The sequence below is a fragment of the Brienomyrus brachyistius genome, chromosome 14 (genome assembly GCF_023856365.1).
Source record: "Brienomyrus brachyistius isolate T26 chromosome 14, BBRACH_0.4, whole genome shotgun sequence".
NCBI lineage: Eukaryota > Metazoa > Chordata > Actinopteri > Osteoglossiformes > Mormyridae > Brienomyrus > Brienomyrus brachyistius.
In genome coordinates, this window is record NC_064546.1 from 20,202,737 (window position 1) to 20,346,915 (window position 144,179).

A 144,179-nucleotide genomic window follows, 5' to 3' on the forward strand; every position below is an offset into this window, starting at 1 on the left:
TTTGTTTTGGATTGCGTTGCCTTTTTTAAAAGCAGAAAAGGCCAACACCTGCCCGTACCGCCATTCTCCTGTGCTTCACTAATGCTTTAAAAATACCATGACCGTGTAAAATGTGTGTGTGTCTGACTGCCATCCCCACATGAACAAAGACAGAAGGCAGCTTAAGGGCTGATGCTGATACCCAAAGTCACTACTGGACTACGGTTGGCACAGTCTTGGATTTAATAGCAAATGTTAGTAGTGATGCACTACACTAACCGAAGAACGACTCTCCTCTCCATAAACTAAAATTTCAGTGCTGACAAAACTATATTGCCCACAGTTCACTGGTTACTGCAATGAAAATAGATTATCTGCTCCTCTAACAAGTAAATAATGTCTTTCAAATATGCTCTTATTTGACCTGGGTCTATGGCATGTGTCCACATTATATATAACTGCTTGTTTAATAGTAGATCAATGGAAATGTAGGTTTATAGCCCCATAGAGACATCCATCCATCCATCCTCAGTAAGCACCCGTCCAAGACCGGGTCATGATGAGCTTGAAGCCTGTCCCAGGAAAGAGAAGGCAGACAGGGAATGCATCAATACTCAATTAAGCCAAATAGGGGATTAAGAGCCACCATTTTTCCTAACTACATGTGTTTGCATAAACAAAATAGGGCATGTAACACACTTTGTAAGACCTCTAGTTCAGTGTTTCCCAATTCGGTCCTCAGGGACCCACAGTCGGTTCATGTTTTTGCTCCCTCCCAGCTCCTTGTACAGTATGACAGTCCACATTTTTGCTCCCTTCCAATTCCCGGGTCGACCAAGGATCGGATGGAGAAACACTGCTCTAGATAAAACAGTGCTAGCTAAATAAATGAACAAACAAATAAACGAACATTGATATTTGGAGGAAACTGAAAAAGCAAAGAGAAATATGCTACCTCCATAAAAATCTGCTAATAAGTAAATCCAGCCCCTAGGACTAGAGGTGTGGGGTATCCATGCCTCCTCACTATTAAAACGTGCGGGTCGCAATTCACGCCCATCTGATTTCTATACCTGTTGATAGCAGAAATGCTAATTCAAGCAAGCTAAACTCTGTCGGCGGTGTCCATAATCCGCTAGAAGCAGTCAGTTGTCTCGCGCTGGTCGTTCCAGCCCATGGGCAAGAATGCCAAGTTTCAGAGCCGTCGGCTGAACAAACAAGAAGGTTCTGCAGAGGCTTTTATTGCTTTCCAAGTGTAATAAAACACAAGACCCGGCATTGAGCCTGGGTGCAGTAAAAAAGTCGCAAGCGGCAGCCAACAGCTACTTGAGCCATGCGCTGTGATCACTTTGATCAGGCTGCTTTTATTCCACATCCAAAAATAACTGATGCGCTAAACCTCAGACCGGAACAAAGACCTCTGAAATGAGATGCCTTGCCAATTATTTTTACCCATAAAACGCTAGCGTGAAGGATGCGACTGTACTGCTGTTTCGAGAAAGCCTCAAATGAGACGTAAGCAGCTGATACCATCCTCAGCTTCACTTCAATATTGATGTCGCTTAAAAATTTACAACTATACTTTAACTTTGTTTGTATGATGGACTCATTGAACTGGTACAGAAGTGTATTGAAAAAAAATAAGATGGAGGGCAAAGGGATGAATGTCGATATCTGATTCATTCTCTTAAGGTACAAATAGGTACACAAAAAGGGTATCAAAATTGACACTGCAAGTAGCTTTTGCATTGCCGCCATTTAATTTTGCACTGACTGTACACACTGAATAAAGCTGTTCATAGGTGTACTTTTATCTTTTTAATTATCCATGGAGTTTTATTGTCATTGGGTGCTAGTTGGGGGTTGGAACGGTTTGCACTGTCCCTTCACACATTGGGTCCAGGGTTTGCATCGCCACCCTAACTCTGTGTGTGTGGAGCTAGCATGTTCCCTGCGTGTAGTCTGGGGGGTGTCTTCTGCGTACTCCAGTTACCCTTCACAGTCCAAAACCATGCTAAGGTGAAGATGTAATTGTGTGAGGGAATGGTGTGCGTGATTCCCTGAGATATGCAGGGCTGCAGGGGTGCGGAGCCTAGGGGGTGCGAGTACAGAAAATGGATGCATGCTAGCTAGGCAGCAATCAAGTCATGGATAATTCTCTTTGCAGGTACGCTTGGCTCATTTATTCAAATTTTCACTTTCTTCCTTAACATTTGGCTTTGATAGATACAGCTGTTGGTTTTGTCACTTCACTGGGGACATCCAAGGCAAGAACTGAACACTGCTTCCTTATGCTAAAACCTCTAGCAGCCTAAAATGGAGAAACAGTAGGTTAAATCTTCTATGCGTCACTGCCAGGATCGCTATCCTACTCAATAAACACCAACAAATAAATATTGAATGGGTAGAGAAAAGAAAACATCTGCCTGACTGCAGCAGGAGACATTTTGAGACCTTTGAGAAAAGATTTGCAAATGAAACCTGCATTCGACTGTATTCAGTGCGTTTCAGTACGATTAAATATTCACTTTGGCATCACTTTTATGAATTAAGGTATTAGAAGTAACTATTAAGTGACACATAATGCTCATTTATGTTTCTTTTATATTGTGCTATTAGTTACAGTATGCCCGGAATATAGTTGGGGAGGTTTTTATTAGCAAAGTTAATAAAATAAATCGCAGCGATTGTAGCAATTTTATTTGTTATGTGTTTTACTAGTACTGCAAGAAGATCAAAGCCAATAAGCTAAATAATAAAAAATATAATAAGGAAAATAAAAGAAATAAAAGATCTTGTTTGTGCAAGCAAGCAAGCTGTAATAAGGTGAATTTTTTTGTCATTCTTTTTCTGATGCTCTGACTCTTTGCATGCAAAAAATAAGATGCATGCAGAGAAGTGGTACAAGATGATAGCTATTAATTATGCCTTTCTTTATATCTCTTCCCATAAACTGTGGGAAGTCAGTCCTTTCATAAAGCTGGTGGCCATGCATTGTAATTATCTCTGGCAGCACAAGTGTTGTTGTAAAATGTCGCCTTAAGCATGACATTACTGCTCCGGAGGCCACAAGGCACTTCTACATATCAGAGATACGCGGAATCGCTGATGATGTTGGACTATTGCTCTTTGCTAAACAATGGGGGAGATGAGATAAAGTCAGAAGCACAGAAGGGGCTAGGCAGAAGAGGGGCCATTTAGTGAAATCCCAGGTTAATTAAAGGGGTAGCGCTTCTCAATTATTTTTTCTGCATAGTCCATTGTTAACGATTCAAATGATGCCCTGGGCTAGGGGATAGGGTAGGGAGACAGGGAATCCTGATAGGGAGATTTCACAAGAGGATTTCATATTAGAAATCTCGGAACTGCTACAGAGCAGTTGCATTATTTATATATCGTCTAAGAAAAACACAGGAAGGTGAAATGAACAGGGTAGAATGTAGCTAAGCTCTCATACGGACAATTAACGCACAACATCTTGATGCTTGTCTTCGAGTTTTAGCCTAAGATTTTGTACATACATGCTGTACTGAATACATAAATAATTTTCTGCCCTGTTTCTCTTTCTACCTCTCATGTTTCAATAGTCTGCTAAGTCCTATGGAAGATTTATAGGGGCTCATTCTAAAGGGTATCTAGAAAAGACTCAAAAGAGCTGATACAATGTCTTCAACCATCCATCATACTGTTATACCATCTATCCATCTACATATATCTATGTTCGAAATCAGTGTTTCCCAACCCGATCCCTGGGGACCCCAGCCTGTCCATGTTTTTGCTCCCTCCCAGCTCCCTGCCAGACAGTCCATATCCCTCCCAACTCCCGGGAGCAGAAATGTGGACTCTCTGGGGCTCCCCATGGAAACAATGTTTCAAAGCTCATAATGGGTAATGGTAAGCTTGGAACCCATCCAAGGAAACATAGTACCCATGGCTGGGGAACACCCTGGACTGGATGTCAGTCCGTCACAGAGCACACCACTATCACACGCCATGGGCAGTTTAGAGGCATGAATAGTAATTTAGAGTGACCTACTATAAGTGCGTGTTTTTGGACTGTGAAAGGACACCAGAACACCTGGAGGACAGAGGAACTCACGGAAGCCCCAAGCACACAGAATCAGGACTGGGGAACCTGGAGGCCACAGAGCTACACACTGCAAAAACCCAATCCGCTCTTATCAAATCAAAGTTTATTTATGAAATGCACAACAGTACGACAAACAACAGCACATGCAGGCAATGAAATAAGTTTCCTTGGGGGCTCCCTACAGTAAGTAAGAGAAATATGTAAAGAAGAGCAAACATGAGTAAAATCGTAATAATAGAAGAGTAAAATAATGATACAGTATAAGGATGCACTATATTGCCAAAAGTACTGGGACACCTGCCTTTACCCACATATGAACTTTAATGACATCCCATTCTTAATACATAGGCTTTAATATCATTGCAGATATAACAGCTTCACTCTTCTGGGAAGGCTGTCCACAAGGTTTAGGAGTGTGCTTATGGGAATTTTTGACCATCCTTCCAGGAGAGCATTTGTGAGGTCAGGCACTGATGTTGGATGAGAAGGCCTGGCTCACAGTCTCCGCTCTAATTCATCCCAAAGGTGTTCTATTGGGTTGAGGTCAGGGCTCTGTGCAGGCCAGTCAAGTTCCTCCACACTAGACTCTCTCATCCATGTCTTTATGAACCTTGCTTTGTGCACTGGTGTGCTGTTATGTTAGAACAGGAAGGGGCCACCCCAAAACTGTTCCCACAAAGCTGGGAGCATGAAATTGTCCAAAATAGCTTTGAACGCGGCAGCATTAAGTGTTCCTTTCACTGGAACTAAGAGTTGCTGTTGTTCCCAATTACTTCCATTTTGCTATAATACCACTAACAGTTGATTATGGAATTTCTAGTAGCAAGGAAATTTCACGTATGGACTTATTGGCATCCTATCACGGTACCACGCTTGAATTCACTGAGCTCCTAAGAGCAACCCATTCTTTCGCAAATGGTTGTAGAAGCAATCTGCTTGCCTAGGTGCCTGATTTTATACACCTGTGGCTATGGAAGTGATTGGAACACCTGAATTCAATTATTTGGAGGGGTGTCCCAATATTTAATATCAATAGATATATTGATATAAAACAATAATAAAATAAATTAGAAATGTGCAAATGGTCCATACTAAAAATGCACACTTTCCCATTGAAATTTAAGGGCAGTTATGCAACATTTAAGATGCATAATGATTTAATGTGCCCTTATTGGGAATATTTGACAGACTGAACGGCAAGTTCAGCTTTGTTCTGCCACATTTGAATTTATTAGAGAATTCACTTATGTCTCATTCTACTTCAGACGCTAAAGTGTGACGTTTGATTAATAAAATGGTTGCCCATATACTTTCTGCGTGCATAACTTGAAGTAAAATTATGTATTTAAAAGGCTGCAGAATTCTGAGCAATTCATGACGATGTTCTTGCTGATTATGTTTGGGATTGTCAATGATCTCCACGATAGCGCTGAGGATAGACTAGATCTTTTCAACTCAAGTGGGCATTATGAGATCCAAGGTTATGTGCAGAGTAGATAAAAGGTGTCTGCCTATTACACTGATTAATGTGGCTGATAATACTCTGATTGCAAAAACACGGCATCACCCTTGGCACTGCAGGATTGAGGTGTTAGTGCTGAGAAAGAGCAGGAAAGCAAAGTACTTGCTCCCTGGCCAGTGAACAATCTTACGAAAGAGCAGGGTTTAGCTGACAGTGGATTTGAGCTATTGGAAATGCAAGCCATTAAAGGAGTTCTCTTAGCAATTCCTCTATACTGATGGAGCTGATTCAGTAAGGACTCATTTGAAGTGAGGTGGACATGAGCCGGAATAACATATTAAGATGGTCTCTAGTGGGTCAATCTCCACTGCCTGTGCTAAGTAACATCAAGGGAATAGATGCCTACTGCTTTCCAAGAACTGCTTTCTAAACTCTGGACAGTTTAATGAGGGTGTGACATAGATATTATATGTCACGTATGCCCTAGATACATCAATATTTCTGATCAGATTGCACTTATTTAAAAAAATCTTACATTGTACCGCAAGACTTCTTTGGGATGACCTAGAATCACTATCCAGTTTGCTAAGGAATTAGCGAATTTTTTTTTGGTTTTGCAGTAACTTGACCTTTACATCAACTGAATGCCAAAGGCAGAACGTTCCATTGTGACTATTATCAAAAGACAATTGTTTAGTCAAAATCTTGTGGACACTGATCCATGTGATAAGGACAGGTATGTTTTGGAAACAGGATGAGGGAGTTAGGTCAGCCATACTTAGACGTGACAAGTAGAGACTGGAGTTTTGGATTCTTGGAAAAATCTAGAGAGCAGTCCCTGCAACAACAACCTTTTGGACTAAACACCCTTAGACCCACTCAGAGATCCTGCCCTTCAGACACAGAGGGTCTCCTGCACCTGCCTCTTCCTTCCTTTGTCTGCTGCTTTGCCTGCCAGTGTTGCACGTCACCACCTCTGCATTCTTTTATACACTGCTCATTGTTCACCTGCTTAGTAGAAGGGTTGACTGTTGCAGCGGAGATTGATCTTCCACCCTGGGAATGGCCACCTGCGCAGACACATGATTGTATGATGGGCTGTGAGCTGAGGCTTGTGCCTTGAAGATCATCAATGCCAACACTGTGCCAGACTGGTATTTAAGGATTCAACTGACAAAGGCTAAGCATATTTTATTGAAATCAGGTTTCCTGTTTGATTTTCCCCTGTATTCAGTGGTTGTGAAAATGGCTTTCATTTGCAATGCTTTTATGCAAGATTGTTGTCAGCCATCACTTTAGATAAGTTTTAGTCTGGAGGAAATGAACAGAATATAAACTTCGTCAAGGGAGAGTCATTTAGAGTATAAGTGAACAAATGCGGTTGTAAGTAATGTAAAGAAATGTCTTGATCGAAAATGACGGTGATTTGGGGTCAGAGAGCACAGCAAAGTGGTCAAGCTGCCGGATGCAGGGATCTAATGCAGTGCAGGCGCCTGGCAATATGTGGATGCAGTGCGAATGCCTGGCCGTACAGTACATGGATGCAGTGCGGATGCCTGGAAGTACATGGATGCAGTATGGATGCCTGGCAGTACATGGATGCAGTTCAGGTGCCTAGCAGTACATGGATGTACTGTAGTACAGCAGCCTGGCAGTAAATTGATGATATGGAAGGTGCCTGGCATTACACTGGATCCTGCTGCATTGCATCCATTCTCATGTCTTTCCCGTTTTGTCATAGATTAACATCTGGTTGATTCGACACAAAAACTTTCTCAGCTATATACTGTGGTCTTGGCTAAGCGCACCACAGCAATCTTGTCAGGATCTGTTGTGATGTTTCTGCCATCAAGTGCATGACCCAGGAATCTTGACCTGCCCATGGAAGATGCTGGACTTAACTTGGTTCAGCTTGAGGCCCACTGTGAAGATAGCAGCAAAGGCTTCCCAGAGGTTTCCCAGGACACTTTTGAAGTTGGTTGCATGAATCAGCAGGTCATCCATGACTGTGATATGTTAAAGAGCACCTGCTCTATCAGCACAAATTGGCAGGAGCATTGCAGAGCCTTAACGGCATCACTCAGAACTGCCACAATCCTTGTCTCAAGCTGAACTCTATCTTCTCCTTGGCATCCAAAGTGAGCACCATCTGCCAATTGCCATGGCACAGGTCAAGGGAGCTGAACCAAGCTGACCCTGCAATGAAATCAAGGGCATCATTGATGCAAGACAGTGGGTAAGAGTCTGTTTTGGCAGTATTGTTCAGACAACAATAGTCAATACAGAACTGCCAGCTTACGAGATAGCAATGAATAAACATTCTGGTGTCCTATCTATTTTGCCTTGTGCTTCTCAGTGTCCAACAACACTTAGCCATTCCAAGGGGAGTACTGAGGTATCCTGCTTTGGCTTGCGTCCTCTGGTACCAGGGCAGGATGGATCCAGGAAAGCTGACATTTCCAGCAGTCCACTGTGTTAGACAGTACCTTTACTTCTTGGTAAAGGCATCTTGCAGGTTGTAGTTCAAATTGTCAGCAACATCCAGTCATCACATGAGGCAGAGGACAGTAACATGTCCGTTTCCCCTTCTATGGGACTGACAGAGCAGTGAGTTCCTCCTGCTCATCCATCAAATTTCTCTGCCCACCCCCCTCTTCTATCATCAGTTGCACCTTGGGGTTCTCTGACCAATTTAGTTTATTTCAGATGGGGGATAGAGCTTCATGCTGAGCAACCACCTCCACATCTGACTGCCTCCATTCTCCCCAGAAAAAAAAGGGTAGGTGAATCCCACAGCGGTCTTGGCTGCCGCACAGTTATTTCTGTCGATCTCATGATTTGTTGTCAAGAAACCAAAACCATTCAGAGCTGTTTATTAATTTAGCTTCTTTGTGGGAGTCCAAAGAACAAAATTCACTCTGACACTTTAAATACAACCTTAACCAAAAAGTCTTTAACAACAACAACAAAACAGCAACAATATCAATAGCAATAAAAACAACAGGGATCCAGCAGCATTGGTGCATAAACCCCTAATAATAATAATAATAATAATAATAATAACAATAATATTAATAGTAATAATAATAAATGTGCTAGATTGTATTTTTATTTTGTTGCTAAATCGAATATAGCACAATAATTATGGCAGAGAAGAGTTAAAAACTTAGACAGCTTTGACTCCATGCCTTTATATAATCCTGACTGGTTAATCAGTAGGGATGCCACAATGGCTCAGCAGGTGGCTCACACCTTCAGGATCAGTGATATAATGTCTGTGACTGACTCTGTGTCCGTGGAATTTCATGTGCTCCTTGTGTTGTCCCTCCAGTATTCCCACAGTCTGCAAACATGCAGTTAGACAAACTGGAATCACTTAATTGGTCATATTGTATTAGGATGTGTGTGTGTGTGTGTGTGTGTGAGAGAGAGAGAGAGAGAGAGAGAGAGAGAGACATTTCATCTGTGACACTGCCCAGGATAAGTGGTTTTAAGATGGATGGATTGTAAAGGTCTCATTCTTTGTGAAGTAAATGGTCCATCCATCCAAGATATTTGGAAAGATACTTTAAACAGCCACTGAAAATTTCACAAGAAGTCTTATGACTATGAAAGTCCATCCATCCATCCATTTTTCAAACTGCTTATGCTACTAGGTCGTGGGGGGTCTGGAGCCTATCCTGGAAGCAATGGGCATGAGGCAGGAAACAACATGGGGAGAACATGCAAACTCCACACACATGTGACCCAGGTGGAGACTCGAACCTGGGTCCCAGAGGTATGAGGCAACAGTGCTAACCACTGCATCACCATGCCGCCAACCCCCATAATATCAGAGGTAATTATATATAGTCCCTACAGATACAATCCTGCCCAATTTGTGTAATACAAAAAATTGCTACAGCCTGTTTGCTACACATTTCTTAATTTTAGTCTGTTATGCTACTTGTGTAGCATTTATCCTCACAACCAGGCTCAAGGGCCTATTGAATTTCATCTGCATGAAAATGAAAATTCTGTAATGAATGGCAATTAATTAGATTTCAGCTTTCAGTACTGGACCATTCTAGTATTAATAGAGCCTTAATCTCCCGATCATTGATTGTTCCACTCTGTGACTCTCATTGTGGACACCAGTGGATTTCAGTTTGGTCTGGCTATCAAGTTTTCAGGAGGGCACAAAGGAGATTATTTTCCAAAATGTCAGATACAGAGAAGAAATCTGATGAGAGTATTTCTCTAGATTCCCCCCCCCCCCCGCAACATTAGAGGTGTAATTGTAGTCAGAAATAGCGAGTTGCTGTTTGGTATCAGGTGGAACTCCAGGAGCACGTACATATACACATACAGTACTGTTCACTGTGTGCAGAATTATTAGGCAAGTGTGTATGTTACTTGTATCTTCTCATCCGGCCAATACTTTCAGTCCAGATAAATCTCTAATTAGGAATCAACTGTTTAAAAACAGCAAAATGTTCCATATTTGGTCTGAGTACCTTCTGTTTGGATAAAACAGGAAAACAAATACTTTCCTCTGCAGAATTATTAAACTAATTATTATTACCATTAAAATGGGTCAAAGAGGACCTTACAGACAGCAGGGGATAAAAAACAAAACAGTAAAATACCAGTCAGAGGAATGCAAAACGATCAAAACTGCCAGACTTTAGAAATGTGATCACTGTACAATCAAGTGTTTTGTTGCCAACAACCAAAGAGGACTGAAAAAGCTTGCAGAGAGAAGATGACGCACATAAACTGCCAAAGTTCTGTGTCATCTTAAAGAGGAGACTTCCAGGATCTCCTGAGCATCAAACGCCATCTTTTTTCAAACCTACAATCTGAACAGAATCTCCCGAAGTACTAGTTGCAGTGTGCTGTGTGACATTCCTAAGGTCGTAGATGCTGAAACATGACCTCCACTCAATAAGGCATGCAAGGTGTGACATTAAGAATGGCCACAGACATGTCTGAAGACTGATGGTACAAAGGTTTTGGGGGCAGGTGAGATGAAAATTATTCTTGATGGAGCAGATGTATGGGCTAGTGGATTGGAGCACCCACAAGGGGGTGGAGGATGGATGACGTGAGCTGCAATTATCAGTGATGAACTTGTCAGACCTTTCTAACTTGCAGATGGTGTAAAAATGAACCACGAGGTCTACTGCCAATTTCTAGAAGATACCTTCCTCAAACACTGGCACGAGAAGAAGTCAGCAAATTTCCTAAAAGCTTATGATATTCCTGCAGGACAATGACCCTCCCTATGAATCAAAGTATTTCATAGATTGGCCTAAAAAGGCTTGAAAGGTGATTGAATTATGACCTGCCCCCCTTCATCACCTGACTCAACCTCACTGAGAACTACTGGGCCTAACCAAAGTCTGAGATTTACCAAGGTAGCAAGCAGTACACTTCTCAGAGCAGCATCTGGGAGGTGGCCCTAGCTGGCTCAGCTAATATAGGACAGGATCAAATCAAAAACCTGATTGGTTCAATGGGCAACAGGCTCATGATGGTCATTGAGAAGAAAGTTGGCTATAGTGGGCATTAAACTTGGTGAAGTGGACTGTAGAGAACGATTGATAACTTCTTGTTCCTTACTGTACTGTATATATACTGAATAACAAAAACTTTCTTACTTCTGTTGATGGCGAAGAGAGAAAATCCACTTTGTTTCTGATTGTGTAATTATTCTGCAGACTGATAATCGTCTTTTTCTTTTATTTTTGTTTGCAAAAGTCAAATGTAACATTTTCTAAATAAATTTATTTGGTGCACAAGAAAACTTCTGAATTCATTTTCATATGTCTGCCCAACGTTTGCTAAAAATTATCTCCAGGAATAGTACTTGCCTAATAATTCTGCATACAGTGAATATTGCAACCTGCTGCTTTCTGAAATTGTGGGATTGTCATGACGTCTATTGTTGTTTCGTCTGCACTTGCCCTATAATTGTTTGACATCTGCTTCATTTCCATTTTCTGTTTTTTTTAGTCACTTGAATTTTTTTTGGTTTATTCAATGGCAACGTATGCCGTGTCTTAATAACCCCTAAGAAAAATTAATAGTCAAATCCTAGACAGGAACATTTTTTAAATTTAAATATATTTGTTTGTGATCACGAAGCTCTGCTGTAGAGATGACAGTGAAGCGCAAGGAGACAGAAGATGCTTTGTTTGAAGTAAGATGAAAATCCGAAGTGCCGTGTGTATCGTAAACATAACATATCTGAGATTATCAAAGGGAGATGGAATGGAAGTGGGAAAAGGAACAGAAGGGAGAATTCGGAAAAGTCCTGTTTGAAGGTAGCATTTTAAGTCTCGGCAAATCCGTTCTTCTGCCTTCATCTGTTTTAAGTAATTGATGTTAACCTGAGGCGAAAAACACAGCCATAAATACCTTAGTCAAAGAAATATGTTTGGGGAAACGAGGACAGATAAAACGGTCAGAAGAGAAACAAAGCCAATCTTTAGATACTAGCAGGCATTGCTTAATAACATTTATCATTTGTTTCTTTGAGTGCACAGCTTCATGTGGGGTGGGAGTCGTGCTGAAGTCAGCGGCATTTTCATTAAAAATGCAAATTCAAGAAATGCAGACATTTTAAATCCATTAACCTTATGCTTCACTATTCATTCTTACACTTCACTCTAATTTCCAAGTCTCATCTAATATTATGTCCATTTAGATGACAATAACAGATATATGAAGTGCTGTTATTTTTCTATTCACAATCAAATTAAATAAACATCGTTTGGCCGATGCTGGTTCTCTGACTTAAACTGTCAGAATTCTATGCAAAGCATAGTCAGAGAGACTTAAAGACATGACTCTTCAGTCTACGTCTAGTTTAGGTAAAAGTTGTAGTGAGCTATCTGTCCAGTGTGTAGAGAAACCAAATGAGTTGATACATTAGTTATAATCCTTTAAATAATATGGATCTATATTACTGTAATAATTTTCTTGACAAAGCATTCTATACCCAGAAGCATCCTCTTATATCTTCTGTTTCCTCTGCAGTGGGGGTGAAGAAATGGAGGAGGGGGGGTGGATACCACTAGGCCCTAACTTCTTAAATTCGTTATTTTTTATGTTACATTGCCACTTTGCAGTGATTTTCCAGTAAATCCAGAGGAATCTAATTCTTGTACGGAGATTTTATTCAAGAAAGTTTCTTTTTATATTATGGGAGAACCCAGTTCAGTTTAGTAGTAATTGGAAGGAAATGTTACGTTGTAAAAAAGTAAACTTTGGATGAGCAATTTTTGTGTTGCAACTATTTTCTATATATCGCATTGTGGCTTGGAGTTGCTCTGCGGGACTTCTTCCATCTTTCAGGAAGAATGTGCTCCAATTTACATCAGCGTCGAAGAGAGTGAATATGCTGTTGTAAGCATCTATCCAGATTCCCAGATACACTCTGAGGTCTGGCAAATGCTGAAGGAAAGAGAGCAGAATGGCAGTTATCTAAATAGGTACTCAGGCTTTTCAACTATATTCCGAGTAGCAAGGATAATACAGTATTGACTTGGGTGCTTCGGTAGATGTACCAGTTTTACTGTATCTACATTTTCATTATTGAGTCATTTTATTGTATTTAATTTTGGGGTGAATATTTTCCTGTATGGTGAGGAATTCTGGGAATGGGCACATTTTTTCTGGATAATTTATGGTCAAGGATCTGCACAACATCCTTTTTTTTGCATGTTTTCCCTTATTGAATAAGCAAATTCTCTATGCTTCATATCTACTTCATATCTGTTTTCCACAGTCTCTTCTGCAGTGCAAGTCAGTGTAGAGTCTATCTATCTCAGGAAAAACGGAGCAGAAAAACTCCCTGAGCAATATACAGATACCAACTGCAAGTCATTAATGTTACCGGACATGCATTGCCAAACCAAAATACAATTTGTTTGTTTGTTATAGTTACTTGTTTGTTGGATAATGAACGTGCCTTAATTTAGTTTGTTTGCACTACTTTGATTGCATCATTATGAACACCCAGGAAATGTTCCAATTTTAATTGATAGGTACAGTAAGCCCCCTCTTCATCTTGCACTGTTTATTGTTTTCAACAATAAATTATACATTTCATTTCATAGCTGCTGCCTTGGTTCTGCAAACTCCCTTTGCCTTTCCACAGGGGTCTGGGAAAATGTCAGGGTAGTTGGACTTCTCCATAGTTTTCTGTTTCCCTGGTCAATAGTCTTCAACAGATGGGAATCCAGACAAAGAATTGTTTCTGACTAGTTTTCTACAGTGTATACAAACTGTAGATTTAGTCAGTGAAAGGTTATACTTGTTTAATGTTTTATGGATTTTACACCTTAGTGTGTTCAGTGTTATGCCCAGTCCTTCTACTGCAAAAGATTTGGAACATATGTACATTTATAGTCTAAATACGTGAAAATTACATACATCATAGGTGGTCAAAGTAACAAACCTTGTTTAAGCCTTGTTTTTCAAGGCTTATTATGATTAAGTTTGGTAAAATTTTAGTATCTTAAGCTCATCCGGCAATTATACAATCTTTACTTTTAGCTTATTGCTTCATCTACAGGTATAGTCTTAGAAAACTAAACAGAAAATGGAAAACTCTTCAGCATCACATTATTAAATAAAAACATCAAACAAATTAATTCTTCTCACACCATACACTATGCAGAAAGGAGAGAGAGTAGTCCACAGATCACATGCTTTTATACTGCTTTTTGATGTGCTATCGATACATAGATATAGAAACAGCTTCCTTTTCCTTTTTTTAAATGTATTTTCACATTTTGCTTTCTGCCGAGTCTTTGATCTAGTTATTCCATCTCGGCATGATTCCTTTTCTTGAAATATCAGTAAAAGCACTGGTGAGAAGGTGAAAACCAGGCAGCCATGCCAACCGAGGTAAGAACATCTCAGGAGAAAAGTGTGCTTGTGTCAAAGTGTGAGAGCACTCGGGGAAAAAAATAACAGGAAGGTAAGAGGCATCTTAAAAGCTTGAAGCAGGCGCCATCAAAATGATCAGATCTAGATATGCCGTGTTTTTGGCCAGACAACATAGTTAACAAATAGCTTTTTAATCGTTTCAATTTAATACTTTCATCATAAAGAGATTCTTGAGAATGTCATAGCCTGATGTGTTTAATGAATTACCCACTATACCATGGAATATAAACAGCATAAAAGGCTTTTTTATGATCATGATTTCCTAAACTGACCTGTCTAATATCAACAACTATAACTTACTGTGCAGTCCTCTCATTTTAATGAACAAACCAAAAGACATTTTAATATATTACTGCCATCTAATGTTAACACATATTATTGCATCAAACATATTAATCATTTGCTTTTATGCATAATTATGGCAAAAATCCCATACTAAAGCATTAATGTTATATTTATTTGTATATTTCATATACTTAACCATGTCTGGAAAAGACTCAAAGAACAATTAATCACACCCGAGCTACAAATAATTACTGTATGCCCAGTGTTTTGGGTGAAACTGATCTAGCTTGTTTTTTTTATACTGTATATGCCTTTGGTCCTTTAGTAATGTAATGAAATGTGAGGCATGTAACTTCATATGAAGAAAGCAGATGAGGTTCAGTTCTAGCAGAACCACCTTTTCTAATAACGTCTCTTGTCTGCGGTGCCAATGATAAATTGATTCTGCTCCTTGACGCAGTTCACTACTTAGCCAGTGAACCGCAAATCGATATATAAGTACCTAACTTTAAAATAGGGTAGTTCATATTTTTAAACTACCCACAAGGCTCCATTGCAGTTTATATTTTTGGATATGTAGGCCTACAGTATGTGTTTTTAGTTTACATTTAACATAAACTAAATCTGTAATAACCCCAGACCCTCTCCTGGGTAAATGGATGGATGTTGGATATGTAATGTTTTGTATATGATATTGTCAAAGAAAAAAAGATATTACCAGTATGGCACTAAAAGTCAACCATTACAACTTAGATTGTATTATATTTTTGCTAATGATTTCCGCTGGTTTTTGCAGATGTCACTTAAAGCTACAGGTTTGTAGTTAAGGAGATACTTCATTCGGCGATGTGGCAGACAGGCTAGGAAAACAGGGTCTGGGTGGCAAAAGGACAGACAGAAACTAGCAAACATGAATCTAAAAGTGACCTTTAAGAGGAGACTGAAAAGAAAAGAAAACTGATGAGATGGGACCAGGAAATTGTTAGGATCCGTTTTGCTGGGGTAAACAATGCGAACTTGCTAGACTGTGAAAGTTTGGCATCCCATCACCCTGAAATCCATTCCCATCACAAAGAAGTAAAGGCAAGTGGAATTAATTGTCATGCCGACTTGGGTCCCCTTCACGCGATGAAGCACCATTGATGCATTGACGACAAAGGGCATCTCTTGACAAGCAAATGGACGATAGTTTCAAAGGATCCGTAATGTGAAGAAACAGCAATCAGGGAACTAAACACGCAGTACAAAATGATACTGATATCTACTTTTTCCAGTCCTCATGGGAGATTCCAGTCCTTCCTGTTCTGCCCGTCGAGTTTGTTATCTAACGGTGGGGTATCAAAACCCTGAAGAATTAAAATTTACAGCTCTTCATAACTATGATGACATGTTTTTATATTACAACTACAATATAGAATATCCAGAGGTACTGTGGCTCATGATATTAAAAGCTGCATTTATGGACATTTGCGGTCAACTGTGTTGTGTGATTGCTAGCAGGTGGAAGCCTGTGAAATGACAGACTGAAGGCAGTTTTAAATAGGAGGTTCCAGTCCATTGCACTAATTGATCAGAACAACATTACATCCATTACCAATTTCCTGCTATAATACCTTTTAGGCCACCGGCCATTATATCCATTACAGTAAAACTATAGTAACATCAAAATTATTATGAAAACATGAACTAAACTGCAGATTACAGAAAAAGTAAATTGGGTTTTTAATTAACATCCTGTGCAGTACAGCTATGCTACCTACCAAAAATATGTTGATATATCCATAATGGAAGAAACTATTAATACTACTTTGTTATATAGTTAATGATAAGTATTTAAATGATTCTGTTATATACTGTTCAAGGCGAAAATTTTGACAAAATATATACACTATGGGAATAATATATCATACAGTACATCTGGAATTTGATGATTAATACATACATATACATAATTTTAAAACATTTAATGCATAAGTAATGCATTTTATTAATTAATTTACCATTTTAATTATTTAAAGCATAATCTAAAAATCGAGTGCAGGTGTATGTTTTGACTCAGGCACACAGTACTTTGTTCAGTAAGTTCACGTATATAATGGCGTACAGAAATCAAATGACAAATTTTAACTACACACAGTTCTCATGGTGACAATCAGGACAAAATAGCTGTGGGCAAAGGTGGCAACATGGCATATGACACGGTGAAAGTCTGAAAAAAGCTTAGACCTTGTTAATAAAGATTATTATCTGGTCTGTTTTTAAATAGTTCTGCCACAGGACTAGGACTAGATGGAACAATCCCTTGATTAAGTGCCTCCATCTCCAATGGGAACACAAAGCCTTTGGTTCAGATCAGCCACCAACTTCCAGTCTCGTGCCCCTCCGAGTTGGCTGATGTCTGATGTTGTAGGGACTACGGCTGGCTTATAATCATTTTCTCCACTTTTTCAAGAAATGCCAGCCATTCAGTTTGGTGCATCTCAGACTGACAGCAGTAATAATGTTTTTGCATTTATTTCAGGCAGTGAAACTATGATTGAGTCACGTTTGAAGAGATCAACAAAATCAATGGAAGACTAGGAAAAGGCAACGAGTAAAAGTTTAACTCCAGAAGTCCGAGCACTAAACATTGCTCTCGTTTTTATTCATGCAGAAAATGTAACTGATAAACAGCAGCACTGAATTTCCTGAAAAACACTGTTTATGCACTGTAAAATCCAGTTTGAATTGGAAGTTGATGAAGCATTGCATATTACAAAAGAGGAAAACAAATCTTGATCCAGTCATTCCCAACAGTACTTTTTATTAATGCTTCAAAACTTATAAAAATGCATAATGACAACAGAAAGGCTCATCAGACAGGCTTACTAAGTAGGATCATTCCTTAAAAACGCAGGCTACACTGCTAAATACAGTTTGAAACCTGCATTGCTCATTGTCACTTAGAGCCCCCTGGTGGTAGAATTATTTACTTACAAATAATTAGTAGTAAATCCTGTAAGTTTGTATGATTTAACGAGATGATTTAACGAATCTAATTGTCAACTGTTTTTTAAAAGGCAATGGTCCCTTTTTATACATGGATTCTTAGGTAATTTGCTTTAGGTAATTTGTAATACCTAATACCTGATAATAATAATAATTATTATTATTAATAACAATAATAATAATAATAATAATAATGATGATGATGATGATGATAATGATGATTGTAATACCTGATAGTTTAGGTAATTTACCTAATTTCTTAGGTAATTTGTTCTTACTGTTCATTGTCCAATTGGTTTGTAAATAGGTCAAATATTTAAAAATGTCAAGGCATGTCAGACTACCTCAAAAGTGGCAGAGAGGCCTCAGACTCCAGAGGGTAAAAGGTAAACTTATATTCATATTTCATAAATTTCCCCTTGGGGATAAATAAAATAATCTGAATCTCAATATTATGGGTGTGAGATATTTGGAGCAGCATAGGAGACAAGGCAGGGGATACCATGGACAGGATGCCAGTCTATTGTAGGGCACAAATACAACCACTCTATGGGCAATTGAGAGATACCAATTCACCTAACTGCATGCTGTTGGACTGCAGGAGGAAGGCTGCATAGCATGGGAAGACATGTGAACCGAACACACACAGCAGGGGTGGGATGCAAACCCAACACAAACAGCAGGGGTGGGATGCAAACCCAACACACATGACAGGAGTGGGATGCAAACCCAACACACAGAGCAGAGGTGGGATCCAAACCCATGACCTTCTTGCTAACAGACCCATGCCACCGTTTAAGTATCTGTTAAGTTTTTAATTTCATTACTTTTGTCACTGTTTTTAAGAATCTCCCCTGGTATTTTGTGCCTGAAAAAACATCATTTGTGCACAATAAAGGTTTCTATTCTTGTTTCTGATGTGTAGTCTTTTGTCGTGCTCAAAAATGTACCACTTACTCCCATGCCAACTCCTGTTTTCTTGAACAGTTTCACCGCCTTTATTTTTGTCTCTCAATAACAAATCTATTTCATGCCATTTACTGTCTGTCCTCAAATGTCATGAATTATGCATAAATCGTGAGAAACTTCAAAGCGCTCCTCAGCCCAGAACTCTCCAGGACCACTGCCGCCTCTTTACTTCCCTTTCTTACCAGCATCACCAGTCACAGAATCATCTCCTCCATCCTTCACTTTGGCCCTCCCTCCTCCCAATTCTCAACATAAACTTTGTGTAATTGCCTCCCTTCTCTGCTTTTCCTCTGATCTTTTCTTATTCGGCTCTTCCTCTCTTCTGCTTTCTCCAATGTACCGTTTTTTTTTTTTTTATTTCCTGGTCATTCAGGGATTTCAGGGTTTCTCAGATTTTTCTTATACTTTACCTAAAGCACTGATCGCTTCTTAGGAATAGAATTCCTCATTAATGTGCCACGGTATGTAAGGGAGAACTATTCCCAAAGGGATGAGTGTTCAGGATTTTATGACCCACGACAAAATCGAGCGTGTGGTTTAAAATCTCTTTATTATTCTGACAGGAACTTCCATAAAAAAAAAAAAAAAAAACATAAATGCGAAGCAGGATAGGTGACAAAGAAGGTGACAGCGACATAATTTGCACCAGTGTTTCTCAACCCAGTCCTCAGTAACCCCCAGACAGTCCACGTTTTTGCTCCCTCTCAACTCCCAGGGTGCCCTGAGGATTGGTGTGAGAAACATTGATCACTCAGGTTCTGAATATATTAGAGGACTGACTGTCTTCTGAATGAAACTTAATCATACATAACCAATGTGCTTAAGACTTAAATGATATTATGATTATAAAAGGATCTAACAGGCTTACAGAGCCTTTCACATTGGAGCTCAGCAATCACAGTGCCTTGTATAACGGGTATTTTTTTAATAAAGGAAAGAGAGACTAATAGGACACATGCCGAATTAACTGCAATATATATAATTTCCCTGAGGTGGAGGGCCAGAATTTCAAAGCATGCTTTGTTTGCAGCTGTGAAATGAGACACAGAGCAGTCATTTTGGTGAAACAGAGGTGGAAAAGGCAGTTCACTGATGACTTGAGTGCTTATTGATTTATGATGTCACAAACTACCCACACTGTTATTTAATTTAGGTGACATCATCATGTGGACTCCTCGGGAACCTGCATTAGGTCTGTTGAAATAAAATGCAATAGTTTTTTTCCTTCCATTTCTGCTCCCAGTGTGAGGCCACCATGCTCCCAGTGTGAGGCTGGCGTGCCCATTGTTTATTCAAGTGCCCTTGTCAGAATTCCAGCCCTTATCTTGAACCCCTGGACAGAGAGATATAAAGCTACAGTATGGTATTGCCACACATTGTCAGCACATGAAAACTCTAGGCACAGAGCCGAGGTAGGATACAAGTCTGCAAACCTGAAACAACAGTGTTATCCACTGAGTCATAATGCTGCCCTGGGCTGTCACTAAATCTGTCAAGTTATTAATTATAACAGTCATCCTTTTTCTTGTGTATAAGTATCACCCTGCAATGAATTTCGAGGGGGGTCTGGCACAATTCCAAGGGGGTTCAAATTCGTTATTTTACCACCTGTCTACATGCCTGATCTGGAGCAAACAAATTTCGAGAGGGGTTCAAACTCGTTATTTTACTGCATGATTAGGTGCCTGTTATCACTACAAAACCATTACTAGGGCAGTATGTAGCATAGTAGGTTAGCACCCATTTCCAGAAGGTTGTAGGTTCAAATCCTGTATTAATATATTATGTTAGGGAACACAATGGTATACAAAACAAGCACAACTGATTACTAGTGATGGCCCAATGAAATCATTTTCTGTATTTTTTGACCCCAGTAGATCGTGGTTATAATTTACTTTGGGGGCATGCTTTGAGCCTTTTTCTGAACTGAGAGCACCATCTAGTGGTGACAGAAAATATAGCAAATGGTTCATGAAGCTTCATTTGGCCATCACTACTAATATTTTAAAATATGCCCCCCCCCCTTTTGCTTGTAGATAGTTTATACCATGCACTTGGAAGAAAGAGACAATATAATATGTTATTTTTTTAATATTTTCGTTAACTTGGATTGAAAGCACATTAAACTACACATGGAAGTCACCATGCCACAAAATTGCATAGAATATTTTTTAGGGAAAGAAATATTTATCAATTGAGAACTGTGTCAGAAGCAATAATTTAGATCACATATGGGCACAGCAGAGTAGCCACAAATGAAGCAATAGCAACGCACATCAAAATGGATCCAAAATATTTTAAACCCCAAAACAGGGGCATTTTAAATGTTGAAATTTTCATAAATTTTTAAAAAAGAATCCTTGACAACTAAAATGATTACTTTGTATATTATTGTCAGAGCAATAAAACAATGCAATATGTACATTAATCAAAAAAGAGTAAACAGTTTTGACATCTCAATATAATGTTCATTCAAATACAGCTAACTTCAAGTAAAAGTTGGTAGTGAATTGTAGAATTGTAAAAATGCACACACAATCTTAGAATACAAAATTTCTTATCACAACATTTTAAACCAAAAAAATATGCAGTTTATACAATCCATACCACACGACAAATACACTGAAAGGCATCAGACTTTCACTTCATTAAGAACCTTTAAAAAAGCGTAAGTTTGGTTACTTTGTTATAAACATACAGTAACTAAAAAAATTTTGTTTTTTTTGTGAAAATTCATTCAATTAGTTTTCTGGTACATAATAAGTTATACATTTTAAACTGAATTTTCAGAACAATGTATATAGCCAGGCAAAATATTTACCTCTTAACAGGAGTTGTATGTTTAGATTAGCTTTTTAAAATTCTGTATTGTATATGTTTTCTGTAGAAGTTTGTGCAAAATGTTTTTTTTCCAACTATTCTCTATTAATTGATCCACTTTTTGTGCCAAAATATATTTACTATTTCATTAATGAGATTATTTAATGCTTTGTTTCTGCTTAGTTAGCTATTAGCATCACATATTTATTAGAGGTGGCTGGCAAATAAAGATGTTTATTTTGTTGTTTTTGAGATTAAATTACGAAACAAGTAACTTTGAAACAACTTTGAAATTTGTATTGTCATTTAAAAACAAGCATTTTCTCTCTTCACTATTGTAATATTGGAAAATGCATTTCTTCTTACCTCCTCAGTGTTTTTAGGCATCAGCTACTGCTGATTATTATTATTATTAGTGACAAATCCCTTAAATCTTAAAAAAGCCATAACAATTGAAAAACAAAAGCTAAATAGCTATGCAGAAACAAGAAAATTGGCGGTAAGAATATAATAGGAATAGAAAAAAAACTTTCAATCTTAAAGTAATTTGTTTCAGTTAAAGAAATTTCACTATTGTCAAATCACAAAGAATTAGTTTTTTTTTCTTTTGCGTGTGAGTTCAAGCTGCACTCTGACACCTTTCACTTTGCTTCAAATACTACTAATGCCAAGATGTTTGGATGACCACTTACATACTGAACACAGCAGAAATGATTAGCAATTTTTTTTGTAGCCACGTCTGTCATGTTACGGAGGTCTATAAATCTTTGCAATAACAACCAGCAGAACAAGTTACTCCCTGGCTTAAGCAATGAAAAACAAGTTAAAAATACAAACGTTGGAAAAAAAAGAATTAATTGAAATGTTTACTTTTTTGTATATTTTTTTGAAAGACATCACAATTACTTCTGTACAGCCAACAATTAATGTTTTTAATGTAAGTATATTTTAACACAAAGTTCATTAGTTTTTCATGCATTCCTGAAACTGATTAAATCACGATAAGCCTCTGATACAGAACTGACATTTCAGAGCAATGTATATAAATCATCTTTGTCAAAAATTACAAACTATAAATCAGGTACAATAAATATCACCGCCATACAACTATCTGTAAGGGAAAGAAAACTGCAAGCCGCCCGTGCTTGCAGACGAAAGCAAAAATTTGTTACTCAGTGCAAATATGCTGTACGGGTGCCTTTTCATTAGTTGTATTGCATACACCCAGAAAACAGGATATGACAGCAGTTTGTCTCTGTGGCAGGTAAACAAGAACATCGACTTGCTTTGCCTGGCACTTGAAAAAATGACCACAAGCAGTACACATAGCTTCACTAAAACACCACTCAACAACCAACCTATTGTGAATCTTAATATTTCCTATGGTGTCAGACACAGAAATTATAGCTCTAATAGTAAATACAATCATAACAATATTAAAAGTGATGTAGGCATGAACCCAAAAACTAGCACCACAATAAGAAATAATACAAACTGGACAACAATAATTTATACTAGTTACTGTTAATAATAATGTATTTATTTTAAAAATAACGGCTCCTTTCCATGACACTATTCTAATACTTCTCCAAGCAGTCAGTAAACAGCTTTTCTTTGAAACCAACAGATGCGTACACAACTGCTACGGTTTTCTAGAAAATTAAAAATCAGATACAGAAAAAATATATAATCATAAAATATGAATCACTGGGATGTTGCCTAGGGCGGAACGGTGCTTGGCTTTATACCATCCTCTTCCTCTGTCACATCCTCAGAAGGGGCTGTCTTGTGGTTCACTTGAAGTTCTGATGCTGCAGGAGGAGGTAGGAGGCTGTGGCTTGCGTCCTCGCTCGATTTCCTTTTATTTGCGTTCTGCATGAACTCCTGGATCTCCAGCGGCAGTCGACGAAACTTGTCCTGGTACTCCTGATCCAACTCGGTTTGCTGCTGCAATCACAAACCATAGAGTCAGTCCATGTCTACTGCAGAAAAGCAGGCCGCTGGGGCAATATCACGAAACACAGCTCTAGTGAATTTAACCGGGGCGACTTATGAGAGTGATACCTGCATGTCTAAAATGGCCCATTTTGTTTTAATTGATTTTTTTTGGTTATAACGATTTGCAGCAGCGGCATAGAAGGCAAATTCTCATAATTCTCACAATTAAGAGCTAGCTATGCTGATTTCTGAATATTTATTTCCAGAAACTACGGTATACCATGATTTTTAACTGTCGTAACATTACAATTAAATAAAATTACGATTGATTGCATTACAGACTGTAATAATAAAAAGTGATTTTAGAAATTACAATAAATCAAGAAAAACGCTACAATGTATAAAAATTATACAGAAGATTGATGAAGCCATAGTTTAGACAAACTTTTTATTCTTGATTTCAGGTTGTGGTCACAAGACAATTATGTTAGGGTTAAATGTATTAAAATACACAGACAAACCTTAACTTACCCAGTCAGCTATGTATATCTTTAAATAATCTGCACAAACAACTCAAAAATTTCTTTGTTGTTTACAAATGCATAATCACTATAAATCAATATAGTATTACTGTTTACTGAATACTCAACATTAATACCACTTAGAACCATTGATCAGTATTGTTATGTGATATTTTGGACTTCTGTACTTGAAAAGCAGGGTGATCCAAAGCATCTCCGTTGGTTAATATTGTAAAAATCAAAAGTTAGCATTCTGTTAAAGTTTGACGAGCAAGAGGAACATCCATGTTGACAACAAGGCCTACAATTCAGAGAGCTTAAATTGCTCAATGCTCTCAAAAGAGTATAATAGTTCTTCTAAACCAAATATTGGCCAACTGTTGCATAGACAAATATTATGCATATTTAATGAACGTTAAGGATTGGGTGTAAATTTTCCCTTCAGTAAAATATTTCTAGAATTAAAAGGTTGCCCTTCTTATACAGTATTTCAATGCCAAATGACTATTATGACTTTTTATATGCTATACGTTTTTTTTTCTTCCCAATATGCCACAGCTATACTGTACTGTATGTGGGTGCTTCTGGAAAATCAATATCGAGACCAGTGAGAATCAGTGGTCTGCAGAATAATTATCACTTCTGTGAAAGAACCATTAACGTGGCTTGTGATCAAGGCACTAACATTTCACCAGAGATTTCTGTACTCGTCTTTGTGAGTTCTGCAGAAGGCAAAGTGGAATGGCAGCATCAACGTGACAGCGAAAGGTATTAATGGAACAAACCAGCAATTACATTACCTGACATTCTGACATGTGACAAATGCACAAACTGACTGCAAAAACACACCCAAAGGCAGAATCCATGTGACTTTGGATGCTGAGATGCTACGAGGTCTACACTTTCGAAATTGAGACTTAGTAGACCATAACAAAGGTAAAATATGTATAGTTAGCATTGTCAGAGAATTTATAACGATAACCAATTCATATGCCTCTGATTGCAAATGCTGTACAATCCAAATCTTAGTATGGAGTCAAGACTCAATGACATGTAGAAGGTTTTACATCTTGTAAAGCCTATTGGCTTTTAAAAATTCACTAATTCTACAGAATTTATGGCAGCATAACACTGAGAGCCGACCTATAAATGAAGTTTCAGTACATCTCAGATTCCATGTGGAAAACAGACATGGAACTTGCAAAAGGTTAACAGATGACTTTCCATACATTCTGCATGCTGTCACCCTAGAGATTCAATCCATTTTTTTTCCCCACAAATTTAATTTCAAACGAAAAAGCATATATACAATGCACGATAAAATTATTCGTCAATACAAATGTTCTCAATGGTACAGTAAGAACGTCTACTGTACACAGAAAGAAGGGAATTGTAATTTAAGGTGGGATGGATTTTAGTAATGTTGACGGTATTGTGAGGAGGACATTGTGAGGAAATTCTGACTACTGCGGGTCACATAGAACCCTTGTAGCCATGTACATTTACAACAAATACGTCAATGCAGACGGTGACACAACATGGCATTGGGAACACAACGGATTTGAGACAGAAGCTTCGACTCTGCAAGTCTGTTAGGGTTATTTTGGAACAGGGTATGCAGCAGAGAACACAACCAGTCTTCATCGTTCACTGATCAAAGGCAGAGATTAATCGCCATCACTCTAATATTGATGAAATGATCAAGCCAAGCTTGGATGCAGCACAGCTTACCTTCCTCATCAGATGAAGACCCGTCCTATAATGATAATAACAATAATAACAATAATACAAACTGTGCTCTTTGTAAATTTTGAATGGTACATGCACCATATATGAAATAATAATAATAATAATAATAAGCTGCTGAAAAGCACCAACTGTCAAATAATCTTGCCTATGACCAAATGTCAATAGAGTCATGAAAATGCTAAATAGCTTTGATGCTCAAATTTATATAGCTTCTAATGCCTGTATATTATGCTTCGTCTTTTTTACTGTGAATGGACGTAATATGAAGTGTTAGCACTCTTTCTAAAATCACCCCAACAACTTTTGTTTTTTTTTTTTTGCTTTTTCAATTTAAATTAGGCTTGTGCCGACATCAAATATTCACAGCGCCTGTAAAATTAAACAAAATAATATTGCTTAATAATGTTAGGTATAGCAAAACACAACCTAATATACCTACTATAAAACAGTTCTTGAAAATGTATTGTATGGCAGTTTTTAAAAGAGCAACACAATAAAAGATCATTTATGTTTTCTATACACCTGTGATTATGAAAATGGAAATACAAGCAGATGGATGGTAAATACAATGACACATTGCCAAACAGTTACAAGTTTATATTAAATCCACATGTGCCACTGAACTTTCGGCTGCCTTTAAAAGACTTGCGTGACTCTCTTGTGCTTGCACACAAAATGCACCACATAGTTTGCTATCTGGGTCAAAACGTAAAAGGACTTTTACTGTATGTAGTAGCCCAGAAGCAGGAATACCACATTTGAATTGTCAGATATTTGAGCTTAATACTGGACTTTATGAAATTCGTTGTTGAATATGAGGGCTTGGCTCCTGTAGCGGGATAGCAAGTAGAACGAACTTTGATAAATATTGCTGCAAAACGAAACACTGGCACAAGCCTAATTCAAATACCCTCACACTATTGCACAGACACCTCGTCTTTCTCAGACCTACCTTCGGTTTTTCATCCACGATTTGTTGCTGAATGTCCTTGTACTTCTCTAGAAGTCGTTCCTGTCTTTTGCTCTGAGCATCTTCTAACTAAGGAGGTAATTAAAAACATTATGGTCATAATATTATATTTATATTGCTGTTGGCACTTTATGTGAATTACTTGTCTTGTATTTAACCTGTATATGGCTGTATATTATGCATTGTCTGTAAATGATTTGTTCATTGTTTGTACATTGTCTAACCTCAGAGACACCATTGGCTTGTGCCAAATTCCTTGTGTGACTTAACATGCTTGACCAATAGGACGAGTCCAACGGCCCTGGGAGTGACACATAAAATAACTGGATTGGTCTGAACTGGGGGGCCCAGATGATATTCTTTCATGGGACCCAAAATCTTTAGTGACACTCCTGCTTCTACACAATCTCTTGATACACCAAGCTAATTAGCTACAGCAGTGACAGCTGTCCTAAACCACAGCCTTGTTCTGGGAAGTTTTTAATTGTATTCGATCTCATTCCTACAAATGTGAAGAGGTTCTGTCTGTCTTTGCCAAAGTCCATGTGTTAGTCATCGTGTCATTATTATCTCTTAAAGAAATTTTAATCAAGCCACAGGTACAGACTCGATTGTCTGTACTGTATTTATCTAAACTCTAAGAGCACAGCAGTTGTTTGTTCTTAAACCTCAGCAATGCCAATGATTCAGGCTGGGTCCCGACAGCCCAGAGCTATGAAACAGAACTTGTCAGCGTAACGAATGGCCCACTTCGCTCCTCTGACTGTGGCAATGTCTCTGTTCTTCTGCTTCTGGACTTAAGTGCACCTTTTGAAACCATAGATCACTTTAGTGTCCACAACACAATAAACAAGCTTGTTGTTCCGAGTGGACGGGTGCATTCTCGTTTTAGGTCTTATCTGACTGGCTGAAATCAGTTTGTTCGAGTAAATGATGAATCATGGTAGTCCAGGTATGGAGTTTGAAATAGCCTGGCTTTGTTCCTGCTCTGCTACACAGAGGGATTATTCACAACCATAGTATTAAATACAGTCACTATTCTGCTGACACATTATCTCCCAAACCAAGTAATATATCTGATCTCCCAAATCTATATAACTGTATGAGAGACTATAGAACTGCTAAACTATAAGTTAGAAACAAAGGCAGTAGGCCCCAAATGGCAATTAATCAGATACTGTACAGTATACATTTTGTGTCTTACATTGGTATGGCTATTCAATACAAAAAGCCCTCCTGTTACAATTTGTTTATTTGCAGAATATAACCAATCAGACAATTAAAATGTGTTTTATGTGCAATGTAATAGTAAATCTCATATCTATTTTTTTCATTAAACCTAGAATTTTTAGGCTATACTTCAGTATCTGGCTATACAACAGCTTCCCAAAAAGTGTCTTTAAGTTAATTATTCATAGATTCCTATGCCTTTCATTCTGTTTTCTGCTCACAGTCATATAGCCCCGAGCTATAAGTTCATCAGCGACCTAGATATATGCCCTAAAACAGGATCTAGATACGCAGAGATACTATAGATATTCATTTTCCATTATTTTTATAACTTTCTTAATCTCCAAATCAAAATTACTGTAAATCACTTTTCTGTTTTTTGTCTTGCTTGGCAAATTTTGCTTTGTAAATTTTGATTAAATAGTACATTTGAATAGTTGAACAGTAGTTGCTATTTTGTTCTGCTGATTCTCAGGTCTCCGTCATTGTCTTCTGCTCCTTGTCTTTCTTTTCTATGCTAGTATCCTCCTGTTAAGCATGCTTCAGTATGCTAGTATGCTAGTATGAACAATGCCATAATTTCAAACAAGGTTGTCTGCAAACTCGTAGTGTAATTGCTTTCTCATCACCAGGGACTGGACATGGTCTATCAGATCCTTCTCTCTGGTCAAAAAGGTGGAACGGAGCTTATATTCCCTAAGGAGTTTAAAGAGATCCCACCTACTGGTATATTTCCGCTGAGACTATCCTGTGCTACGGCTTCACAGCATAGGTCACCAGCTAAGTTGCTGATCAGAAAGCCCTGCAGTGACTCATTGGCCTGCATCTGGCAGACATATATAATAATCTTTAATAGACACCAGCAATGGTCCCTTTACTCTAATGCCCACTGGTAAAGGTTATAGATGGCAAGTTACCATTCATCCACCATGCACTGTAGTGCACTCCATAGTTACTGTGCAACAATATAGTTTCATGTAAAATAGTAAAGTACTCCTGTATCTGCTCACAACTGTACTTTGTTCATAGTACTTGAATTGCCGAGTACCCATTGCCCAGTACTTCTCTGTCCTGTGATTTGTGTGATGCACTTTGCCTTTTCCAGCAATTTTTTGTCATGCACTGCCCACTTCTCAGTGCTCAGTCTATACAGTACTTTCATGCCAAGTATTACAGATCTTGTCCCCTATTTTGTAATTTACACTGTTGCACTCTGCATCATCTCAACTGTAATGCAACTCTCATATTCAATTCAGTCCTTATATATGTAGCATCCAAATGCCATATCCTGGCTCCTGCCTCTATGAATCGAATTTTGTGCAATTACTTACTTACCCGTTGTTTAACCACTTACCCGTTTGATGTGCTGTACCACCTCATTAACGTAGGATCTATTAATCTCCAGTTTTTCTCTGCCAAACACATAAAAGAGAGTTAAAGACAGAAATCAAACTGCTTCTGTGGGAAAATATATCTGATCACACAAAGCTAATTAAGTGAGCTGGTGGTGAAATTGAAGAAATGTATGGAATATGACAGATTTGGGAACCAAAGCGACATTCTTCTAGCCATCCATGGTAACATTAGAATGAATTTTCTTTAGCGGCCTAAAGCTTCAGTTATCACTGCAAAAGTGAACGCATATGAAAGCAATAAGGCTCTGAAAACAGCATCGCTCTGAGAAGTAGAACCATTTTGATCTGGTATTTAATGATATTTGCATCAGATATAGCTGCAAACTGATATAAATCTCCATACTGCAGTTACCAAACCGCATTAGGCATGCGTGTGGGAGGGAATGGTGTGTGAGTGGGCCCTGTGGTGCCCTGTGGTGGGTTGGCTCCCCATACTGGGTTGTTACCTGCCTGTAGCGTCCAAGACAGGTCAAGCAGTTACAGAAAACAGATGGATGGATAGAAGGATTTCAGGAAAAAGTGAAACTCTTGAGATCTGCCCCACCGAGCATCTCACTTACTCCTCAGTCAGGTGTTTATCTTTTGATTTGGCTTCATTCAGTTTCTCCTGTCTTTTTTTGTCCATTCTCTTTTTCAAATCTTTTTTCTCCCTTTAAAAATTAAATTATAGCAATAATATACATCAATAAGTAGTTTTCAGGTATATATACTGTATACACTTAAATTGCATTTGTGACATTAAAATCGCAGGACTCAAAACACAGGCATCAAAACACAGACATAACCCTCACTTACTTGTCACACATCTCTTTCAGTTTCTTTAGTTGATTACTTTGACACTCCTCTGTCACTAAGGTTAGTTTCTCCATGAGCTGTAAAACATAATAAAACACATGTAGGGACCAGAAAGAGATGTCAAATCAAGTGGAAGACTCAAATGATTTCTGAGCGTTAACCTAAAAATCAGGCTGCCTTTGACGTTCGCTTTTGTACGTTTTGATTCGGATTTGAGATTCGCGTTCGTGTTTTCTGGCATGTGGAGCTGCTCTCTGGAGTAACGGCTACCTGCTTAATGTGCTCCCGCTTCTGGTACTTCTCGCTGTAGTACTGCTCCTGCCGGAGACTCAGCAGCTGCTGCTGCTGCTGCTCCTTCAGCTGGGCTAACTTCTCGCCGCTCTCCTGGTCCAGCGCAGACAGCTCGCGCTCGATGGAGGTCGGCTCCTGGTCAGATCCCGGCGACGTGCACCTGTGGCACAGAGGGATAACGGCGCGTGGGGGGAGCTATTAGTGACAGCCGTCAGGGAGGCTAAAACTATAGTACCGGAGCTTGCAATACTGCACGGTCACGGAACATAAAGCAAAACAGTACTTCTGATTTCTCTGCCTGGGGTTGTTACTGCATAAATACGAATGGAACTTATCTGGATATAAAGATGTAGTGAGTGTGCCATACAAAATCATGTACGTGGAAAACTTAAGTGTCATAAACCCCTCTGACAAATCTGTGAGAGCCACACTGCTACAGAAATCTTACCAATCAATGCCAATCAGAAAAAGCAATACCACTGAATAAGCTTCAGTGACATTCCAGTCATATATTAACCTTAATTTGTTTAACACTGTTATTGAAAATGGTGTAAAAAGCTGGATCAGCTGGGTCCCTGCAGCAGATAAACGGTTAAGGGCCTTTTTCAAGGGCCCAATGCTGACATCACTCTACAGATCAGGAGACGTGAACCGGAAACCTTCCGATCACAAGCGCAGAGGCCAAACCCACTGAGCCACCGGTGATAAACAGAAGAAAAACAACACGTTGTGAAGAAACCTACCTACCTTTTCTTACCATCTTTTTTTGCAGATTTCTGGAGGGCGCTCCGTCTTCGGGAGCAGTCGTTCTGGACCTCGCTGTACTTAACGGTGTGGTCTTTGATCATCTCACTGGTTTTCTTATGATGCCTCTTCACCAGCTCCTTCATCTCCTTATACTGTTTTCTTTGCTCTCTGATATACGTTTTTTGTTGCTTAAGCTCCTCCAGAGTCTTGGGCTCCACCTCTGAAATGTCATGCATATTATGATGATGATTGGCTGCCATTGTAAATAAAAAACTCTTCTTAATGCTTTGCCTGGCAAAGTAAAGGTTAACAAATGAATGAATTATCCATCCATCCATCGTCCAAACCACTTATCCTTCTGGGTCACAGGGGTTCCGGAGCCAATGGGCACGAGGCAGGGAATAACCCAGGACAGGGCACACTCACTCTGGCAATTTAATAACTACAATTAGCCTCAGTATGTCTTTGGACTGTGGGAGGAAACCCTATAATAATGACATGGGAAGAGCATGCAAACTCCACCCACATGTGACCCAGGCGGAGACTCGAACCCGAGTCCCAGAGAGGTGAGGCAACAGTGCAAACCACTGCACCACCACGTCACCCCTGAATTAACTATTATTATCATTATTATTATTAATTATAATAACAATTATTATAATTATTAATAATAATAATAATAATAATAATAATAATAATAATAATGAAACTGCTGTCTTGTTTCGGGGCTGACTTCCTCATAATAGTCTGTCATCAGAACGTTAAAATTCAATACAGCAACAGGTTCCATGATGTTCGTGGTGATGTTGCTCATCCATTTGCAAAGCAGGATTATGCATAACTTTGACATACAGTTTCAAAATGTGTTATATTTTTGTTTTATGACAAAAAACTTACGTTGATGCTGAATGTAATTAGGAATACAAACACACACATACATTTATGTAAATTTCATATATTGCATCCAAATGTGATTTAAACACAGTTCATTTGATTTTAAGCCTCTTGCTTGCTTATTCTCTAGAGACGAGTCAATAACACAATTGCACCTGTCGAGGCAAAGTTATGTTTATCTGCGCTGTTATCTGACTTGTATCAGAAGATCCTCTTACCTGTGAGGACACTCTGTATGAGGTCTTCAGTTTTCACTGCAGGCTTAGCTGACACTAAAACACATGATTATACCACCATATTATATATATATATATATTTACAATTAAATTATGCCCTTATACTGTATGACGTGTGCTCTGTTTATGTTACAGTTCAAATGTACACAATTCTGTTTTATTTCTTATGGAAAGAGATCACATCATATTCAATCTGATACTCATAGTTTGTTTTGTACCTGTCGCCGGCGCCGGCTGAGTCACATGCGATACGGCTTTGGGGGTGACATTAGCTACATGGGTGACGCCGTTCTCCGAGGTGACTGGCTTGGGGTCACTTTTTGGCTCGGGGGGCTGGTCAGTCCCTGGCTCAGCCTAACGATAAACACCACACAGAAAGGAACGCCTCTGTGTTTACAGCATCCAGCGTTGACCATTACAAAAATGCTAAAGAGCACAAGTAAATGAAAGAAAGGTACAGACAAAATATGTGAGACAATAAATCAAAATGCCTTCAGCATTACATTTAAGTTCAAGTAACCAAACCTCCTTGCTGACATCCTCCTCCTCTTCCTCCAAAGTCAATGCTGCCAGCTGCTTGGCTCTCTGCTCCATTAAATTCACGTATCTGATTGGGTTTGACAGTGCCTCGATGACATCTGGATAAAGACACCAATATCAGCACAGGGCTCAGCCCTGAGTGACGGCAGCCAGGACAATAAAAATAAAGACTTTTTTAAATTGCCTTTGATGAGCACTAGAAAACGTTCAAATGACAGTTTAACGTTATGCTGCATGCTAATGACACTCTGGACATTTAAAAGCTAGAACTGCCTGCAGTGTTTGGAAGGTGGATGAACACAACTGCGAAACCGAACAGGGAATGTTCGGATACCGAAACTTACCGGCAAATGTGTCTGGCACATAATCCTTGACTTCAATGTAGACAAATACAGCCGGCAGCACCAAATTCTGGTTCTTCTCATTTCTGAGGCCAATGTAGCGATAACCTTAAATAGAGAGATACAGTCTAGTAGTGCAGCAATATCTGTGCAGGTATTAATTGTGTGTCAAAAACCATATGGCTTGCTACCTGGTCTGATCGCGGACACAGGAATGATGCGATGGCCTATGAACTTTCCACCTTCCTCAAACACCGCTATCCTCAGAGAGGCCAAAGTGGGCAGGACAACCTACAGAATGTCACATGTAGGTGACATGTACACATGACATTCACCATTATTTCATTACCGTAACCTTTAGAGAATATGGAGCACAATATAAAGCAGTCACACCTTCTTAAACACTATAGGCTCTTCGTCCCACACGGGGTTGATTGCATTCCCTTGCGAGGTCTTGGTTTTGAACGCTTTTCTCCTGGTGTCCACCGGCAGACCAAACATGTCGATTTCCGCATACGTGCCGACTTTCTTATCAGTCAAAAACTGCCCAGATATAATCTGTGGATATACAGAAGAGCAACATTTTACTGTTAAAATTATAGGACAGGATATTTGTAATAAACAGTTGTAGCATTTGCCATCCATCCATTCATCTTCCACAAGTACAGGGTACAGCAAGGAGAACATGCAAACTCCATGCTTCAAACTCTGAGCCCTGGTAGTATGAGACATCAGTGCAATGTTATATATGCATGTTAAATTTTCCCAAGGACATCTAAATAATGTACTGATATCAGCAACATAAAATAAAAAATGGGTTTTGAATGAACAATACTCTTATATATCATAGCCCGAGAACTTCTTGAGTCTGAAGATATTCTGATTCACCTTGACTGACAAGGTGTTTGCTACGATTCCGTCCACGGTGGTCTCGGTGAAGGGGTCAAAGTGCTTGTCATGCCGCCTCATAAACTCTGGCTTTAGCCGGTAGCCACTCTTTCCGTTGTACTCGTACATGCCCAGGTTCAGCTGCATGGGGAGGTCTGCACGGCAAAGACAGGAAGTCAGAAGAGGAGCGACATCACGATGAGCATTTCAGCGTCTTAGGCTCTAAATCTTTCCGCACTTTCCTTTAACAGACGTTGAAGCTGTTACCAATTGTTCCAGATAGAGGGTCACAGCAGGGGCATGGAGACTCTGGCAGGGTTAGTGGGGCACAGCACTTTACAGGGGCTTGAATATGGACAATTACATAATGTACGTTTTAACTATTTAAACCAAGAAGTAACACTCACTTACGACCTGTATCATGAACGCGAAACATGTGAGCTAGAATGTTCAACAAATTTAACCAGCTACTTCCCCGCTAATGATTGGATTTATCCAAATGCTCAGGGGAGAGATTGTGGAGGCAAGAGGGTGTGTGATACTTTGTCAGAGGGGGCAGAATACCTAGCTATGCCCCTGCAGAGGGACATAAGACCATGTTTAATGAAGAGGAGGTCCTGCTCATTTGAATATGTAAGAACCATGGGGGGCAGCAATGTCCAAGCCTGATGCCTGAAGCAGCCGATTCAGCCCAAAGAAGTTTATTTTGAATCCACACTGTTCTCTCAAGCATTTTATTTTCAATTTGTGACCTCATTGGCTTCCCACTACACCATCTGCTGCCACATAACTGGGAATTCATTTTAACCTCCTCGGAGCGCATCCTGTACTGTGACAACTGTCAAGCCCAAATCTATTTTCAAGATGACGGCAACAGAGCACCCCTAGAAAGGCATGTAGTACTGTCTTACCTATTGTCTGGAAGTTCAAAGCCACTAACTGACAGCCTGCGTTCCAGAATACTTGAGGCATGTAGTTGGAAGAATCCACACGTGTGCCCTTAGGATAGATTCGGCTAAGCTGGAGTTTGTTATATCTGAATGCAAGTCAAGGAGAATGTGGGACACGTTTATCATCATTAATAGAATGATTAGTGTTGACAGCAATACTCTTGAAAAAGATTCAAAATATATCAAAGAACAAAAAAATTGTGTTACAGTTTCTTCAGTTCCAATGACATATGTGTGCTGATTTCTGTCACAAATACTCTTCAAATTTATGTTTAATTACAGCTAATAAATGCCAGTCTTTCACATCAAATAAAAAAAAAGATGTATATTGTTGCATGTGATTTTGGGGAAAAGGAGCACATATGATTGAATTCCAATCAGAAATTAAGGCAGAGTATGAATGCACTGTGCTTGACGCCTTTATTGTAACGCCACTTTGTGTGTTTCAGCGTGAGTCAAAGGATCGGCATTTTAGGGCTTATTTATAGTTATAAAGTGAAAAAAGGGATTTTAATGAACAATCAAAAACACTGATCAGTGATAAAATGCTGGACATTATGAAAATATTGATGCAAAAAAACAATGAAAAAGACAAAGGGACAATTACTGTAATTAAATATCACAATAAAACACTATTACTGTAATTATGAAATAATTATTGTGTGAGAATGTTTTGACTTTTTTAATAGTTACTGAACTAAAGTGAAACGAAGTCAAACTCTTCATACTTAAGGATACTCAACAAACTCCACTGGGGTCTTTGTGAGCTGTTCCAGGGCTTTCGTCTCCACAAACGAAGACATTTGATAACTACGGTTAATTTCTGCAAAGAAAAAATGTATATGCCACGGTGCGATATTAGTTCTTCCATAAAAGGCCCACAAGTAAGTGAGGCTAGTGCTTGGAGATGTTTGGATCTATGTGTGGCTCACTTTTGGAACCCTCAAAGGAGTGAAACTTGGTGGGCTGGATGTAATTCACCAAGGTGGACATTTCCTCTGTGGCCACGGCCTCCCTTCCTGCAGTTCCCTGCACGTCACAGGCAAACATTTAGGTTGATTGTTGGTTTCACAGAGCAAAAATCAATCGGCAATAAAGCATCTCAGCTAAATCACCCATTACAACAGTAGTCAATTTATTACACCTAGTTAATGACATGACAAACATATTGTTAACAATTGCACAAATAAAAAACGATATTTTGAACAATCAGCTAATGTTGTACTTGTCTATCGTATAAATATTCCATACCTCATCCATTGATTTCTTACAATCTTCATCATCATCATCATCCTCATCACTTTCTGCCTCTACGTCACCTGGAATGAAAAGTCAAAATATAAATATTATTTTTCAGACTTTATAACTACTAAAAAAATCAGACAATGTCTTTTTAAGCTTTGAATTAAAATATTAAAATTCACAGAATTGCATTTACTTCTTTGATAATTAAAGAGTTATTATAACATAGCATACTACTTCCAAAGATAATGTCTACTAATATGGAATCTGAAGAGGATATTCTTCAGTCATAATATTCTTTTAATTAAGTTTAAAAAATGTTATCCTCCTGTGATATCTGCCATGCGACATCTGAGCCAGTACATCTTATCTATTCAGCTCAATAAAGTCCAGCTCCTTATTCTCTCGGGAGACTGATCTCCTTCATAATTTATGAAATGGCTCTATTTGGGGGGGCGGGGGTATACAATATCACCTGTTTGACTGTAGACACAAAGGAATCGTTGTATATTCCTTCGTTTTGGATACTTATTTTGCTCAATGAATGCAAAAAGTAACAGTAAGGCAACGTGTTATTTTTGTAATTTAAGTTAATGAAAGCACATTGTATTGCACGAATGGAAAATTCCACCACTAGATGGCACTGTGGTATAAAGGTCCAGGATGTCTGAGAAGCACCTGAAATCTCAGATGGAAAATGATGATTGTAATAATGATATATGCGGAATTACATTTGAAATTTAATCTTTAGCTGTTCACGTACTATATAACAATTCTCTGTGCAGCCACAGTGCCATTTGTTGTCTCAAGACAACGACAGCAATGTAAAAACTATTTTAAATAACATGCATACGTGATTATACCACGATACCTCAAGATAAAAGAATTAGAAAAAAGGTTCCCTTAGGTTTGCTCCACTTTCTTTTAGCTTCTATTTATTATTGTATGATTTCCTGTGATATTCTCATCACATTATACTGTATAACCACTGAATTTTACAGAGCTGAACAGAAACCAGGAAACAGAATAACACCCCATATGATTTTTTTATGCTCCAAAAAAACTCCAAATTCCATTCTGCTCCATATATACTTTTATATAGAGAATTTACTGCAACAGAGATTACAGCTACTGATACTATCCATCACTTTCCATCACTGATCTATCACCGGGCACATTCAGTGACATACAAAGGACAATTTACCATCACCCATTCACCTAACTATAATCTGGGCACTAAAGACCTTTGCACAGCAAGTCCAGATTTTTATATACATTTTTTTGATCTGATAAAAATTGTTATACGCAGAAACCTTGCACACTTAATCCAATACGTTTTTTTATTATTCAAAAATTGCAAAAATTCTCAATATGAAGCAAAATAAAGTCATCAAGCAGTGAGGATGGTTTTATGACCCTTTCACTTCTTCTGAGCAGGAAAAAAAGAGAAAATACTGGGGCCGTCCAATCCTGTGAAGCCGTCAAGAACAGGGAGAACTTCACCTGCTCATACTAAAATGACAAAATTATCCCAATCATTTTTCAGGTATATTTCTGAATGTCAGTGGTCCAAATTGAGGTGCTTTCACATCACGAGAACTTTTTCCAGGATCCAGAGCCTTTTTCCAGAACCGGGAACTTTTGACGTGTTTACGCCGCAGGAACTTGGCCCAACTGTCGTTCCTCTGAGGCAGTTCCAGAACCCTCTCTTTTAGTACAGTACCTACTCCAGACTAAGGTACTTCTCGTTCAAACATGAACTACTACAGTAGGGAGGTGCTTGCAGCAATAGGCTGCTGATTGGTTTATCCCAAGCACCGCCCCTAACTTAAGTTACGTAGAAGTGCAGAATACACCACATCGTTTTTTTTATTCTGAGAAACCAAAAGATCGAGCTGCTGGCCATATTTAATAAGGAAATATAAACATGTCTTTGGTCGTATGAATAAAATATAAATAAAAGGCTGTGTCCCATTTTGATCACGTTCACCCACCATAACTAACAAATAACTAACAAAGTAATTTAATCATCCTTCATTGTTTTGAGGTGGCGGTGTAGTATCGAACTATGTGTGAAGTTCACCCTATGAGCTTTTTTGCATCTCCCATGTTTATTTAGCAAAAAGATTCCAGTTCCTGTTGTACACCGTGAAAGTGACACACAAAAGTGGCCAGGAACTTCAAAAGTCCCTGGTCGAGACCCAGGCCCAGGGACTAGAAACCAGGGACCACATTGCAGAACTTCGTGGAAGTGCTAACAATACTGCAACCGCATTAAAAAGAAATTTCCTTGATCGAGTTAGTGGCTGGCAGTATGCGCAAGGTAGGTATACACACACACACACACACACACACACAGGAGTTTAACAGGCTATCCAAACAGTGCCATCAGAAAAGTGCGCTCTAGGTGATCAGCAGATAATCATCGCACAGCCTCAAATGGTGCAACATACTGTACATACAAGATCATGCTCAACAGCTTTTAACAGAGTCAAAAAAATGCAAAAAAAATCTAATCTGTTCCGAAAAACTAACAAACGAAAATTCCAGAGTCAATCAATGTGTAAATACAACTGATACAATGTGGATTCATTTCTGTTTTTAAATGTGCAACAATTTCAGATGAAAAATGGGGCTTGGTGTGCAATGGACTTCAGGGTTACACAATGGGGAAATGTGGCATGAGAAACGCTATCAACCCAAGCTAAATTGTGGTTTTCCAGGATACAGGGTCCTAGAACTATCATAGTCACACATATGGATGTGTGGAAAACCCATAACCCTTCTAACTTTAACCCTAGCTTCTCTTGGTTAACCTTAATTTCGGGATTTAGGAGGACACAACAGGCCAATAGAAAGTAAAATGTTACCAAACCCAGCTAAATTGTAGTTTCCCTGTATATGGGGCCCAGAACTATTAATAAAACACCTCTGGATGCCTGATAAAACTATAACCTTTCTAGCCCTAACCCTAGCTATTGTTTGGATAACCCTAATTTTGGGATACATAGCAAGCTCCTGAAAACTATGAGAAATGTTATCAAACCCAGTTAAACAGAAGTTTCCTGTCATACAGTGGCACAAAACCAACATCAAAACACCTTTAGATGTCTGTAAAAGCTGCGTCCTCTGTCGGAAAGTATCGAATATGCTATTATATTTAAAATCGAGATAAACTGTTGTTTCCTGTTACACCGGGTATAAGAACTATCATAAAAGCACCTTTTTATGGATGAGTATGCCAAAACCTCTCTAACTCTAACCTTGACCCTATCCCTGGAGCTGTTCAGCTAAAGTGCTACCCACTGAGCCACTGTGCACTGTACAATATTTAATAATTATTAACTAATCTTAATTCGACTACTACCAACTACCAATATAAGAGCTTCTTATACTGCTCTACACTGTTTATGCCATTCATCACAACCGCTACAATTACTAGTACACCACTATTTAGGGTTTCTGCTACTCCTACTAGTACTACACATACTTTCTTCCAGTACTACTAAAAGAATTATGCATAACGTCTTCCAAACCCACACGAGTTTGTGTTTAAACATTTTATTTCTGCAGTCAATGTTCGACGTTTGCATCATACTGTTATGCACAGGAGATTCTCACCCGCACTTGGAGACGAGGGCTCAAAGACTCCAGAGCTGTCGCTGCACGCGTTGGAGGCCTGCTCGCCCAGCTTCTTCTTTGCGCTAGCATCAGAGGGCTTGTGCGACTTCTTGTTCTTGATGAGGATCTTCCCCATCAGCTCCTGCGGACTCGGCAAGGGAACTCCAGACTCTAGCTGGGAACAACACACCGAGAAGCTAATCAGTGTGTCTTTAAATTTACATAAACGACTCCCTTAGTAATAATCCATCCATCTCGCAACCACGTAACCTTATCAGGGTCATTGGGGGACTTTGAGCTTATCTTAGGCAGAACTGAACACAGTAAGGGGCATACCATAGACATGATGATAATCCACCACAAGGTGGACAAACACAAAAACAGTATCACGCACTACTTCACAAACAACTCAGAAGCACTGGTTCATCCAACCGCATGTCTGTAAACTGCAGGAGGAAACCCAAGTACTGGGAGCAAACTTGCCCAACATGGGAAAAGCAAACAAATTTCAAACATACAAAAAGTGGATGAAATTCACCCAACTAACCTTGGAGGTAGAAAGGTAAATCCCCAACCACTGAGCTACCATGTTGCCCTACTTGTCTGAAGGTGTCAGTTGTTTTTATAAAAAAATTGTTACATGTCACAACAAAGAGGTCATTCAAAACCTGTATCTTAGAGCTTCTTAAAAATTTCAATGACAGACCACAGCAGAATAAACACAATATTCTCTCTTTCAGTTACAGAAATCCCAGTTCTTATACAACGCAAGGCCATGGCAGTAACTCATGCAGTAATCCCAAATCCTAAACACACATATATTTACTCTGATCGCTGCAGGTCCCAACGGTAAACTTACCTTTTTATTTTCATCTTTAGTACATGTACTTTCTAACCTAAAATGATTAATGAATTTTGCGCTGTTGAGATATGAAGATATGATGTAATTTTCTCCGTAGGGGAGTTTTTGGTTTTCTTGTTCATTTTTTGTTGGCTGTTATGTGTGACGTTACCTTATTTGATTACCTTTCATGTTCTGTTTGTTGGTGACCTTCACCATGCAGTCACTGGTGATCTTTCCTGATGTTCACTGTGTGAGGGAATCAAGTAAAGAAAAAAAAAAAAGCTGCCTATGTCTTTGAGGATCTTGATATAGACCTGCAACCCTCTACAGAAGTGTCAAAAGAAGGATTGCAGATTGGTTGTAGAAGTGGATGAGCTCCGCAGGCAGCTGTAGGAAGACCAACCTTGTAAGACTTGGGGTATAAATCACTGGACAAATTATGAATCCTCCGCTTCTACCCTGAGCTGACTAACTCAAGAATGGATGCACGCTTTTGAGCATCGTGCTTCCCTGCAATATCCCAATAGGACTAGTTTGCACAGGTTCTGAGAGGCACTACAAGGGACAACATCTCCAGTCCCTCTGCTACCCAGGAAAGTTGGAGTATGTGGAGTATTGCAACACCAGCGATCCCTGATGCACCAGGAAAGCCTGGATTGGCAGGACGAAATGGACCAAACCCATTTTGTGGGAATTGAAGACAGGGCCAGTAGTGACAATCAGTCCACTGACGGCACCGCTTCCTGTCACATAAGCAGACGGTCGGCCACCTAAGTCTATGTGTGGCTCCACGAGGGCCCCCAGAATACTACTCTGAAGCTTCTGAAATATAGCAGATTTGACCCTCTATCATCTGACCCAGCAGAGCAGTGGGATACTCGGCCCTTATTATGGTGCTGGAGTGACACTTTGGGCAGCAAGCAACTGTGGACAGTATGAAGGATCAGCTGGCCAGTTGGTGGAGCAGAGAAGAAGAGAGCCTGCACTGTGTCTAGCTAGGCCACCCCTGGTTTGAGTGCTTGTTCGGTTCTCCATTGCAGATATTGGTAGGTGGTGCCGGCCACAGAATAAAAGCCTGAAACTGCCTCCACCAATTCCCAAGGCGTTTAGCTATTCTGGGTGATGCTTTTTGGACTTTGCACCGTCCTCCTACCTTCGACTGCTTTGGGGGGAGGGTGGTGATCACCATTATTCAGAGATGCTGCGTGGTGGACCTTGATGCTGGTGCAGGAAGTAAGTGGGGACTCTGCTCAACCATCAGGAAGTCCTTTGCACTATCCACCAAGCTAGCATTTGCCTCAACTCCAGGGACTGTAGTTCGCTACACCGTGAAACACTGTTTCTGAGCCCTGTGGTGAACATCATTGGCATGGCAACCACTCTGGCAAAGGTGACTGCAGTCAAGGAATGGCTGGTCCCCTATAATGTCACCGAGTTATACAGCTTCCTTAGGTTAACAATATATTACACTTCATTTCAGCATCACTGCTAACCTTAACACACTGACTGATAAGTGGTGACAAGAGACAAAACAAATGAACCACCTAATTTTCCCGACTCCAGGCTACACTTACACTAAGGATCCTGCCCTGAAATACCCTGAAGCTCAGAGACTGTTCATCTTGGAAGCAGACTAGCAATAGGGAGGGGGGGGGGGGGTGGGCACGGTGTTGTTCCAAAATGGAGAGCCTGGGGAACATATTGTGGCTTATTGCAGGCATACTCTGAGCTGCCCTGAGTGTAACTACTGTGTCACATCCCGAGAGCTCCTGAGACACTGCAAGTGGGATTCAGAGTAGAAGATGGATTTAATAGTGCTATCCATGGGGTTTCCATGCCACACCCGGAAATATATAGGCACACACTGAAAGCTGTTGTGTGCAATTGCACTCTTCTCTTGCACAACTATTTTGCCATAAGTTAACGGGCAACAGAAGAAAAATATGAGCAGGATGAGTAAGACAAATTGTTATGAACTCAAACTTATGTTTGTCAAAAACCGGATGAGACTGAAGGAGCCTGTTATTACAGGGCAACATAGCAAATAAGATATTGCTCATATATATCAAACATGGTCAAAAAAGGGGGCCAGGTTCTGATTTCATCCTTAAGAAATGTAAGTGAGTTGCACACTTTGGGCTGTGATCTCACATGCACTTGGAATCTGAAAAGGAGCGATGGCAGATTCTATCCATCCATCCATTTTCCAAACCGCTTATCCTACTGGGTTGGGGGGGGGGGGGTCCGGACGGCAGATTCTACTTACAGGGTATTTCTCCAGAGGCTCGATCAGCAGTGCATCGCCGAATATCGATCTGCAGTATTCTGCCATCTTGGCTTGCTGCTTCGGGCTGTTGTGAAGGACACATCCACACACAGATATGTTAAGAATCAGCATATTTTGCAACCTTGACCAAATTATCAAAAAACCTACAAAAAATTACAAGTTCATTATGTATGTGCCGAGTGCATACATTTCATTTTCCTTTAAATAATATTGTGTCATTCGAATAAAACCCCCAAGTTCAGTTTAACATGAAATTGCACTGTGTGATTTATTCTAGTAAGGATTAGGCTTGAGAACTGCTGAAGTGGCATGAATTAACTTCAGAAGCCACCAGGAAGCAAAAAATAATTCTATTTCTATGCAAAATGATTTGATTAATTCTTGCAGCAACGCAAGGGCTTGTTTGGGGGCAAAGTAAGAGCTTAAATATCACTAATCTGGGTACTTATTTTCCTCCCACAGTCCAACGCATGCATTTACATGTCTCTGAATTGCCCAGAAAAACTGAATAAGCAATTATTAAGGACGGATGGATGAATGGAAGGATGATAGAAGGATATGGAACTTTTAGAATGTTCATTTCTGGTCCATTGTACTAAAAAGAGAAGCTTTTATGTTGTTTACCTCTAAAAAGTAGAAAATTATGCACATTTTTTATAGAAGAGAGAAAATGGTAATTAACTGTTAAAATGATTATTGTAAGCATGCACAAGGCAGGGGACACCAGTCCATCACTTTCCCTTGCTATTAGCATTCCTGAAGATCTGGGACGTTTTGAAGGTATTACTTCTAGGCTCTGATTATGTCATTTACCAATGGCTAAAATCCTTATGCATGACTGCCTGAGTCAAAAAACAGACTGTACAGTAGGCACTACTGGGGTGTATTCAATTCGGTTTCAATAGTAGTGCATTTTCTTTTCTTTTCCAGAGAAATAAGGTTTCTTTGCTTGTTTGTTCATTTGTAATCAAAGAATCAGATCTGATCAAAGAAGCACCAACACAGCTTGCAAGGTATTCTGGGAAGGTCTCTAAGGCACTGGGACAGCTACTATAAATGGGGCACTGCACTGGAAATTACTAAATTGGAGTCAAAATTGGGGATGGGGACATGGGTGCATATTTCACACGGTGACAGTACAGAATGTTGAGCTGTCTGTAACCTGTATTAAAAACTGCAATGGAAAGTCCCAGAATACCAGGGCGAGGTGAAATTAAGGATGAAATGAGGTTTTCTTTTAAGATATTACACATTATAACTCAGCCACAGAGAAATTACCAAAGCCAAATGAGTGCCCTATATTACACTCCGACTTTATGCCCTGTGCTCCTAGGAAAAGTGATAACAAACTGACGTTAACTGGATATGTACAGTATAGTCATGTGAAAAAGTGGGCACCTCATTTAATATTTAGTTCTTTATTAAGAAATATCAACATATCATTATTAAATCTTCCTTCAAATTCTATCTGTTGATGAAAGTGGTGTAATTGTATAATGTTTGCAAAAACAAGAAACAAATTCATTTATTTAACAGAAGAAATTATCTATGATGCTTATTCCTACTGAGGAAAGAGTAAAAACACCACATCAGGTGTAAATGATTAGAACATCATTAAAGAGCTTTTTGGTGGAGCCTGTCTTATTTGAACTACAGACATTTAGTTTGCTCTTCATTGTTGAAGTGAGTGGTATCACTATGGTGAGATCCAAAGAGCTCTCAGAGGCCTTCAGAACGAAGACTGCAGATGCATATGAGTCTGGGAAGGGATATAAAAATATCTCAAGAGAGTTTGGAATCAGCCATTCCACTGTCAGGAAAATAATTTACAAGCGGAGAACATTTAAAACAACTGCCAGCACGGACAGGGCAGGCTGTCCTAGCAAGTTCAGCCCAAGAACAGACCGAAAGATGCTGAAAGAAGTCTCCAAAAATCCTAAAATGTCGTCATAGTGCGTACAGGAAGCTCTTACCACAGTTGATGTCAAGGTCTTTCTCCCCGCGATTTCAGAGACTGATATATGGTTTCGTAAACGTTTTATTGAGCTTATTTCAGGGGGGGGGCATACTACCTATTAGGGCATAGGGTGTCCTAACTTTTTCTTCAGTAAGAATAGGCATCCAAGTTAATTTCTTTTGTTAAATAAGTTATTTTTTCTTGTTTTGAATGGATGAAAACAAAAGCATTTTATTTTCAAAAAGTTAACATTATTCACCTCATATAGCCATGAAAGCATACTAATATAAGTATCAAAGAATAAATGATGCTGGCATGATTCAAAACTGGCAGGGCAGTAATAGTTTGCTGAAAATTTTATTTTTATAGACAAGTAAAGTAATGTTTAAAATGTTTAAAATAAACAGGAACTTCATGAAAGTTTCCCAGGGAACAAAAGACTACACACCCCATCACTGTATCAAGGCTGACCACACCAGCGACAAAGATTGGCAGAAAAGAAATGTGCTATTAATGTAATACCCCTGCAAACAGCACATGTAACCTGAATCCCTGTGGTATGTTTTTACAGACTGAACCTGGAAGATACCATAGCAGGAATAATTGTATATTTTCTCAGGGAAAGTGTAGCCAGCTTATAAAACTGTGGAACGCAAAAAGTTTGGTCTACCTACTTCAGGTTTGAGGAGGAAAACAAGTATGCCAAATACTTGTAATTAATGCCTGCAGAATACACAGACGAAGATCACTATTCTCATGGAAAACTGCAAACATACAACAGTAACCTGAAATATATTATTAGTCTCACCCCTTGCATCCCTGTCTTTTTTACTCGAAAAGTTTATCTTTTAAATAGCACAAGATGTTATATATTATATATACATATTAAGTGTTATATATACATATTAAGTGACAGTAGAACAAATTTGGTTAATAGCTGTGAAAAGTGAATTTAAAGTTGCAAATAGTCATTTTTCTAACATGAACAATACCACTTTAAAATAATTATATTTTGAGTTTCAGTGCTTTGGAATAAAAAGAGAGCTAAAAGATATGCAATTCAGTAAAATGAGACAGAACACAATGTGATTTCAACCTCTCCTTTGGCTTTACTCTTGACGTCTCCCTTATTTATATGATGGTGAAAGAATATAATGATTGAAAGTATAACATGATAAAAGGCATGTGTCAAGGGAATGTATTTATTCATGCACCCCCCATTGGTAGAGCACGAAAGCTAGTAGAGCACGTGCCAAAGCAGTATCCAATAAGGAAACAATGCTTCATTATGCAGTACTACCCTCCCTCCAAGCCTATCCATCTTCCAACCACTTAACCTGGACAAAGGTGTTGAGGGTTTGGAGAAAGGCAGCACTGGGGACAAAGCAGGGGTATACACCGGAGGTGGTACACACACTATGGGTGATTTGTAAGTGAAAATTAAACTAACTGCATGTCTTTGGACTGTGGGAGGAAATTGGACTACCCAGGAGATACCCACACATCACAGAGAGAACCTGTAAACTCCACAGGTAGAGCAGAGATGGGATTTGAACTCTCCAGTCTGAGACAGCAGTGCTAACCAGTGAGCAACTCACAGTGATGCAATTATGTCAAGAATGAATAAATCATTACTGAATCATTACCCAAGTGTGACCTCTCTGCCCCATATGGTCCATGTTTAAGTTAGCTTCCAGCTAATATTCCCATTCCCAATATTCCAAGTCACTGTGAAAGAGTGTTGGTTGGAGACTTACGAGTCCACGTGGTTTTCGAAAGACAATATTACAGGAAACGGGGAGGTTTTGAATGCACATTCAGCGATGGCCTCAATCACTTCCTATAAAAAAATAATTTAAAAAATGACTTGAGTGATTTCATTTACTTTGAATCCTTAACAGAACAACTATATTGTTCTTCATATTTATTAAGCCTGTTACATACCTAAAGCAAAAATCTGTAACATTATGACTCAACAGCCTTAAAATAAACGATGACAGATTATCATTTATAGCAATACGGTGATAAATAAATGGCTGACACAGATTTCTTGCCCCTTGTAAATTTTCCGATGCTGCTGATGTCTCATGCAATTCATTATATCAAATCATCGCTTCTTTTTCTCTAATGGGAAACTGACTAATTAGACACCTACCACTCCAGGCTGCTCTTTGCCTATCGGTAATTAAAAATCTATTTGTATTCACATTTGAAAACCAAAATAAATTAAGCCCAGGACCTCAAACAAAATTCACGCTATATTTCAACAGACAGCAAATTGCTAAAATGAAAAGAACGATGACAAACAGTATTCGAGCAGAATATAATGAAACAGACCAGAATGCAATGACGGGTTGAATATAATGAGACTGTAACTGTGAACAGCATCTGAAACGAAACTTTCATTTGGAAAAGGCAGAGGTCTGTCAGCCAAAATCACAATTACTGCCATAACAAGGACCTCATTAAACCAGAAAGACATGCCTTGACCTCACATTGACTTTGCATTGACTTTTAAGAGCTCGTCCATGCTTGACCTCCCCCAAGTGCTTGGGGTCGTGACCTGAGCCTGATTCACCTTAAAGGAGATTTCCGAGGTCATGGTGAAGCCATGTGTGATGACGGGCTCCTCTTCAGCTGTTCGACCCTTCCAGCAGTCCAGCTCCACGCAGCGGCAACCAGAGAGTAGGACTTGCCTGTACATCTCCACCGAGGAGTTCCCAGCCAGCTGGCCAGCTGCGGAGGCATTCAGTCATGCCTCATCACACACTTTTTACCAGAACCTCCAAACTTTAACTCTAAGTCAGTGATTCTCCACTGGTTTAGGCTAAAGACCCATATTTTTTAAAATTTGCACTGTCATCAGACACACATGTGTTCAAGTCTGACAATAGAAACGTTTTCCAAATTTCATTTTTTAACCATACTGTACATCCAAAGAAAACTGGCCCACCAGTTGAGCTCTAAGTATATAAATTAAATGGATTTGCTATGCAAAAAGTAGAGCCTAAAACCAAGACAACCTCAACGAGAGACAGAATAAGGTTGGTTCAACTCCCCAGAAGGAAAACTTCAGTGAAAGTTGTCCAGTTATGTAAAAAAAAAAAACCACTAAAGCACAAGACATTCAAATCACTGTGGATCAGATAATCTAAGAATTTATACGGCTTCTCTTTACGAATACTGCATTCATGGGTTTGAATCATGCATATATTTTCTACCCCGCAACCCAGAAGGATAAGCAGGTTGGAAAATAGATGGATGGATGGATATATTGTCTATCTTCTGTGTTTATATTTGTTGCTACAAAATGTTTGTTTCAAGTGGAAATCAATTATAGTGGCAGTGATCACACACTTTTCATACCAAGTACTCCACTATATGAACAGCACAGTCACAAACGTCTTCATAACAATGTCCCGCATGTGGTGTAGAATATCTATCATTTATACGCTGCAATTCAAATGCATCCTTCCATCCACTTGATTTCTGTTCAATTTGTCAAATGAATTTGTTGACTGAATGTTTTCCTTCGCATCGCATTTTTGATATTGTATCGCAAATGCTTCAGATGAAAACACAGACAGCAATGAGGCATCCCATCGTTTGACTGCCGCAATCACATTTAACTTCTTTGCATCCGTCGGCGGTGGACTGACCTGACAGATAAGTGTTGTGCGAGGAGTTGATGAAGTAGTGCGAGAGAGGAAATGTCATGTCTTCACTCTGGTCCAGCTTCTCCGGTGGGATGACACCATTTTCTTCAGCCAAAAGATATGCAGCAAAGCCCTCCACGGAAATCTGTCCTATAATAACAATAACGATCAACAACAGGCTTTTAAAAAAGTCATGAATATAAATAAAGTTCTTCTCTTGTAACTGTACAACAAGTTCAAAAGAGTATACTTTCCAATCTGTTGATTTAATGAATCAAAATATGCAACAAAATATCTGCGTACCATAAGATTAACGGCAAAACAAATACAGAAATATTTTTTCCATTAAACTCAAATTCTAATCTTTCTCTCGCTGAATATTTCATACTGAAAAAAATCCCGCAGACATGGCACAAATGTACTTTTTATTGGAAGATCAATACATTGCTCACAGGAACTAGACTAATGGTGCTAAGCGCCCAGTGGAAATCCCCTGGTGAAAAATCCCATTGTCCAATTGATAGTAATTATGGCAGCCTTTTCCTCCTAGGAACTCTGAAAAACCAATTGGCTTTTTTTTTACAGTGGAGTTTTCTGTGGATAATACGGAAAAGACATGTACTTAGACTTAATTAAAACGTAAGCTGTATAAATATCTTTGCAACAAAACATTTGTTTGACTAAAGAACAACAATGTAATTAGTAGAACCTAATCTTTTATCTTATGAAATATCTGGTGATTTTTTTTTTGTTCCTTTTTACTAGCACTTCTGCCTGATTGTAACTAGGCCCCTCATGTGGTAAATAGCCTTCTAGCCTTCAAAACAGAGCTGAGCACTTTCGGGCTGATTCTGCGTTTCCATACCTGCAATTCGGATAAAACTGTACAAGGAAAAAAATAAAAGCGTCTTTCCAGTAGACTTCAAAAAGGTTGCTGCTTTCAGTAGAAGAATGAGTTCCTGCTTCTGACGTGAACACAGACCCTAGCCTCTGGAGATGTGGTAAGACTAAAAAACGATAAGTTGTAGAGGCTCTTTGTTTTCTGCTCTGTACGCACACAGATTCTGAAATACACTGTCGCCATTTTGTGTCCAGTTTGTTGTGTTTGGTTTGGTTATATTTAAGTTATTCTAGATGAATACATATAAATACAGTAAAAAACGCATGACAAGCAAAACTAGTGAACCATGGAATTTTATAATGAAAGACAAATAAAATGGAGTTTAATGACTTATTAGATTATTATTATTATTTGACTCTTAATGCATTAATTCCTTGATTTGTGATCCTTTAAAGGACAACAATAAAATATATCTTTTTAAATAATAAATGCAAGATGAGTATGACTGTTGTGCTCCTAATCTACATATTCAGGTGCGTAGACACTGGAGTCCACGGACTTCGGAATGTTTCTAAACATAACGAAGGACAGTTGAATTTCTGTATTCAGGGGTATTAGTTCAAGGAACCCCACAGACGCCAAAATCCACAGATGCTCAAGTAATCTAGACACAGCAGTATTTGCATATGATCTCTGCGCATCCTCTTGTTTACTTTAAATCATCTCTAGATTACTTATATTACCTAAAAATGCAAATCACAGGGGAAAATACAGCAGCCAAATAAATGACCTGATGATGTAAAATATAATCGGTTTTTCTGCCTTCACTCTAAAGACTTGGGGTTGTATAGTGACTTTTAATCAGCGTCCTTCGTTATCAGAACAATAAAGCTGTGTGGGTAAACGAGAACGGAGAGTATCTCTGACTCTTTTCCGCTCCACCAATGCGGCCCACCAGAACACTAGGAGCGGGAAAACAATGAATGAGGCCACATTACTTTTCAGACACTCCCATCTCAGACCGAAATTTCTGATAGCCTCCTGAAAGGAAACTTTCAGCGTAGTGCTTGGCATATGGCAAAATTTGTGCTTTGTGAAACATTCTGGATGTTTTTTTCCCCAGAGTATTTTTGATTTGCGGATGGGGAAATGGCAGAAACGGAAGGTTTACTATATTTCTCTCCTGTCAGCAAGGGTCCAATAGTGAAAACCAATAAAAAAAAAAGGTAAATACAGAATAGCGTCATGCAGGCACTGACCTTTCTTGACAAAGCTGCTGTTCATTTCGTACTTCTCAATGAGCAGCTGTACTTGATCAGGTTTCAGTGGTGGATAGAGGATCTCGTTGAGCCTGGGGTCGCGCTGTTTGTTGTTTACGAAGTCCATCATCTCCTCCACGGTCAGGTATGGTCGGCCCTTGGCTCCCCTTGAAGGAGATTATTAAAGACACGGCATATGCAAGAAAGAACAGGAATTTTTATTTATGTCTCATTCTATTTATTTATTTTTGAGTGGATATATTTAGCCAATGATAAACTGACATATTCCCGAACTACGCTGAAAGAGCCTTTCATGGAAAGTTCCGAGGCTCTCTTTTCAATTCCAGTCTACGTTAAAAATAGTCGTGCAGTCAAACCTCTATGGTATTATGTCAACATTGATTTACTGATCATAGTTATTAATAATTACTGCAATATTACTTCCCAGGCAGAAACAGAGTATTCCTATTGGACCTTTCATGAAATATAAACGCAGATTTAGTAAATTTCCAGTAACTTTTGTTTCTTTTGCTTATACATATTTCTTATGATTTAGCAAGACTTACTGATCTGAAAAGATCTGGTTGATCTCTGACCGCGGACAAATGTTGCTCAGGAACGTTTTATATGCATCGGGGATGAAGTCCTCTTGTGGAATGGAATCATTCTAGTGGCAGAACAGTGGATTGCAAACTCTTAAATAATCTTTGAAAGTTCCGACACAAATGCCTGCTTGTTTTAATGCCGCTGATTTGCATTTTACTGATTTCTTGCAGTTAATCTGATGGATGGGACTGCTACCAGAAAAGAAGCAGTGGCATTAATTCTCATTATCAAGTAACGCATTAAACATGCATGCATTGTGATGGCCGAAAGAAATGTTAATTAAATGAGGATCACTTGAATCAAAAAAATTATGAGGGAAAATACTTATTAATAATATAATACAAGGGTACAACCCCCAAAATAACAGTGCCAGAGACTCCCCCCACTACGATTATACCAGTGATCATTCCCACAATATATTTTGTGAGCCGGGGGGGTGGTCCCTCATTAGAATTCAATAGTCGCAGTTAAACCTGGATATTTGCACCGCATTTTTTGAATTTCATACATTTTCTGTAAATCATCTTGTGACACCTCCCCACCCCCGACACCCCCACATACACTGGTGTGAGTCTGAAGCCTACTAAACAGAGCACCAGGCAGGTAGGGGATACTACGGCAGAAACGCCTATTCATCCTAGAGCACAAACGCACTATGGGTGATTTACTGACACAATACTGTGCCTTTGAGACTGTCAGATAAAAACAGCAGAGGCTTCAGGAAGACATTCAAACTCCATCCACACACAAGGGGCCACGGACCGAATGTCTGACCCCTAGAGGTGTAAGGAAACAGTGCTACCCATTGGGCCACCCAACATATTTAAAATACTAATACAAAGACAAATCACATGTGGAATTAACTTATTGCTTACTCTGCCAGACGGGAGACTGCAGCTCTCCAGTGCTGTTTCTACACGCTTTCTGTCCGCAGAAAACATTCGATGGATGCTACAAGGAAACCAAACACAAAATGCAGTTACAATACAGATACTGGAACTATCTTCAGATCATTGTATAGATAAATGACTGATATGTGTACATCCATCCATCCATCCATCCATCCATCCATTTTCCAAACCGCTTATCCTTACTGGGTTGCCCGGAGCCTATCCCGGAAGCAATGGGCACAAGGCAGGGAACAACCCAGGATGGGGGGCCAGCCCATCGCAGGGCACACTCACACACCATTCACTCTCACACCTTTGGGCAATTTAGCAACTCCAATTAGCCTCAGCATGTTTTTGGACTTTGGGGGGGAAACCGGAGTACCCGGGGGAAACCCCACGACGACATGGGGAGAACATGCAAACTCCACACACATGTAACCCAGGCGGAGACTCGAACCCGGGTCCCAGAGGTGTGAGGCAACAGCGCTAACCACTGCACCACCATGGCGCCCCATATACATTTTAATTTAATTTAAAAATAAACTTTTTTTAGGTACTGGTATTAAAACAAGACAAAAAGCATTAAAGAAATGCAACTTACTACTTCACAGGGATGCGACCTTCTGGGTTGAGTTGCAGTTTGAGTCTTGTGTACCTGTTTTCATCAAATTAATAAAAGCATGTCATGTAATTCACTCATTAAAAATCATAGTTGGATTAAAATGTTCTGAAGTGTAGAAAATGAAAATAAAAATCAGGGAACTGGTGTGAAAATCTCTGAGACTGTTATTTGCCAAAGTTGGCCACCAGGGTGTATTAGCTGTTACTCCGTGTGTCTACAGAGGTGTAGGTGGCTGTCTACTCACGCTTTCTCCAGAGAGGATTCCCTGGGCATGTTCTGTGCCAACAGGTTGGTCGCCAGGCTAAACAACTCATCCGCCCACTCCTGCACAGTGAGGAAGCAGAGTGCGACGTAATTGACGTAAATCTCAGAAATCGTACGATTATTTTTAAAAGTCTTTAATGGTGATTTCCAATTCAGTCAATTTTACTGACAATATCAGGTAACCTAAAAAAAATAAATTTAAAGCCAAAACAGGGGGTTTATTCTCTTTGCAGCATTTCTTTTAAACGGCTCTTCACATCAGCAACACTGAGTCCGTAATGCGCATCAGTTACAGAATCCTGCAGTTCTACCGAAAAAAACACATTATTTCTAAGCCGTTCATTTTTAAAGTTATGCACCATTGAGCTTCATATGTATCTGTCCGTTTAGGCAGCTGTTCTTAATACCTTTGCAACTTCCTCCTGAAAAGCCAGAAAGTTCAGGTAGCTAATGTTGACCATATCTGGGCCCGTCACCACGGTCAGCATCTTGTTCTCTATCCGCCCCACCAGGTTGCCCACATCCAGCAGCTCACGGAGCTTGGCTTCCTGAAAGCAAAGAGGCAACACTTTGGAAACTGATCCATTCTCCCTACTGAGCAGTATATAGTACAACACTATGTACTTATGCACTGAAGTAACATACAGTAAGACACCTGGAAGAACACAGAACAGAAGGAAAGAAATTGAAATTTTGCAAAATACAATAAATGATGATAAAACGTGAAGCAATCACGCCATGAAAGGCACTATATAAACACAAATTAACAGGATGATTCACATATTTTTCATTTATTATTTCTGCACTGCTATAATCCGATTACATCTTCTGTGAATGAACCAAACTGGAAAGAAATCTATTTTACTCATGAAACTGAACCATAATGTTCATCTGAGAAACCTAAACGCAATACAGAAAAAAAATATATACAATGAATTGATATTTTTTTTCTACAGGATTCAATTTTAAAATTGCTACATAGAAGAAGGATTATAATTATTATATTGACCTGTAACATCTGTAATTTAATTATACCTTTCAGCCAAGCTCACTACACCATGCAAAGACGGCAGCTACCAGCAAAGAGCAGTAATCAGTTACAGAGCATAGTATGGTGAGGCTTCATACTGTATGACATGCTGAAAAGGTGAAAATGTGGTCATGAATTAGGTCATAGGTTTAAATCCTAACGTTCATTAGTTAAGAAATGCACACAACCTTATTATACGAATAGTTAATATGTACGTATGCAAGCAAGCAAAAATGTACTAAATACAATGTGATGAAAAAGTATTGATGCTGAAATTATAAGCAAAGCATGTCTGAACAAAGCATGATAGATAATGATCCACTGACATACAGAATAAGAAATGCAGGCTAGACAAGTTGTTCTCAGATGACTGTCTGTCAAACGCCAGTGTTCATCGTTCCCACGTGTGTGGTGGTTAGAAGTCTGAACGGCCAGAGAGAAGAGGGAACGGGTTGACTTCTGTCTCCGAGGGAGAGACACCCTTCTTCTGGGTCAGTGTTTCAGCACCATTTTTGACAACTAATTCAACACCCTTGCAGTCAGATTTGGAGAACTATGACGCTTGGTGCTCCGGAGAGGAAAATGGTGGGGTGGGGGTATCTACTGTACGTGTGGGTGAGGCTTTGGGAGTGAGAGATAATTAGAAGGGCTGCTGATTCACAGTGGGGGTGCTGGGGGGGGGGGGGGGGTTGTCGGGGTAGAGGACCTGGAGCACCTTGTTGCTGGCCAATCAGGTCAGAGGAGTCTGGAGCCTGAACTCTACCGTGTGATTAGATGTTCGCCATAAGGTATATCACCTCCTCTGGGTAGGTGCTGGAAGCCGTTCAGAAACACTCCCCCCACCCCCATGACAACAGAAGGAGCCCCGTATCCACATTCACTCATCCGTTTACTACTTGGCTTTCAAAATGTCGGCTCCTGTGTTGAGCTGCAGGTGGGGGGCGATGGTGAGGGGGAGGGAGATATCGCTATCAAGTTGTCATTTCTACCTACTAACATTTACTTCTGGAGCTCCTACTTCCTAAGACAAGTGTGTTAATCATACTACTCTTCCATCAGCTGCCAAAGGGTGAAGACAATCAGCTTACTTTCACTCATTATAATAATGTTAAATCTTATTGCTATACCTTTGCTATTTCTGAGCTTTAAAAGCCTACTGAATCTATATCATGGGCACGCTTATTTATTCGCAATGGAGTCAATCCTTAATATTAACTAAACGAAGGCGTTGTACTGTAGCTATCACCATTATTAGGACTGAATGTTTATTTTTAAAGCAGCTGGTTAAAATTTTGTACATTTTTGTCAGCTACAAATACCTTAGGATGCAATTAAATGTGGGGCAGAGCTATTAAAAGCATTGCAATTATATCTGCGGCCTTTTCATTAAGCATTTGTAAAATAAACAATGTAGAGACAAAAGCACAGCTCATCGAGGAACCAGAAAAGCAGTAACTAAAGAGATGCTTATGCTCTCTGATAGAATCAGTTAATCTTTCTCAGAAACTGAATATTTTATTGCACTTTCAACAATACAATAATTATTCAGGGTTTCGACAAAACATTCTGATTTTAATGCAATCTGCTAGCTTTACACAATTTTTATCTGAGCACAATCTGAGAAAATTGAAAACCACGCTCTTATGACACGTCTCCGGAGAGGCCCGAATATGATTAAAAAGACATATTGGACCCTGGACTCACAAAGGGTTCTGGAAACTCATTGCTAGTGATCTCAGGCTGGCCTAGTGGAAGGTCCATAATCAGCAATTGAGCACATCAGTCATTTCTTACGTCGGCGAGGCAAATTCATTCTGGTGGGGTCAGACCAATAAAGCGAGTTTTATAGGTAATCACACAATTGCATAATTACACAATCACCCAAGGAAAAACAATGTGAAAGGCCACGAATGAGACCTTATGTTCTCGGTGTCATCTTTCGACAAATCACAGTAGGGTGTAAAAAAAAAAAACAATTCTATTGCTGTAATCGCGATGTGTAGAATGGCTTCTGAGAAGTAATTGAACTCATTGTGTGCCTAATGACAGCAGTCGTTACAAATTACAATCTTGCAGTGCAACAAAATACAACAAAAAGAAAAAAAAAACAGTAACTTCAGCCATTGCTTCTCTAACTGTTTCTGTAATGAATAACAGAGAGGAAAGCATTATTCCTCAAGAAACTGGAAATGGCGCAAGCGAAACCAATGAAGTGAAATGTTTACACAGTACGGCAGAGCATTTCTGATAAATCACCAAACCACTCACGCTGACAATGGCAACTATTTATTGTAATAGGAAAATGTCTAAAAAGCTCCAGGAAGACACCAAAACACACTAATATAACTCCTGGAAATAACTCCCAATCAAAGCAAAAGATTTTACAGTTAACAAATCTTTTTTTTTTTTTTAATAAAGGAGCCAGCTGTCCCCATAATGTCACATTTCAACCAGTGCAGTATGATTTATTGGAAATGGCACACAGATGCACAAGGGCACCCATCACTGATCGGGCTCTTTTGCAAAGCTCCAACCTGTCAAATACAATTGCAAAAGTGCATGTCTGTGTAACAGAAGCCACAGTGAAGGGAAATCCACGGTCACACAAGGACAAAGGCGAGTTCACCAAACAGCGATTTCACAAGTCCTTCTGTCAATGTCGGCTACACAGCTGAGAGGTTCTGACCGAGAACCATGCATACAGCACAGCAGATGACCTGACTTAACGACTGGTCTGAAACTCTGGTACATGCCCTCTAGATTCTTAGAGTCCATGAAGCAGCTATGACTGATTTGCAGTTTTGCTTTAATATGAGGCTGGAGAAACAGACACTCTGAAAGAAATTATCAGGCTGCATCCTTGAGCTGCATGCATTTCCTCCATTAACTTTCCACATATCTTCTAAAATATTTTGGGTGTTGGGGTATGAATTTTGAAATAAATGGTGCATTGTTTAAGCAGTTTTATAGCCTTGAGCTTTGTGGAGATTTTTTTCTGCTTGTATGTCATTAATTTTGAATAGTACTTGAGTGAAAATATGTAGCAATCAATTGTCTAAATGAGAATGGAAGACTTAGGTAAAACCATCAAACAGAAATGTATCTTTGCTCCTTCCAGGACCGTACTAGTATGTATCTACCAAAAATGTAAATTAATTCATGATAACAGCCTGTATTTTTTCCTTCATTCCTTGACCCCAAGGATCATCAAGTCTGTTAAGCTGCACTTTCCTGGTGAGTACCATGTGTTTAGTGATAATTTCATAATCAGCACAGATAGGGGAATCACAGCGAACACACTCCAAATGTCAAGATGCATTTCGATGAAAAACAGGTTGAAGACAAACCTGACAATAGTGAAATTGTTTTTTCTTTATCTTTCACATGCATGGGGCAGCTTGCAGCAGACCAACATATTATCACGAGACACAGGAAGGAAGGGAAGATGGAACTCCACTAAATGTGTGATATACCTGCGGCAATATTTTGTACAAATACTTCTCTTGAAAAAATAGACCACCCAAAATGACATTTTTTTTCTCAAACCATTTAATAAAGTATTTTTTACAGTCAGCTAACTTTTGTGAAACACAAAAACTGAACCTATGAATGGAAAAAAAACATCTGAATAATATTTATACTAATAATTCTATTATATATTATTTTTAAAAAATCATGTTACTGTAGCAGTAGCACTGTATCTACAGCCAGTCTGATGGCAGGGAGCTTTGAGACATGTTTAAAAAGATCTGAAATGGATTTTAATAGCATGGATTGGGTTTGTCTTGGATCAAGTGATCCAGACTTTATGACAACATCCTTAGTGACTTATTTCTAAACTTGGTCCATTTAAATTGTAAAATGTAAGCCATTAATTTTCCTGAGGGTGACAAGCTTGTCATATGTGTACAAAAAGTGTACAAACATTGCCCTACCATAATGTACGATATACAAAACATTTGAGGCTTGCAAAAACTAATGGGGAAGCTGTAGTATATTTAAAGGCACATCAATTTCAGGCGAGGTTTGTAGACAGAGAGACGGGCGTTAAATTAAACACCACTGCATTACCGGAGCTGAGGTTCCCACTGCAATGAATGCCTAAATGCTTCGAAGAAGTGTCTCTTCCTAATTGCACAGCACTGCAATGGAACAGTCAGCCTCATACAATGACCCGGCAGCCCACAATTCAGAATCCTTACGGCCGCTTACACATGAACACTGAGCACCAGCACGCCGCAGAAGGGAGAAATGTCCTCCTACGGATCCAAGTTTGCAAAGAACAGTGACAACCAACAAGAGGGGACAGGCATACAGCCAATGATGTAATTTAATGAACATTTTCAAAAACGTTTCTTTCCATATGTTTTAGACACTGCCACTAACATCTTCTTTTCATTACATGATCATTTTGCAATATTTATTATTTAAGATCCTGCTGAAAGAAAAAAAGTCTGTTTTCTTTCTTTACGGACATTATAATGATTATGATTATGATTTTAATGACACTATGAAAATCGTTTAACATGTCTGACATCCTGATCAGTGTCACTAAACATACAGTGGCGATTAGCTCAAATGTGCCTGACTGATTTATCAAATACTATCTTCGAGAGTCATTAACTGAAATAACAGCAGACTGTTTGTCTATTTCATAAAAAAACTATATGTACATAATTCAAGTGCAGCCTAAAATGCATTAGGAAAAGAAGGCTAAGGAAAACCCAAAAGACACAAAAATATGGTTGATCTAAAGATACAGTTCTATAGGCTAAGTGTGGCTGTATGCTAATCTAGAAATGTCATGTATTTATGTCATTCAGCTTATTATTTGTGTCAGTCAAATGCAGCCAGTGAGTGTTAGCTCGGTCATCCGCACTGCCCACTCCCCGAAAGCATGACATAAATAACTCCATATCCTCATTTGCCTATGGCTCCGGGGACAACAGAGACCCAATAACAAATTAAAGCGCACGGTTTGTTCTTCCCCCAGTTATGGGTACATTTCCCAAACCGTGAGCATCGATGGGTTGATAAGTGCACTCGGGACCATGAGTGGTCGAACTCGAGAGCGGTGGCGGTGAAGCTCTTCAGCTCGGAAGGCTGACAGGGGTCTCTATCGGTACAATTCTGCCAGAAATACCGCCGTGTTTGTTGTGGCAAATAGTGAGGCAGGAGCAACATGCCTCCCCTGTTATTTTGATGCTGCGTAACAGATTTACTATTACATTACAGTGATATCACATGACTAATCAGTAGTGAAGGGTTAAATATATTCGCAAAAACCAATTGCAAATTTTTAATGATTATCATGTATGTTGTTCCCAAGTTTCGGAGAATGAGTGACTAGATTCCGGGGATCTCCAATTCCTGGAGAGCTACTGTCCGGTAGGTTTTCTATCGTACCAGGCTTCTGATGAGCCACTCCTGTTGCCAGGTAAATACCAGGAACAGGTGTGGCTCATCGAAAGCCTGGTAGAAATTTGGGGTGAATATATGTTAAATGTATTTCTCAGTGGTGGGTATACGCTGTGTACCTGCATATACCAACCACAGCGTCTCTGTTAGCAACAAAAGCTTTGGTCAAACCTTTTTTTCCTTGTTCTGTTGGGTTTAATTTTTCATGCATGCCCTGATTACATGGCAGGGACAATTATTGACTCTCGACATACTGTGACACCTGCTAATGAGAGTCCACTTCACTCCTTGTACGTGTACAATAGGAGGAGGCTTGCGTATGAAAATGCTAGACATGGCGTAGGATTTTAATAAACAAACGTTCACAGATGCCACGTTTGAAGAATCGTATTGATTCACCACAGCAAACCAAACAGCCAAAAGTAATTTTTGGGCCCCAGACCAGGGTGACTCATTTGGAAAAAAAAAATAATTAATTAAAAAATTAAATGAAACTAGGCATGTGAGAATAACGGCAAGGTCTGTTAACCTGGGTCTCTGGGGAACTAGCAGGTGTTACTCATGACTAGACATGGTGTCCACCTACCTTTTATTATTAACAGGAAGTGGCAGCTGGGTGGGGCCTTATCGGGCCAATCAAGCTCAAGTATGGCTTATTGGCACATATTTAATGATTTGAGAAAAGCAGTGACCTGTTTATTTGTTTGCGGTTACATATAATGCCCTGTTTTCTAACCAGGCCGTCCACTGCATCATGGGATTGGAGCCAAACCCTCCACCACCCTGAACCGGATAATCAGTACGAAATATATATCAATAGATGGCTACTTCGGTGCTACATTATTTTTAAGAGTTATTGCATATGCATATTTTTTTCCTTTCTAATCAACTAATAAAGGCTTAAACTGAGCCCCACGTTCAACACGCCAGGCCACTCCGCAGATTTTCGCATCCCAGTGCGTCACGAAGGCCTCCCACACAAGCTCGTGGTTAAAAATAGAACGCGGAGCCAGGGTACTTGTCAGTTAGGTAGCAGAAGCACCTAAGTAAAGTCTACATTGCTTTAGCAAATATATCTCCCAGCATACTGCAGTGATACTGTTTAGATGGCACTCAGTGTGGGACAGTCTTAATGGTGACACCATGGAACAATCCAGTAAATCATCTGCTTGGCAGTGGGGAAATCGACGTTACTTCAGATCTTCTAGGACGTGCTTAGTACGAATGTATTATTGCTGTGATCAGTTTAATGCATTTGTATTGTAGCTAGAGGATGACAGCAACGTGAAACAGCAAAGTATGAGAATGTCGGACTTATTGCAAATGCCATGGAAACTGAGATGGTGTGTAATACTCCTGAACGAAAGTGAAATCATCATTATGATTATTAAGATTCTGCCCCCCCCACCCACCCCCCCAGTAGTGTACATAGTGCATCTCCATCCATTTTAATTAAAATCATCAGACCCCGTTAAAGGCTTTGCCCCCCCCTTTTCATAAATCTGATGCTAAAATATTGATTTATTTATTGTTTTAGCATTTAGAGCATTTATGCAGCTCGGCAGAGGGTAGTTTCATACTGCGAAAAGGCAGGCAAAGTTATATATGCCACTTTATGGTACAGTATGACTGAAGAATCACTACATTCATGAACGGTATTGAAAAAGTGTTTCCAAAGTGAAATGACACTAAAACAATAAAGACAAACGAAACAATCGAATGAATCTTGCATCTGGGATTGTTTAAGGTTTACATGAAGTAATGTAAAAAAAAAAACAAGTATGTTTATTACTGCAACACGTGACTAATGCAACGGCTGGCTTGCATCTCTGTTGTGATTCTCGAGGTGATTACGCTTAATAAATAGAGAAATGAAAAAGCAAATTGGATTTTAAATTATGTGTACATGTGTACTCATTACAATGCTCTAGTGCACTGACTATGATGCCATTGGCCATCATAATTATGATTTAATTTGTCAAGGAGAGAATATCAACCCTCTGGATTGTCTCTAAAAATGTTATCCCAGTTGTTGTTTTATACCCCAAGAAATCTAATGAAAACGCACAGCAGAATGCATAATTCAGAATATTTTTCCATTTATTTCTCTAATGCGGCTGATGGGCATATAAGGTTACCTGTTCTGGTTTTAAAACACCCAGCCCTGTGCTGGATAAGTAAACAGAAGATATATATTTTTTTAATTGAAAAATAACTGCTGTTTGTATTTACAATGTACTCAAATTTTAACAGATTAAAGATCGAAGGTACAAATTAGCAAGCAAATAAATAAAAATAAATGTCACTGTTGCATGTGATGAGTGTGGTATATGCGTTTGTATGCGGGTATAAACAAAAAAACGTTTTTTGCACATAATTTCACACGAAACATAAAAACACAATAAAAAAAGTAAACAATCATTTTGGCAGGGGCTCAATAATAATTGAAGCTGATTCCGTGTGGTCCATTAATTCAAGGTCCACTTCATTGCAGCCATAAATGGGCAGCTGGGCCCCACAGTCGACATCGTCAGGGCCCTGATGTAGAGCCTTCCCACTCAGAGACACTGCACCCACCCCATTCAGCACGTGCTAAGAATAGATTGTTTGTACATTCCTACCTGATGATACAAGTACTTAGTAATATTTTCCAAAATTACGCCTAAGGACTGGTGACTGAAACCGATTTATTAAATAGACCTTGTGGTGCTAGACAGACCGTCCACCAAGCAGGGCTACTGTGGGTTTGTGTAAATTAATCTTCCGCTGTCATTTCCCGTGTTAAAGTGGGCGAGTTGGCTGACTGATCGAAATCACCTTGCATATCAAGGAGAAACAACATTGACAAAAGGTCAGATTTGAGCACAACAACCGTGCCCCTTGGATTTCAGCCAAAATGACAATTGGCTGAATTTAGTAAAAGTGCACTCTAAAGGAAGAATAATGCATGAAACATAAACATAGCTCATAATAATTAGGTTCTAGCTTATTAAAAACTAGATTCTATGGAGGTATCTCATTTTAAACTTCCAAATGATTATACCTCACAAACAGAATGTGTGTCAACTCATCTGCTCTTAAAATATTTATCGGTAAATATTCTCATCGTGCAAAAAAGCACCAATGCCTAAAGCTCTTCATCTGTCCAAAACAGAGAAAGGGATTGTGGGAAAGGAAATCAGGACTTGGAACCATCCATAGGGCTGATGTCATCACAGGATCTGGTTTGTCCAAGCTGACACTGTGCAATAACATGATTATATTCCTTGAAGCTGTGTTTAGTGAACTATTTCTACATTTTTCTGACATTATATATGTATAATTTTATGTATAAATATATATTTTTTTTTTTGCCGAAAGGATAAAGCAAAGCAGAATTTGGCCCTGCTTGTTCTTGGATGGCTAAGCTCCAGGGAGTACCAGATTGCTGGAAGTAGTATTAGTGGGTCAGTGGGGCGCACGCGTCCCCCCGGACTTGGCGGAAACTAAAAAGCTGAAAAGCTGGAGGAGCTGATGTGGGATGCTCTATTTCCTGAGTGAAACATGAAACCCACATCCCAGCTGAATAGTTATTTGCAGAGGAACATTGACTTTCAGCACTGCATGATCTGAGCTACTTTTTTGCTGGTAGAACACCCCCCCCCCCCCCCCCCACAATATACTGTATACTGTATGTATCATTTTCTTTTTTTTTCCCCTGAAATCTATATCAGCATGATGGTGCAAAAGATATAAGGAAAAATACATATATTTCACAAAAAAAATAAACATTTATATATAGAGATGGAAATAAAAAATTCTACAGTATTTTCAAATCATGGACATTGCATTTATTCTCAAACAACATATGCACTTTGTGTATACTTTCCAATCAACAGAATTTGGGAGGAAATGAAACCTTCTATTCCGAATCGGATTTGTCGTCAGAATACTGATGGAATTCTCAGTAGAGCGATGAAATGTATATCAGCTAAAAGAAATTTTGGTCCACGATGCAAATGGCTCATTCAGATTAGTCCATCAAGTCTAATAAAATACGAGCCGGCCTTTTAATATAGCCACATCCTCCCTTAATCTCGGGCAGGAGGGTGATAGTAATAGTCCTGACATGTGAAGGAAAGTGGAAAAAAAAACAGCCACTCACACAGAGGGCTGGCAAAATCCATCCAAATTCACACAGGCTGCATCCCGGAAGCTGGGCAGCATGACTCAGAGACACTGAGGGTAAAGCCAAAATTCTGCATGAATATCATCAGTCATCTACATGCACTTAGTGATGATTCTTTTACTGTCTATTTCCCGAGTTCACAGGAGTTTCTGCAAAGAGGCGGTAGCGACACATCTCCGAATCGAGCCTCATCCTGGAAAACGTTTACAAACGCTCACACCTGCATTCCTCCCATTGCACACCATTGCTCCCAGCCCCCACCCCCCAGTCACCACCAGCTTGTGTTCTTGACAACGGGAGGAGGATTTAGCGCCCCCTAGCTACTCCCACGGGAGATAAGAATCTTATCTATAAATTCTTTTCATGCAAGATACATTTCCATGACAGAATTGAAGTTACATTCTGTATTTTTAGCCATTTTCTGCTTTTTTAGGGTTGCTTTCATTTCCAGAGTGTACTGTGGTTGAATAGTATCCTTTATTCAGCCATTTATTTTTGTTCTGGGAACTCAAAGATGACAACCTTATTCTTTATGTCTGTTCTTATATGTTCTATGTCCAATCCTATGTATTCTATAAATAATGATAAAAGATAGCAATGTATCATTACAGACAACAAACAAACATAGATGTGTATTACTTTTCGGGCACTACCAAATAAATTAGGAGCCAAACCCTGCAGGCCTTCTAGACGTCAAGGTACAGGTGTTTAATTTGATTTTTGAAAGAGAAATATTATGTCGATTTGAACATGGAACGAGCAGCAAGGTTTCACAGCTGAATTTCAAGTTTCAAGTGGACTTATTTCCCTCCAAAGCAAAGACCCAGAGGCTGAAGGGAAATTCTAAACCGAGGTCTCTAGTGTGAGGAGATTGATTATGCCAAGTTAACGGATAATTAAATTCAACCACGTAGTTGGCTGTGAATGTTTGGAGAAAACAATCTAGGGAAAGTTGTTTGTGAATTAAAGTAAATGTCAATATTTCCGTCGTGTTTAATGTTTTTTGCCACATGTTTAATTTTTGATTTTTGCAGTAGGCAATATGTATTTGTGGATTATGTTGTTTTGATAAAGCCTTTTACTGAGTAGGAATTACATTTTTAAAGCATGGTTTGCATAATCTTATCCTCTTTTTTTCTTATCTTTCTTTATCTTAATATTCTGAAAGCAGGTTGACAGAGGCAGCCACACTACTACCGCAAATATAACCAAAAATGCATGACATATTAGCAAAAGATAAAGGACTAAACAAGGGTTAAGATGTTTACTTTTTCTCAACAACAAACATCTGGCATATTTGGAAACCATGGTTAATACAGGCAGTCTGCGCTCAGAATAAACACTGTAGGGTGGCGGCCAAAGAAATGCATTTCACAAATAACGAGCTGACAGTTTTTTTTTTTTAATTCCATTCTTGAAATCAAATATTTATTTGGAAAAAACTGAGAATGGATGCCAAACTTGGCAGCACGGGGTACATATTGTCTTGCTTTCAGCTGAGCTTCATCCGATAATGTGCGACAATGACCATTACTGGCAAGCACTCAAACGGCATTTATTCTCAAACATTAAATCCACGTCCATTTCTTTAAACCAAGACATCATCCGTATTATTTACGATATGGCAGTCTAATGGACGACGGTGCTTCATTTTAATCTGCTTCTAAGGGTCATCAGCTGGGAATTTGTCTTCTCGAACCTTAGTCCTGATCTGCCAGTGATATTACCTCCCTGTCATGCAATTTCCACTGAGAAGATGACTTGGGACAGAATTATATCAGCGAAAAGTTAAATGTTTGTTGAAAATATACTGACCAATGCAAAGCTGTTTATTTTTTTATGAGGTAACTATACAAAGTTTCCCATCATGCAGTTGGCTTGCCCTTGTGAGGGCCTGGAACCAATCAGAGGCAGTATAGAGCACATGGCCGAGGGACACAGGATAAATATATAATAATGATAATAATAATAATACTGTAATACATCATCAATAACATGATAATCTGACATGTATTTGGACTTTATCCTGTTGCAGATACAGTAATATAGACCCATGGTAACTAACAATGGCTGAAGTCTCAGGAATTTCTATATCCCACCACCATAAATTGTATTGATCAGAATGGATGTATGTTGTTACAGCTTCCCTTTATGTTCATCTGTTAAAGTGGCAGGACAGGGATCATCCCTTATCGGTGGCGTTCAAAATATGCTGAGCTTATTATCCAGACTGTGTACAGAGACACACACTAATAAAATACATGAAAATTGAAACTGAGCTGAAGACAGAATTTCATCAAACCTGGGTGCTACAGTCTCACGTTATTCTTCTTCCCAGATCTTGCGAATGTCCCTAAGATTTTATACGCTTACTGGAAATCAAGTAGCAGTAGAGTAAATTGCATGCTACAGTCACGAGCGGGGATATATTTAGCCAAGGTTCAATTAAATTGAAAGCCGCGGGAGAATGAAAGCAGGAAGACCGGAAAACACAAACTTCCACACCTGTCTCTTTCTGACCAAGAGCTTGCGGTGCCTTGAACTGTCCAGGGTGTTTGAAAGCTGTTGCTAGGATACCAATCATGGATTTTTCTGTGGAGCGGCAGAAGATTTTTCCTTCCTAATACACAGTTAACTGACAAAAACCATTAAGTTGCAATGATAAAGGAGAGCAACCAGTATTAAATGGTGCTGCTGGCATTAACAGAATAAGGTATTTCAGCAATGAAAGCCAATAGATAAAGTGCTTGCAACGGATATAAAAGAACGTGGATTTGCTAAGGTGTACAAAAATTGTGGATTTGCATCATCAGTGACTTGAAGTATGTTTAATACATTTCAAAAACGCAAATGATGTTTATGTAGAACTCCTAAGAGAAGATCTGTCACTTCTGATGTTCTCTGAATCTACAGAACTTCTGGGATTTGAAGGTGTCTGTAAGGGTACTTTCTGGTCTTTTCCCATTTTATGCCTTAAAGGTTCTGTGAAATTTGAGAACTTCAGGGATTTGAAGGTGTCTGTAAGGGTACTTTACGGTCTTCTCCCCATTTATGTCTTAAAGGTTCTGTGAAACTAGAGAACTTCAGGGATTTGAAAGTGTCTCTATAGGTACTTTCTGGTACCTGCCCCACTGCTGTCTTAGAGGTTCTGTGAAACTAGAGAACTTCAGGGATTTGAAGGTGTCTGTAAGGGTACTTTCCGGTGTCTTTCCTATTTCTGTCATATTTTATTTCTGGGATCTGTCGCCTTTCTGTTTCTGCGTTCAGGAAGGCGTTTCTCTCTGAGTGGCTCTCAGATGCCCCCTCATACCTGCCTCCCCACACGGTTGTTGCTGGAGTCAAGCCACACCGTTTAGCGTAGCAGAAAGGGCGAGCCGCAACATGGTACCAGCAACCGGCCGCAATAACAATAGCCACCCCGCGATGGTGAACAGCCCCACGCAGGTTGACTATGTTATGGTAAAATGGTATTTATATTGGAAAGTGTCAAGTGAGCTACTATGATTACAAAGAAGCACAACAATCTAATGGCAAAAGCACAGCAGATCAGCCAAACGAATGCTGAACTGAATGTTCTCTCTTGAAGAGGAACACAATTATTCACATCTATTCCATGCACTGTTTATCATCAGCTATTTAGCTAAGCTCTATTGTTGACATGGAGTCCGATGTCAATAATTGTCACAGAAGTTCAAGAGACTGGCATAAAAAAAATGCTATTATACAGTACATTTATATGTGAAAATGACCAAAAATTTTATGCATGGAGAGGAGGTGTGGGTGTTCAAACACAAGTGGGTTTACAAATGTGTCAGGATATGTCCTGCAGCTAGCTGAAACCAGCATACTATAATGCATTTATGATCACAGTGATAAGTAAAACCATATAGCATGATGAAAGGTTAAGTGTTAAACCTACCCACGGGACTGGAAAAAAAATATTGATGTCTATATTCCTTCTAATTTGAAGAAGAAAATCACTATAAAATAAAACAGGGCTTACTTCAACAAGCCATATTCACAAATCCCATAAAAAGCTTGGTTATATTTTTAAAAATAGACTTTGAAATCTTGAAAGTGTTTTTTTTCTCTTGCCTTCAAGATCTCAGAACATTTTAGAATATTCCTCAACCTTTTCCCTTATCTATACTAATTACATGTCTTACGTTTTTGTTTAGTAAAGCAAAATTTCCGATTTAGCTTTCCATCCGCACTACTGCGGACCTTTTTTTCCCGAAGTGGAGAAAAAGTAACCTGTCCGTAAATGCATTAGAGTAGACGCTCAAAAAACGTAAGCATTTTGTCACGCCTACATCAGTGACTTCCGATAGGTTCGTACTTAGCTCGTGACGCTTTCCTGATTAGCATTCTTCATTTCGATGTCTCCTTTCCTAATTAGTTATCCTTCAGGGGAATTAATGCTTTTCCTTTATTTTCATGGAACTAAGCCATATGTGAACATGTAGGGTACACAGGACTTTCGTTACCTGCCATATTATGTTTTCCTTACTTGGATGTAGCTAAAAAATTTTTTTGTGTACATTGTACTGTATGCTGTTTACAACTATTGTGGAGCTCAAAACAAGACTGTACCTAGCTTATGATGAAGAAATCCAGCCATCGAACATGAGAGTGCACTGAAACTGAGGGGGAGAGAGTGAGATGTGTAGTGACTAAATTTTTGGATCCCTGTGTTGTTGCTGTGATGATCCCTTTTACAGTATGTACTGCTTTGTGTTTGTGACACTACAGTACTGTGATATTTCACTTTGCTAAATACTGTAAAATACAGTGCATGCATTTACTTTAAAAACATGGTTGTGGTGAGATTAATCAACTGTTAAGCATTTTTAAAAATGTAACTTTACAACTAATCAAAGTCAAAATAAATGATTCCTAATACTGTATATACCTCGGATTGTAAAACAATTTGGTTGGACAAACAAAACATCAAAATGACACATTGTGTTCCAGCTACAACAAACAAAATACAAAGTGTAACACTTCTAAAAATATATTATAAAAAGCTTTGGTTAAATGTGCAAATGTAAAATGTCATAAATACATACATTGGCAACCACAGTTATATACAATACACATAATTACATAAATGCGAAAGCTAATTATTTTTGTAGTCGCAAGCTATGTCATTTGCCGATCACACACAGTAGTGTGAACGCAGAAGTTTTTTTCAACGCTACTGATAACGGTAGTATGAACGCAGATCTTTTCTTTCGGAAACTCCCGTAGAAACTAGTGCGGACGTAGCCTTAGTCTCAAGTCTCAGTTTATTATTGGCCTCACTTTTTTTATTTATATATATTTTACATACTATGTTATTGCCTAGTGGCAATTTTAAGAGGAAAACGAGATTGAAACAAAATAAGTTTTTAAAATATAGGGCTAAAAAAATTTAACAAGAATTTCACTTACCTTTGGAGGTTTAGTGCACTTCCCACTTCTTGCATCTTTGATATAGGTGATATCCAAAATCTCAGTTTCCTGAAAGCAACGTGAATGAAAAAGATTAATGTCAAATTATGCAACATCAGCACATGCGACTCACTATACAAGCAGTGACCAATGGCAGACATGCATTTCATGAAGGATGGAATGCACAAGCAATAAAGCTGAAACAGATATTTAATTATCTCAGTAAATAAGAGACAGGAAATACTGGTATCACCAATATTTTATACGGGTCTGAGAGTAAAATAAAAGTTTTTCATTCGTTATCAAACCAAGGCCACGCAATTTAAAGCTGGGATAAACAGAAGCAACTGTCAAAATCATTTTCCTCCATCAAAGTCAGTTCATGAGGACTGGTAGACATATAAACACAGAATATTTAAGCTACCCTTATACATATATGTGACTATGTACAGTATGTATATAAATGCAAACACATACACCTGTACGTATCCCACTCAGAAGATGGTGTCAGCAAGGACCAACTAACGCATAGGTTACAACCTGGGTTAATTCAGTAACACCTGAGTGACCATGTTAATGTCCGCAAAGGACCCCCAAATAAGTTATTCCACCCCCAAGTACCAGGTAGGGGCTGCCTTGTATTGGGCACCAGTCCATCGCATTACACACACACACACACACACATGCTCATGCGCATTTGTATTCATATCTTTGTGTGGACCGTCCATTCATTTCTATGGGGAAAAACCCTGATCTCAACAATGAAATCCTTAACCCCTACCCAGCCCTAAGCTTCCCCATAAGTAATCAAACAAAATACAAGACTTTTGACATTTTTTGGTTCTTGATTGAAGTCACAGATTTTGATAAAAATGAGGTTCACCTTCTGGGGACTGAAATACTGGTGCCCCACAACATCAAAATGCCACCATGCCACCCCCAGCATTTCATAAGGCCCTTTAGAAGGATAGCAAGAGGAGCCCAGAGAACTCAAAGGAAATGTGTACGATCTAGCAGTGTAATTCCAATCTGAGACCTTGGAACCCATATAATTATGGCAGAACAACGTTTGAAATTATGATTTTATGCTTTGTTTGTTTTTATTTTTCAACAGAAGTTGTTATTTGTATTTTGGTGGAATATAATGTGAAAGCTGCAGAGCTGTATTTCACTCAGACAAGCTAGAACTAAGAATATTACCAAATGTATCAAAAGAGGTTGACAATCAGCTCTAGTATTTTATAGTTATCATTGTTTATGCGCATGTTGCTGTCACTCATTATGGCAAAGAAATTGTAACATGGCTAATTTAACAAACATCTATCATAATAAGAGCCAAGTTGTTTCAGCTCAGGCGAAGTTATTTACCAGCTGCAGTGTTACAATTAATCACAGAGCTGACATTTTACCTGCTGTATGTCTGGCAATTTTGTTGATGTCCTAAAACATCACAGAAGCATCAAAACATGAGCAGTCAGGAAACAGTGTTTTCGTACAGAAAGACGGAGAAGAATATCAATAAGTTTGCTTATTTTTTTGGACAGTCCTCCTTGAAATTATGTGGATGTCACTTAGTCTTTGTTCAATGCCTTAAACTATAACAAGATTCAGTCTTCAAAAACCACAAGCATTTCACACTTTACCTTAATTATCGTCTCATTCACACACAAAAACACCAGGTGAGGTGAATTACAGCTCAAATAATTAGTTCAATAAAGCTGTCTAAGACGTGAAGTAGGGTGACACCAGGCAAAATGTGACACTTTCTAGGACACCTGGTCCCCGATCTATGTCAATTCAGACTGAGTAGAAAATAGAAAGCTCATAAATTTGGTGCTTTTTTTGGTCTGAATTAAACTGGACATTGAAGCAGTTGCTGTGGTAACCGAAACATTATTTTCCGTTTTCAAGATGTAGTAAATGTCAGGGTCAGCTCCTATTGTTCCACTCTGTGTCCCTTCCCTGTTTGGCCAGCAGGAGGTGCTGGTCATCCCGTCCCTTGTGTTATCAGTCTTTGTGTTTTCCCCTGCTCCCTGTTGAACCCCTCTGTTACATGTTCGAGTCCCACCCCCTCTATTTTTGTAATTTGTTCCCTAGTGTTTCATGAGGTTTTCTGCTTCCTGTCTGGTGATTTTTGTATTCAGTTTTGGTTTCTTGTTTTGAGCCTTAGTTATGTTTTATCGGTTTTGTTACTCCCAGTGTTAGATTCAGTTTTTCCCTGTTTCTTGGTTAGTTCGTAGTTTTGCTTTGAGTTCATTAGTTTCACCTGTGACCTGTTTTCCCAACCCTTGTTAATCTCACCTGCGGTTAAAATTCATGACAGGTCTAAAATCCATACTAGTGTGTGTAATGTCAGGGATAAGTTACAAATCTGCAATACAGAGCTGGTGATTAATGTCAAGCTCAACAGTATGGGATTATTGGGTGCCAGAATACTGACATGAATAAACTAAACACTCCATACTACTGTATACTTTTCAATACCTAGAGTGATTTCTTAGAGATCTACAAGCTTATATGACAAACTTTTTCTTTTTTTATTGCAGTGTTTCGCAGTGTAGGAGGCCAGCATTTACTGCAATATATAAGTGTTCCCTGTGAGCTCCATGTAGTTTGTACAAATGCAAGATGGATATAAACACAGAATAAATGGATTAAAAGGTTCCCAGCTTCTGTAATTTTCTTCCCTAAGTGCCTGCATACTCATTGTGTTTGTGTGTGTGTGTGTGTGTGTGTGGGCTTGTAGATATTACTGTACATTGTCTAGACAAAGTGTCCCCAGAATGTGATATAAAGCTGTAACTTTTTACCTTATTTTAATTTTTTATTTTTCGGAAAAACGTAATTGAAAAAAAAATATGACAGCAATCAGAAATCTAAAATAGTCAAAAGTCTTGTATTGGTACCACCTTACTTGACTGGGCACAAATAGTATTAGTACTACTATCAGTATTAGTAGTATGCTATTAGATATCAATTAACCACAAACTAAGTCTTAGCTACATACTGATCTCATATTAATTAATCATTAATGAATAGTGCTGTATCTTTTAGCTCAAGTAGCAACTATATTTGTTACTATGTCTGTTCATTCTGTAAACCTTTGTGAACTACAGAAGGAACAAGCGATGAATAACACAAGTTAAATACTGATCTCATATTTGGTCATCATTAATGAATCATAATGCAAATTTTATCCCAAGCAAATACTATATTTGTAACTACATCTGTTAATTAAACTACTGAAGGAACAAGTAATGAATACCACAAGTGAAGTACTGATGTCATGTTTGTTCATCATTAATGAATCTTGATGCATATTTTAGCTCAAATAGTGGATATATTTGTTCATGATTTGTACTTCAGCAGTAATTGAGTTACTATGCAATTGTACCCCGTCGAGTGAAGTGTTACTCTTGTATTTTGTTTGGTTGCTTATAGTTATGGTTTGGGCTGGGTGGGGGTTAAGGTTATCATAGTTAGCATTAGCATTTTTCTCATAGAAATGAATGACTGGTCCCCATAAAGGTATGTTTACCCGACTGTGTGTGTGTGTGTGGCAGATGCTGGTTACGAGAATTATTATAATGCATAAAAAGAAAACACAACCTAGTTAAATCTTGGAATTTTTATTTTTTCCTAAATATAATTGACAACATATTGTACAAACAAAGATCTGTCCATTTCTCATTTGTTCATCATTGTAATTGTGTTTTACAGCCTTTAGGCTACACATTGTGCACAGCCTGCCAAGGCTCTGAGATTACCAAACCCCAAATTGCCAAATTGGCTTGATAAAACAATACTGAATTTCTAAAACACAAACATCTAAATATCTCATAAAATCTTTCTGTACAAGTAAAAAAATCAATACTAACAACAAAAAAGTTTTGATTGGAAATTGTCGATTATTTTTATTATTTTTTACCAAACATCAAAGTGAATGGTAGCAATTATTGTAAGGAGAAGCTGACAAATGGTGGCATGTTACTGATGTGGCTGAGACTATTTGCCATACCGGGCATCCAGAGATGTACCACTAATGGGTCAGTTCACATCAATGCCACCCCAGTGGGCCCCAATTTAAGGAAATGCAGAGGAGACCCCTGCTGTGATCCACAGAGGATTTCCTTAAGCAGTCAACTGATCTCCTGCAACATCTCTGACACAGTGTCCCGCGTCCCTCTTGCAAAAAGGTGAGAGAAGGATTCTTGTGAGACTACGGCTTGCAAAGGTTTCCAGTTGCTAACCTTTTTGCTGTAACAAGCAATCCTAAACTAACCTGGGACAGCTGTGATAACTCTAGCCGTCAGTTGTCAAAGTTAAAGGTTACAGCTATAACAGTACAACAGAAGAAAAATACACAATACTGTCTATAGATAATTCTTCAACATGCCACAACATATTCTGTACAACATTATTCAGTATTAGTTATTAATAAAGTAATACTATTGATAAGGGATGCTTCATGCGTAACCTAAGTCACAGCAATACCTTTCAAGTACTTTGCACAGACATTAAAATGGAAGGTGAACACCAGCTTATTATAGGAAAACAAACCTGCAATGAAGTGTCTCAACACTGACATAGGCAGGCATGTGTCAAATAAGAGAATGTATGCATTGGTTAGTGAGAGCGAATTCTGTATTACTTTAAGCCTATTAAACGCATGTTTCTGCACTCACTGAAACATGACCCATAGAAGTGCTTAGATTCTCTAACTTATAAAGTTTATAATTCAGCCCAGGGCCACTGCGATAATGCAGAACGAGAGGAAGGGAAGCACGTTTTTATCTATATATCATTTATATAAATATAAATAATATAAAATTTTCAATAACTTATAATCAGGCACGTTAGCACATTGGGTAACATGTTCCCTCGAGTCTCTGGCATGGCTCCATGTGTGTGGAGTTTGCAGGGTCTCCCCATGTCGTCGTAGGGTTTCCTCCAGGTACTCTGGTTTCTGCCCACAGTCCAAAAACATGCTGAGGTTAACTGGAGTTACCAAATTACCCGTAGATGTGATGGTGTATGAATGGTGTGTGATTGTATCCTGCACCCCATCCCACATTGTTCCCTGCTTTGTGCCCATAGCAGAACTGTTGTTAGGCTGCCGGAACTAGCTGTGCGGTTACACAATAATAAATACCCATGAGACATCTCTGGATCAATAAAAAAAATAGTATTTACCAAGGCTGTGGTATAATTAAAAATATGGCATGTTTCTCTTGGAAAAAATACAACAATGAAATGGTTCATAATTAATTAGATAAGCACAGAAGACTGCCCTTCAGATACTGTAGATCGTCTGATGCAAATGAAATACTGTGTCAGTTATTGACTTTGTTGATGATGAAATGATGAAATTTTGATGTAAAACAAAATCCCCTTTAAAAGACCTAATAGCAGCTCATGGTGAAATCAAAGCATTCCTTTGAAAAACTGAAGAGCGGCGCATGTAATATATGAGCAATAACCACATCTTCCAGGCATCAGATGCTAATCCAAAAGCATTCACTGATCATCCATCTATCTTTATGCATGATCACATGTCAAATCGTAATTTGACCATTTACAATAGAAGTTCTAAAACTTATATTATTAACTTATAAGATACTATTACATATCTTGTTTCTAGAAAAATGCTGCACGATAATCAATATGGATGCTACACAATAAACCACCCAAACTACTTTCAACTTCACTGAACAGCAGAAGTAACATTAGTAGGTTACACTTCTAATATTATTCTGCATGTAAGCATTATTTGTATAACATACACTGTATATGTATAAATATGTATTTGCATCTTTGTTATCTATCTTTGAGCACATATAAATAAGTAAATAAACAATCAGAGTCATTATTCCACTATTATGGTGCTCATTGAACCCCTTTATTTATTAATGTTTTTATCATTTTAGCCATAAATGTTTATTTTTAAACTGTGGCAGCCTAGCATAGACCCTTCATGCAGAAGGATTTCATGATTTGTTTTTTAATAATCTACGTATCATATTTGACACTTTAACATATTGCCAAATAATATACGATTAACGGATTAACGGATGCTTGAACTGAGTTACGGAAACTGGAACACGTAGGGTGTTAACAAGTCTGGTTCATTGTTTCACACTATACACTGTTATGCTGTTATGTTTCTCCTGATAAAGACAATCACCTGGATTTAAAAGACAAACATTAGAATTCACCGACGCTACAGCAGCAAGTCCTTCAGTAGCACCATGGCAACAGGCAAAAGGGGTGATGTGATTTTAAGGCAGCCAACCGATGCTCCACAAATCAGCCTGTGGAGGCCATAGCCAATGACAAAAGACCGGAATCAGCTAAAGGCTCAGACAAACTTTCCTGAATAAAGGCTGAAGTCTTTTTAAAGAGTGAACGCACAACCAATGCATAATGCCATACAACTCAACCCCTGTGGTTTTTTAAATAGAAAATGAACAAAAACAATTAAGAAAGACCGTTAACTAAAATGACAACCTTTCACATTAATAAACAACTGCCTGCTTGAAAGTTTTATCCATATATTTAAGTACAATATATTTGTAGTGCAATAACATTTTTATAATGTTTGCATGTATTAACATGCACTGTACGTGTATAAAGAACACAATGAAGTACAACATTCTACATTGTTGACTATATTTGTTTTAGAAGTTAAAGCTATGACTGTTAAAAAATCTTACTAAATAAAAAAAGTGGAATTCAAGTTGACGGCGTCAATCAATGAGTGTGTTGTAACAGCTTTTAAAAAAGGAAAAGAATCCTTGTTTCATTAAGAATGCATTAACATTCTTCCACAGACATCGTAAAGCCCTGTTTTATGTAATTTTATTTCAGTCTATGCTAAATGTCACATTATTCATCTCCTAAACAACACGTCAATGACTCATTCAAGTATAATACATTTATTTTCTTATGTAACCAATATCGAAAAGTAAGAAGGGGTTTGAAAATAACAGCCCCCCCCCCCCCCTTCTTTGTTTTATCGGCTACACATAGCCCAGCCTCACATCCTTTGACAATCGCTTGTTAAATGCGTTACTCTTGACCACAGTTGCCATGTTAACTGAGGGGAAAAAAACACACACACAAGGTCATCCAGCTAAGGGCCTCACAACAGACCATAACTGCATTTGAAAAGAAAGAAAAAGAGAAAAAAAAACTCTTTCTGTTTCCTGTAAAAATGTCCACTCTGAATTTAACCTTACAGGATGCTCATTGTGCTCTGCATTGTCAGTATAAATTAATGTGACTGGGTAACAGAGAGGGTTTTATATAATGTATCTACGACCAAAACGCAATAGCAGGCTGCCATTTGTACAAAAGAACCCACATTTTCAGAACCCTTCTGGCCAGTGTCACTCTGCCAGATCTTATTTGTATATAACTTCATAGCTACTATGATCATGTACTAATTATTTAAAGCCAATGTAAGATTTTTTGTTCTATAATGCTTATAATGATTGTGTAATACTGAACTTTCTTGACTGAAATAAGTACATTTCTACTGTAAAATATCGAACCAGGGATCTATATCCAAATACGTATCTTGTGCATGGTCACAGAGCCCGGAGCGAGCCATTGGACAGCATGCCAGTCCATCTCAATGCACGTACTCACACGCCCAAATCGCACAGCATGAGCAAGTCGCCTACCGACATGTTTTTGGAATGTCGGAAGAAACCAAAATGAACATAGGGAGAGACATGCACATTCCACATTTACAGAGCCGGGGGGGGGGGGGAGGGGGAGGTGGGTAGGATCTGAACCCACAACTCTGTAGGGTGAAGCTCTACCACGTTAAATCACATGTGTTAGATTTTAGATTAAATAAATACAGAGAGTTTCCAGGATAGGCTCCGGACCCCCCGCGACCCAGTAGGATAAGCGGTTTGGAAAATGGATGGATGGATGGATGGATGGATGGATGGATGGATAAATACAGAGATCGTCCTGCTTGACTCTGGAAACTTTCTATCTTACTGTGGTTAAAATGTTGGCTTTTCTTTTTTCTTTTTTATGCTTTGGTAACACGAGAGACTGTTTCTGATATCATCCTGTCTAACTGCCCAAACAGCCCCGGATCTAGCAGAAAAGGCAGTCATGCCGTTATCCCTTACAATAATTATGTTGCAGAATCAGGAACGATATATAAAAAGTGACAGCATTCAGTTAGTTATTGACATTCAGTAGACTCAAAGTACAACACTTAACCAATGGAAAAATGTTAAAGCGAAAGATTTACAATCATAAAAAGTATAGGTGGAGTATGTATTTCCAATATTTGATTTATGGTAGGATTGTTTTTCCCCTTATTTCAAAAGGTTATTGTTACTTAAAAGGTAAAATAAATGAAGTGGGGAAAAATGAATAAAGGAATTTCCATTAATCTGTGTAGTGAAGGGAAAATATCAGATATATTGTTATAGTATTATGATTTTAATGCGATCAAACATTCTCCGTCTGATGTCAGGTCACATTAAGGGATACTTAACGACAAGGAAATGGCACGGTCATTTTTATTTTATTGCCACCAAGGGCAGAGGCTGTCAGTGTGTAAATGTGTGTGTGTGTGTGTGTGTGTGTGTGTGTGTGTGAGCGGGTATACCTTACCTTATGAGGACACAATGTCCCCACAATGTGGTGATTTTTTTCCGTCCCCATAAGGGAAAACTCAATTTAAAAAAAAAAAAAATCAATTAAAAAAAAATGCAAAAACTCTTGTAGTTTGCTTAGTTACTTATGGTTATGGTTAAGGCAGGGTGGGGGTTAAGGCTGTCATTGTTACCGTTAACATTTTTTCCATAAAAATGTATGAGTGGTCCCCATAAAGATATGTTTACCCGACATGCATGTGTGTGTGTGTGTGTGTGTTTTATTTAAAATATATTTTTCTCATGTCAATGCTGTCATCTCTCTTCCTGAAGTCATAACATTCAAACAGACAAGTTTTAAAATAACCCGCTTTGTTGACGGTAGTCTGCCTAAAGGCCGGTGTATGAAAAGACAGACAAAAACAGTGAGCCGTTTTAAGTCAAGCTGCCAGATCATCCTAGGGAACATATGGCTATTGGCTTGGCTCTGAGAACGCACACATTTCTCTCTCTATATTCGTATTTACACAGGGCCATGCTGACTTCTGCCCAACATATTCTAACATGATAGAAATGCCCTCAAAGCTATTACACTCTAAGCCTGTTTGTTGTGTCAGAAGCTACAGAGGATATATTATTGCTATTTTGCTGTGTTATTAAAATCCATCCATCCATTTTCCAAACCGCTTATCCTGCTGGGTGGCGGGGGGTCCGCAGCCTATCCCGGAAGCAATGGGCACGAGGCAGGGAACAACCCAGGATGGGGGGGGCCAGCCCATCGCAGGGCACACTCACACACCAGTCACGCACACACATGCACACCTACGGGCAATTTTGTTATTATTATAACTTAGTATTTTTATTTTTTTGCAAAAGTCCAGAGTTACAAGAAATATTACAGTGCATCATGCAACATCTTAAGTGTGGCCAATATTGCATGATGTTAAGTGCAAACAGTCAGCCGAAAAAATAGAAATCCCTTATACAAATATCCAAATCGTGTTTACTGTCACTCGCGTCCTGGGAGAAGAAAATAAGTCAACCATGAATTTTCCAAAAGGAAATAAATAGCACATCCACCCACCCACACACATACTGCACACACACGCACACACATGCACACAGACAGACATAGACACATGCATACACAGAATGTACTTAAATGTTTTGCTCTACCCATTGAACAATGACACAGCTGTGCGTTCAAATGTTTTTATGTAATTTTACACAGAATCACCATGTCAACATGAGGCCAAGTATGATGTGAGGCTTATAATCAAGACCAAGTGATATTGGCTGTTTAAGCCTGTTAGAAGCAGCTTTAAACATCTGAGTAGCTACAGCACTGAGGCTAATCACAGCTCTGTATATTATCATTTGAGGGATCAAAATTACAATGGTAAACGGAGAACAAGCGGGCTCTCTGCGTATTTCCGTTGGCTTGCTGCAACATCTGCCTACCCTATAGAGTAGACAACTCCATTGGCATTAGAACAGGTGCATTAGTAAAGGACAGGAGGTGTACTGTGGAACAGAGCTGTCCCCTCCATCTCCCATAATCCATTGGAACAATGAAATGTAATTGGTCAGGTGACAGAATATCATCAAGGTTCATCTTCCAGTCAAAAAGGTAGCTGACAGGGAGCCTGGAATGCTCCATACTAGGACCAGTTGGAGATTGTTGAATGTACATTTTGGAACATGAAACAAAAAACAGCTTGTGTTGATTTACCTCCGATTTAACTAAAAGCTTAATTTATCTTTGCTCTCACTTCTTCTTCCTCTGTTTTATCCATGTTCTATTTAAACAGACACACAAAGAGTCAGAACTTTTAATAACAAATATATGAATATTAAGATCCATCCGTCCATCCATCCAAACTCTCTAATTCTGAAGACTCTAAGAGTTTCCCTACTATAAACAAACAGTAAAGTAGTAAGACAGCAGCATGTGTTAAGGTAGCAGTTTTCTCATTTCTTCTCATTTATTCATTTCTTTACCATCAGTCCCACACGGGTGCATTGGAATAATGCATCAGCGAAAAAACAATAATTGTTAAAACACAGTATTTCCCAATATGGAATCTATATGATTTCAAATAATGAACAGGGACAAAAGCCATGTTAAAATAATGTTGTTGAGCAGTGGTGAGACTGGAATTCGTGTTTCCTTGTGTCTGTTTCCATCTATTTTTGTTTTACACTGAAAACTGCTTTTAAGTGCCAATTAATATTATGTAGTTTTATAAATTTCTCCTTCATAACTTGTCTCATTCAGCTGGAGCTTGGGTCAGTGACAGCATGTGAAATGACCTTCTCGTTAGCAGCTCAAAGGGAATATTTGTGTTGTTTGACACTCGATTGCTTAGAGATTAGGTACAGTTTCGATAAGAAATACACTCTGTATTAATGTATTTTCTGCCTCTTTGTTGCCATATAGCCAATATAACTTCACATCCTCCTCATAAGATTTTATATATAATCTTCAAGGACGTCAGATATTCAGTCTCCATCAACACTGTAATAACTTCTACCTTTCAGTTCTTGACATTGATCACAATCAGTCTTGGAAATGTATCTCTTGATGTACTACAGCGTTAAAAAAATATTTCTTGCAATACGCGAGTGATTATTTGGCCCTTTGCCTTCCGAATGCAGAATATCTTTCACAGCTAACGCAAGAACAAAATTACATCCCCTTTGTTTCTATAAAGGCAATATATAAACAGCATGTCAACAGACAATATACAGACTATTAGTACCGTGTGGAATCTTCTAGCAAAATGTGAAGTAGAAAAAGCTTCATGGAGCAAAAATATTTCTTTAGCATATATTCAAACGACAACTTTTTTATGAGTTCAGTCTGTCATTCATTTTGCCATAGCTGACTACAGCAATAATCTTCTGAAACACCTAACAAAAGGACAACAGAAATCTGAATATCCGGACAAGAGCAGAAGCACATGACTGCAGTGCGCCAGGTCTAGTTATACATCCTCTGTTGCCGATTCGAAACAACTGACTTGTAGCAAAGTGGGAATTTTTGTGATCATACATGATAAATGAGGCTTAAGAGTAGATTCAATGAAGACACCCGGTTTCATTTGGCATGATGCATGACAGCAGGCTAATACGGGTTTAGCAAATGCATTTTGTTCTTTCAACACTAGTCAGGCTTTTTTGGCGAGATTTTCTTACAAGTAGGTCAGATGATCCAGTTTAGCCTTTGTAAGCCGTTTTGCCCCTTCACTTGGCAAGTGTGTGTGTGTGTGTGTGTGTGTGTGCATATGTATATATACTTTATGTCTATAACAAATAGCTGCATTTTACAGCTTCTAGACATGTCAATTAAGAAATCGCATCATTAATGACTACTTCAAAGGATTCCTGAAACAGGCATTTACCATTCATTCACTGCGGGCATTTTTTAATGTAATGTACATTGATTTGTGAAACTGCAGTTAATAAAATTATTGTTCATTATTAGATTATCATTTTCTAGATGCACTACTACCCTGTTTTCCAAAATTCTGTGCTTAAGAAAATTTCCCATGCAGATATCTTGACAAAATATTTGACAAAATTATAATGGACGGTTCACAAATTACATTATATTTTAACAGCAAGTACCAGTGTCACAAAGATATTAACAGAAATTAGCGAAACACTACAGTGAACTGACGCTTATTTCTTTGTTTAAATTCATCAAAAAAGATTCTATCTTCACTAGATTCACTATCTAACACTATCTAAACCTACAAATAAATGCATTTTTATTTTACCGTATTTAATTTGGAATCAATGCAGCAACGTCCTCGTGCCAAAACAAATCCTGCACTTACAGCTACGCTGACTTTGCCAATAAAGTGAATTCTGATTCTGATTCTTTACCATTTTAATTTCTTTTTAAAAATCGACCATTACTTTAATTTCTTTTTGTGCAAGCTTTGCCTCAGGAGGATTTTTTTGTTTATGGATACAAAGTATCCTTTAATTAGTAATATATATTTTTTTGAATTTCAGCTCACAACAAACAATTGAATTGTAAATTGATGTAGACCCTATCATATTCTGTGAATGTAACTCTCAGTCTTACCTTGTTTTGATCTGTCCAATACAGGAAATAGCCCTGGGGGTCCACTCGTAAGGTCACCGGGGTCACTGTGGATGTGTCCTGGTGACATGAATTAAAGAAAAATAGAGATTTTCATTATTATTTTTTTTATTGTTTCTTTTTTATATTTTGACCTATTACAGTACGTAACACAACATCCATAATGTGTAATTCTTTGTCTGGCTTGGCTTTTTAAAAAGTATTATATTCCCGATTACATATGAAGTAAAGAAATAATCTTCAAGATTATACCTGTTTGTCCTACACAGGGTCCCAGAAGGCACGAGCGAAAGGCAGAGAATAACTCAGGACAGGATGTCATCCCGCTCCTCTGATGTGATATGAATGTATATATTTTTTCCATGTCTTATTTTGCTACCAGCCCAAGTATTTAAGTTTGACTCAGCCATTGCGTAAGTGTCCCACATATGCATGATTCACTCCGACTTGGAATAGTATCTTTGGGTGAATATCCCAAAATCCAGACACACAGAACAAAATGTACCTCATCCTCCAAGATCTGTTATTGTTTTATTTTAAATCTTAGGAGGACCTAACCATGTAGACACAGCATTTTAATGTTAACCGGCAGAAACCATCTTTCGCTGATGCAGAAGAAGAAAAGAGGATAGATTTTAAAACATGGTAGTTGCCATAGCAACAGCCAGCTGGTTTCATTTCTACACACAAATTAGCTTTAAATGGGCAAAAAGAAAATTTAACATGGGTGATGATAATAATATAATGATACTTCTGAACCAACAGAATGCAGTTATAAGAAAAGAACAAATTCCATATTGTATGCACATATATTCTCAGTTTCACATTCTCATGCTGTTGTCTTGCAATTTGCTCAGACTAGTTTATTGAGTACCTAACCACAGACACAATGCAGTTAGAGCGCATAGTGAGTGGATATTATATACATACCCTCAGCTCTTTCAAACGATCCGCATTAAGATAACGTCAGCGAAAAAGAAAATGTTCGCACTAGGTTTAAAATCGGACCTTATCACCTTTATAACAAGCTTAGCGTCGTACTTCTACTGGTACTCTTCTGACGAGATTATTGATCTTAATTATAAAATGCTACGCTCATCAATAAGTAAAAACTAACCAAAACTCGTTTCAAAGAATTCATCTGATATGTATGTCAATTATAATTTCACTCTCCTCATTTTCACTCTGTAGTATTTCACTCTGTCAACCCTTTTCTTGGCTGCTGATTCTGCTTCTTTGGATCCTTCAGTATTGAAATAATGTATTTGGAAATAACACGTACCTAATAAACACGGATTAGGCACGGCGAGTTGGCGGTCTATCACTGGACACCGAAGCACATCTCGATATGACAGGCATGCTGTCAGTATCTACTGTCAGGAGTTGCTACTAATCCTACAGGTCACAGCACACAATCATGAAGTATGGAAACGAGTCTTCTCTATGGCCTCGCATTTATCTTCCAAGGTCCATTTAACATCAAACATTTCTGCCGGACAAAGGCGTGAAGAAGGCAATGCCAGCGTATGAATCAAGCCTTGCGTTTGTGGACCTTCGATTTCCCCTGACGAATGCATCCGCGTTCGTCTTATATATACCTAACGTATACGTTTATGTATATAATATGTAACCGCGATATTTTATCTTTTTTACCAGCCAGAGGCAAATACGACATATGGCCAAATAGATGAACAGAAAAGACTGGAATCCACACTTGGCCACCAAGAATTTGCTTTCCAATAACCAAGATCTTCGGCTGTCATGTTCCCTGGTGAATGCGAGCGCATCGAAAGACGAACAGGCTCATTTAGATACAAATGGAATATTCCTGCCCCGTATATTAAATGTTTTATTGCATATAAACTGTTTAAATAGCGTTGGCAGGTCGAATAACGTTAAAGATAAGTGTTTAAGTGCGCACTTTGGCTATTCCATCGGCAATTACAGGATCTGATGTTATAAAGTTGACCAGGAAAATTAAATATTAGCTACTATAACACATTGGGATTGTTTTGCCTCAGAGATAACGACAATCATGTTAGCTGCTAGACAAAAAAATGCATTTAAAACATGTCAAAGAGATATTGCCTGCATTTCAGAATGATATTCCAGCGACTTGACGGAACATTAAGTTGGGCTTAGGCAATCTGAAGTAAATTTATAGGTGCGTGGTGACAGGTGAATTTTTTATTCTACTTTAACCATTTTAACTACTTTAAAATAAAGCCATCAGTGGCAAGATGTTTCCGTTATTTTATCCTTCCGAAAAATTGCATTTAAAGTTCCCCCAATCGTACGAGAAGTTACGTATTCATGACTAAATGTCGTTCATTTCCACCTTGATCGGCAGCACTTGTTTCTTTTTGTCACCCATGCGACATTACCGAAAAACTGAAAATGGAAATAATGAATACGGAATATGAAGCTCTCAAACACAGCCATCTGTATGCATACTTACATCATCCCATTTCATGAATTTGCTGCCTTTCTTGAGACTCTCCGAAACGGAGACAGGTTTCAGCTGCAGTGCGTGAACTCCGGGCTGTGCCCCAGCCATTTACTCATTTAAATCCGAATCAAACGGAGAAAAACTGAAAATAAATTCGGCTTTCTCTACCCCACAATTAAAATGATCTATATATATACAGCAGAGAGTGAATGGGGATATACCACTGGGGTTCAAGCGGACACTATCTTCCTCTCTAACGTTTCATTGTCGCCAAAAAGAAACACCGTGAGTGAGAGACAAAAAAAAATACAGGGGGAGCGGACGACTGATACGCGACTCCCGATTTGAAGGAAGATGCAGAGCAAAGGGAAAGCGAAGTGAGTGGGTGTTCACGGACTTATTTACAGCGGGCAGATTTGCTCGCTGGGATTCAACGCCTCCTAGCGCTTATCCTGTCAAGCAATCCTACTGCCGCTAGAGAAGGAAAAGATCAACAATTATACCAGTGTACTGCGTGGGAAAATACTGCTAGAACATTTTCAAGTCGTATAGTCTAAATGTCATGAAATGTATCTGATAGAGCGTCACTGCATACAGAAGTTACGTTTTTGAAGATTTTTAATAGTAATGTTTCAAAACTTAATTTTGAAATGTAACTTCTTTTCCCCCAGGATATTTGGCAAGCATTTAATAGAAACATATGCTATTTGAACCTGGTGATCCTGTGCGACCTTATTAAAGCATATAAACTTCAAGATGCCTTTACATAATGCTGCACTAACCACACAACATAACTGAAATCTAAATTGTTTATCGTTTTATATTGCGCCAAGGCCTATTTGACACAGATCACTGGATTCTATTTGGCTTTTCTATTTAGAACCATGTATTTTGGTTGGTTTGTTTGCCTTTGAGCTGTTGCAGTGTTCTCTTGTAGGTATTTTAAGATCTTGTTGCAAGGCAAGCACAAGAACTCAGCAAGCAGGCCGAGGAACACCTCGGGGTGTGGGTGGAACACAAGGAGTGGAACGGGTTAGATTTCACCTCGAAATACACTAGGTTTTACATTTATCAGGAAAAAAGTACATTAAACCCATCCATTGCTTGATTCATCTGCTAATCTGTCCATCCATCCATCCATCTGCTTACTCAGTGAGTCTGTAGCTTATCCCAGAATGTTCAGGACATTTCAGCTAGCTGTGTTTTTTGGACAGCAGGTGGAAAATGGAGAACCCAGTGCAGAGCCAGAAGAACAAGGAAAAAGCTGAACACAGCTCTGGATGGCAATCAAACATGCAACCTCCCAGGTGTGAGGCAGTAAGCTAACCTAAAAGCTACACTGCCTGGCAACATAAAAGGACATCTCACCCTCCTCAGCAATTAGCATAGCTTCCGTTGGCAGTGACGTCTAGACTGAGGCATGGTAAAAAAACCAAAAAAACTAAAAACTGACCCTAGCACAACATAAACTATATGGTCTAAACTAATTAAAAGCCACTTTATTACAGTACTGACAGATAAATAAATACAGTCATATATCCGTTTTATTGGCTGCATAATCAAAAAAAAAAAACATTTATAATATTTGAATTAACAATCTTTTATGTAAGTTTAATTAAGTAAGTGGATTTTTCAGTGGACAGTTTTATTTCAATGGCTTGTCCAAAACTTGGGAGAGGATGCTTGTCCACTGCAGGGCAGGTACACTCAAACAAGCACACACTATGGGCAATTTAAAAATGAGCGATTCACTTGGATGAAACAGCAGGAAGCGTGGCCACCTAAAGGGAATCCACACAGCAGAACATGCAAATTACAACCCTCTTCCCTGCAGGTGTGTGTGTGTGTGTTTGTGTGTGTGTGTGTGTGTGTATGGATTTTTTCAATAGTTACACTGTTAGAAAAAAGTATCAACTTGTACCTTTTAGGGTACAGTTACTTGTCACTGGGGCTGTATGTACCCTCAAGAGTCTGCCAGTTGTATCTTAGCTCTAAATAAATATACCTTTAAGGTAGAGAAATCAGCTTTGAGGAAGATTTTTGTACTGTTGGGGGTTCATTAACGATATTTGTACCTTGGGGAACAAAATTGTACCAAGGTTATAACCTTTTTTCTAACAACGCATTGTGGCTGTTTTTGGGGAACCTGATTAGTTAAAAGTAGAGTAGAAATACAAAACTACTGACATTAATTCTAAATGCTTCAGCTAAAAAGGCAATTGGGAGTCCTTTGATGTAGATAAGGCAAGCATAGCTAATGCATGTGCTACCTAAATTCAGCTGATCAGGCAGGATATATTCAGATCAGAGTGGGAGTAGCAGAAGTTTGTTTTTCTTCTCTCTTTTTTTATATTCCCTCCACCACTCCCCCTATCTTCACATTCTTGAAGATTTTTTAATGGACTGATTTATTTAAAAAAAGACAGAAAAACGAAAAAAAAAGGAACAACAGCAGAGAAGTTAGCAGAACTTTGAGATGTTCAGTATCTGCAATGTAAAAAAAATTATAAAATGTATGTTATGCTCTATATATATATATATATATATGTGTATATCTATGCTCTATACTGCTCTATCCTGAAGAGTAGTTATAATGGCAATTCAGTGTTACTTTTGTATTAGTTGGTTATCATCCTGTAAATTTTGAAACATTTTGTTAGATTGAAGAGGATATAATGATATTCTGTATCATTTGTCTGGAGAGTAGATTTTATTTTACAGCCAGCACTGATCAGTTCTTCCCAAGACAAAGTACCCCTTCAGAGTAAATCCCTAGAAACAAACAACTGCACAATTGTTTCTATATATGTAATGTATTTATAGGTTATATCCTTTTTTTAATGTTCATATTATAGTGTAATGTAGTCATGTTGAGCTTCAGTTATTTATCCTGGGAATAACTGTCAATTTCATTTGATTTACGGTATCAATGTAATGTTAAAGAACTGAACATGCCTGTCACCCCTGTCGTATGTGACATCATTTCCTGTCACCCAGATGCCAGGTCTGGAATGCTTCTGGGCATTGTGAGCTGCTGAGAGGTGGACTGCATTCACTACAAATGTCTGCCTTAATTCCAGACTATTACAGTCTTACACTGTCAGTGACCTGCCTTTTATTTGGAGGTCTAATTAACAGCTTATTTAACAACCTGGGTTGAAGCACAGGGTAATGAAGGAGCTGAAACTCCTTCATTTTGTCAGCAGCTGAAACTTTTAATTTTAGTTTCCATTCTTTCTTTAGTTAAATGCTTTAAAGGCATATTTTAAAGGCCAGCCCAAATTTTATATATTTATATTACTGTATACTGTGTCCTGCATGTACAAGCCCAATTTCATCTCCATTTTTAACCCACAAACCGCTATATAATCTATATTTATAAACTGATATGCCATATTTTGTTACATTTGTTAATCTATATTGATATCTAATAACATAAAACCAATCCACCATGTTAGAAGTTAAACTGTTATTCCGTTATAAAACTTTAAAGCCCATTAACAGTCCGTGGCAGTTGCCTATGTCAGATTTATCTGCATTAGCCAGTACTGAGTAGATTTTTTGCAAAAAATGTGATTGCTTGGTTTTGTTATCTTTAAATCATTGTCTTTGCGATTAAATATTTCAACACATTTGATCGTTAATAGTTAATTTGCCTGGTCTACGATGTCATCTAAGCTAGGGCCATTACAATGTTGTAATAGTGTGCCATGATTTTTCTGCACGAATAACCAAAGGTTATTGGTTATGAAATCATGGTTATTTAACAACGTAAGTTTCTGCCGTGCCTATTAACTCTTATGCTTCCACATATTTCCACCCGTCTTCTATAACAGCATACACGCATATTTATTTATTGCAAGTATTATACTGATAACAGTAAAATAAAGTAATAAAACTGCGTAAGTGTATCATTTTATGAAAAACAAACATCCAACAGAGAAAAGGTATAGCTATAGTGGAAACTGAACTCCAGCTACCGGTGGTAAAATAAGGGCGTATTAATTGGAGATTTACGTAGATTTACCCGGCTTTAAAACGTTTTGAAAATGACATTTGTCCTATGTAGTGCGGTTTTTAAGGTTGTTTTAGGCGATGTCTTTGAATTGCAGAAGGATACGTTTTTGTGCTGTATAAAGGGGGAAGAACAACTAAGGCGGTCCACCTTTAGAAAACTGCACAGTCTATTTCCTGGTTGCTGGCAATCATGTGCACCGTCAACATGGCGGGGAGAAAATGGCTCGAAGAATTGAAATCGTGGCAAAGGGGCAAAATGCCCTGCATGCTGATGGCGTGCTTTACGCTCACCATGGCCCTGTTTGCTAATCCGGTTGTTGGTGACAGCGTGCAGACTGTCGCCGACAGCAACTGGACGGTCATTCTGCAGGGGCAGTGGATGCTGGTATTGTGAGTACTGTTACACTGCAGTAACAACCTGCTCCGATTAATGCAATGGCTGGGATAATGCAGTCAGGCCGGTGCTGGAAATACAGAAATGCAATAAGCCGTTACTTTTTTCTTTGTAACATTTAGATTCCTAAATAGAATATTTTTTTTATTAGTATTTTTTCTTAGTCTAACCATAATCTGGCGTGGAAACCCGGAACTACGCTATTGCATTGCCACATGCGACTTGATGTAAAATATAATATCGTACAGTATGTCTATTTGCAGCATTTTGGAACATTTAACGTTTTTCAAGGTTTGATTTTATTGCTTACAAAAAAGTACAGCAATGCAGTGGGACAAATTTAAAAAGCAGCCGGATATACAGTATACAGTTCCTGTTTAGCAAAATTCCTTTTTAATGACAATTCACGGTCTGTCTGTCTGTCTGTCTGTCTACATATCTCAAAGATCAGGTAAACTTTTAATGCATCACCTTTTGCAAGGTAGAGGTTCATAGAATGTGTATGTTTAATAAACTGTATGAAGGTGTATTTACATATTTTAGTTTTCTGCTGTGCAGCAATACTCATCTACTGACTAGTCACCCGGAGCACCAGCTTAGGCGTTATTCCATAGGCTGCTTTACTCTTTCTATGTACAGTATTTTAGAAACCAGCTTTAGCAACCTATTTGTTACAGTAAAACCCTTTCAAGGACAGTACCAAAGTAAGTGTAAATACCAACTGCGAAGGTAAGATGTATGCCGGATGCACAGTGGGTATGTTTTAGGAGAACTCTTAAGGGCGATCAAAGAGAACCGTGGGAAGTATTCTGGCAGCCAGTGCAGAATAATACTGTAACATATATAGACCACTGCCATCCAAAGAAAAGTCCTGGAAGGTCAAAGCTTTGTTAAAGTATCTGAAAGACATGGCAAAACAGTAGGGGGGGCGGTCGGTGAGTGGGTGTCATTGCAGTCAAGGTAGAGACTCGGCATACATCCCTTGGTGATGCTTCGAACACCAAGAAAAGTACATCTCTGTCCATGAGCGCCCACGGACAGTAAAGAAAAACTCAAATATGTCACTCATCAGTTAGTGTCAAGCTTACTTTAGCTGTTGTGCAGAGTTTCTTTACACTGTTTAAAGGTCTCCTTTGCTCAGAGTACCAGACAAAGGAAACAACAGTCATTCATACCATTTGAATCAAGTTTCATATTAACTTCGGAAAATTCAATTCCGATTAGGGACAAATATGCCACTATCAAGCACCTGGCATTTTTTAATCAGCACTGAAAACAATAATTAAAATTTCCTGATGAAATAGGTAATTAGAAGTTTTCTGTTCATTTCTTTGTGCTTGAACAAGCTGATGAAACACTTGCATCAGCTAAAACATTAAGCAAGTGCATAATATTTAATCTTGTGTGTAAACCAGCCATAATTATAAAGCGTCGTTGAAATGCTGGATAGATATGCATAATTAGCAAATGTAGGTAGAACTCAGTATCCTTTGTATTAGCATAACCGTACTCAGAGTACAATAAAATTCTTGTCCCTTATTGAATGGCAGATTCAGTGCATTGAAATTTAGAGAACATTTATTTCATAACCTCTCACCTCAGTTCCTGTTATTCTGTTGCGGCTGGGGAGGTGGTGTGTAGTTCTGTGCCTGTGATCGAAAGTTGCTGGTTCAAATCCTGTGATCAACAGACTGATACCACAGTTGGGCCGTTGAGCAAGGACCTTTGCCCCATTTGAGTGATGCATGCTGGGAGACCCTATGCTGTGACCCCCCAACCCTGTATACGTTTTTGTATCTCTCATGGAGAGCGAGATGGCATAGAGTCAAAAAGACAGTTTGCCCACAGGGATGAATAAGACATCACCGTTCTGTTCTGTTGCAGTCGGTACTGATTCCTGTTTCTGAATCTTCTGATGCAGTTATGCGCCCTGGTGTCCGGCCTGCCAACAGATAAAGGCGGATTGGGAGGAGTTTGGCAAACGCAGCGAAGCTCTGGGCATCTCCGTGGGCAAGGTGGACGTCACGCAGCAGCCAGGTGGGCTGTTTTTGAGCCGAGATGCTTGGCGGGTCCTTCCGGCCTACGCTACATGCTCCTCTTTACTGTCATAAGCAAATTGGCCGGGTTTGCCAGTGACCCACAAAACATCCCACAAAAAAAAATTAAATATATATATATATGTATATATATGTGTGGGCGGCATGGTGGTGCAGTGGTTAGCACTGTTGCCTCACACCTCTGGGTTCCAGGTTCGAGTCTCCGCCTGGGTTACGTGTGTGCGGAGTTTGCATGTTCTCCCCATGTCGTTGTGGGGTTTCCCCCAGGTACTCCGGTTTCCCCCCACAGTCCAAAAACATGCTGAGCCTAATTGGAGTCGCTAAATTGCCAGTAGGAGTACATGTGTGTGTGAATGGTGTGTGTGTGTACCCTGCGATGTGCTGGCCCCCCATCCTGGGTTGTTCCCTGCCTCGTGCTCATAGGCTCCAGACCCTCCATGACCCAGTAGGATAAGCGGTTTGGAAAATGGATGGATGGGATGTATATGTGTGTACACCTAATCACATAATGCAAACACACACACACAGTACAAGTCAAATGTCTGGACACTCCTATTGAAAATCATTTCTTTTTCGACTAGATAACCCTAAGCACACTGCAAGGTTATGTAAGTATCATTTAGTCTTGTGAATAAGCAAAGAGATGGAGTGCTGTGACAGATGACCTGCCCCCCCCCTCCCTCCCTGCCACAATCCCCCCAACATAAACTATATAGCGCTGGTTTGAGATGAGTTGGATTGAAGAGTAAGTGGAAGGTACTTAACCGGTACCCAGATCTTGTGGGAACTCCTTCAGGACTGTTGGATAAGCATTCCAGGTAGTGAATAATATAGCTAGAATAGAAAAAAATGCATTAAAAGCAGGTTGTCCAGACATTTCACTGGTTCTGTATGTATAGATGTGTTTCCGTATAATGAATATATGTGTGTGTATGTATTCAGTTTATTTTCTGGTTGTTGTATCAAATAGCATAAACATAGCAGTGACATTTCCTCGTACTTCGCCCTCTGTGACCTTTTGCTGAGCAAACAACCAATTGCATAACCGGAGGTAAATCTGAAAAACAAAAAACAACTGAGTTCATCAGAAATGGTGTCGCTTTATCTACTCCAGCCTGTACTTGTGGTTTGACAGTGTGCATGTTAAATCTCAGGATGAGACGATAAGCATGCAGAATCACTTGGGCCTCTGTTTCATCTCACGCGCCAGACTTATCTTTGAGTTTAACTTTCCTATACGCAGAACTCATTTTCAAAATGTTTCACAACAATGAAGCAATATTGGTTATACATGTAATTTAATAATTGTTCCGTAACTAATCATGACCGCCTCCTCTTGCAGTGGAGCTTTCTCTGCCGTAAATGAAATTAGATGAAATCTATAATCCAGTTTATAATCGTAAGTAATGCACGTCCCAGAGCGAGCGAGTCTGTCACATGACTGGCGGAACAGCACTGCCACCAGAGCTGCCTAACCACTCCCTGATTATGTGCTGACGATCTGGGTTAGTTTCGTTTAACGAAAACCAGGACATGCAGCTGGATAGATGAAGGGAGTTTCTGTGAACGTATCCCCTCCAGGAACGTCGGTGTTTATGTTTAACTTACGACCACGGTGGTCTCACACCTTTACACTCAAAGCTTTAAATCAGACCCCTAGCTTTGTGATTATGGAGAAGTCCAGCTCTGGTTTCCTTCCAGCTTACGGTACATTCCATTCGAACTGAAAGTCGGAATATCGGAGTTCCGACTCGCAGAGTTGGCGAAACCTATACAACTCTGAGCTCAGAATTCAAGATGGCCGCACCCTTCGCCAACTGAAGTGAAGGCTTTAGTTATATACTGTTTATGAGTATTTTTGTCTTGTCTGTGTCTTATAAAATCAGTCGTACACACGGTACTATCAAACCTCTATCTGTGGACATGTTGCTGTGCTAAATTTGTATGTGCGGAATACCTCGTAATGCTTTTCAGCTGGCATTGTTAACAATGGCTAACAATGAATCTGGCTAGAACTGGTATGGCTAAACGGCTTTCCAACTTGTTGGACTGGAATGATGTTAACTCGGGTGTGCCTTCATTCCCAACTATAACTTCCAACCTCCGGAAATGGAATGAAGCATTAGGTACAGTCGGCCGTCGGTATCTCCCGTATACTTTACATCACCTCTAAATTACTTGTAATATCGAATACAATGTAAATGCTACGTAAATAGTTGTTATACTGTATTGCTTAGGGAATAACGGCAAGGAGACAAACGTCTGTACTGCATCTACAGTGCCAATGCGCTGAGACCACGAGATGTGTGGCACTGGTAAGTGGTGAGACGTCAGGATACTTGAGGGAATAACCTCCACATCACTTCATTCGCTTGGATTCTGCGTAGTGCCCCGTGGGCAGCCAATTCGAGTTATCCTTTTCGGAACTTTCTGGAAGGGGCGGCATGGTGGTGCAGTGGTTAGCACTGTCGCCTCACACCTCTGGGACCCGGGTTCGAGTCTCCGCCTGGGTCACATGTGTGCGGAGTTTGCATGTTCTCCCCGTGTCGTCGTGGGGTTTCCTCCGGGTACTCCGGTTTCCCCCCACGGTCCAAAAACATGCTGAGGCTAATTGGAGTTGCTGAATTGCCCATAGGTGTGCATGTGTGAGTGAATGGTGTGTGAGTGTGCCCTGCGATGGGCTGGCCCCCCATCCTGGGTTGTTCCCTGCCTCGTGCCCATTGATTCCGGGATAGGCTCCGGACCCCCCGCGACCCAATAGGATAAGCGGTTTGGAAAATGGATGGATGGATGGAACTTTCTGGAATTTTTTTTTTCTGGAATATTTTCGTTCCATGATTAGTCGATACAGAGCTCTAATAGTGGTGTCTAAGCTGCCCTCAGTGTGTAGTTGTGTGTGTGATTCTATGCTCTGCGATAGGATGGCATTCCGTCCATAAATGTTCCTGCCTTGCTCTTATACTTCCAGGATCATCCCGACTCTGCATTGGATAAGTCTTTATAAAACATTGATATATGGGTATTTATTGTAATGTTCTTCTTCCTCCCCTTTATCAAACACACGACTAGGAACCTCTCTTCGGGCCTCCCTGATAATCCGCACCCCACCCCCCGCCTCTCCACTGCCTCCCTTCCTGCCTTCCCTGGCTTATCCTTTAAAATAATCAATGAGCTTCTCCTGAGAGTCAGGAGAGGCTCCCGAGCGCAGAAGAGCAGCTTAGGACAGGTTAGCCAATCGTGCGCATTCTCAGCCATCGCCATGGGCGACCACAACTCCACCGCGCTCCCAGTGCCGACGGCTTTCAGGGATCTCACGCAAACACTGCAGACCGCACTAGTTCAGCTCAACCTGTTGAATTCGACGCAGTTATTCTTATTGTTTTACATGTTGATTGGAATGATTTTGTATGCAGGAGACGATGCAGTGGTTTTTACTAACACCAGATATGCTGGAATATATCCATCCATCCATCCATCTATCGCCCTATTTTTTGTTTCAGGCCCCCTGAAAAATATTTTTCCTAGAACCATTTAGTGATTTGTCCCATCCATCCATCCATCCATCCATTTTCCAAACCGCTTATCCTACTGGGTTGCGAGGGGTCCGGAGCCTATCCAAGAAGCAATGGGCACGAGGCAGGGAACAACCCAGGATGGGGGGCCAGCCCATCACAGGATTTGTCGCGTATTTTCATTTTAATCGTGGATGACTTGGGGTGTAGCATCCTGTATTTCTTCAGGGAGCTGAGCCCCCCCTAAGGGTAAAAACCTCACCTCTGCCATCCGTCCATCCATCCACTTTCCATTCTGCTTACCAGGTTACAGTGAGCCTGCAGCGTATCCCAGCATGCAAGGGGCACAGGGCTTGGGGCACCCAGGGATGTCGGTCCGTCTCAGAGCACACACTCTTACACAGTCAAACGCAACACGCAGAAGAACACGCAGAGAACAAGCAGTCTGTACTACCAGACAGGAATATCCGTTCAGTTGAGGTGACACACATCATTCTATTCATATAGCTTTCTTCCATACTCAGATATTATACATTTATTTATTCATATACCATTTGTCTGCATGCCACCCGTCTTACTAAAGTAGGTTACAGGCAGCCCGTCACCAGATGGTGATTAGCATTAGCCTCCTAGATAGGGGTAAATGATGCGAAGCGCTTTCGCTATTGGGGCAAATGTGTTGCCGACTATGATGCTTATTCAGATTTAGGCAGCGCGAGCGAGAGAGGTTCTGCCGTTAGCCTCATGGCTCTGGCACGCCGTCATCGCCGCCGTTAAAAGCTGGCAAGCAGGAAGCTGCTGGAATTGAAGTATTTTATTCCAGCTAGAGCTGGCTGCAGTGGATGCTGGAAGCTGTCAGTCGCAGGGCATGTAAATACCTTGGTGTCTTGGTTCTTATTACCTAAGATTGGGGTTAGTGAGCGTTTTGGTTCTTCCTTGGTTTGGTTAACTGGTTATCCCTTACATGGTCACATTGTACCTGCAACCTATTTCAGAATGCAAAGGGCTCTTGGCTGGGGTGTAGCTAGAAATGTCACTTTGCACCCACTTCTATTTTCCTGAAGAAGTATAGATCGCCACCCCCAAACAACAAGATTGGCCTGGGGGGGGGAGGAATTCCCCAGGGTCAAATTTCCCATTTATTGTATAATGTTTCCGGAGCGGACTCAACACGTCTATAGTGCTGGGCCCCCTGAATCAGCCAGGGTATCCATTCCTCTGTGACGTCCGAGGCACTAGGCAGAGGGACGCCCTGGATGGCCTCGCTGTCCACAAGGCACATACTTACAGATACTGCTGTCAATTTAGAGGCACCAGCTGACCTTACTACATGGCTTTGAAGTGCTCTAGAGGTGGACCGACCAGATCAGAATCGTTGAAGCGGGAATCACCATGATTGGCTGACACAGGTGTCTGTCATGTGATACACCAAAAAGACCAGTCTGTCATTAGTGGGTGAGGTGTATAAATAGCCTGACCCTTTTCTCAGACCCCAGGCTTCTCTCTTGGCTGTATATATCCCTGTGTTTATGCCTCAAAGGAGAGCATGCTGGGATAAGTGAAAGGAAGCAGCCCAATGAACTTGTGTAAATGGCAAGGAAGGGACCATTGTAACACTGTTTGAGGACATTGGGAGAGCATGTAAGCTCCACCTGCAAGGTGTATTTACTTGGTACTGGTACTGTATACAAACCTTAGTGATAAACAAAAGTGGATAAAATATTTTGATAAAGATCATTTACTTAAAGTTAACTTGCAATGGCGCTGAAACAGTCCTGCCCCTAGAGGATCAGTGGTTTAATTATTGCAAAAATATGTTAAGAATGTAATTACATGGTTCATACCAGATCATTGGTTCACTTATATTATCATTCCAAAAATGATGTGGAGATTTCATTTTCATTATTGTGTCTATCATCCATGGTGAATAGAAATCATATTATGTGCACTAGGATAAAAATGTTTTATGAAATATTTCAGTCACTGATATGGCTAAGAAGCACCATTTAGAGAGTAAAATTATTGATAGAATTGTCATTCTCCTTATCTGAGGGAAGCTGTGGGTTAGGATCCATGATCGGCAGGTTGCCGGTTCTAATCCCAGAGTCGGCCAGGTGATGTCACCGATGGGCCCTTGAGTGAGGCTCTTAATCCACATTTGCTCCAGGGACAGTCTGACCCTGTTTTCAGTTGTATATCACTTTGGATAAAAGCAGCTGGAGAAGAAATGAATAAATTGTAATGATTTGGTTTCCATTCAGGCTTTGGTGTTATGAAAAGGAAATTTCTGATGTGACACATTGGGGCCGGTTTGTTTGCAGTATTTACAAACAGCCGTGCCTGTAATAAAACTGCTGTCTGCTTTTGTTCTACACATTTTCAGAGATCTCTATGCCCTTGTTTCTGACTAACAAGGGGTCCACAAAGTGTGACATGCATAACTGTGCTCTAATGGCCACTGCGGCATGTCGGCACTGCCGCTTATACCCTCTGCCCCTCCACCGCGGGGGTCCGTGTGATGCATTACCCTTCTGACGCCTCTGCCTCCGGCTGTAACACTCGCTCTCGACGTGGGGAGAGGTCCGCCGACCGAACGCTCCCACGCAGACAGGAGTGTGCTCTTGCGTGTCCTGTAAAGCTGACGATACCGCTGATGCCTGTTTGTCCTTCCGTCCCTTGCAGGGCTGAGTGGGCGGTTCCTGGTAACTACGCTTCCGACAATATTTCAGTAAGTTTCCCCATAAGGTGCCGGGAGAACTGGTACCGAGCTGAATACAGTTCCAATTTAACCAGGATGTTACATGTCTGTGTCCTTCTTGCGTCTGTCTGAAACCTTTAGAAAACAGCAAAAAGAAACATACGTCCTCCTGAGATCCAGGGGAGAAAAGGTTTTTTTTTTTTTTAAGTTTAATGTTGCCAGGACAAAAAAGCCCACCCCTAGAAATTGTCCTCTTTAAGGAACAACAGGATTTAATAGCATGGCAGGTACATTGTAGGACATGTGAGCAGAAACTTCATGTCCTCTACAGAGGACAATAATGAATTTGCTGGATCTCAGGAGGATGTAACTTTTACAGTTATATACATAAATAAATGTATATTACATGGTCTGGTTTGTAATACTGAGCGCCGCTCTCCCCCAGGCCCACAAAAGGTTGCCCAAATCATTCTCTTTTCTTGTTTGTTTCCCTGGTGCCAAAATGGCTTTCATTTCCTTTCGTCCCCCCTAGTCTTTGCTCGCCGCAGCCCCACCCTCCATCTCCTCTCCTCGTCACGTGCTTCTCCTTGCCTTTGTGGAGCTTGTCTTTTTGCATACCGTACCTTCATATACTGCGGTATTTATATGCTTGGTGTCTCAGGACGTGGGGCTATAACTATGAATTTATATGCACTTTAACGAGACATTTAAATGGATTGTTTTAGCTAATATCCAAATGCGTTTCGTGCCAATGGGCGCATTTCTTTTAAGTTGCGTACCTTACACATTTGTTATGTGAACAACGGTGAAAATCCCCAAAATTATTATTATTATTTTATTTTTACGAGAATCTGGAAGCAGAGCTGCTGACTCTGAGGTTTTCCTAACTTGGGAAATAATAGAGCAGCAGTGATGAAAACAGCGTTGGCAGATTTTCTGCTTGCCCTTACTTGCAGTTATCTCAACACAAATAGCCGCAGCGTTATGTAAAAACCTCACACTCTGAGAAGAGCCACCAACAACCCCATTATGCAACTGTCAAGGGCTGCGATACATATTCATAAGCGGAACAGAAGGCTAGTGTCTCATTTACGTAAAGAAAGCCGTGGATATGTATACGTTTAAATTCCATCTTATACGGAAATGCATTCAGGGCAGAAAAACTCCTTCGTCAGATTTCATGTTCTGGGCTTCAAGTTTTACTGACACGTGTTTTGGGGGACAGTGAAACTTTTGTGCCGCAGTTGTGACGGAGGGGGATGGCGGTCATCCTTGGGGGGGGCGGGGGGGTAGAGCAAACAGCGATTCCATTCATGACAAGACATAATATTGTATAAGTAAACATAATACAATGTAAGAATAAATAAACCTAATATGTAACTTTGATTACCGATAAATTGCACTCTTTTGTGTACAGTATGTTTTGTGTATGCATTTATTCAGCATGTGTTAGGGGGAGCATTTTTAAAAGTGCATTTCATGCATCCTAGCATGCGTCTGAGTATTCTCATTTCTGATGTCAGCTGCAGGCATTTCTCAGCCACCCATCTCATTCATGTCACGGTGAACCAATCACTGCGGTCCTGCCCCCCCCCCCCCCCCCCCCCCAAAAAAAAAAAAAAAAAAAAGTTCATAAAGATTGCTGAGCTTTGTCTGCAATTAACTGGGAAGAATTATCACAACGTCAGCGTCAATTACCCTGCAGTAAATGTAGAAAAGGTGGAAGGAAATCATGCCACCTGGCGTGGAGTGCACTGACAGACGCGGTAATTCCTAATGTCAATCTCTTTGGGTCACGACCCAGGTAGCCAAACTTACAAGGCATGAGATGTCCATTAAATTAAAGACCGAAAATGTCAACCATTTCAGCCGCTGTAAATCAGTTGTTTCTGCTTCGGCAGACTCCTTTCCAGGAAAATGCCAACATATAAAGATGCTTTTGTAAACAACAAACAAAATACAATTCTCAAAAGACACGTGACCAGAATTTTAACAATGTTAGTTATATGTGTTTAAACATAAAAATCATCAAGACTTCATTTAAAAAAATGCTGCATGATATAAATATTCAAAACGATTTTGTACCGTTAAATTATATTTCTGGCAAACGTTTACTATCAAGTGATAAATACTGTACGCAGTTATTCTTTTTTAGGGGTGGATTCCTGTTGTTTTTATATTTGTTCTTTGTTTTTTTATCCTCTGTAGTGCAAACGATGGAAGTTTCCGCAGATACTTGTCATCACGTGCGGTGGAGGATTTCCAGAGCTACGTTGTCGACAGGAAGTGGGAAGCGGTTGAGCCCGTGCCCGAATGGAAATCTCCTTCCTCTTTTGTGTAATTTGCACGGCTCCTCTGGAATTAGTCATTTTCTTTCATTTAGGTGTCCTCATTGTACCCTCGTCGATACTGGAAAAGTACACATTACGTGGGCTTAGAATCCAGCATACATTAAAGCTGCCCTTTTGCTTCGCTCTTCTGTACTGTCGGGGAAGGAAGTAGGACCTTTTTGTGCTTCTAAATATCTGTCTATCCGACAGTGCTTGGGATGGGAAAGGGCCTCGAGTCGTACAGACATGTAGGATATAAATATGCTCATGTAGCATAGGAAGATTTATACATAAAAAAAGACTATGAGGGTGTTTGGTGCGTTTGCCAGATAGTAGGAGTCTAAATTATGTTCAGAGATTATTTCGGGTTCAGTGTCAGTAAATATATTAGGATGTCTTGGCCATTTCATTGTAGCGACGTCTCTCTGTCCTTCTCCAGTACCAAAGAACAAAAGATGTTTTTAGCGCAGAGGCACAGAAGCAGAGGACCGTAATAATGGCCCCGCTGGGAGATCTCGTCTTGCCGGTGCCCCCTAATTGTTCCTTTCACTTGTGTCTCCCCCACCCAGCATGACAATGATGGCTGGCCTTTTCCGCCTGTCTGTGTGGATCAGGGTACGTTGAATCTTTACTGATGTACATCAGTGTTTTTTTTTACCCTGAATTTTAGCTCATGGTGGAAGGGGGGGGGGGGGCGGTGTGTAGATCACTGGGGTAAGACGCTGTGGCCGTGATGGGAAGGTTGCCGATTCCTTGGTGACGTGACCATTGGGCCCTTAAGCAAGGCCCATAATTCCTAATTGCTCCAGGAACTGGCTGACCCTGCTTTCTCAGTTGTGCATTACTTTGGATAAAGCTTTCTGCTGAATAAATAAATTTAAACGTAACGATTCAGGCCTCCTCCATCCGCTGCCTGTATTTGTATCTCCACAGCTTTCTCGTATGACTCTCTGCATGTCTTTAATTCAAGTCTAAAAAACAAGGCATATATTAGAAGTAGAAATGGCAGGTAGGTTTAAACAAAAGGGATAGATGCTCAACAAGGTGATATATGCATCTTACACTCAGGTATATTCATGCTCCTACAATAGCTATGTTACTGTGAGATGTCACCTGACGTGTGCCTTTGGGGTCAGTTTGACCCCAGGGTAGGCGTGAGAGTTAAAAATGAGCTGTAACTTGCTTGTCTGTTCTCCTTCACAGCAAATCCACAGTTACCTGACCGAGACGCTTGGTATTCCTGTTTGGGGTTCCTATCTCATATTTGCTCTTGTCACCTTGGTCACTGGACTGCTTCTCGGCCTGGTAAATACACTCCGCTTTCCAGTAATATTCTGCCGCAGCCCTGCACAATCATGCATGGTCTTCATTTTTCATCACTGCCCACATGATTTTCCATGTAGGCTGTGGCTGACAAAACTAATATTGATGGTTTTATGTTGCAAATATGTCCATATTGAATTTCCAAGTGCTCTGCGGTGCTTTATTTTCCAGTGGGTTACAGATAAATTTTTTTGCACGAGTATTGATAGTGAAGTGGAGCAATGCAGACTGGTCTTGATCAAGCATTTCAGCAATGCGTTATTTTGTGATTTGTTTCATGCAAAAACTGCCGAAATGAGAATACACAAAATAGCTATGGCACTGTTTAAAATGTACCACGCTGTTGCATAAAGCGTTGTATAAATCATTGTATAATAGAGCGATTTTTTTTTGTTTGCGTTTTTTTTGAAGGGGATACGAAAATGACAGTGATGTGATTTCAGTGTAGCACTCATGACCTTGAAATGAATATCCCCCCTTTGTCTTGCCAGATCCTGGTTTTGATCGCTGACTGCATCTGCCCGTCAAGGCCGCGTTACAGAGACAGCAAATCGGGTAAAGAATAGTGACAGGACGCCCGACCTGCCGGGGCAAATCTGCCGCATTCACGCAAGGACGCATTCGTCAGTCCCTGCAGGCATGGCAGCCATGCGGAAAAGCGCAGGAAGTCTCACTTATTAGGAGGAATACAGCAGAAACGATTAACTATTCCATAAATTCATCCATTCATCTTCCAAACTCCTTATCCAGTCATGGGTCACAGTGAGGGGGGGGGGACTCAACATACTGTATGTTAGCTTACGTAAAAACATAAAAAATGGTCACAGGTGCATATATTTTTTTCCGGCGCATGCAGTGATTTTGCAGGCAATTTGCAATGGATGGATGGATGTTTTATTCAACCTGAAGTATATGACCTCAAATGTATTCAATGGAAAGAATGTTAAAAATAATGTGAAATATTCTAAATAAGCAGCCATACCCCTGTCATTCTCGCCGAGGTGCTGGGGAGGCATACGGAGGCTGACGTACTCTGCTCAGGCCGCGTCCGTGTGCCTGCGGGCTTTCTGTGCCCTGGCCTCGTGAATATTGGAGGCCTTTCGACTGAGGATTCAGGATTCAGCCGGATCCCTGTTTTTCTCCCCGATCCTGTAGATGGACGCCCACGGCCGTTTCGTTCTTTGCCTGACTCGCTTCTACACTTGTAGCAGCTGTCAGTTTAATGCTTCAGGATAAGGGCTCCGGGGCATCGTTTATGCACCCATGGTGGAAGCGTCGCCACATTTCCTTTTGGGTCACAATGGCTTATTTTGACCAGAGCTGAGATGGCCTGGATTGCTGAGTGGGGTGCTGATGCAGGAGGCAGGGGGTTTGCACCCTGCCCTCTCCTCTGGGTGTTTACAGTTTGCGCATTCGAACGGGGTTCCCTTTGGGAGTTTCGGTTTTCGCCCAGAGTCTCCATCGGTCACCCACAGTGAAGCTTGCCCAGGTCACCGTGTCGGTCTCAGCCATCATGGTTAAGTTTGCTGTGCTCTCTCAGTTAACCGTAGGGTGGACCCCCAGTTCAGACAGTCATTTTCTCCCTGGGATGGACTCTAGGATGCCTTGGATAATAATTTGGAAGGTCGAATCGACGGGTCATAAATATACACAGCTCATGAAACCAAAATGTCTAAAACAAGTGTTTGCGCAGACGCATTTCAAAATTTCACTTTAAACGCGGTTTCGCTACTGAAGCCTAATAAGCCGATTTTTTTTTTTTTTTCTTTTTCCTGGAAATCTCGTGTTTTTGTTTTAGCCTTTTTAGGTACATTTGAAACGCAGCCAGGTCACCTAATGGGCACAAACGCCGGTCTTGGATGTGGGTGATGCAGCCGGAGTTAGTTGAAATTACCTTTGAGAATATCAAAAGTGACAGCTTGGCTATTTCTGTATCTGATTTAATCTTTTGACCCCGTAGTTGTTACTGAGGCTGGATAATGGAGAAATTTCTGTGGTTATATTTGGACTGCAGCCCCAGTTTCTTTTCAAATTAAATTCACAAAATGAATCCCTCTTTTAGCGGGAACAGTGGTTTAACAGTTAGTTGTGTTGCCTCACACCTATAGGATTATGTTTTATATTCCATCTCTGGCTTTTGCTGTGGAATTAGCGTTTTCTTCCCAGTCTTAGCGTCTATTTCTCCCAGCGGTCCAAGAACCAAGAGTTAGGTGAATTGCCGTGTCTGAACTGAGCACAGTGTGTCATTATGTAGGCGATGGTGTAACTGTGATGGAAAGTGACCGACCCCAGCCCTGATACAACCCCTGTACCTTTCCGCAGAAGTGGAGGCGAAAGAGGACGGATCTGAAGGCGACATAGAAGATACACTTACGGAGGAGAGGCAGTTGTCGGACGCGGAAAACGAGAGCGCAAAGTTATCTGGAGAGGAGGAATCTACAGGAGAGGAGGTTTTGCCTTCTGAGGGAGAAGTCGGAGCCGCCGACATGCAGTCGCCAGAGGGGGCGTCAGAGAGCATGGTGAGGAAGAGGAAACCGCAAGGTGCCGAGGCAAACGAAACCTAACTACTTAAGAGTCTTCATTTCTCCAACCAGGAAAATAAAGCCTAGAGCTACAAAGTAAAGGACTCAAGCAACCTTATACTGCAGAAAAAGTGTCCAATTCATACAGTGAGTTTTATAGGCCACACCTACTACTCCGTACATGATTCTTGTCCATGAAATAATTCATCTCTGCCTTCTCTCCCCAGCATTAAAAATATCTCATGACATCAAAAGCATGCATTATAATAATACTACTGTATTACTGAAGCAAACCGAGGCAGTGACTGTACTTTTGGTTTAAAATCCTATAATCATTTCATTTTAAATGGCGTTTGAATGGTCTAACAAAACAGGTATTGTGCTGATTTTTTAATGCCAGGGCACAAAGGAAACCAGAGCTCAGATGCAAATGAAGAAATCTTGGCTTGAAGGCAGGATTAAACAGCCTGTGTTCCTTTTTGCTATGGATTGCTTAAATGTCATTAAGAAGCAGTGAGATCTTGGTGTTCTCTGGGAATCAGCAACTGCTATTCCATTACTAAGCCCAACCTTCCTCTCTCCCGACAAGAACATAACCTTTCATGGAGAATTTCGAAGTCTGTAAATGCTCAATGTAACCGTTAGTATCAAAAAAAAGTCCGTTTTTTTTTCCGGTAAACTCTATTGCCAATATGAATGCCACTGTGCATTAAGTCAATGCAATTGGGTTTATTCAATACCATGATGGTCACAGTTGATTGTAACTATGTGATTGTTAATTAATTTTTATTTTTTTGAGGAAAGTGATGTATGTCCTGTCTCTGCCAGTTCCATTTACATTAGCCCATGACAAATGCTGTACTATATAATTCAGGAGTAGGGAACCTCATCCATTGAGGGCCGGTGTGGGTTTTTGGGATGGCCTCTCAATCAGCCAATAATAAGGGTTTGAATGCTAGAGACCCACTGTCACTCAGTGACACCCAAAGCGGTTCTCCATGGATCAGGTCCCCCACCCCTGGTATAGTTTAAGAAATTCTTTATTGAAATGGACGAGAAAATTTATCATATTCATCATTCTGTAGCAAAATATAAGAATCGTTGCCTAAATAACTGGCCGACCAATGGAAAGCTGTAGAGTCTGTCAGGAGCTGGAATGATCAGTACCCTTAGATTTGCCTCGTTTGTGGTTAATACCATGATACTCATTTTACTGCAGATGGTACGAGGTCAACAAAAAGTGCCGTGTACCAGCTACTGTAGCCTAGCATCTGCTGAATATTACAGAGGTAACAGTCAGCTGTATAACAGACCAGCATCTCATGTAGTAAAAATAACCATTTGTCCGTAAGAGGTGAACTTCTATCGCAGCATGAAATTATTGACCTTAAAGAATCCCATAAATTATCCGTTCGGCGCCATCTGTTTGGAGCCTGTGAGAATCGTGAGTGTTTTCTGTGTGTGAGAAGGAAGAGAGAATGAATAAAAGTGTACATTTATGAAACAATTGAACAGTGTTTTAGTAACGATGGTGAGAGTTTGGTTGTGGAAGTTCAGTTATGCTTTGTTTTTCTTTTCCATATCGGAAAAGGGCTGAGATCTGGGTAACATGGCCTTAAATATCTAATTTATTGCATTTTAAGTTGGTGAAATAATATTTTCCAAGTTAGGTTTGCCTGTTTGTTTCTTGTACTTGATTATATGGTGTTAATTTACATTTCATTTACCCTGTTTTTGTATGAGATCTATTGTGATGATATTTTGGGAGAATATTACTTATGTTTAAGGTGAAGTAAAACTGTGGAAAAACAGCAGTAAGGAGGGAAAGTATGACACAAGTTTAATGAGTAAAACTAAATTGTGTAATGTCACTAAGTTAAATGTGTGCTCTGCGATGGGTTAGTGCCCCATCCTGGGTTATTCCCTGCTTTGTTCCCATAGTTTCCAGGACTCCGCAGGGTGTGTAGCAGCCTTTCCCAGTCTGGTCCTTGGGTACTGACAGACAGTCCAAGTTTCTGCTTCCTTTTGCACCCTCCAGGGAGCAAAAATGTGGACTGTCTGGCAGGGAGCTGGGAGGGAGCAAAAACATGGACCGTCTTGGGGTCCCCGAGGACTGGGTTGGGAAACACTGCTGTATAGGACAAGCTGTGTAGAAAAATGAATCTGTTTTTTCCCATCTCGCCGGAGAATACTGCCACTTTGGCCGGACGAACTGTACAGTTCCTTTTAAATATACTTCACTTATTGTGTATAAGTTACGTTTAAGGTCGGTGTGTATTTTTCTATTTGTCCCTCATGTTAAACCCCTCTTTTAGCATTCTGTGTCTTTGACGGGTGTCTTCTGGAAGATTCCGTGGGAGTGTCGCTTGTGTTCCTCATTCTTTGCCAGCTGCCTTAACACACAATGCATGTATCTTGTGCCGCGAATTCTCCACGCCATAGTAAGATTTGTTCTGTACAGGTAGGATGGAAAGAAAAAAGATTTGTATTTAAAGTACGTGTAGCTAGGGATTATCTTGGATTCAGTGCTTTCTGACTTTAAAATATTTTTTAAACGCTGTAGTATTGTAAAATAAATTTAAATTCTTAAAGCCATATCATATATCAATATATATGAATTGATTTTTTTTTCTTTCCACAGCAATAATTGTTTACATATACTGTATTTATGTGAATTATTTGACTTCTGAGTCAGGCAGTTTTTGTTAGAATTAAAAAAAGAAACATCAGTCCAAAGCAAATATACTCCTGGTACATCTCATGGTATTTCCATGACTTTCGGTGTTTCGGTGACACACATTGAGGTGTCCAGGAAATAAAGAGCAATGCATCTCCACGGCAGCTGCGGTATCAAATAATGGTTTTTCTTTTGTTGTATGTGGCATAGGGCTGAATGGAAATTTCATTTTACATCAAAAGCATGTAATAAGTACTGTTTTGAGGTACTGCAAAATGTACTTGTTTCTAATATGTATATACAATTGAGGACAATGCAGTGGTTCCTCAGATGGCTCCATGAAATTGCCTATCGATCTGCCAGTGACCATTCCATCCGCGGGTCAGTCCTTTGGAAGATCCTGCAGGCAAGGCTTAGCTTTTTCTGTGTACCACCACAAGCGCAAGCCTCCACCATATCCTGTCAGGCTGCAGGACCACACTCTCCCAAGGCCACTACGGGTGGCGGCACGACCGGGTCGTGATGGCAGAGGTCATAGAGGGGCAGAGGCGGGAAGCAAGCAGAGGGCACCCTCTACCAGCGGACCGGCACATCTGGTTCGTTCAAGAAGGGGAGGGTGATGCAGAAGCTGCTCCGCGAGCTCTACGGAGGCCTCCACGGGCATCACCTCTCGTGACCCTGGACTACAATATGAGAGTCGACCTGAGCAGGAATCTTCAGTTCCCCGCTGAGATCTCTAGCACAAGCCGGCACCCAGACACTGTGCTGTGGTGCAGCAGTACTAAGATGGTTCTCTTCGTTGAGCTAACCATTCTGTGGGAAGCAGGCGTGGAGGCCGCATGGGAGCGGAAGAGACTGAAATACTCAGACCTTGCGGAAGAGTGTGGGGAGGCAGGATGGAGAAATACTATTTACCCAGTAGAGGTTGGCTGCTGTGGGTTTGCGGGGACATCAGCTGTCCACCTCCTGAGAGAGGGCAAGCCTTCGGAAAGTGACCAAAGATCTGTCAGAGGAGGTAGAGAAGAGTAGCTTCTGGCTGTGGCTGAAGAGGAGGGATACACAGTGGGGCACCACCTAGCGTAAGGGCAGGCTGCAGGGGGTGACTGGGAGACATCCCTGTCACTGCCCCGCCACCAGGAGATGTTCCAGGTTCAAAGGGGTGAAACATCAAGGAATGGCGGTGCCTGGCTGATGACCCTGTAGAAAGCCAACCTGTAGGTGGAGGTTAGCAGGCGAAGATCTACCTGTGTTTATATACTGGTTTGGTTGCATGTGTACATACTTTGTAATTAGCATATTTGTCACGCATACCGTCTGTAAGTACTATAGGTATTATGGGTGTGTCTTTCTTTCTCTCCATACATGTTCACAAGTGTCATTTATTCTTTACCTCCCAGTACCATTGAACTCGCAAAGTCTAATAGGGATAATTCGCACTGATGGCATCGAACTGAACTTTTTGATGCTTTCGGGTAAGTACAAGCTACTTGGAGGGGGTCACCGTCATGCGGAGTGAGTCCTGGTTAGTTAGAATCTTTCTGCTGGGTTGCAATGTTGAAGGTAATCCCCTCGTGGAGTTTTCAGGTTTCGTAGGGAGTGCAAATTTTGGGCATTTCAATTTGCACTGTGCACATCAAGTGTTATGAAGTTCAGCATTCGAAGTTGCCTAGAACTTGGTAGCCTTTGAAGACTAGTTAGGATTGAGTTAGTTAAGGGCTATGTTGTTCATTTCTCGAATGATTTTTCCCTAGTTGTTGTTGATGGTGGGGCAAATAGCCTCATTCTTAGGTGGTGTCCCTCACCTAAGAAAGGACAAGTGTTGGTACTGTGTCTTTTGTTTGTTTTTTGATAATGGTCCAGTTTGGCATTGATTAATTTCTGGAAAATGAGTTTAGATGTATGTTATTACGATGCCCTCATGTTAGCAGAACATTTTGGCATCTCAGAGTGAGAAAAAAAAGCCTGCAACAGGGAGGAACAGGGAGTGTGACCGTTTCATACGTGTGTCATGGGTGAGGTCGCCGTGGCTGAGATGCCTGAGGGTCGGGAGGTAAACCAAGCCGAGGCGAACATGGGCCACCACCCAAAGTCACGCTATCAGCCGTCGTGTCCTCTCCGCTTCGCATGGAGCTCTCTGCTTGAGAGTGCATCTGACGTGCTTTGCAGCTCACATCCAAGGAAAAGGAACACGTCGTAGGCAGAGTTCAGCTGGAGGCAGGAGGTTTGAGGCTGAAAAGGAGATTTCAACTGTGACAGCCTGAGTTTGAAGCCATGAAAGGTTTCCTCCCATTGCACAGTGGACTCCTGCTTCCTCATCTTCCATGCTTTCCCCAGACTCAGCTCAATGTCAGTCAGAACATTAGTCCATTGGGAAACAGAGGTTGACTTATTTTAGTGCCTTTCAGCTCATTGCATCTTCCCTGCAATAGCCTAAGTCTGCAGCAACAGTGTAAATGTTTGTCGTACACTTGCTGAAGGAGAGTTTGCAGGATGGCACCGTTAAGGCAGCGTTACTGCGTACCTGTGAGCTGGCACCTGAAGCCTCTAGGAACCACAAGAAGCTGGCAGGTCAAACTTTTTTTGAATTCGCAAGAGAAAAGGACACTTTCTTTGATAAGTGGTGCAGCTGCCAGTAAAATGTCAGATCTCGCGTTACGTTAATGAGCTCATCCTCTTGGAGGAACTTAAGGACGGTTTGCCAGATCGTATTAGGTTATAGCTCAATGAACTGAAGGTGGGCTTGTTATCTCAAGCTGCTGTTCTAGTTGATGAATGTCATTTGATACAGTATGTAAGAATGTATAGTCCCCCGCCATCCAAGTGTGGTGAAGAAGTGGTTACATTCATGGGGACACAGAATAAAAAGTTACCACAATGCACTTCACCTGCACAAAGGCTGCTCTTAGCAGCTTCTACTGCCATAAGGCAGGGTATATAATTGTTGACTGTGCATGTATTAGCCTATGGATGAAATAACAATGGCAGCAGTTGAACTGCTCTGTGGGTGTAGGTGTGGGTCTGACTGAAACTAACCATACCTGATAATCCAGCCGGTTGAAAAAACTACGCCTGACCCTTGCTTTGGGCCATTTGCGTGCTGTCGTCATACGCTATGGATACTGCGCACATTTTCATTTTCCCTCTACCTTTCTCCTCACCTCCTCCCCCTGCCCCACTTTATCTTCTGTAGGGGGGTTGTGCCCATTGGTTTATGGTCCCGTAACTCTTAAGGACTTCTTGAGAGCCCCATCTTTGTTTGTAAGATCTGCAAGTTGATGGTGGTGCAACTTTGGATTGAATACTGCGGGGGTTGAGGCCCCCCTACCCATTCTTCATGACAATATATATATATTTTTAATCTATTAAGCTACAACAATGGACTCTGAGGAACAATTTTTGTGTGTGGCTGAGCAGGCTAAGTCTCTGTACCCGTGATCAGAAGATGGCCTCAGCCTTTGGAGATCCGCCACATGTCCAGGGGCCCTTAAGAAAGGCCCTTAACCCCCCAGCATCAGGGGTGCCGCACATTGACTGGCTCTGTGCTCTGACCCCCAAGCTATGGAGAATAAGATGGTGTTGGCAAAGGGAAGAATTCCAACATACCTGTACTTGTGTGGAAATGGCAAATAAAGCATCTATCATTTAATGTCGTTCATATTTTAGGAGGAAAGAGCTGTACCAATTTTTTTCTGACAGAGTAATATATACCATTGTACCTAAACACATATACAAATGATGTACCATTGTCTTTTACTGTACATTACCACCCAGCTGCCCTAGACACCAGTTCTGATAGAGGTCGTAACAATGAGTCTATGGGGAAACTTCTGAAAATTTCTCGTACACTCAATGAAGAACAGTGGTGCGTAACAGGCTCCATGTTTTTCTGTTACATCATGTGGGTTAGAGATATGCAATGCAGCATGGTTATATAAATCTAATCATGCGCGTAACCCATCAATATCGACAGGCGACATCCTACACTCAGAAGAACGAATGCCTATTGAGATCTTGCTCAATAACGAAGCTATTTGCATGCTTTCCTGAGCTGAGGGAGAAAATGCAAGTTCAACATCACATGAAAGATATGCAAGTTCCCTAATCCAGCTTGTACAAGTTGAAAATATCAAAAAGACAAACATTTAATTTTATCCCCTGGGAATGTATGTCTGTCCACTGTATTCTGTGAAGTTCTGTTTACTTTTGCTCATTAAAATAGCACCTTTTAACTTTTTTAATTACTTGTTGTCGTCAGTGTAATAAAAACAGCATACCTTGTCCTGTAGTTTAATTTGTCTCATTTATATAATGTTGTTATGCAAGGCAACTTAAAAGTCACCGTGAGAGAAACAATCAGCTTTATGCTGTGTGAAATATCAAAGAGCTGCTTTTCTCTGTGTGGTGGCAATTTAATAGGGCAGTTCCATGCAAAGGCCTGCTTGCTGTCACATCCATAATGCTGATAAAATGTGAATTAGCATGAGAATTTTCAGGATTTGCCTATATTCAGTTCAAGAAGTCACATGAAGAGATAAACCAATTGACTTGTTGATACCGAGCATGTCCTTGCTCTGAGGCATTTTGTTTGTCAACGTGAGTCTAAATGTCACATCCATAGTACTGGAAGCTAACAACGCAATGCTCTTCATTTTGGCTTGTGCCTGTAGTAGCTCCAGTTGTTGCCTTTACATAAGATGGTGCTGCAGTGTTTATTCGTTTATGCCCTTATAGACCAAGAACAAAGTCAGTGTCCCCGTCGTTTCAAATGTTGCAGGATAATAGAAGGTTACCAGCAATGGAAGAATAATTGCACAACTGTAAAGTCAGAGACTGCAGTGCTTGTTCAGCTGATCTCTGGACGTTAATTATTCATAGGTCGTCGACTTAGTATCTTTTAGGGCTGCGCTCGTTTTTAATGTGGACATTAGAGTAAAAAGCAAAAACACTAATGTGTGTCAGTTCTCGTGTCTGCTACGGTAAACAAAAAATATGTACTGTTCTGCTGCCTTACTATAATAAACTTCTAAGCAATAAATGCTAATATCTATACAATAATCTTTATAAATTCGTGGATATTGTTCTTTCTCCTTTTGGTTTTTCTGAAAGCGGATGGCAGCCTTTAAAATGATACAGCCGTAGGTATAAGACAAGAAGCCACACTGTTCATCAAAGAAATGCGTTATATACACTTTTATATTTATATACTTTTATATGACCATTATTCAGTCTCTTTTATAATGTTGCACGTGTATCCATTTTTTATCCTACACGATCCCCATATCCTCTGGTGTCTCGTCCATTCTGATCAGTGAAGAAGCATGTCACATTAAAGTACCTTCCCTGTTATTAATGAAGTCTAGGGATTTTTTTTCTGAGTTACATGATCCTGGCATATACTTCACTGATTCCATCATGTGTGTTCAGTTGCATTGACCCCAACTGTATTGTCACTTTTATGGACAGTACAGTATCAGAAGTGCTTGCTTAGATTTCGATAGAGCCACAAGCCTAGACTTTGTTTTGACACTGTTCTGTAAAACAATCTCACCTCACCTGGTTAGTCAAGCATAAGTTAAGATAAACACGAAAGGCCTTATACCAGGGCTGTTCAAATCACGGTCCTCAAGGCCCAAGCATTGGATGTCCCCTTGACTCAGTGGAGGTGGAGAGCGACAGGAGAACATTGGCTAAGCTACATTCCCTGTTGGAGGACATCTCCCACCCATTACAGGACACACTGTCAGCACTGAGCAGCTCCGTCAGCGACAGACTTGCATCCAAGGTGTGCGACAGAGAGCTTTCCTTCCATCTGCCATCAGACTTCACAACAAACAATAAGCACATACCTAATCCCATGCTCATATACTCCCACACATATACTGAGACTGTTCTTATGTTATAATACTTGTTTTATTCCTGCTAATAACTTGTATATATACACATACATATTTATTTATCAATCAACATAACCTACATTACATTTATACTTTATTTTTGGTATATTGTACAGTTCTTGATCATATTGTATATATTGTATTTTATTTTATTTTTTATTTCTTATTTTAGGGGTGGCATGGTGGTGCAGTGGTTAGCACTGTTGCCTCACACCTCTGGGACCCGGGTTCGAGTCTCCGCTTGGGTTACTTGTGGAGTTTGCATGTTCTCCCCATGTCGTCGTGGGGTTTCCTCAGGGTACTCCGGTTTCCCCCCACAGTCCAAAAACATGCTGAGGCTGATTGGAGATGCTAAATTGCCCATAGGTGTGCATGCATGAGTGAAAGGTGTGTGAGTGTACCCTGCGATGGGCTGGCCCCCCATCCTGGGTTATTCCTTGTCTCGTGCCCATTGCTCCCACAATAGGCTCCAGACCCCACCCAGTAGGATAAGCGGTTTGGAAAATGGATGGATATTTCTTATTTTCTATTGTTTGATACTAGTGTTATTGCTTAAGGACTTTCTGCATTCTGCTTATTTCTGTTGCTCTGTCCACTTTGCTGCTGTAAAATGCAAATTTCCCACCCGTGGGTCTAATAAAAGCTATCTTATCGCTGATGAGCCAGGTGTGAAGCCTCTATGGCCAATCCGAATCAGTAATGATTAAACTAACTACATGGGAGACCTGAAAACAAGGCCTGGATTTGAAATGGAAGTCCAGACAGAAGTCTACCTTAAACTGACCACATCAATCATTCACAGATGACCCCTCAGCCTTGCTAGAAATCTGTTGTGGAAGAGGCCAGTGTGCTATCTGCTGGGAACATGTCAGAGAAGTTAGTGTGCGTCAACGATTATGAAGAGAAAGCCAAGAGGATCCTTCCGAAAGTCATCTTCGATTACTACATCTCCGGAGCAGACGATGAGGAAACGTTAGCCGACAATATAGCGGCATTCTCCAGGTATGCTTAATTGTACGGAAATGAAGCTGTTGCCTTCGCATTACAGTCCAGTTCCAATTAATACGGAAATGGCAGTGTGCTTGCTACTATTGATGTGATTTGTGTAAGTTACTTACGGTTGGGTAGGGGTTAAGGTTGTCATTGTTGGGATTAGGGTTTTGCCCATAGAAATGAATGGACGGTCCCCACAAAGATATGACTTCCAGTGTGTGTGTGTATGTGTGTCTGTATGTGTGTGTGAGGACTTTGCATGTTTCCACTGGATAAGAAAATGCTTTTAGGCTAATCGATGTCTTTAGGTTGCATAGCATGCATATGTGTGGCACTGACTCCACTCTTGCTGCATTCCTTAACTAGTTAAGTGCTTATGGATCCATTATTATAATTAGCTATTAGTGTAAAAACACAATAGTGCAGTGGTAATGATATTAAAGGACGACAGAGGATACAACAGGACCCAAAGTGACGTCATGTCTTCTGTAATAAATGCTTCCAAAAAATGAACAATAAGGTGGAAGTTCTGCCCCCGTGTGCTCCGAGATGTCTCCAAGGTGGACCTGAGCGTGTCAGTGCTTGGACAGCAGATCAACATGCCTGTGTGCGTGTCGGCAACCGCCATGCAAAGGATGGCCCATGCAGACGGGGAGACGGCAACTGCGCGAGGTAAATCACGCAGCCCGAAAAACATCCCAGAAGGTCAACTCAGTCCTGGTTAATATTTCCACTGATGGCTAATGTGCAAACACTGCCCCTTAACGTCCTGTTTGAGCTAGAAATGCTGACTGGTCATGCTCTGATTTCGTACAATGGGCTAAAGGAAATAACTACTTCATGCAGCTTTGCAATGGATCACCTTTGTTTTCCATACAGTGTGTAAACTACCTAGGCAACGTCAGATTTTTATTTTTTTTGAGATATTTTTTGTGCCTGGGATGATTCATTTCACACATTAAAACACTGCTCAGACAACGGGCCGACACTGCATTTGCAGGACTCATATATGATTTTATTATTTTTTTTCCATATAAAGAGCATTGCTAAACTTGTTCGGTCCAGTATAGGGTGTCTGTAAGGCTGGAACCTTCCAGAGGAAACACACAGGGGAGAATTTTAGTCTATCACAGTGTAAATGCACACAGAGAGAGAAAGAGAGAGAGAGAGAGAGAGAGAGAGAGAGAGAGAGAGAGAGATATGCAGGGCAGATTAAAGATACCATTCCACCTTGTACTGTGAGTGGAAGCCAAAATGCCCAACAGAAACACACATGGACACAAGAACTTGACCAGACACCTCTGAAGGTGTGAAAATACGCTGCTGCCCATTGAGGCAGCTGGAACAGAGCAGTACAAATGGGGCAGCTGCCTTATTTAGGCAAATAGCATCTGTGAGCTGTTTGTGTCTAACTTCAGCGTTGTTACTTTGTTACACGTGTAAAACATACTACTGTGTAAATTTAGCGTATATCATTTTAACAATAAAATTCATTGTTCAGGGAGAATGTTTCTTCCTGCACTGCATTGAACACATTTCCTCCACCTGGTGGCGCCATGGCACCACAATATCGGAATTTACAACGTTTTTCTTTTCAGTCTTGTTTCATAATTCAGACGCGAATGCAACTAATAGTTTCTGAGATCACGCGCGATTAATAACAGGCGGATTTTAAGAGATGCGCTGCATTTTCCCTTCGGTATTGCTGCGATTTCGCAGCCTGCAGGGCCGTGGGCACGGGGATGACCCTTAGCTCCTGGGCGACGTCCACTATCGAGGAAGTGGCCGCGGCGGCTCCGGGGGGATTGCGGTGGATGCAGCTGTACATCTACAAAGACCGCGATCTGACCCTGTCGCTGGTGAGACGAGCAGAAAAGGCAGGGTACAAGGGCATCTTTGTCACAGTGGACACGCCGTACCTCGGGAGGCGCCGAAATGACGTGCGCAACCAGTTTAAGCTCCCCTCTAATCTCAGGTAGGTAATCACCTGGCAAAATACCACTTAACAAAACACAGTCCTCTATTAAAGCTTCCTGTGCTATTAACATGTTCAATTCACCCCCTGTTAAGTGGAGCAAAAGGGTTTTTATACAATGTTAATGACAGTGTACACGTCAATATAAAGGAAATATATATATATATATAGTAACACGATGTAGTTTGATACACTTTACAACATTCTAGAGTCCATCTATTTAAAAGAGAAAATCTCCTGAAAATTTAAGTAAACTTCCTTCTCTAAACTTCAAATATATAACTGAAACATTCTAATATATTACAAGACTTTATTTATTATTAGATGCATGTTCTGTAAATATAATCTATAGTAAAAACTGAGAACATTTCCTAAAGAAACTAATATATTACAATCCTTTCTCTCATATGAACATGTTAGATGTCTATTAATACATCCAATTCAGCACATAATTTAGTTTTAATGCATCAGTGCTATTCAATGTATTGTTGGGTCCATAATATAAACTAATCCTTGTTTAAGTAGAGCATTTAAGTGCGATTATACCTTGTAAAAATACACTTTTTGTGTAGCTGACTAAAACACCCCTCATTACCTTCTTGTGATTGTCAGTAGCTAAATCGCACCCTTGAGTGTTAGTTGTGTGAAAAGTACTTCTGTGCATCTGGTAAATGATGATCCAAGTCGTCGCTAGATCTCTGCTACCCCCTTAAATGAGGAAATTATCCTTCCCCACAATCGCTTTTTCACCATTTCTGAATAGTTTTAAACCAGCCAAGTTTTCCCAATCTGCAGCAACACCTCACACACAGGATGACTGTCAAGCTCGCTACGAGAAAAAAATCCAACCGAGCTTCACTGCCCGCATTATCATTTCTTTTTAAATTTGAGCATAGATTTTATTCTTGGAAATGGTTGCTCATTGTGCTCTAAGACACTTGTTTACAGCAAGATGTCCAGAGTAGGTCTCTTTTTACGTGCATCAGTATAAAGGCCCTGTCCAGACATCATGGCAGCAATTAAATTCTGCGGCATGAGGCGGTTCCAGGACTGGACCCATAACCATTCAGTGTCAGGGGAGACAGTCCGACCACAAAGGAACCGGGCTCCCCGAATTGCCAAGTCAGTGGGCTGCAAAAGGAAATAGGAGAGCGCATGCTGACATCTGGTCTTTATTAAGCAAATCCAGGGCTAGATTATGGAGGGATAGAGAACTGTACAAGTAGAACGTGTAAATGCCTTCTGGAAACAGGTATATCAACTAATGCAATGTGATGCAGACGTATAAGAGGTTATGGTCTGCAGACTTGAATGCAGAGGACCGTGATGATGTCGCCTGTTATTTTTGCAGAGGACCGTGCAGGATGATGTCGCCTGTTATTTTGATGGGCCTTTTACATCACGGCCTGGTCACCACGCGTCATGTTAATTATTCCCAAGAGAAGCTAAATCGGCCAAATCTCTGTAAATGTGATTGGAAGGTCACTGGTTCGAGCTCGACCATGGCAGAACAGTTGTACATCTACAAGCATTTGAGCAAGGCTTTTAGCCCCCCTCCCCCCCCCCACCAGCTCCCTGGGTGCCGCAAGGTGGCCCCCCCAAGCTTACTCTCAGCAGCATGTCTGTCTCAGAGAGAGCAAGATTTACCCCACAGGCATTGAAAAAGCGTCTCTATTCTATCATATTCACTGGAGTGACATCCATAAGACTACCAAGAACCATATGTTACTCAAACAAAAATCCACATATGATAATGGAAATATTTTATTGGTTTTCCAACAAAAATATATTTTTCACACTTTCAGTTATCAAATCAGGTACCGACTTGTTTCTTTTCTATATTTATGCGGCAGATATTTTCTTCTGTCTTGGGGAACCTTTTACCCATGAAAAACTGGTGAGATTTATAAAGCTTTGCATAGCTTGCATTTAATACAGTGTGTCATTCATGTAAAGGGACTTTCCCCTTATGGGTTCAATGAAAAGACCTGTACTTTAAGCATCCTTGTATAATTATTCACTTCCTCTTCCATGCAAGCAGATGAATTATTACCATTTCAGAGAGACGAAGGTTCAAATGTGGGCTCGTATTTTCGGTAATGACACACCCCCCCCACCACTTTTTTTTCAAGCCACAATGTCACAGTGTGAACTTCTCAACCTTTCTGGGGTCTTTTTCTTGGCACGGCGAGTCAGACTTGAGAAGAGTCAACAAGGTGCCATTGAGCTGGGAAATCAATATTTGGAGCGGGGGGTTCCGGAGCCAGCCCCGGCGTCCAATGAAAACAATAACAGTTTCTGGCTAATTTAATTTCGTAATCAAGGTCTGTTGGTTTTATTTCAGCATGGTGAATTTTGAGTCCCCTGATCTGGCTTTTTCCTCAAAAGAAAATTTCGGGGAGGATAACAGCTTGGCCCTGTATGTCGCCCGGAGCATAGATCCAAGTCTGAAATGGGAAGATATTGCTTGGCTGAAAAGCATGACGACCCTGCCAGTGGTGTTAAAAGGGATTCTGACCGGTGAGTGATCCAGGAGTATTAAATAGAGCGTTCAAATTTTCTCCCCCATTGCCTTTCATTATACAGTATATTGACGACATTTTTCAAATCAGTTTTTTTTTCTGCCAAGTAGGTTTTACTGATTAAATGCACACTATGCGACAGAATCTTACCGCAAAAATCGCATACCTGCAAAGTTACTTTGAAATATTACTGGAGGTAATACCCCCATTGTCAGGGTTTTATCCATCCATCCATCCATCCATCCATCCATCCATCCATCCATCCATCCATCCATCCATCGATCTTCTATGGTCTTTCCTGGTCAGAGGTCAGGGTAGCTGGGATCTTGTCCCAGAAAGCATATGGCACAAAATATAGGCGTGCCACAGATAGGACACCAGTGTCAGGGATTAATGTAATGTATATAAAGGAAATGCAGTTTATGATATCTGAAATTGGCAGTATTTGTTCTTTCCAGCTGAAGATGCCAAGGAGGCTCTCAAATATGGCATCGATGGAATACTTGTCTCCAACCATGGGGCACGACAGCTAGATGGCGTTTTGGCTACTGTGAGTATTAGCACAGAAATGGAGTAGCTACCATTTAGGGAACATCTGAATTTACCAGTGAATGTCGGTCTACATGGAGTATAAGGGACTGATGGTGTCATTTCCTGCTTCTGCTTTGTTCACGCGATGTTCTGTCAGTACTCCCAAGTCATAAACCCGGACAGCGTGCCGGTATTTGCAATTGAACCGCTAACACATTTCAGGGTCTTTAATCAATATCCTCACACAGATCGACGCCCTCCCGGAGATTGTGGAAGCAGTGGGTGGAAGAGTAGAGGTTTTCCTAGATGGGGGAGTACGGAGGGGGACAGATGTGCTGAAGGCTCTGGCCTTGGGTGCGAGGGCTGTGTTCCTGGGGCGGCCCATCCTCTGGGGACTCAGCTGTGATGTAAGATACCACTTGTTTCCAATATTGCACTGCAGTTGGCTTGCTGTGTGCGTGTATCAGAAGATCACTGGTTCAAATCCCATGACTGGCCAAATACCACTGCCGTTGGGCCCTTGAGCTGGGCCCTTAACCCCTATTCTATTTTATGTTCAATTGAGTAGTCAAATACGAGAGAATCCTGTCATTTGAGTTTGTGGTGAAATATTTTAAGGTGCTAGATATTTGTTCTGTTCTTTATTGCATTTGATGATGGTGATTATTTAAAACTTCTCACCATACATCTGCATAATTTAGGATTTTTTGTCTTTCAAACTAATCAAATAAACGGCTGCTTTCCAGTAATATATTTCCTCTCTGAAGTTTTCCTTAAAATATTGTTAAAATATCGTCTTGTCTCATTCTCATGGACTGAGTATATCGTTACACCCCCATTAGTGATTTATTTATTCATTATGCATAATTGCTAAATTACACTTTGTCACTGCTCTCATATGCTTATTGTAAGCATGGGCATTGTCATTGCTATGGATGTAGGATACTGTGGGATTACTGTGTGTCTTCAGGGGGCTGGGCGGGGGGGGGGGGGGGGGGGGGTGTTGAAACCAAACCGTAATGTCCGTAATTGTTAGTCTACTGTCAGGTTACTGGTCAAAGAAATAGATGCTAATTTATTTTGGGAAAACTAGAGATATAAGATATAACTAAGCTTGATATATAGTTAAAAGTGGGTCTCTGTATTTTCACTAGTTTATTTCAATGGTTAGACCTTTTTATCTGCATATCAGATACAATGTGATTCAATATGGTAAATATACAGTATGTATCAGTATTCATATGTATCTCTGTTTAAGATTGAAATGCGGGTCTAGACTGTAATCCAGAAGGAAGCAGCGCTGTAATGAAATAAGGGACTGTATCTCTCCCAGGGTGAAAAAGGCGTCAGAGAAATTTTACAGTTGGTGCGAGAAGAACTTCGCCTTGCAGTAGCACTGACAGGTACAAGTCATGCTTCATATTCTAAAAAAGTATAACGGTCCAACCATCCATCTTTTAACTGCTTATCCTGGCCTGGGTCATGGGGGGGGGGGCAGCAGCATATGGCTGGGGTGCACAGGGCCAGCTCTACCTTTTCAGGGGCCCCCAGGGGGGTACATCACAGCTCATATACATACACTCACAATCATAAGGTATGGCTAATTTAGAGATGCCTGTTAGCCAAAACTGCGTATCTGTGGTGGAAACCCGCGTGCCCAGAGGAAACCCTCCCATTGCGGGGAGAACTTGCAGACTCACAGAGAACAGACTGGATTCTGAGCCCCGCTGTGACCCCCCCACTGCCCCCAGTGGAGCTGCGTGGCAGCAGTGGTGCAAAGGTCCAGTTAAAGAAGAAAAATATATGACCCTTATATTTAGATTGATTATAAATATGATAGAATTGATAATGATTTAATGGTACTTTACGGTGAAATTCTTTCTCTTTTTTCAGGTTGCCATTCACTGAAGGAAGTCAGTCGTTCCATCTTGAGAAAATCTGGGATTTCTTCTAGAATTTAAGCAATTATTAAAGACATTAAAAATTAATTTGTCCTTTATAATGAAAAGTACGACCCTCTTGATTAATAGGTACTGTAATCAATATGGAAATATGTTTGTTATAATTACTTATGTGAATATAATGTTAACAAATGGATGTGCAGTCTAGATTTACTCTTTGAAAATGATACTCGTCACACTGTTTGCAATGCAAAAAAAGATATATAATATCAATAAATGTATTCCCGCATAACAAATGGGTTAGCTTTTTTTGTGAATATTACATGTCAGTTTTAAGAGCTGGATTCTGACGCAGTGCTGTAGCTGGGGAGCCTGGTCTGATGGTCTCTGCCCCATGTCTGTACGCCAGTGATAGAACAGGAGCATCAGATACCATCTCTATCCATCTTTAAACCACTTGCCCAACACAAGGTCACGGGTCGCTGGTTGCTTTCCCAGTGGCATACAGGCCGAGGCAGGGAACACCGTAGACGGGATACCAGGCCATACCTGGGATATATATATATATATATATATATATATATATATATATATATATACTATGGCCAAATTTGAAATGCCAGTTCACAAAACTGTCTTTGGACGGGGGGGCAATCCGCACGTTAGTTTTCAAACTACTAACCATAGAGAGGTGGGGTGACAGCACTACACGTTACTCTGCCATGCCACATAAATACTTACCATAGTCTGATTCTTTTTCATGGTCAAATACTATAGGATTAACTTGGGCTGCAAGTAATTAGGGGAAAATAAAACAAAAATTTTACTGATAGTTAAAGTACTGAACGAATGCCTTTATTGTCATTGCAAAAGGTGCAACAAAATTGGGAGACTATGCTTATAGGGGCAGAAAAGAAAAAAGTCAGGAAGGATACAAATACAGAAAAAAATGAGATGAACAGAATTTAAAATAGACAATATAAAGAGAATAAATAGAAAACAATATAAATAAGTAAATAGAATATAAAAGGAGTGTAAAGAATAAAAATGTAAACAATGTAACAGTAAAGGAAGATGGATGAAAGTGATACTATTTCATATCACGCTTGTTCAGGCTGTGTTACGTTTGTGCTTTTCGTAGGATCAGCCGAATAATGAACAACTACATTATCTCTGTGACATCAAATGTCGACGGCAGCAAAAGGGGTCAGTAAGGTCAGGCACATTCTGGGGGATTTCTAAACCAGCAATTTCCATGGTGAAGTCGCAGCTACTGAAAGCATCCATTATGGCCCTGCACTTGGCACAGGTGAACAAACTTCTTCAGCACCCTGTTCATCAATAGTTGGTACATTGGTACTACGTTTAAACTTTGCCCGTTAGGGCTTAGACTAAAGACTCTTAATCAAATGTTTATGAGTTCTGGCCAGAGTGAAATAAATAAGTAAATAAATTCCTGTTTATCGTACAAAGTTTCACTGCTTGCGCAATGTGTGTCACACAATGTAAAGTTCCAGAAAAATCTTCCTTCGGTCACTGAAATGCTGAAATTTAAGGGCTTAAATGTGTTGAAAATAACCAAGAAAGCCACCTAGAAAATTACGCATTTTACGGATTATACTAATCCCTTCACATTATGTTCCACCCAGGCCAGAATTTGTTCTAGTATAATAAAAAAAACTTAGTGTTTGCTTTGGAAAGGAAAAGAAACTTGCAGATATGTTACTTTTCTAAGAAACTACCGAAAGTCATGCATGAGCGTGTTTTGTGTTGTGTCAGTTTGGATGCTGAAACGTGTGCAGTGAATGTTGTGAGGTCTTAAACACAGAAGTGCATTCCCTTTTTTTCCCACCGCGTATTTTCAGTTGGCGTCCAGCAGCTGTTGTTCAAATCCATCTGAGCATGTGCAAATGGGACCCGAGCCACGCTAAGCATAATGACTGGCTGGGGTCTTACTTAACAGGGTGCTTTTGTTTAAGTCGAGGGGGCAGAACAACTTCCAAGGAGACGCTCCGGGATAAAAGGGCCGTGTGCTCGACGATAGAAATTCGCCTTAAGGAAAACCAAATAAACGTGCGCCATGTGTGACGATATCTTAGGATCCTGTTGAAAACAGCCCCTGCCTGTTCCTCTTTAACTTGCACAATTGTTAAGACGCTCATGTCTTAATAAAAAACATTGTATGCGATGAATGAAATTGTACTGCGTTTTATGAATAACTGAAGCGTATAAACACCAGGAAGTCCGGCTAGTGGCCTCATTCGGAGCCCCACATAAGCTCTTCACAGCCACCAGCAACGGCCTTAAATCCTTTTAGCACAGGCTACTAACAATGAAAGAGGGATTTTGATTTGATTGTCATGCTTTAGGGTCTTACTATTATTTTTTTAAAGCTTATCTGCGAACTGTGGTTAGAAGTAATTGGGAATGTGTGCTTTTCCGAAAGCCATGCGAGTAGCGAAGCGGTTTCAGAAGTAATTCTGGTGTGGTTTTCTGCTTTAAGCATGTTTGTTATTTCTCCCTAAACCATGTATGTGTGCCGCGCTTGTGGTGGGTGTCTGACTGTCTGGTGTCGGCTCTGCTTGCTAGACCAAAGAGGAAACATCGACAAGAGTCATTTTCATATATTTCATGAGTTTCAAAGACAACACATGGATGATTTCCAGTGTATGTTTTATTCTTCCAGAACAAAATCAAATGTGATGAGACTAGCTAGAAATATTAAATTCAGATTTAATTTTTAATATATATTTAATGTAACAGAATGTCGTAACATCTGTGACTATCTTTTAAAAAATGCACTTATTTTGCATAATTCAGATAACTACGTTTTAGTAGTTTTAGGAATGATCTTACCCAAGTACTGTACTGTATATCATGAAGGTTCATTTCTGGACAGGCCTGTAAAGTAATAATTTGCACTACATTTTCTGTAGAGGGCAGTGTTGCCTTAAAACTTTATTTGTTCTATGCCCCAAAGGAGACATTAACCACAGCACTCACACACCGACAAAAAAATCTCCAAGACAATATTACCAGACCACGACTGATATTTCCTCAGAAATACCAGTTTTTTCACAATACCGGATTCAACTTTCAGAATGTATAAAGTATTTCTACTGTGTGTGTATATATATATATATATATATATATATATATATATATATATATATATATATATATATACAAAGTGCACCAGTAGAAAACATAAATCAATATGAGTTATTAAGCATGCTGCAGTACGTTTTAGTTTAACCTAAATTCAGACTATTAGTAAGTAAAAAAATATTAAATCAGATTTATTAGAAAATGACATAAACTAATCATAGATTTTCACATTAATACGTAATTTTTCAGCTTGATCTGATTTGGAATTAGTTTAGCTAAGAAACAAACCTTCCAGATTTCACCTGGATTACTGAAAGCACTCAATTTCTGATGATTTTATTCTTAAACTGACATACAAAACCACACTGAGCTGATTCTGACTTGCTTCTGAATATAAATGTGAGTTAAAAAAAATTCTTTGTGTTTGTTAGTAACAAATCTTTCATATTACTGGTATATTATGATTTAAAAATTTTCTCCGTATATCACTGAAGAATACTTATGAAAGAGTAGCAATTATGAATATCTTTAGAGGCGGCTCATTTTTCTGATCAATCAGTGCTGAAATTGTGTCTTCATTTCAATGCTTATTCTGATGGAGATTTACAGACAGCAAAAATCAAATGTGCTCCTTTCACCATGGTTACTGTTGCCATGGAAACAACCTTTGTATAAAAATGTCTTCACTTTAAAGTACCATAAGAAACCACGGGAGACATGCAGGTCTGAAGTTGTTACAGGTTTAGCTAGTACCTCTGTCTTCTAAGAATCATTTAATATGTGTAAAGTACTGATTGAACAAGGGACACTGTTTGGCCAAAAGCGTTTGGAGACTCCGATTAATTGGAAGAATCAGCTAATCAGGCCATAGTCATTTCCGAGACAGGTGTACGGTTAAGCACACAGCCATGCATTATCCAGCAACAAATATTTGCATCAGATTTTCAAATTTGAACCATTACAGGATGACGTCATCACTTTCACTTCGCTAAATTTGTGCACCGCTAGAGCTGTCCAGGTCAACAGCAAGACATTTTGTAGCAGAAACATTCAGTATCAGGTTCAGCTGTGCAGTGGTCTGCCATACAAGCTCATAGAAAGGACATGATCTCGCAGAATCAATACCCAACCTGAATCCCACCAGCAATGTGGAAAGAAGTTATTACAGCAACAAAAGATGGACCAACATCATGTCAATGCCTTTTGGAATGAGATGACGATGTGCATCTATGATGATATTTTTTTTCTTTTAATACCTGTAAATGATTATCCCTTCCTTTTAGGTGTAGGACAATTGATTGATCTTATGACTTTGTATATATGTAAACAAGAGTATAATTGTTTAGGTCAAATCAATTTTCTATGTTTAACACATTTGAGTGACAGACATTAAGTAATAATGGCAAGAGTAAATCTGGTAAATCAGAGAATGGATTGTTGACGGGAGGGAGCACATCTGTTTGCTTATAAGATCTTGTAACCTCAAGGGCTTTTTTCATTGTGGTATTTTACCATGTGTACCCCATTCCAACATCTGGAGCTGTTGTTGTATGAAATATTTTGTTTGCCCGTATTGTCTATTTATTGACATTAGACGAAACCCAAAAATTACTCAGATCATAAAAGAACACATTTCTGTGGCCTCTTTGACAAAAAATGGACTTTGACCAATATGGATTTAAAACCAATATTTGTGAATGATTAGAGCAACCACTGTTTTTCCTATTTGACCCAAAATGTGGTTTGTGGCTAGCAGATGTATGGCAACAAAATGGATTTTTCTTGCTCCTCATTTACCAGCAGATGTTTCAAACTATTATAAGAACCTACATGTGTGCGATGTATGTTTGAATTCGTGCATAGTGGAAAATCAATTAAGCCATATAAAAAATCTGCTCCGCGAAGCCTTTCAGAGACCAATATCCCATAAAAGTCTATTTTCATCTCCTTAGTGCAAATTTGTAACTCTGTTCATATGTTATAATCAAGAAACTCAGTGGAAATAGATTCCATTCAACAAATAAAAAGTAAACAAACAAATAAATAAACAGCTTGCGGTAGCTATCCTTTGTAATTTTCCTTCCCCAAAGCCGCCACAGGGAAAGTTGTGTCTGTGGCAGCTAAGTCACAAATAAGAACATACAGGAAAACCATAGTAATTACTTATTTTGCTAAATAACGTTTTGTGAGACGAATGGACAGATGGGCATCAGCAGAATATAAAAATGTTATCTAATGAGAATGTAAACAAGAATGAATACTGTGCATGCCAAGGTAAAGTGTGCGCAAATAAATGTAAAGAATGTAACCAATGAATGAGTTTCCTTTTTGACTCAAACAGCATTGCGTCACTTAATTTTCCTCTTAACATGCTTCATTAGTGTACAATACATGTGCTTTGCTAGTCATTTATAGTAATAATCGACCTATCTGACTGCTCAGAAGCATTTTTGGCCCCTTGAATCAACAATCCAGGGGCCTGGATCACGAAGTGAGGTTTATTGGTTAGCTAGATAACTTGTCAGATTTAAGGTAAGCCCAGATCAAATTAACTTTATCTTCATTTGCTTACATTTAGCCCAGACTGTCTTAAGTACAACCGAGTTATCTTGCAAATCCAAAAATCCAGCTTCACGGTACAGGCCCCAGCATCTCCTTTGTGTTGTGCAAATAAAGACATAAACAAAATATTTACAAATCACGAAATGCCATTGTGATGCGTGTATCAATGAACCAATGATATGTTCTATAAGGGAAAGATAAATTGTTGACTTTACAGTTAGGTTTAGAAATAGTGAAACAATCTGCAACTTCTCTGCCACAAACCACGGAAGCTTTCCATTTCCCGAACATAAATTTATTGTAGCCCCTAATAAAATGACTCACAGTGAAATATTTTCTTTATAAATTAAAGGGACAGTTATATATTCAGGAAGGTCATATTAAGGGCCAGAGATCATAACCAAAAATCTTTCAGCATACATTTTTTTAAAACAGGGTGACCCTAGTTCAATCTTAATGAAAAAAAAAATGGTGATAGATCTCGTTTGCCTTAAAGCGAGCGAACAGAAATATTTCTTTTACTAAAGCTACAAAGTTCATAAAATTCATTCATGTTACTTTATTCGTGGCAACGTTTGAACCATCAAAACTCTTAATAACAGTGTTAATAGTCAAACCATCTTGCTCTCTTTTCCTAAGTATAACATTAAAGTGAGAAGTGGAGAAATGTAATCCACGAGGAAACCTGAGAAAAGGAAAAAAAAATAGAAATATTTAAGCCAATGATGTAAACTAGAGTGGTATCCAGTTGGATTTGAAGAATTAACTGCTACTGGGTTTAATTTCTGTTTAACACATTCCATACTAATGAATCCCATCTGTACTAATAATTATGCTCAAAAAATGGCTTTTTGTGTCCAGGCAGCTGCCTTTAATGGAATGCTTTGTGCGGTTTATTCACAGTTCATGCTCCTTAAACGTAAGAAACATCTGACACTCATTATAGCGCAGCTCATTTACATTTTATAGTGTTTCGTACCTCGGCCCATCCATGTGTGTGTTTGTGTGTTAGCTACGTGCCAGTGTCACTCAGCGGTCAATTTGGGAAACTGCGGTGCATTTTGTCACCTAAGCACACAGTCAGTGGGCAGAAACATGCTAGAAAAAGCTGCAAATCTCCAAAACATTTTAAGGATTTAAGGCATCTATGTGAAAGTTTTCGTACATTCTATTAGGTTAAAAATAGATTGACCTTACTTTTGAGTATACAGTACTACTCAGTAACGTTACATCCTCTTTATTATACAGGTAAGCACGGTGATATTTTCTAATGTATTTTTCAAAAACAATTCTGAAGCTTTTCATTTGTAAATGTCATGGCAGGAAGACCAGCCTGTGAAGGAACTGTTCTTCCCAAAGAAAACACAATGTCTGAGTGTACAGAATAGTGAGCATACAGCGAATAAAGAGTAATGAGTATATAGAGTACGTAAAATGATGAGTATACAGATTAATCAGTCAGACCATGCAAGGAACAGAACCTCAGCAGTCAGAAACACCGACCAGACTGCTGTGTCAAAGCTGAAACACCGATGAAAAAAAAGATTATCAGAATAGCAGTGCTTGGCCATGTTTTTAACACAGGGAAACTTTTGTTTCCTGTTTTTGGGGAAATTTGCACCATTTCCGAAGGCAGATTTCATGGAACAGTTTGGAAAGCCAAGACAACCGCAGAGTTTGATACTCAACAGCAGTACGTATGTCAGAGGTTTATCTTTCCATTTTAAAAGCACAGGGAATTTTTAAAAGCAAAGTCACCTATTCTACTTAAAAATCATTCATGAATAACCATAATACGTTCACACACTTTAAAAACATACATCAAATCGGAAAAAGAGACATGGACAAGGGGGCTGTAAATGGAGGAAAGTTAAGACGATTTCAAGGGCCCCTGTCAAGGGCCCTAAACACTTCAGAATATTTTTAGATTGGTCTGGGCTGGGGGCCCAATATGATATGCTTTCATGGGGCCAAAATCTCCAGCAGCACCCCTGGATATAGATTAAAAGACGTGCATAGGTCAGCCGGGATGTACGAGCATTTCCAAGATGTATCAATAGGGGGAGACACAAGGCAGCACATATGCACCTAAGAAAAACTGCAGAGCTATAGATTGAGTTTAGCCTTCGCAAACAAGTCAGTGACATAAGTGATTCACAAAAAAGAAAATAATAGTCACCTCTAGGCACAGATGTGTTATAAATATGATCCCATGAACAGAAATAATACAAAAACAGAACAATCGTCAGTTTGACAATGCCTACGGACACAAACAAGACCCCACAAAGGAACAACAGCAAAGCAACAACGAGAACAAGATTTTTGTAATCAATCGATTGACCGATTTGAAGTGAGTATTTGTGGGATCAGTGCAGGGCACAATGGCTCACACCTCCAGGGTTGGTAAAAATATAAAACAAGAAGGTGAAAATAAAAAAAAATACATAAAATTACAAGGTAGAAGAAGAAAGTGGAAGCTGGCTGGTTAGAACCAATACTGGGACTGAAAAAGGATAAAATGGTAGATTAACCCACCAACATTTATGTAAAGAACCTGCACTGAATTGAAACTGCTACCCAGATTTTTTCAGATTTAGATTTTGACGTCTTTCTGTACTTCAGAGCTATGAGTTTAAGTGACATTGCTCAAAATGTGTGTGGTCCAGCTATAATTACATGGTGCGGAATGATCCCCACAATGTGCTAAAAACCACTTATTTTGGCATAAGTGGTCAGTGTGTCTGTAACTGCAATCAAAAAACTAAAAATGTCAAAAGTCTTGTACTTTTCTGGCTACTTATGGTTAAAATAAGGGCTGGGTGGGGGTTACAGTCAGAGTTGGATTTTAGTTTTTCCCATTGAAGTGTATGTACAGATATAAGTACAAATGTGTGTGTGTGTGTGTGTGTGTGTTTGTGTGTGTGTACGCACTCACCCTGTGATAAATTGGCGTCACATACATGATGTTCCTCTACTTCATATCTACTGTTCTACTGGAATCCAAGCTCCAGGCTGTAACCTGTGCCGGATAACCAGCTGGAGGGTGAGTGTTGTGTAATATTTACATCCTACTGCCAAGAGAGCTTACTTTTTGGAGTAGACAATAATTAATCATACTTACACCAGTACACTTACAAAATCATTTTAAAGGGTTAAAGTACAGAGAAGAAATACGGGTATTTTTCATGTTTTAACCATCTAAATGGTCTTTTTTTCTGATGCTCTGTGTTTATCATTCTGTATCTATAACACAGAGAGTGAACTGAGATCATGAAATCACAGAAAACAAATCAATCAAGCCATCTGTTTTTTTTTCTCTCTCTGCAGTGATCTCGCTCAGTGTGTCTCCCTTCAGACGGTGCATGAAGGAAACCAGAAGCTCAGCTTAGCCTAAGCCCAGATACATACTGGCCCTTTTATTGGTCGATCCAGCCGAAATGCAGGAACAGCACGGAGCAGGTAGTGTATCAGTGACAAAAGGAGATGGATGGTCGATCAGGAATGTGGCAACTGAACAAACAGGCCTTGTCAGCTGTAGTCTGAACTGCAGGGGCGACGTCGTTTTTCAGTGCTGGCTACTGCATCCAAATGAGGAAAATGTAGCACCTGCAGCTCAGAGCAGCATATGAATCCTGGTTTAATAAATCATTACATTTCCCTAAACCCCCCCCCCCCCCCCAAGTTATTCTACCTTTTCAAGTTCATATAAATAACACATGTGTTGTACAGGAAGACAACTGTGGCAGTTACATCTGTAGCCAAAATTGGTGAAATGCTTCCATTTTTTAGGGTACGTTACAGTTACTCCAGTTTACTTATTTAATTACCCAGTGTATAATATTTGTAACATTCTTTGATTGTTTATAAACATTACCACCAATATTCCTGTAGTAATTTTTAAAACTGTAATGCCAAAAAATGCCAGGCGTTTCTACAGTGTTGGCCATTAGTGCGTAAATAGGTAAAGGGTTATTTCTGATTTGAAATGACGTGTCTTGCAGACTCTGATAAGCTCCCTCTCTTTGCATCATCACTTCATAAAAAACTCATAAAACGGACAGAGTTGCACAGACAGGAGCTGATATTTGGTTGGAAAACATCAGCTGTGGACCCTACAAGGGTGGCTTCACTGCAAGGGCAGGCCTCCTGTATAAGGTAGACATTGTTCAGTGTCACTTAGCAGCAATTTCAGCCAATCAAAACAGTTTTTGTTTTATGTCAGCGTGCTAATGGGCCGGTGGTTGCGTGTGTGTGAAGCTAACCAGCACCCTTGCACCAGAGACAAGCCAAAGGTTAATTATCTCAGAGGGAAAGGATGAGATTTCCACAACTTTTCCCAGAGTGGGGAAAGTGAAAAAGGTAAGGGTCAAGGCAAGGTCGGTGGATGATGTGAAATTAGCTGGACAGTTGAATGATCGGGAGAAATTGCAAACTGACAGGTATAACGGAATGTAGAAGAAATCTCAGGGAAATGGCCTATGGTTCAACGTCATAAAGCAAATTCAACCAAACAAGACGCCTGTCTAACAACAGGTGCAGAAATTCCTGGTCAGAACAAAGACCACCTCAGCAAACCGACTCACTGAAGTAAAATAAATGGACAAAATAATCGATTTGCCTCTAGACCCTAAACAAATCCTGTGAGCCAGGATAACATGAATAATATTTTGCCTTTGCCATTTCGAGGCCTTTGATTTCATTGAATTGGGTAGGAATTAGGACTTGGCACATACGTTTTATATATATATATATATATATATATATATATATATATATATATATATATATATATATATATATATATACATACATATATATATATATATATATATATATAATCGATACCAACATGCTATCAGTTTACATTCTCTTGCAAACACCTACAGTGAGGCCTGCAAGCCTTTGAAACCAAAGAAGGTCCATGCATTGAATGATCATGACTGCCTAACAAAATGTGTGCCAAGCAGAAGCTCTGACATCTAATATGCATCTTTCCTGCTTAATTCCTAGGGAGTCGCACAACCAGTTGAGTTTTTTACCCTTGATTTTACTTGTTTGTTTGTGTTTTTGTTCTGTTTTGTTGATTAGACCATTTTCTGATTTTGTTATAAGGACCCCAGACATCAAGGGATTCACAATTGGAGTTGTAATCAAATAATAAGCATGTATCACATTCAGGGTTGTTGTGGGTCTGGAGTCTATCCTGGTGGCTATAAGGTGCAAGGTAGGGAACAACCCAGGATGAGCTGCCAACCCAACACAGGGCACGCTCTCACTCCATTCACTCTCACTCCATTCACTCACACACCATTCACTCGCACACCATTCACTCTCACACTATTCACACCTATGGGCAATTTGGTAACTCTAGATAACCTCAGTGTTTTTTGACTATGAGGCGAGACTGGAGTACCTGGAGGAAACCCCATGAGACGGGGAGAACATGTAAACCCCACACACATGGAACCCCGGCAGAGACTTCAACCCAAGTCCCAGAGGAATTTGGCAACAGTGTTAACCACTGCACCACCATGCCACCCAAAAAGCTCTTCAATGCTTATGGAAAATATGTTACAATCCTCAGACCATGGATAGACATGGAAGCAATTCATAAAATAATTAAATTCTTAAAACATCCTAGCCCACAGAAAAGGACACTTGTAGTATTTCTGGGTTATTTGTTGTTATTTCTATGCCGGGTCTAAAGACAGTTCTCCTGGGACCTTGGTAGTTTCAGTGAACCTTTCTCTGCGTAAACCAGCTTAGCTTAAGACCAAATTGCACTGTGCCTTTTCACTGACCTCAATTAGTCACACATATCTCACAAATATGATATTTTAGCCTTTTTATTCTGTTTTGTTAGGGAGCAGTATGCTTCAATTAAAAAGGAATTCAGTCCTTTTTTGTTCAGCTTTTTTTTTCTGTCTTTACATTGGTTATACAGGAAAGCGTACATACATTTATTGGCTTTTACAATAAAGATTTTTTTCCACTTAATAATTAACTATTTTGGATACATATAGAACAATGCACATTAGGTACATTAAATACATAAAATTTTTGCTAAACTCAGTAGACACTAACATACAGAATACTATATAGAATCACCTTATAATATAATCTCGTAATATAATGATTGTTCGATCCTTACAATTGGTGAAATTAAGCATAAATAAATAACAAATGAAACATTTTCGTGATCAGATTTTTATTTAACAATTAGATGCAATTATGGTAAAGGACTAAAGTGCTTAGCACAGTTTAAATGTTATTATAACTATTATTTCGTTCTGTCTCTTTCTAATAATGAAAACGGCACATGCAAAGGGGCCAGGTGGCTTTCTAATTTAGTCATTTACAAAATGTAAGGATAACATTGAAAAGTTTGGAGGGGAAATACCATATGGCTGCTTTCTCATATTGCAGCTTCAAAGCTTAAAATAGCGAGAGAACCGCACTGCAAGCGTTTCCAAATCTACTGGGTCAACCATAAGGCACACAGACCCCTGTCAGATGTAAAGCTCTGCATCTCCTGCATTTGGATTTCAGTCACACGCCGATGTTTTCTCTTTGACAGTAGGCAGGAGCACAGCACTGTGACTTTATTCTGGAAACCAAAGCAGGCAGCTGAATGATTCCCGCTAATGCACACTTTACCGGAAAAACATACAATCAATTTGCTAAACGTCAGAATAACCCGCCCCCTAGTGGCAGGTGCGGCAAACTACACTGAAGTATCAAGTGGGTGGCTTTCTTATTGTGTAGAATACAAAGAACTCTTTTTATCTAAAGTCACATACAGTTCTTGCACATTCACACAGATGGGTATTTCTACTGAAGCGCTTAAGGTTAAGTACCATTGCTCATGGGTATTACATCAGGGTCCCTCTTAATAGTTAAAACAGCAAATGTTCCAGTTGCAAAAACGTCTTTAACTGCTGTGCTACCAGCTTTGCCATAGTTACCTGGAAGAATAAATGCAGTATTTATGGACCAAAAAAAAAACCCCAAAGGATGCTGGGTAACGTCCCCCAAGGTGCTCTGCTCTAATACCCATGAACAAGATATTTTAACTGGAAATCCTCTCAAAACGTATATAGCCTTGTGAACACATGCAACTTTTTTCCTTCCTCAGCTGAGCCAGATCCATGACCTTATTTTTGCCTTATTTTTTTTGTATTCCCATATATGAAATGTCCATTTCAGTCTATAACACATGCATAGTATCTCTTCCGATTGCAAATCATGGTGTGACTCCATGATAAATCCCTCATTAGTAGCATAGTCAGTGATGTACAAGTACACCAAAGACTGCAGCTATCTCTCAAATTATATTTAATAAACAAGTTCTTTTTAGCAAATTTTTATATAAAGCCATTTCTTTCCCAAATAACAACTAGCAAAAGTAAATGGAGAGTTCTCTTCTTCCTAAATAACTTCTGCCAACGGAATGTAACATGTTAATGATGCTTATTGTATTTTATGTTTTTTTTTTTTAATGCGACAGTTTGAATTTTTTAAAAAAGTAATTAAGGCAAGCATGACCATACCAATTGTAGAGAACTTTTGCATAATCACTGGTGCATTATCTGTTGATGCACATAATTTGTAATAATCATATCAAACTGACTAAAACTGTCATTCTAGGCTGAAATTGAAGCTTCGGTTTTACAAACAAATATGACAAAGTGCTATGCCTAATTGTTAGATTTGATAATTAGATGAACTGGTAAAAAAAACAACATAAAAGTAACAAAGAATTTTGCCATATTTAACCAACAAAAGCACGATATATTTATTAATATTGAATCTGCAGAATTCAGAAAGAGATTAAAACTGTTGACATTTTCTAAACAAGGTCTGACCCTGCTCTAGTACAATTAGTAAGAAAGACTTCAGCATTTGACAGGTTTAATTTGGGCACACTAAGGCAGACCAGTATCTCACAATCCTTTGTCCTCAGGAGAAAGCTGTAAATTAAAATCCAGGATCAGGCAAGAGTGGGAATGGGTGCACATTCAGCATTCGGGGCGGGGGGTGGGGGGCTGGGTAGGCTTTTCCCTGCCCAGAGACTTTATTGCCACCTGCACTTACCCCTTGGATAGCTGAAGGGGTACGATAAAGTCAGAGGGCTGGGAGACGAGGACAATGGACCGCGGGGAAAACAACAGCAAGACAGCAGACCCACAAAAGGAGGCCAGTTTTAGAGGACGTCAGCCTCCGAGAGCCGTGGACAATGGGGCCCAACCTGACCCCCGGCATGAGACCACGTACTGTAATGGGAAGGTAATCATCAAAGAAAATCACCATCAGTTATTGAAAAGGTGTCCCGGCATGGGACTGATTAAATACCGGCCCTTCAGAGACGTTGTCATGCGCCGTCGCAAACCTCTACGGCCTGTTGTCATGCATGAAAGCATGCGACAGTCGCCCCGAGGTATTTTCAGACAGGACGTGATGCTAGACCTCATTCCAGCTCGGTTTGTATTATATATGTTTTCCCAAACCTGTTTGTGTCTCACGCTCATTACTGTCGCAACATATTCAGCCGTTTCGAAGTTTAGATGCTTACGTTTCAATAGCTAGCAAATAAACTGAAAAGCAATAACACAGTTTGCGAGTTTAAGAGTAAGCCCTTTAAGATGCAGCTGTAAGCACATTTTAGATCAGCAGGTAGAGGTGTATGTTGTTTTTAATTAGTCAGCACAGTAAATGGATCTTACAGTAAATAAGTGCAGCATATCCTGTGATTGGAGGTTCTGTTGCTCAGTACTGTAAAATATGGCCATTGGGTAAATATAGGAAAGTTTACATAATGTGTGTGTGTGTGTGGATTATGTCTGCATTACATTGTGGGGACCATAAAAACCTGTTATTTTAATGTTGTGGGGACTATTTTTCAAGATCTGTGAATGCAATCAAAAAACTAAAAGTCCCATATTTTGTTTAGTTACTTATGGTTGTGGTTGGGGCTGGGTGGGGCTTAAGGTCGTCATGTTGGGATTAGAGTATTAGAAATGAATAGAAATAGAATGGTGATAGAAATTAATGGAGAGTCCTCACAGAGATATAATTACAAACCTGTGTGCGTGTGTGTGTGTGTGTGTGTCTGTGTGTATTTTAATCCAAAATAAGATGGAGGTGTTCAAGTCTCCCCATACCAGAATCATTTTGGTTCCAGTCCATTTGTCATTCGCTATAGCTACAGTTACCATAAACAATGTAACTGCGCACGAAAAAGAACTTAAACGCAAGAAAGCTTGTTGTAGATTTTCGAGGCAGCAGGCGCTGGCTGCATTAAATCTCCATGAATCACTGCCTCCGCAGCAGAAAATGGTCAGATATGGCTTTAAAGGTATGAGAAATTATAACCGTGAGCGGCCATAAATTAGAAAGCTCACTGCAAAACTACCGGTGGCCAAATGTAGAGGAAAGGAAACAAGTGATCTCGTTTTTAGCTCCCAACGCAAACTCCCTACTAGCTAAATGAAGAGAATGGTGTCCAGATGTCATCCTTGATTTGAAGCTGAGGAAAATATAATTCTTTTATTCCTGTACACTAAGCGGAATGCCCAAACAGGTACACAGTGCCGTTTCATAACCGTCCACCCAGCTCCTGTGAATGCTGATCTCTTTGGCTTGGTCATGATTCACATATCCTACCCATGTGGCAAATTTGCAACTTAAAGTAATGTTTTAGTGACATACATATTCCACACATTTCCTAATCTGGTCCCCAAGGACCCACAGAGAGTATATGTTTCCTCTCAACTCCCTACTATGTTTTGAGTAATTTATAAACACATTCATAATGCATTATAATGAATGTATAGCCATGTTTATGATGCATAATGAGTGCTTTATGAAGCTCTCATCTATCTAATGCAGTGCAAAGCAACCTTAACGCTTATACAGACCATTATAATACATTATAAAGGCATCTATAGTGCATTATAGGTGAGAGCTTCATAAAGTATTCATTATGCATAATAAACATGGCTATAATGTGTTATGCCTTTTGATAAATATTTATAGTCATTTATAGTCATTTATAATGCTTTATAAACACATTATTATTTGTCATGAATGTATTGAGAAATTACTAAAAACATTGTGTTGTGTTTTCTGTATTTTCTAACAAAATTATTTTATTATTATGTTTAGCTTGGGGGTGGCATGGTGGTGCAGTGGTTAGCACTGTTGCCTCACACCTCTGGTACCCGGGATCAAGTCTCATGTGTGTGGAGTTTGCATGTTCTCCCCATGTCGTCGTGGGGTTTCCTCCGGGTACTCCGGTTTCCCCCCACAGCCCAAAAACATGCTGAGGCTAACTGGACTTGCTAAATTGCCCATAGGTGTGAATGTGTGAGTGAATGGTGTGTGAGTGTGACCTGCGATGGGCTGGCCCCCCATCCTGGGTTGTTCCCTGCCTCATGCCCATTGCTTTCCGGGATAGGCTCTGGACCCCCCACAACCCAGTAGGTTAAGCGGTTTGGAAAATGGGTGGATGGATGTTTAGCTTTAAGAGCTTGTTGAAGGCCTCCTGGTTGAATCACAGGTATATTTGAGGAATTGTACCTAAGCAAGTGAGACTGACATAATTTGATGTCAATTAGAAATATTGGTTTTAATGAAAATGAAATATTTCCGTGAAGGACGGTGAACAGCACCATAGGCTGGAGCTTTGGGAACAACCACTACTGGATTTTACCAGGAAATTTTCAGGGGAATTTTAGGACACATGCCTAAGCATACAGTAAGTGAAAATGCATGCCAAAGATTTTAAAACACACAAAACAGAATAGCAGAAGCAATTAGGTCAACATAATACAGGATCATTGTAAATGCTGCACAGACTCCTTCTTGCCACTGTCTAATGTCAGCCTTAAGTATAACTTAAGCACAGAAACCATCTATTGTGCCAATTTTATTCCTTATCAAGTTATGCAACTTTTGTCAGGTTGAGTGTCTGACGCTAGGGCAGAAAAGCAGGAACCCTCCTGATTCCAGTCACCTCATGATTGCATCTGCACGTCGCTAACAACTATGCTACCTTCTGGTCGAGAAATGACAGCCGCTTTTATTCTCTACTCCCATCTTGTGCATTTGAATATAGTGCCATTTTTATAGGTGTTGATCCCTAACACTCAGGCATCATCGTCGGTCTACGTCTTGCTCAGTCGTTTCTAAGTCCTTTTACGTTATAGCTTTATATGACCAGAGTCTCTCGGCCACACTTGGCCATGTCTCTGATCAGTGCTCTTTTTAGAAACTGGATTAAAGGTTTCAGTTCGTCTTTGGCTGGTCCTGAACTATTATAAGATGCCTTTGACCTTGGCATAGTCTAAATTAAAAAGGTTATGTCAGGCATCAACTTCTAAGACATATAATCTTCTCCTTTGTACTTCTCTGAGTGGATGAAACCACATCCCCACAGCTGAGCAGCACCGTAAACATATGGGCAACATTCCTCTTGTCCAAGAAGCATCTGCTAAGTTTCCCTGTGATCAAATTAAGGACATTTCACAACTTTCAGCTAAATATTACGGAAAACGTCCGGTGACATTTGACTGATGCTAAAGTGCGTAATCTACGCTTTCACCCATTCAATCTCCTTTGCCATGAGACACGAAAAGAACGTTGATTTGACGTGTTTTGTGGTAAGAGGCCATTCATTAGGTTTAGGATCGATACCATTTTCTCTTTCAGGTCTCATAGTATATTACCTTATACCATCCGTCTTCCTAAACTGCTTATCTAGCCCAGGATTGCAAATGCTATATACTGTAATACATATACACATGAACAGTACATTATTATATATTACTCGCACCTGTTAGCCTATGTACATTATACTAAAAATAGATGGCTTTACATGCATCCATTTATCTGTGCATCCATGCATTCATTTTCTATACCGCTTGTCCTGTGTTGGTTCACAGGGGTCCATAGCCTATCCCGGAATATAAGGGTGCACGGCAGGGAAAAACCAGCCCATAGTCAGGCATCTACACACTCCATTCACAGTTACAAACAATATGGCAGAGAACCCAGAGGAATCCCCACGACGACAAGGGGAGAACACGCAAACTCCACATTCACCCATCAATCCATCTATCACCATTACAAAATACATGGATCTTATTCCACAGATACAAGGCAGGAGTACGCCTTGTATGGCACGATGTCTTTGCATATAATCGTCTGTAAAATTAGTTTGTAAGGATTCTGAAACTGTAAAATTAATATTCTCTGTGAGAAGACTGTGATCCAAATCTGATCTGTTGCTCTGCTAGATTTACACGAGTGCCTTATTAGTAATTCTGCAAGTGCGTGTCGCATTGAGCAGCTTTGGAAGTAAGTGCACTGATTAAAATGGAAGGGGGCTTTAGTGCAGCAGAACAAATCCAATCAACATAAGCCTGATTGCTCTATTGTTTTGGTTCAGGGCACCAGAAAATTCTGCAGTGGTTATCTGTTGAGAGGGACACGGTAAATATCCCGATCGTCTTCGCCCAGAGATCGGAACAGATTCAGACAGGGATTTTGATTATAATAGGCTTAATCTGCATTTTTTTTTTTTTTGTGATCCTCATTTGATTGCATGTTCAAATCCCTAAGAGAAAAGTATTTTAGCATAATTGACAAAACAATATCTTTGGTGAATATTTACCTGTAAGAATGAGCAACAGTGTGTCACATTTTTCTTGCAATGTGTAAAAGTGTATGCGAAATACATACGTCTACATTGACCCAAAGATTAATATGTAAGAAACTCATATCTGAGTTTAGCTATCCAAGTTTTACTGCTTGCTTTCCCTGCATGCTGTGCTATTAAACAGTGAAGGAAGTGATGTGTAATATGAACAAGCAACTTACTAAAGTCTGCCATCAATTACGCCATACTAACTGTAACGAACACTAAATACTTAATAGGATTCTATAATTGCTGTAAGTAGCTGCTCCCATGAAATCGATGTAATTAAATAAGCCAAGCAAAAGGTAATAAAACAGTATGTCCAGATGGAGTTTCTATTACTCATTACAGAGTAATGCACAAAAGCAAGAAATGTTTTAGCAGTAAAGAACTCGAAAATGATGACAATAGTGTGATGCTTGCAATGAGTTTGAACGTATCATCAACAAAACACTTCACAAAAAAACATCTAACAACCATAAGATTCCTTCAAGCCCGTTGCCTTGTGATTTTGCAAGTTTGTTCATATACATCAGTGCTCTCAAGTGCACACTGCACACTGGCAAATGCATGTTTCTGCTGAAATCCATTTAAGGTGGTCCAGCTTAATTTCACCACTTGGAAAATGTCTTCAGTTTCCCTTTGGCAACAACATCTATGCATTTTAAATAAATACCTATTTCTCTCTAAATATCCACTTTCATGGGGGAACTTCAAAGAGGAAAACGAATATTACAAGGCAGAACGTCTCCTAACGTAAGGTGCAAGGTGGAGAGACTCGTAATGATACTTAATTTATAGGTTCCTTGCTTATGTGTAGTCTTCGGGAGTCACTGTATGGATACATCGGTATTCCATCCTCTTATCATCAAAATGGGAACAACCACAGGACAATACAGAGCTGATATCTATCCACCAATATAGTAGAGGAGCTGAACACTTACATGTTTTTAGAATACAAACTGATTTCTTTAGATAGATAGATAGATAGATAGATAGATAGATAGATAGATAGATAGATAGATAGATAGATAGATAGATAGATAGATAGATAGATAGATAGATAGATAGAATTATGTTCCTTTCAAAGTCAATTTTTAAAACTCAAAAATCAAAATTTTATTTAGGTGTTATAATTCTAAAAAATGTTAAGTTTTTATCTTGTTTAAATGTAAATAAGAATAGTCTATCCTTCTAATGAGAAAAATATTAAAATTTGTGTTCGCTGTGTGATTGTGTGTGTTTGAGGAGAACTTGGTGGCCACCTGGGATATTTGGGGGCAACCGTTCCTGTTGTTTTGTTGAAGAGAATTTGGTGGGGGGGCAAATTCTGCAACTCCTCCCAGGGAAACTGATCCTGTGTAGTGACTGAAGCATCTGGCCGTCTGTGCAGTAATCAGTTATAAAGAGGGAGTTCGGGGCTAGGGAATTCTTCCCAGGAATACTTCCAGGGGGGAGCCTGACAGTAATTAAAGACCCACAACTGGGAAGCTGACATCCCGTCCATGGAGGGGGAGGGGGAAGCAATATTAAATCTCCGTGGAATCATGCACTCTTTTAATTGGGCTGTCGACAAGAATGGATGGCTTAACACCCACTGGATAATGACTCAGAGACGTAGTGAGCGTTTGACAAAGACCACCTCCAAAGTCACGTAAATAACGTCTAGGGGAACGTCGGGTTAGAATACCAGGTCTACGTCTCTGCCCGTTTCCTCTCACATCCAGCTCCCTTTGTATGAATTAAGAAAAATGTTGCCTGGATGCCAAAATTTGTAATTAATGTAATTATCATTGCACATTTTTTGCTTGCTGCTATTGGTTTGCAATTAACAAAGATGTAAGATTCCTAAGGCATTACATGTATTTGAACGACTCCCACCGCTCCCCGTATAATGAGAAATATCTGTGGTCATACAGTATTTAAGACTTGATACACTTCTCTGTAAGAGCCCTAAATTATTCCAAGAAGTTGCTATGCAGATCACATGTAGGAAGTTAAGAGATCGTCTGGTTCAGTTTCTGTTCTTAGTTCTTCCTGTCAAGGCATCAGTAGATTCTCAGCCTATTATGTACAAGCTGCAGATATAAAGAAGCTATTGGCCAAACCTTCTGCAGCTACAAACAGCAGGTCTGGTGCACATAACACGTGACCCGTTCCGAAGACAATCTAAAATTTTATTTGTGTTTAGATTTCAGCAGTAGTGGCAGGGGTGCTAGCAATAGTAACAAGTACAAAGGATAGTTGTAGAACATCTTTCCAGTTAACCAGCCTAATTTGTATCTGCACAATTCCTGCACATTGACTCTTGCTAAGAGTCCCATGTGAATAAAAGGTGATCGAAGATGACTTTTAAAAACATTATAAGCACACACTCTAAATATACACTTTTGTGGCATAAATTTAGCGAGGAAAAGTTATAAAGAAGAATATCATCTGATGTGAGATGTGATGTAATGATACCTAATTCATGGGTAAGTTACTGTTACGCAGACCTTCCAAACTATAGCTGTATTTATATAAGCTAGAAAATATATTCCAGACTTGCTAACATGTTACAAGGAATACTTGTATCGTACTTGTACTCGCATCTTTTTTCTGCCTTCTGGTATTCTAGGGTGCACATATCGTGTATAGTGGTCCTCACCAACACGCTAAATGCAGTGAATTTACTGTCGCCACAGAAGCTAGAATCATCACACATGCTGGAAGCGGTTTGAAGAATATTTATATGAACATGTATTTTGTTTATTGTGAGATGGACTAATTGTTGCCATCTGCTGGTGGGATCCTGCAGGGAAAGAAGCGCATATTTACACAAAATAAATCACAGCAGAGACAGCTAGAAGTACATGAAATAACAGGTTTTTTGGTATCTGAAACAGAGAGAGCTGACTATCCTAGCAGGAGGGAAGCAGGGTGTGTTTGTTTGGGGTGGGGGGGGGGGGGGGGGCTTGTTAGCTGACATAGAAGTCCACATATTTAACTGGGACATTGCTACTAATAAGGACAGACAATTTAGCCATGTCTTTTGAACTGTGCTAATTAACACCTTGTAGTGTTCTCTGAGAGTGTATAATCTAATATTGTCAGGTAAGCAGCACACAGTACTCAAGTATACACAAGTTGTTTTTGTAGAGGCGAGACACGGGCAACTAAAGTATGTTTTAACGGGCTACTCATCAGACACAGGAGGAAACTATAGATGAATCAGTGTTGTTAATGCAAAGAATTATAATTATGCAACCAGCAATTGTTTTTTTATTTATTTTTTTTATAAAAATGGAAATTCAGTCTTTAGAGGGCGGTTTCCTCTCTATCCAGCATCCAGGCAGTTAATCCAAACACATGCAAACACGCCTCTCCATCCCTTTGCCTGTTTGCGATACCCGCTTAGGTTAGTCATGCTTTTTTTTGGTCTGCCTGCAAAGTTACAGTTTCCTGTTGGTTATGCTTTGGATTCCTTCCAAAGACACGCATTTATTGGGTAAAACATTAACCCATTATGCCAGCTGGTAACTCTAGCAGCCAGCCATTCCGCCTTTGTTTCCTGTGAGAATGTTATTCGGGGGAATGTGAACACCGACCGTTTTCCATGCTTTGAACTGGCATAGAAGTGGGTACAGAAAATGGGTGGATATTTTGATTTTCAATTTGAAGTGACATTCAGAATAAATAAAAACGCCTTTGGATCCAATTTCACTGTTGTCTGTATCAATACAAAATACGTACTTAAAAAGTACCAGTCACTATATATATATTTTTATTTAAATATGGTTTATATTGTGTAAATATATGTTTCCCACAAGGAAAACTATACCACTTAAATATTCAAAAATAAAGCACTTCAGTATGGTTCCATGTGCTTGCAGAAATATACCAGGCTCATCTTCATGCCTGGTAAGGAAGCTGGTTCCATGTACCTGCATGTGATGCCATCAAAGGTGAAATGAAGTGGAAGAGAATGACAGAAACCATGAAACGAAGCTGGAGGATGAAGCTGGGCAACTTTGAACTTTTCGCCTGGTGCGCAACTGTCTGTGCTTCAGACAAAACAGTCTGTGGGAAGGAAAAATGCAGCTTAAAGGCAAAGATCTAGAGCTTTTCAGACCATTTTCATGGTGGAAGCTGCTGTACGAGTAATAATGAGGAATGTCGGTATGAAAAGCAAGTTTATGCTCAAGAAACCGAAATTAACATTAATGATGTTAAGAGAAGGTGATGGGAAAGGTTTCCATGTACAGTAAGTGGACAGTGAAACACACAGCTTTTACAGGCGGATGATATGCAACATTTAACAAAACTAATCTAAAATAGTCACAGCATGTACAATGTCATACAAGATAGGGGTTGAACATATAATATAATATAATATAATATAATATAATATAATATAATATAATATAATATCTATACTGGTATATTGTGTTTAGACACAAGCCCAATATGCGAGCCTGCCTACCTGAATTTATAAAAGCATAATTCATAATATAACATGTGTACTAACTATAATTAATCATTTAATATCGGTAATACCAATATCTATCCCTAAATGCATATCATCAGCCATCATTTTTCACATTACAAAAAAAATTAATTTTACTCATAGTTTTAATGGATACGTATTGTCTCTTCCAGAATTGCTATTAAGTAAATGACAAAAAAGACAATGAAAGTCTATGAATATATGAATAGCATTAACAACAATTTGATTTAACTGAGGAAAGATGGAGAATGTTGAGATATTTCAGAATCCTCACTTCTAGAATGTGACTGGAATGTGACTATAGGCACCGTAAAGATACATTGATTTTACATCTATTGAAGCGTTCTGTGACATTTCCCCATATCAATCTACAATTTTAAAATGGGGCAGAAAAGAAACCTTCTTTTTTAATAATGGTTGAAACTAAGACCCAGTATAGTTTTGAATATTGCGCTAATTGTGAACAAATTCCTTCGGATGTCACACAGGTTTCTGAGTTAAGAAAACACTACCATGGACTTCATTCCAAAACATCCTGCAGATCCTATCTGCAGAGAAGAGAGAAAATGGCTACAGTACATCCTCGGATTTCATACTTACAAATCAGGTTACTATTATTTTTATTTTATTTATCTTCAAGGACTCCTCCATTAGGAAAGACATGATTGATTGTAATATATTAGTGTACAGTAACTTGCATTTTGGAATCCAGCTAAACTATAAACTGCTGGAATCTACCATCCAGGACTCTGCTAATTCTTTCTCTGTTTGCTTATGTATAGTGTATATATTCATGAAAAGCTTGGCAACTCATCAGAACATTCTATGCTCCAGAGTCTATTGCCTATGATCCCTGTAATGTTCAATCCAGGATGGTGCCAAGAGGGAGTTACTAGTGGTTTGCGCACGGAAATGCAGTTTAACTTTAACTTTTTCTCCCAGACTTGTGAGGTTGTTATTCTTCTATTCCATCTTCTCTTCTTCTTTCTAGAAGAAGGTCACCAGGCTTCTTCATCAAACTAAACTTCACACTAGTACAACAAATACACTAGCTATATGCGTATAATACACCTATAATTATAAAACTATTTGTAAAGCATGAAAAGCATGTATTCTATTAGCCCTAAAATGCAAAAGTAAAAATTCAAATAAAAAAGGTGCACGAGGGTGATGACATTTTCTTCTTAATTATGGAACTTAAAAAAAGCCTGTTGTGAAAAATAGCCTGTCAAAATGTATCATTGTCTTCCATGGTGAATGAATAGTGTGTCCTTTAAGGATGTTATTTCAGAGGTTGCATATCAAAACAAATAAACTGCAAAGTAACAGGTCATCACGGATGGTTGTGTCATACAGTTCTGCGAGTTCCTTTGTAATTACCCAAGTCTCTCTCTGTCTGCACCTGGGAACCACGCTACCAAAACAGGCTACTGCATTACATCGCCTGGAATGTAAACACGCACCCACTGAATACTTCTTTGGAAGTCCCCGGGAACACAAAACACCCATCAGGGAGGGAAATAAGGGAGATAATGAACTGAAAGTTAGATCACACACTCAAAGCTGGAAAGTATGCAGCCACGTTTCTCGGAATAAATCACTGCCCTCATAAAATTA

General features: G+C 39.6%; 3 protein-coding genes across 9 annotated transcripts; 2 read left to right on the forward strand and 1 right to left on the reverse strand.

Annotated features, from left to right (window-relative positions):
- Positions 1–20,786: 20,786 nt before the first annotated feature.
- LOC125707050 (1-phosphatidylinositol 4,5-bisphosphate phosphodiesterase beta-1) lies at positions 20,787–84,764 on the reverse strand. 6 transcript variants are annotated; one of them, XM_048973927.1, is made up of 33 exons: positions 84,373–84,763; positions 81,897–81,974; positions 69,177–69,245; positions 53,535–53,675; positions 53,108–53,187; positions 52,843–52,896; positions 52,227–52,302; positions 51,312–51,412; positions 50,746–50,912; positions 48,649–48,795; positions 47,568–47,725; positions 46,747–46,829; positions 43,012–43,096; positions 39,902–40,076; positions 36,290–36,357; positions 35,971–36,067; positions 35,777–35,861; positions 35,000–35,124; positions 34,089–34,243; positions 33,594–33,758; positions 33,392–33,491; positions 33,204–33,308; positions 32,845–32,957; positions 32,538–32,673; positions 32,302–32,355; positions 31,190–31,409; positions 30,422–30,602; positions 30,152–30,228; positions 29,917–30,006; positions 29,296–29,353; positions 26,694–26,780; positions 25,724–25,748; positions 23,249–23,480 (listed from the first exon to the last, which is right to left on the reverse strand). In XM_048973927.1, the coding sequence occupies exons 1-33, from the start codon at positions 84,469–84,471 to the stop codon at positions 23,395–23,397; spliced, it is 3,540 nt and encodes a 1,179-aa protein (XP_048829884.1). In that variant the 5' UTR covers positions 84,472–84,763; the 3' UTR covers positions 23,249–23,394. The 6 variants fall into 6 exon arrangements, 5 of the variants coding, with proteins under 5 accessions (XP_048829883.1, XP_048829887.1, XP_048829886.1 ...); XM_048973926.1 differs by lacking the exon at positions 25,724–25,748 and having other exon boundaries at positions 20,787–23,480; XM_048973930.1 differs by lacking the exons at positions 25,724–25,748; positions 84,373–84,763 and adding an exon at positions 83,197–83,312 and having other exon boundaries at positions 20,787–23,480.
- Positions 84,765–88,542: 3,778 nt separating this feature from the next.
- Positions 88,543–106,057, forward strand: tmx4 (thioredoxin-related transmembrane protein 4). Its single transcript, XM_048973964.1, has 8 exons — positions 88,543–88,770; positions 90,696–90,811; positions 97,026–97,071; positions 99,250–99,378; positions 99,941–99,986; positions 100,575–100,676; positions 101,186–101,249; positions 103,017–106,057. The coding sequence occupies exons 1-8, from the start codon at positions 88,571–88,573 to the stop codon at positions 103,256–103,258; spliced, it is 945 nt and encodes a 314-aa protein (XP_048829921.1). The 5' UTR covers positions 88,543–88,570; the 3' UTR covers positions 103,259–106,057.
- A 590-nt stretch (positions 106,058–106,647) lies between these two features.
- Positions 106,648–120,005, forward strand: hao1 (hydroxyacid oxidase (glycolate oxidase) 1). 2 transcript variants are annotated; one of them, XM_048973958.1, is made up of 9 exons: positions 106,648–107,365; positions 112,590–112,789; positions 113,301–113,452; positions 114,500–114,755; positions 117,100–117,275; positions 117,736–117,827; positions 118,057–118,215; positions 119,142–119,211; positions 119,702–120,005. In XM_048973958.1, exons 2-9 carry the CDS (start codon positions 112,653–112,655, stop codon positions 119,767–119,769), a joined length of 1,110 nt encoding a protein of 369 aa, XP_048829915.1. In that variant the 5' UTR covers positions 106,648–107,365; positions 112,590–112,652; the 3' UTR covers positions 119,770–120,005. The 2 variants fall into 2 exon arrangements, with proteins under 2 accessions (XP_048829915.1, XP_048829916.1); XM_048973959.1 differs by lacking the exon at positions 106,648–107,365 and having other exon boundaries at positions 112,651–112,789; positions 113,330–113,452.
- The last annotated feature ends 24,174 nt before the right edge of the window (positions 120,006–144,179 follow it).

Excerpts from the sequence above, each read along its gene's own strand:
- LOC125707050 (XM_048973926.1), bottom strand. The coding sequence starts at position 84,471 with ATGGCTGGGGCACAGCCCGGAGTTCACGCACTGCAGCTGAAACCTGTC. Across the intron at positions 33,492-33,593 it reads AGCCTATAGTGTTTAAGAAG|GTTGTCCTGCCCACTTTGGC; the intron begins GTGTGACTGCTT and ends GACATTCTGTAG. Across the intron at positions 26,781-29,295 it reads TGGTACAGCACATCAAACGG|TTAGAAGATGCTCAGAGCAA; the intron begins GTAAGTGGTTAA and ends TTACCTCCTTAG.
- tmx4 (XM_048973964.1), top strand. The coding sequence starts at position 88,571 with ATGTGCACCGTCAACATGGCGGGGAGAAAATGGCTCGAAGAATTGAAA. Across the intron at positions 90,812-97,025 it reads GGACGTCACGCAGCAGCCAG|GGCTGAGTGGGCGGTTCCTG; the intron begins GTGGGCTGTTTT and ends CGTCCCTTGCAG. Across the intron at positions 97,072-99,249 it reads ACGCTTCCGACAATATTTCA|TGCAAACGATGGAAGTTTCC; the intron begins GTAAGTTTCCCC and ends TATCCTCTGTAG.
- hao1 (XM_048973958.1), top strand. The coding sequence starts at position 112,653 with ATGTCAGAGAAGTTAGTGTGCGTCAACGATTATGAAGAGAAAGCCAAG. Across the intron at positions 114,756-117,099 it reads AAGCTCCCCTCTAATCTCAG|CATGGTGAATTTTGAGTCCC; the intron begins GTAGGTAATCAC and ends GTTTTATTTCAG. Across the intron at positions 117,828-118,056 it reads TAGATGGCGTTTTGGCTACT|ATCGACGCCCTCCCGGAGAT; the intron begins GTGAGTATTAGC and ends ATCCTCACACAG.